The sequence below is a fragment of the Palaemon carinicauda genome, chromosome 29 (genome assembly GCF_036898095.1).
Source record: "Palaemon carinicauda isolate YSFRI2023 chromosome 29, ASM3689809v2, whole genome shotgun sequence".
Classification (NCBI taxonomy): Eukaryota; Metazoa; Arthropoda; class Malacostraca; order Decapoda; family Palaemonidae; genus Palaemon; species Palaemon carinicauda.
The window spans coordinates 77,797,967-77,930,489 of record NC_090753.1 but is presented as its reverse complement, the minus strand read 5'-3'; the positions used below and the strand labels follow the sequence as shown (position 1 = coordinate 77,930,489).

Genomic DNA, 132,523 nt, shown 5'->3' with positions numbered 1-132,523 from the left:
TCTTCTTTTCGTGACTATGAATGGAACCATTCTCTCTCTCTCTCTCTCTCTCTCTCTCTCTCGTTGATAAAAATTATTTCATACCAGTATGTTCTTTTCTGATTGTATGGAACCATTCTCTCTCTCTCTCTCTCTCTCTCTCTCTCTCTCTCTCAATGTGGCAATTTTAATGTTGTTGCTATTCTTAAAATATTTTATTTTTCCTTTGTTCCTTTCCGCACGGTGCTATTTTCCCTTTTGGGGACACTGGGCTTATAGCATGCTGCTTTTCCAACTAGGGTTGTAGCTTAGCAAGTAATAATAATAATAATACAAAATAACACATGGAATAGACTTCCTGCGGATGTAGTAACCAGTAACATGGTAAACTAGTTCAAAAATAAGTTAGACATGATCATAAGAACTCTCTAAATGCTTAAAATAAATCGCTCTACCCAAGAGCAAATGGAGTCTCCACGGATGGACTACAAAGTCTCCGAGACATCTAAAATCCTTGTAACTCTCAGCTCTCAGGTGAGGATTTTGCGTTTGCAGTCGGGACTCCTAGTGGATTATCATGTCCGCGAGCAAATTATAACATTTAACATGCAACGACTTAGTGAATTATGTACCTGATTGATGGCACAGTGCTGTGGGTAGCAGCTGCAAGGAAGAGCACGTGACGTAAAAAAAAACGAAGAAATAAAATCACATAGGTAAATTGTACATTCTTCAATCAAAATGTATACCATCCTGTTACTTAGAACGGTAAAATTAAACGAGGCTAAACTATCAATATTATTATTACTAGCTAAGCCACAACCCTAATTGGATAACCAGGATGCTAAAGCCAAATGACTCCAACAAAGAAAATAGCCCAGTGACGAGAGGAAATAAGGAAACAGAATAATGTGCCTGAGTGTACCTTCAAGCAAGAGAACACTAACCCAGACAGTGGAAGACCATCGTACAGAGGCTATGGCATTACCCAAGACTAGAGAGCAATGGTTTGATTTCGGAGTGTCCTTCTCCAAGATCTATTTTACCTCCTTGATACAGCACCGATAAGGTACACTTCACCCCAACTGGAGAGACCCATATCTCTCTCTCTCTCTCTCTCTCTCTCTAGGGATTAACCCGTGGCCACTGAGAGCTGTGGTCACAAGAGCTGCAATTACTGCACCAAAACTTGGACGAGGTTATTTGTCTGTAACTTGAAGTGCAATAACAGAATAAAAAAAATCCTACAGGATACACTAGACAGAGTATAACTCACATTCCTACAGGATACACTTGACAGTATAAATCACATACAAACAGACAGATACATTTGATTATCATGGTACTTGTAATATTTGTTCTTGGCGGAATTATATCTTTAAAATTTACTACATTCGAAAAACTGTGGAGAAATTACCCGTCCAGGATAAGTATTCAATCAATGAAATAGAGATAATTCCTCATATATCAAATCACCTTCAAATATATTAAAATAAACTTATAGGAGAGAGAGAGAGAGAGAGAGAGAGAGAGAGAGAGAGAGAGACTTGACAATAAGCAGATTTTCAATGAAAAATATTTGGAAAGCTACAAAGAATTGAAACTTCGATTAGCAATAAAGGATTCAAATAAAAATGGGAGGGGGGGGGGATATCAACATGGTAAGACTCTAACCGACAACAGTAAAATTAAACAGCATATATGAATATAATTATTAGCATCATTCCCATTGTTATATTAGCAAGCCCACAAAATATACTCTAAATAAAAAAAAGGACTGGTACTCCAATATAAAACCTACGAATTTCAAGAACATGAAAGAATATAATGAATCATTTATCAATGCAAAGAATCTCCGAGAAAAAAATAAAATAGGAAACTATCAAAAGAATAAAGAAAAAAAAAGGACAAAAAAAATTGAATACAAAAATTAATGCCAAGAAGAAATATAAAAAAATAGAAAAAAATATACAGTATATCATAAATAAATCAAGGACATACAAAATCTGATAAAATATAAATTCGAAAAAAAAAATTATAAAGTTATAAAGAAAATACATAAAATAGACAAAATATCGAGAAAAAGTCAAAAAGAAGTTTCTGAAAAAAAAAAAACTAAGAACAATCATCGGTTGCCCTACCGTTTCGTGAGACGTCCAGTTCGACCAAGTTTTCGAAGTTCTGGATGTCCGGGGGGAGCCTTGAGATCTCATTGTCGCTGAGGCCAAGCCGTCGGAGCTTGTGCAAGCGGAAGAAGTTCTGAAAATAGGGGAAAAAAGGCTTACTATTAGATAGGCTATACAAATGAACACATACATCACCATGTTCTTTAATGGCGTCAAGCAAGAAATAAACATTTAATAGGTTCAAATTTTCCAAATAAGGAGCAGAAATTTAGTTTATTTTATCTTTTAATTCATTCTTATTTGCTCTATTATTACTAGCTAAGCTACAACCCTAGTTCCATAAGCTGCACGTTATAAGCCCATGGGCTTCAACAGGGAAAAGTAGCCTAGTGAGAAAAGGAAATAAACCACAAGAGAAATAATGAACATAATCAAATATTTTAAGAACAGTTTCAACATTAAAACAAATCTTTCATATACGAACTATAAAAACTTGAAAAACAAGAGGAAGAGAAATAACATAGAATGATATGCATAAAAGTACACCTAAGCAAGAGAACTCTAACACAAGACAGTGCTAGACCATAGTACAGTAGCTATGGCACCATCCAAGACTGGATAGCAATGGGTTGAATTTGTGGTGATCTTCTCCTAAAAGGGCTGCTCACCATACCAAGAGTCTCTTCTACTCTTGCTAATTGTTAAGTAATCACTGAGCAATTACAGTTCGGTAGTTAAACCCTTGAGTCAAAATAAAAAAGTTTTCCCTTCAAAATTCTTGTCAACACCTGATAAACATATATCATTCCACTTTAATGCAATTTGTTTCAGTACAGTACATCTTATGGCTCATAAGGAAAATTGATTGAATTGATTCTAGTCAAAATGGCAAGCAAACCTCACTAGGATACACTCTAACCTAACCCAGGCCACAGCATCTTACCCGATAAGAGAAGGGACCTTCCCTTCACGTTACATGTTCTTAGTGTGTTGCTTATTTTGGGCTTAGCCATAAGTTTAGGTAAAAAAAAAAGGATACTCTTTTTAATAAAAGAATTTAAGTAATTCCTTTGCAAGGTTACTTTTCTTCTTTAACATATTTTAATAGGATAAGCATGGGATGGAGAGCCTTTGGTAAACAAAATCAGATCATGAAAAGAAAAATATTTAGTGAGATGGTCCTACCATTATTATGCATCAGAAACTTGGAGCCTTACTAAAGCCTTAGAACATAAGCTGGTTACCAACTCCTAGAGCTATGGAAACAATAATGATGGGAATAACACTAATAGACAGAAAAAAAGCAACATGGATATGAGGGCAAACTAAAGGACAGTAGAGGATATTCTAACAGCACGTAAGAGAAAGAAATGGACATGGACAGGACATATAATGAGAATGTGAGCAATAATAGAAGGACATTAAGAATTACAGAACGGGATCCTTGAGATTGCAAAGGAAACAAGGGAATGAAGAGAAGATGATGAATTGACAAAATAAGAAAGTTTGCGGGTGTGGACTAGCACAGAGAGACCAGACGCAAATGGAAGGACATGCCAAGACCTTTGTTCTTCAGTGGACTAGTAAAGGCCGATAATGATGATGATGATGACATATACGTTGCCTCACTATAAACTATTATTATACTGTACTGATAAGGTTTCAGTATACTGTAATACAAAAAGAACTGCATTCACACATACAGTCAACATTCATGTAAAATATTTCAGAGGTATGACCTATATCACTCATTTAGAACTAATTGTACCTGCTATTTGAAACCCTTACTAAATCTAAGAATTGTAAGGTTGATTCACCATGAAAATCTGTAACTTGAAAGTTATATAAACCTTTAACCAACTTTAGACAAAAAATTAAAACATTCTTGATTTCCAAAACACATTACAAATCCCAAATGGTCAGTGCACGTAATTTCCTAACCAGCTGATCATAATTAAAAACAAAAACTCCAACATAATATTGAGCAACAGATGTCCCTTTTAACTACTTGTTTTAGGTTCATAGATCCCCTACTTATATAGCCTAGCTGATCTTTGAAAAGAGAACTACTCAATATAGCTTTTATCTTCATATGCTAAAGATGATTTGCTAATGTCCCATTCTGCATGGTAATTTACTGTAAACCATGAAAATAACTTTAACAATAATCTTTCAACACCAACGTAAGCATCCTACATAGCCTAACCTAATGTAGGGATGCTTATATATCGCCATAAAAAGGGCATGTCATCCTTATTCAATCATAATTACATATAAAAGAATTTTTGGGACATCATGGAGACTGAAATTTAGTTTAATCAATCCAGAAGAGATTCAAAACCAGAGTAAATATTTTACAGTTCTCTAAAATGGGGAAATAGACCTTAAAAATTACACTGTTTACAGACGATCTTGAAACATCTGAAACTGGAAAGGGTCATAAACTACACAAGCAAGATATGTCTCAAAAGAATCAAATTGAGTAAATTAAAACATCAACCATTTTCAACGTTACAAAAGAAAAAAAGAAAAGAAAAAAGAAATACCGGTTCTGCATTGGGCACTTATCTAACACACAGCACCATATCATTGTTACAGGTATTACTATTAGCCAAGCTACAACCCTGGTTGGAGAAGAATAATGCTACAAGCCCAAGGGCTACAACAAGGAAACTGGCCCAATGAGGAAAAGAAAAAAGGGAATACCAAATAAACTATACACTACTGTATAGCAGTACCAGCTGAACTCGGTTGAGTCCCTTGTCAGGCTGGAAGGAACGTAGAGAGTAGAGGTCCCCTTTTTGTTTTGTTTCATTTGTTGATGTCGACTACCCCCCAAAATTTGGGGAAGTGCCTTGGTATATGTACGTACTACTGTATATAACTATACACTACTGTATATAAGTATGAATACAATATGTAGCAAAACTCAAGATCAGTAACAATGTTAACTACATCAATCATATAAAAACCTGTTGAACAGGTTGACGTCTCGTCAACCTGTTCAAACAGAAAATAAATGACAAAAAGTTTCAAATTCAGAAGTTCCAAAAATTTAACCAATGACCCTAGACTAAAATAGATATAGGACATCCAACTTCATATTTGGCAATAATCTTGATACGTACACCAATATATAGTATTGACAAATGTCAAGACATAAAAAAAAACTCAATAACACTCCGAGACAGAAAATATTCCTGATGCATTGTAAAGGTAAAGCCAACTAAGATGAGAGCATCAGGATTATTTATTGTATATCTTTTCCTTCCTCAAAATAACTCCTACAACTTCACCCTAGTAATATACGTTAATTCAAAATATATACAGTTTCTACGTACCTTAAGATAAAAATTCTTATTACAAAATTACTACTTAACTAAAAGGTTCTATTTGATAACACAGCTTTGAAAACATTCCCTCCATATAAAGAAAAAGTGTATGACAACCTTGCCAATGAACAAAAACTCACAGCCAAAGCTCTGATATTTTTGAAAAAAAAAAAAAAAATAATACATTCCAAACAATTTATATAAAACATCCTGTTTTTTGCCAAACAACGGCATACAATTCCTGAAAACTACTTTGTAAATCAAATAGCCTACATGACCTACTTCAATGTTTCCCAAATAAATATGAATTAGCCTAAAGGCTCTATTATGACTTGCAACCGCAAGTAATTTATTTTTATCAACTGGTAAATAAATTCTTATCTGTTTGATGCTGCTGTAAATTCCTGTCCAGCCAATCCTGATCAAAGAGGCCAAAATGGAGAGAAACTAAAATGCAATAACATTTCATCATCAGTTGACCTTTTCATGGTAAAGTTTCCCTTACAGTGATTTTCTGTGTTGCCCTATTTTCCTACACCCTGGAACCCTTGGAGGAAAGATATAAGTTCAATATTTTGTGCACTCTCTCCCTAACAGCATTGTGTAGTAATAAAACAAAGACTAAAATATATAACAAACGATTCAGATTAAATATCACTAAAATAATCTACACTCTAATTTCTTTATCAGAAAATGACAGCTATTTAAGGATGTTAGCAAAATATGCTTAAAACAAAAGCAACCCTTCAATCCAAAGATGAATTCAAGGATGTTTGACGACGAAGTTTGAAATATATTAGGAAATCTCCTCACCTTGAACCCCTACCCCACACATTTAATACCAATAACAGTATGATGAATCAATACACACAAACTTTGCATACAGTAAACTATTACAGAACTGTATTGAAAAACAGGTGTGAACTTGAGAATCAATACACCTCTTATTTGAAGCTGATATGATCAAAAGAGGTTTGGACTGGATTCATGAACTTGGCCCTTGTTGCCCAAAGATAAGGCCTGGGAGACCATTCACGAAGGAATGCTACAAAGGGGAGGGGATAATCTCTTCCCTCTTGGCCCTCACAAGAAAAATGACCTTGCAAATCTTGTTGGCTGGTCCGTACCCTATGGGTTACACCAAGAGGTATGATGACTATACGCCAAATTGCATGAGTAGTGTGCATTGGAAAGATCAAACATGAATGAGACAATAAGTCCCTCAGTTTGTCATCAAAGTAAAAGATGCACAATTACCATAATAAAATCGTGGGAAATGGACTATAAATGAAGACCTTAACTATTATGGAATTCAGATTGAATATACAGTACATAATACACACCACAGCAGAGTAAAAGGATATCAGACGTGAAAATAGAGGAAGATTATTAAGGAAGACGTGATATCTGATATGGTTATAGTACCCCTTAGTGACATTAGTCAAAAATCAATTTAATTCCACTGAAGCTAGGATCATCACATCCTTAGGATACCCCACAGCTGTTATGTATCTACAACTTACATGGCCACTAAGTCCTTGAACCATCATGTACTTGAATGGACCCAAAGGCTTATCTGATAAATAGGTCTATAAACACAGTACCTTTATTCTAAGATATCCATAGCCATCAAATGGCTTAAGGATTCCATCTTCCTTACTCATCATACCAACTTAGAAATAATGGAATATTCTTCCACACTATTTCTTGTATCTTTAACTAATATTACATCTCATAATATTATGGATCCTTCATGTCTTAGGGGAGAAGTCTGTTACCTTGACTTTTCTTGTGAGGTAAAGGTAATTTTTCAGAGTTCATACAGAATGACTGGCAAAAAAGTAAAAACTACAAATGGAAAAACAATAGGACAGTAATGTAAAGCTTACATCTCTCAATGCAGGTAGAACTAAACACAAGGGTGGCTATTTACAGTGATAAATGCTGGTGTAATACATAAACACTATTTAAAAAATGTGGTCCTAAAATTTTTAAGAAGTACAAGCAAAACTAGAGGCTAAAAAACTGTCAGCTATGTATTGAATAATATTACTATACAGCTTAACACCCCTATAGCCAATCACAAATTTTGGATTGCTTACAATGATTTCTTTACTAGAAAAGGTAGTTTTTCTTGTTACTCAATAACATTAGGCTAATTACATAAGAAGTCTTACAATGCCAGTAAAGAGTAGTCTAACTTGGCACTGAGGGAAATACCAGAACGACGGGAATATCATGAGAAAAAAGGAAAAACATTTTACTGTAATATTCAGATCTTTAACCACCAATGCTATTTGGAACTTTCCAACCCTTAACCCCAGGCGTTTTTCTTTTTCAAGCACGTTTTGCAATATCTTTTTCCTTTAGATTACGCTGACAGCCTTAATTGTTGTCATAGAGAGGTCAGGTTCATCTCATTATTTTGGAAAATGCCTGAAGTTTCTCATAAAGTTATCAAAAATATGCAAAAAGAATGAAAATAGCAGTTTTTTGCAAGGACGTACTGGTACGTCCATGGGGATTACGGGATGAGTTTTGTGAAACGTACCAGTACGTCCATTGGGGGTAGAAGGGATAATAAACATAATACCCAAGCACCAAGATAGATAATTAGTTGTGCATACAGCATGCAATCATAACCAAGGATCTAGACTAAAGACACCAGCTTGTGTACCGTAAAAATTTGAAATGATTATGTGTCCATAAAGAGGTAGCCATGAGCAACTTAGGCTATCACAGTAACAAAAGAAGTTACAGTGTAGAGAAGGAGACCCATGAGAGATGTTAGGTCTATATACCATATGAAAGGTTTGGTTGTGATCTCATTAATGTGCATCAAATGTAAGATATAACTACTGTATGTCTGAAATGTTTCAAGAGAAAATTCTACTGTTGAAGAAGGGCAGGTTGTAAAAGTAGTCCTTGTGAAGAAAGTATTTAAAAGTTTAAACGGTACTCATGAATGGCATAGGCAATGGACAGTGACATTGCCCTATCAGGCAGGACAAAGCACAAGAGACTGACTACATATACATGCACTATCAGTGTCCAAGCCCCCTCCTCAACCAAGCTAGGACTAAGAAGGGCAAGGCAATGGCTGCAGATGACTCAGCAGATAGACCTATAGGCTCCCACAACCCCACCATCCTTAGCTCTCAAGGATGGTGAGGTTACAATGAACAAAGTACCAATAAGTTTGAGCAGGACTCAAACCCCAGTCTGGTGATCACTAAGCATGGACTTTACCAAGAAGCAAGCACAACTTTTTGAGAATATGAAAAAGAATGGCATCAATTGATATTACTAGGAAAGGGGTTGCCATACAAATGATAAAACAAAAATACTGTATCTCATTAATAAACAGAGCATAAGTAGGTAATTCACTCAATACTGTAGAAATATTTATAGCAGAGATAAAAAAATTGACTGATATCGGAGGGTGTGAAAACACACCAAAAGCAAGAGAGAAAGCTCCACATGATGACTAGAACACAATTCTTATTGCAGAAATGGCAGAAAAGGAAATAACCAAGAATTCTTTTGCATATCTCCAATTCTAACATTAAGGACCCATGAAGACAACTGTTAATTGAACTGGAGAAAAATCTCCCCATCATGGAATAATTAAAAGATACAAAATGTCTTGTAATAACACCATCACCTGCTGTAAAAGGCAACACTAGGTATCACCTCACACAGTAAACATTCAGATATATAAAGTAATGTTACTCATTCAAAGAGAAAACCACACCATAAATAAGATATACTGTAGTATGATATATATAGAGTATCTAATCATAAATTACACAATAAAGTCCTTGTTTTGCCAGAGTTCAGCATCACATGATTCTTACTCTGTTAACCCTTTTACTCCCAGGCTATTTGGAAATTTCCAACCCTTAACCCCCAAGGGGTTATTTTTTTCCCAGCACATTTTGCAGTATTTTTTTTTTAAATTGCTCTAACAGCCTTAATTTTTGTCATAGAGAGGTCAGGCTGGTCTCATTCTCTTGGAAAATGCCTGAATTTTCTCAAAAAATTATCAAAAATATGAAAAAAAAATTTTTTATAGCCTTTTTTTGCAAGGACGTACCGGTACGTCCATGGTAAAAGGGTTAATGCATGAGGTAACTACACTTCACACCTAAAGGAAGAGCAATTCAACTGCATCAAGAGTTGCATAACTTGCATTATGTACCAATTATTCCTTCGATCAACAAACGTGTCACAAGCAATAACAAAAGCAATAATACTTCATAACGCTACACTGAGGAACAACAAAGAGAAATTTCTCTTCCGCGATGGCTTGAAAATAAAAGTGAAGTACACAAAGGCACAAGTAAAATCAATCTGATGAAGCCTTACAAATGAAGCAAATTTAAACAAAAGACCATAATGATTAACGAGTCAAATACGACGAGGAACTTGATATCAACAGCAGACTTAGTCTCCAATATAAAGGCTATTATGAATTTAGCATTAGTACACTACTGTATATTTACAACAGCATCACAAATACAGTACAGAAAAAGTACTTTCTTCTTTTTAAAGGAAATTTTGCCTCTAAAACATTTAGATTTAAAGAAGCTTAATCAATTCAAGGACATGAATGGCCTCAAACAAGAAACAAACCAAGCAAACACAGCGTATCAGGATGAACATCAATCAAGGCTACTTAGCCGAGTACAACTTTGCATTGAAGACTAGTTGCTTAAAAATCTCTTATCATTATCTATGAAATTGTAATACATGACCCAGTATCTAATACTGTACAGTATAATAGAATTTGAGTCAGACCAAATATTATTATTATTATTACTTGCTAAGCTACAACCCTAGTTGGAAAAGCAAGATGCTATAAGCCCAGGGGCCCCAACAGGGAAAATAGCTCAGTGAGGAAAGGAAACAAGGAAAAAAATTTTTAAGAACCATGACATTTGAATAAATATTTTCTATATAAACTATGAAAACTTTAACAAAACAAGAGGAAGAGAAATGAGATAGAATAGTGTGCTCGAGTGTACCCTCGAGCAAGAGAACTCTAACCCAAGACAGTGTTAGACCATGGTACAGAGACTATGGCACTACCCAAGACTAGCGAACACTGGTTTGATTTTGGAACGTCCTTCTCCTAGAAGAGCTGCTTACCATAGCTAAAGAGTCTCTTCTACCCTTACCAAGAGGAAAGTAGCCACTGGACAATTACAGTGCAGTAGTTAACCCCTTGGATGAAGAAGAATTGTTTGGTAATCTCAGTGTTGTCAGGTGAAAGAGGACAGAGGAGAATCTGTAAAGAATAGGCCAGACTATTCGGTGTATGTGTAGGCAAAGGGAAAGCGAACCGTAACTAGAGAGAAGGATCCAATGCAGTACTGTCTGGCCAGTCAAAGGACCACATAACTCTCTAGCAGTAGTATCTCAACGGGTGGCTGGTGCCCTGGCCAACCTACTACCTACAATAGACCTTTATCTGTTGTTGTTTGCTTGTGCAAAAATAATCAGACAACAGTTAGATTCAAAGTCTGTTTATTTTATGAAAGGGGATAACAATTTCATTTTCACAAAGCAGGTTAAATCTGGCTTATGTCAACCTAACTCAGTTATGTGGAACATGCCTCATCCATTAGACTTGCATATCGTGTGCAACATTAAAAGCCAAGAGGAGGAATAACAGGCAAGCAAATTGCTTCAAAGTTGATTGCCCAAGAGAATCGTTATAAATCCAATACTATTTTGTGCTTATATTACAGTGCTGGTCTATTAAAAGTATGAGAGAAACGAATTTAAGTTCAAGCTATTCTCTATAAACGACATTCATGATACAAGTGAGAAATTAAAGTACCATTTAAATGGGGTTAAAGAATGAATAAAAATCGAGCAATTAAAACTGAATGTAAATAAAAGTTTATTGTGGTTGAATAGTTAAATAAAAAAACCCTGGTGACATTCAAATTATTATTAATATGGGTTTTGGTCCCAGAAAACAGTAGAATTTGGCATCTAGGTGTTTTATTCGATTGTAATTTGTCTCCCAATGCTCAAATAAACAGTGTAGTAAGAATAATATTTTCCCTGTTGGAGCCCCTATGCTTATAGCATCGTGCTTTTCCAACTAGGATTGTAATTTAGCAATTGATAATAATAATATCAAGTTAGAAATATTTTTTGGCATACAAATATCCGGATGAAAGTTCTATTAAAAAACTTGTGATTGCCTGTTATTACAAGAATTGCATATTAGCAACTAACACACACCTGGTTTGAGAGAGAGAGAGAGAGAGAGAGAGAGAGAGAGAGAGAGAGAGAGAGAATTCACTTTTTGTGGAATGGCCTTCCCAATCGGGTAGTTGAATCGGTAGAACTTCAAAAGTTCAAACCTGCAGCAAATGTCTTCTTCATGTTGAACAGGCGGACATGTCTTTTTATGGTTTATATACGAAATATCAATTTTGATGTTACTGTTTTTAAAATATTGTTTTAATTGTTCATTATTTCTCATATCATTCATTAATTTTCTTTCCTCATTGGGCTATTTTTCCCCGTTGGAGCCCTTGGGCTTATAGCCTCCTGCTTTTCCAACCAGGGTTGTAGCTTAGCTAGTAATAACAACTCAGTCTAATTAAATTTAGGAAGTTACATAAAACACTATAAAATGAGAAGCAAGGCTCATAAGGGAAGTTGTATGCTGGAATTGGATTAACAAAGTGGTAATTAAGTATACTAACTACCTGTAAAACCAATACCAATTTCCAAATTATGGCAAATGATTCATCAAGTTATCAGGACTGGATGCCCAAAGCATATGAGAGATTTGCCAACAAATCATGTCAGCACTATGGCCATGGGTTCTAGTTTTCAAATATGCAGAAGGTGGTCTTCAACTTAAGAACTTAATTGGTTCCAAGATAGAATTTTGGCATAGGGCATGCCAAACTTGAACCCCATGCCTATGATTTCCAGCTATATGTTAACAAATAGTAAGTTTTCATAAGAAATAGATGTCTGTTATTTTTCTTACTGTATTGAATGACATAACATTGTTTTATTACATTAATTTCTTTATTTCATCTGTGCTATTTTCAGTTGGATTTGTCTTTGTATCTCTGATTGTTTGTACGTTGAGTCCTCTGTACATACACGATGGTACAATAAGCTTCCAATTGACATTAGAGAGACTGATGATATAAAGGTCTTTCAAGATCTTGAAGGCTTTTGTTGTAATCAAAGTTGGATGATAATTTGGATTTGACAATTAACATAGACTACACCACACGATACTGCAAGCACTTAAACGTACTGCACAGCACATGAAAAATCCGAGTCAAGCAACCATACATCTTTAGTGTGGAATGGGACCAAATAAGCAGTCTTCAAAGTGAAGGGATGTACAATTAGCCTTATGAAATTATTTAAGTCAAATACAGTAAGGAAACCAATATGATGGAAATATCAATAAGCCAAAAGTTCCTAGCTGCTACTAATATTTTTTTCCCAGACTGGTCGTTTAGCTATATTTAAATGCATGGTGTATAAGATGATAAACTCAGAAGAACATACAAATCATATGAAGTAGGCCAGGTCTAAGTCAGAATATAACCAGTGTGGGAGGCTACCTATCTCAAGGATTCCCTTTTATTCAACCAAGGCAAAGCTGTAGTTTGACCTCAAACACAGGATACAGAATTCCAATGTCCATGGAGTAACTCAAACCCTTATTTAAGTTAATATCATAAACAAAAGCACAATTACAGGATACTATATATCATAAAGGAGACAAATCAGTGTAGCATCCATAAACTAGTAAACAGGTATAAGGTAACTTCTAATACGAATGTCGAGCAAAATGGGGAAAAGGACCCATTTCAGAATATATCTAACATCTGTTTGTATATGGAAAAAATTCAGCCAAAAAACTTGCATTATAATCATAAACCGGTTTAATAAAATTAGGACATCAATATCATGAGTTATATAGCAACATTTATCTAGCCTAAATGCAAGCCCAAAGATGTCGACCAGTTAGCCTAAGTAGGAAACACTCAACAGAAATTACTATGATCTGACAGATGGCCACACACTAATGATACTTAGCAATGCATGGCTGAAGAGGCTTTAGTGGTCTACCTAACATTGTATTTTCACGTTACTACTTATCTAGGACACAAATGACAGTTGGTCTGTCAATAAGTGGATATCTATATATTGTACACCTGTATGGGGAGAGAAAAAATAAGACATATTGTCCTTGTGGACCGTCGGTGATTATTTTTCAAACAATTTCTGAACACCTTATACGTCCCTTTGCGACACATGATTAATAAGAATAAGACTGGAGTGTTTATATTAAGTGAAATTTAGTGTCAACTTGCATATTTCACTTTATGAATAATAAAAAAAGTTTGCTTGCAATAATATAACATTGCAATATCATAAACATTATGATATTGCACATCATACATAAAAGGAAAAATAAAAATAAAGGCATATACTGTACAGTACTGTTCTACCAAGTACTTATAGACTAAGCTTACCCTACTGTATGTTGAATAACATGATTTACAGCACTGTAACTAACAAGATAACATTTACGGGGTAAATATAAAACCAGTTATAAAGCTATATCCACTACCCTTAACACCGAGCACTTCTTGATGGATCCCCTTTCAGGCCCAAGGCATTACCTAAGCTAATTCTTCAGTTCAAGAATTAAATCTAATTTCTCCCCAAAGCTAAATTCTTTATAAGAAATGGTCGGTTTTGATGTAGGGAAACACGACTAGAATATTTACCAATGAAAATATAATAAGTAATATTGTATTAAGACTGAACTTGACATTGCTTTTGCTAGATAGGCATTTGAATATCTTAATAGATGGATGAATAAATGATAGAAAGTCATTAAGATAATATCATCATCACAGTAAAGATGAGTCATGTCTTCAACATTGCAGCAACTAACACACCTGGTTTGAGAGAGAGAGAGAGAGAGAGAGAGAGAGAGAGAGAGAGAGAGAGAGAGAGAGAGAGAGAGAGAGAGAGAGAGAATTTACTTTTTTCTGACATTTACTGTTTACCTAATCTTTTTAAATCTGTCAAGTCTTTCTACCCTGTTATGCTTAAGTTCTGGAATGTTTTCATACTCTAACCACTTGTTATAATACACTATACACTTTAAATACACAATTATTGCAAATACAATACCTATACAGGCTTCAAACACGAAGCAAAACATCCAACTGCAAAGATGGGGTTTAAATTTTACTGATTTTCTTCAGACAACCAAACATCTGCACATACTGTGAAATGCAAATGGGGAGATAAGGGTGGCAACCCCTGGCCAGATAGGCCATGCTGACTAAGGATAGGAAGAAGTGTTTGTTTTCTATGACTTCTGACACACTAATTAAGGTTAGGTGGGTCAGTTGAGGGACCCAAGTTAGGTCAGCACACAGAGTACTAGGCTGGGTCGGAACACATACTGTACTTGTATTTAGCATTTCTTACCCTTCAGACCATATATGCTTCAGTTCCTGAATATTGTAGACCTATTCTTCTCTTGCAGTTTATTTAGCCTATATCCTTCTCTTGCAGTTTATTTAGCCTATATCCTTCTCTTGCAATTTATTTAGCCTATATCCTTGTTTCCTTTCCCCACAGGACTAATATTCCCTGTTGGAGCCCATGGGCTTAAAGCATCCTGCGTTTCTAACTAGGGTTATAGCCAGGCTTGTAATAATAATATTCAAACTTCTTTGAACACATGCATATCTACCCCACTGGTTCCCATTTCTCTTTCTACCATTTTCCCTTCCATGCATTTTGGACATCAGAAATCTCATTATCCACAATCAAGTGCATTTCCTGACATTGAACACATGGAATGATAGAATCTGTCAAACTTGGTACATAGTACCATATACCCAATGCAAAAGAGATATGACACATCACCATCAGTTGCCCCTACACATATTGATGCAAAGGGCCTTCTGCAAGTCATATACATTCATATTTATCAATCAGTTCTGCTAATCAGAGACACTTCCTTCACTGCTAATTGAAAATTAGAGCTTTAAATTAAAAAGGATGCGCAAGGTAAATATTACTTGTCTTCAAGGTCTGAAAGTTCCACCTGAAAACCAGTCACCAGTGAATAACTTATGCCTACAAAGATCATAATCATAAGTCAAGTTGCAACACTAGAAGAAAGATTAAGATTAAGCTCATATGTGGTTAAAGCTAAGCTATGTTCATGTAAGCCCAAAGCTAAAGCATAAGTTCATGTAAGACCAAAGCTAAAGTATAAGTTCAAGTAAGGCCAAAGCTAAAGTATAAGTTCATGTAAGACCAAAGCTAAAGTATAAGTTCATGTAAGACCAAAGCTAAAGTATAAGTTCATGCAAGACCAAAGCTAAAGTATAAATCCATGTAAGACCAAAGCTAAAGTATAAGTTCATGTAAGGACAAAGCTAAAGTTAGCTAATGTATATTTAAAGTAAGTTTAGGTTTAAGTTTGCTAATGTATACTTAGGTTCAAGTTAGATAATGTATGGCAAGAGCTAAACTAAGCTCAGGTAAGGCCAAAGCTAAAGATAGCTCATGTACAGCTAATGCTAAAGACAGTATTTCAGGAAAATAGACAAGCTGAAAAAAGTCAGTGATTGGGCTTTTCCACTATGCCTGCTCAACACACCATTTAAAACTAACAAAGGGAGAACAAATTGACATGAAAATATGCTTGAACAGACCCTCAAGCAAGAGGACTTCAAACCAAGACAGTAGACGGCCATGGTACAGATTATGGTATCATCAAAGACTACAATACAGGTTTGACTAAATCAGCAGCTTACCACAGCCAGTCTCTTCTACCATGTGCAGTCAATTAAACTGTTCCTAACTTCAAGGAACATTCACAAGCCTAATGATTCCTTTTTAACAACTTTGAATGACATCATTAATACCACCAAATACACAACCTGTTGTAAATTATCATGTTCTGAGAGATTCAACTATATAATATTTCCATTTTATACGTACAGTAAAGTAACTGGATGAACCGTAATACCAACAGTAAAGTAACTGGATGAACCGTAATACCAACAGTAAAGTAACTGGATGAACCGTAATACCAACAGTAAAGTAACTGAATGAACCGTAATACCAACAGTAAAGTAACTGGATGAACCGTAATACCAACAGTCACGTAACCTGTAGTAAATTAATACAGTGTTCTTAAGATATTTAACAATATAATCATCAAAACTATGAGAAGATATTTGCATTTTCTATGTACAGTATAGATCTGGATAACATTACATAATAAACCTATTTTCATTTGGGCAAAATACAGATAACACAAAACATAAACATTATACGACGGCATGGTAACAACAAACCCCTTATGATCAAAATCATAATTAAATCGTTGTTCTCTAGTCTTGGGTAGTGCCATGGTCTTCCACTGTCTTGGAGTAAAGTTCTCTCTTCCTCTTCTTTTCTTTGAAGTTTTAATAGGTTATATATGAAAGATTTATTTCAATGTTGTTACTGTTCTTCCAACATTTTATCTTAGTTGTTAATTGCATATCTTGTAGTTTGTTTACTTCCTTTCCTCACCGGGTTATTTTCCCTGTTGGAGCCCTTGGTCTTATCACATCTTGATTTTCCAACTGGGACTGTACTTTTATTGTTACAAATTAAAAACAAACACTAAAGACATAAGGAAATAACCTGAAATTAAGTACCTTCCCACTAACAAAAAAAAAAATCTGACACAGTATATCAAATGTTAAACCATAACTTATTACTACAATATTTTCACACAAATCTAAATTCATAAATTAATGATGGCAAAGAATGCCTAAGTATGATACCTGATGAAAAAAATGCAAAAAACCACAAGGTTCTAAATCTTTTATGGAAAAATATTTAAAATTTTAGTAATTAGAAAAATAAGCTAATAAGATATCAGAATGTTGTATCATAAACATTGTCTTGAAGAGCTTAGCTTGTGGTATACTCTTATATTTTTAAATATATTTTGGTAATTAATCTCATCAATATAAGATCCAAATAAAGATTAAAACTTAATGGTGATATTGTAATGATATTTTTTTAAGCTATATAAGAAAATTAAGTAGGCCTACAGCAGCCTAATCTAAAAGTACATACATATAGTAAAGTCATAGGGAACTAAGGGCATTATTATAAAGTTTATCATACCGCTAGAGACTTATGGGTTCCTTTGACTGGCCAGACAGTACTACACTGGATCCTTCTCTCTGGTTACGATTCTTTCCCTTTGCCTACACAGACACCGAATAGGCTGGCCTATTCTATACAAATTCTCCTCTGTCCTTATACACCTGACAACACTGAGATTATCAAACAATTCTTCTTCTCCCAAGGGGTTAACTACTAAACTGTAATTGTTCAGTGGCCACTTTCCTCTTGGTAAGGGTAGAAGGTCTTCTAGGAGGACACTCCAAAATCAAACCATTGTTCTCTAGTCTTGGGTAGTGCCATAGCCTCTGTACCATGATCTTCCACTGTCTTGGGTTAGAGTTCTCTTGCTTGAGGGTACATTCCGGCACACTGTTCCATCTAATTTCCTTTCATTTTGTTTTGTTAAAGTTTTTATAAGAAATATTTATTTCAATGTTTTTTTCTGTTCATAGAATATTTTAGTTTTCCTTATTTCCTTTCCTTACTGGGCTATTTTCCCTGTTGGAGCCCCTGGGCTTATAGCATCCTGCTTTTCCAATTAGGGTTGTAGCTTGGCATTTAATAATAATAATAATAGTTTATAGAAAAGAGTGCTGCCTATAAAAATTCATCAAAAACCAATCTTATTAAAATTGCTGGTACAAGATATGCAACATTTATCAATTCAATGAAGCAGTTACAGTATCAATTTGAGAATGTAAAAGTCAATAATAAATCAAATCAATAAATCACCACTGGATAGGGTCACGCCCATCTGTGCCGAGTTTAAATGGCAATAGGCCTACCTATTAAAGAACACGACCAATAGATGTAGATTTCGGGTTTCAGTTGTTATAGGCCTACGCCCTTTGAAAACAACAATTTTATAACTTTTCCTTGTTTATTTCTCTCATATAAGGGAATACTAATATATGCTTATAGAAAGAAGACAAAATCCGACATTTACAATATTGAACAACGACTTAGAATGTTATTTAAACTAAGACAAAACTAATACGCTGCAATAATAAAAGAACTAAGATTAAAATACACATTTAAATCAAACAAAAAACACGAAGTAATTATTTAATAGCTACAGTTCATACAAGTTCAAACCAAACGTAATTCAAAAAATAAATTCAAAATTTATCAATCCTTGGCAACTTTCGACAATATTCGTTGTCATTCCAAAACAAACAGGAATTTACATTAGATGTTCAATAATTTAATTCATCCGTGGGCAGCTATGAATAAAATGGGAGAAACATCAAAATTTTAACTGTAGTAATTTCTAAATTTAAATTAATAATAGGAAACTCTACTAGCGACCATATCATTTTCCGAGAAAAGGCGTTGATATCAGTACAATTCAAAGTTGTTATTGTTGTTATTATTATTACGTAAGCTACAACCCTAATTGTCAAGTCAAAGTAATTCAAGCACAACGGCTCCAATAGGGAAAAATGGCCCAGTGAGAAAAGGAAACAAGGAAATTAACTGCAAGTACTGAATTAAAATAATTAAAGAACAATAACATTAAAATAGATGAAGACCAATATGATTATTATTAGAAATTTTAAACGAATAAGGGGGTCATGGAGGTGGGGATGAAGGGGGAGGGGGGTTAGTCACCTCAGCCAGGGAGAGCTACCCTTCCGTTCCTCTTTAAAAAAAAATTGAACAGAGGCCCCTCCTCTCCCTTCGGAATTCCCTCTCGCTTTCCTCATTCCTCCTGCATCTTACCTTGGGCAAATCTCGTATATGGTTGGCGTCCAGGAGGACCTCTTCGAGGGAGCGGGCGTAGCGCATAATGTCGTCCGGGACACAGCCCAGAGAGCAATGTCTCTTATCCACATACTCGACATGCCTGTTACAACCCTTGAAGATGGGTATACACCGAAACATGATTACTGATCGCGTTAAGCACCACACATAATAATAATAATCATCCTCCACACATTTAAACACCAAAAAAAAACAATTGGGGGGGACAAAAACACCACTATCACCAGCTGCCTGACAAAGACTCGACCTCACTCATTTACGGCGCGGCACTGACTGAGGCAAGTGACGTCACGTACCTCTCTCGTGCTGCCATCTCTTGACAAATTCTTCAACTATAGTGACGTCATACTACACCCCTTGCCGGCAGAGTCATCTGTTGGCCATATCTATTACTAGGAGCCCGCTTACACTTTCAATTAAAGATTTGGGATAAAAAATCTGAACCATTTTCGAATAAAATCAAAATTAGAACAATTAATCTTCATAATGTTATACAAAAAATTTTTATTTGTATAATAATAAAGTAGTTTATACATTTCGACTCTTTTCTTCTTCTTCCATTTAGCCACTGTAGATTAAGCTGTCCTGCCAGTTCAGGCTCTTGACTAAGGTTTGAACGGTAGTGTGTGAAATAAAATAAGAAGCCTGCTGTGGGCCTCTAGACTATATGAATATAAATTAAAATTGCTTCAACTATGTCGCTCTTTTATTTTAACCTGTAGGCTAATTAAAAAAAAGATATCTAGCGTCGGGAAAATATTAAAATGCCCATTGTCCAAACGTTTACCGTGACAGTTACCAAGATGGTTTATGTAGCCCTGCGCTAGGCCCTGTGAGACCATTCACCTGCAGTTCACTATGAAGTAAACGTTAGAGGGCAAACAGGAATATTTAAGAGCATAAAGAACTGCAGCTAAGGACGATGAAAAGACATGTTATTAATGCTTACAGTACGCCATGTGATGTGCACTGGTGGAACTATCCTATTCGGTAGGCAAATGATAGGAAGTTACTTAAATGACACTAACATCATGGTCAAAGTGAATCATGTCTTTAACAATGTTACAACTCTCAAATCTAGTTTGAGAGAGAGAGAGAGAGAGAGAGAGAGAGAGAGAAAGAGAGAGAGAGAGAGAGAGAGAGAGAGAGAGAGAGAGAGAGAGAGAGAGAGAGAGAGAGAGAGAGAGAGAGAGAGAGAGAGAGAGAGTAAACATTATGGCACAAGCTCAAGTCACGATATGATATAATTGGATGAATCCACTATAAAATGGAGTCCAACACTGATTTATAATTAGCTATTTGGTTCAAGGCTCATTCACTCACGAGTATAGACCTAACTGGTCCTGTGAGTCGAGTATGGCATGCGAGGTGTTGCATAGGCCTATGTCTGAATATTCGATCTCTAGACATTGTCTGAGATTTGGGAGGATAAGAGTATCATTGACCTATGCTCGCATGTAGGCCTACTTCCGAGATCAAAACTCGTGCATTTGTGACCTTTGAAATCCATGAAAACCTCTATAGTAATAGTTAGCGTTTCTCCTTTAAATTGACTTGCATAATTGCTTTGGCCAATATAACGTCAATTTAAATGTATATTTTCCCTATTGGAGCCTTTGAGCTTATAGCATCTTGCTTTTACAACTATTGTTGCAGCTTAGCTAATTATAATCATCATCATAATAATAATAATAATAACAACAACAACAGGTTTGCCATAACGTATATTTCTTTTGCCTCATTTCCAAACACTATCAATTTGGTCTTATCAGTGCAAGGATGGCCTCTAATGATACGTAAAACAGATAAGTCTAGTTGGACCTGCAATGGTGTGTCGCAATAGGATACCCTGAAATTTAGTTTTATATTTTATCTGCTGAAAGTGGTAGAGACAGTAATGTGAATTTTATTGCACTTTAAAACGGTCCTTAACCGTGGTTAAATGCACAGCTTACACACAACAAGGAATTAATTTTTTTTATCACCTGCATACCTTCGTTGATTTTTTTGCTGACTTTTATAAATGATCAACTGTCCATTCTTATGTTGAGTATGTAAACTTGCCACAAACATTTACTGATATATAAGGAATTTCTTAATGCGAATTTATAACAGTATACCACAGCTGCCTCAAGAATGAAATAATAATGGTAAAAATTATATAAAAATATTGATAACAAAGCTAAAATTTAAACATGGCTAAGACTTGAAATAAAGAAGTGTCCAGTGGACTGAATACTTTAGAATTTTCTCTAGCTGTTTCTAAGCAATTCCTGGCCATAAATAAACATTATTGTTTGGCTAGACGGGGCTTTGATATAGTTAATTATAGTACACGACCTTAACACTAAAATTCTTACGTTCACCGGTTCTTCTCTTCCTGTTTTGTCTCGTACGTTCAGGTACGAACTCGCGCGCGTGCGCGCACACACACACACACACATATATATAAATATATATATATATATATATATATATATATATATATATATATATATATATATAATTATCATTTATATGAATTCACAAAAAGATAAGCTAAAACTAAAGATAAGTTTGGAAATACTATTCAACAATGTTATTGTAGAACGAGTAAACAAAAGGTACCGTCTCTTACAACCACAAAAAAACATATGTCTTTTCTTCTGTATATAACGCTAAAACGACAGTTAAAATTATACCCTGCAACACCCAGCAAAATCCCAAATCCGACCTCCATCTATAAACATGGTGTCAAAACTGTCGCCACTGAACGCATCCTGTAAACAAGCTTTGAGCTTTCATTGTATGGCAGACTTCCAAGTTCCAATTGTTGATGCAACTTTCATAAACTAAATTAGACCATTTCTTAATTTGTATTTATATACTTTATTTTGAATACAAACATTATAAGATGAAAAGTCTTGCTGAAATATTAAAAACACCCTAAGTACATTAAATATGTTTGTAGAGAAAATACTTCCTTACCCATCTTGTTTATCATACTTGCCTCCTCCAACGTTCTAGTGTTGCAAATATCTGCACTAGGATTTTAACCTTCCAATATATTTCTGTCCCACTCCCATTTCCCCAACATAACTTTTACCTATAGTCAATTTTTTTTAGTGAGGCAGATTTGCACTGACTCGCAGGGGTGCCCTTTTAGCTTGGAAGAGTTTCATGATCACTGATTGAATGATCAAGATAATTCTAACCAATCAGAGAGCAGGAAACTTTTCCGAGCTAAAAGAACACCACTGCGAGTTAGGGCAAATGCGCCTCATTAAAAAAAAATTTAGCATAGTACAACTATTATTGTTATTATTAGCTAAGCTACAACCCTAATTAGAGAAGCAGGATCCTATAAGCACATGGGCTCCATTGGAATAAAGAAAAATAGCCCGGAGAGGAAAGGAAATAATATATATATATATATACATATATATATATATATATATATATATATATATATATATATACACACAGTATACTAATTAAAGGAATTCCTCTAATTATGGTCCACAATACAAATTTACAAATACAATAAAGTCAACTTTGAAACTTAACATTGTTCCCCTGTAAATCTTTCCATTATAATAGCCTTACACCTTTCGATTAAAAGGTTTAAAAGCCACTCATGAGCTGCAGAAGCAAGGGACAGGATAATGTCCCAGAGATTGACCATATACAGACATGATAAGCAGCCCACCCCTTCTTCCCTAAAGCTTGGACCAAGTAGAGCCAGACAATGGTTGCTGATGCCTCAACTGGTAGACCACAGGGTCCGCCAATCCCCAACTCAAAAGAACGATGAGGTTACAGGTACTGTTAGTAACTATTGGACATAAGTGCTGCTTAAATTTCTGTCTTGAAAAATGTGAGACCAAGATGTTTTTAATAGGCTGGTGCAACTTCTTGGTCTTGACACTATGGTATGTACCCTTGGATGACAGTTATTCCTTGATTAATCAATTAGGATTATGGCTATTGATCTCACTCCAGTCTGTCCAATAATACATAGACAAGTACAGCATGCAATTCTTTTATAATGCATGTAAATCAAGTGACTTGGTTAAGCATTCTCTTAATACATGGTTGGTGCAGTTTTTGAGATTTCACTGCATGACAGCAGCATCAAGCTTATGGAAGAGTTATGGCTGACAGCTTGGCGCAGGCTTAGGGGAGCCATCTTTGACTCTGTAGCTAGCACAGAGGATGCATAGTAGTAAAACAAACAAAAGCACTTCAACCTGAACCATATAAGGCAATATATGACTGGCTTCAGCAGACATAACATTTATGAGATCCCACAGATAAAAATATGGCAGAGCTGAACATAAAGCCACCATTTTTGGAATTCCATAAATGAACATTGGCCAACTATCAATTAAAATCTGCAGCTGAGCTGGACATGGGGTTTGCTCAAACAGGCCCACCATCCAGAGTCTTGTGGCTGATCATGTGGAGGTTTGCCATGTTGAATTGGGAATCTGAATTTGTGGTTAGCTTACCCTAATACAGTACCTGGCATTTTGTAATCCGACTATACCAAACTAACCTGACTACTTTCCCAAGGGGCACTCTTACTAAGAAAGCTGTAATTCCAAATATATGATTAGAATTTATTTGTCCTCTAGTTTTGTTTTTTCTTGAATGCATTTGGTTTCATTAATGGCTGTCATTTTCTGAAGACAACATATCCAATCACTTTTATTCAATATTAAATATTGTTCTCTTGTATGAACTCAGGGCTCCACAAGGCACTAAAAGAGTTGGAAGACCCAGGTCTACATGGCCAAGGACTATAAAGGGTGAAGTAGGAAATGATAAATGGAGAAGAATAGATTTAAAAGCTCAAGATAGAGACGACTGGCAAAATCTAACTGAGGCCCTTTGCATTAAGAGGCTTAGGAGAAGATGATGATGATGAACTCTGGTATTTAAGCGAGCTATAACTATGCTCAAGGGGGGCCTATTTTGATAGGTTTGCATTTCTTATTCTATTATTCTTGTCACTAATGAGGTTCGTCCTCCTGCTCCTCCCTTAACTAGCGATACTTTGGTAGAGCAAGTTAAGAGGATGTCACCATTCAAAGCCTTTTTTGCACGAGGGTGCACACTAGAAGGCCAAGAGTGGGGCGGAGGGATCTTCTCCCCGAAAGGCACATGGCTGTGGTCCTTTCCTCCACTCCGTCTAACAGAGGAAGAGTATGTGTACTCGTTCTATGTCTGCTGTGTTAGTTCCTGGATCTTTTCCCCAATGTTGCCGACTTTCCAAGGTTGCCCTCAGTCCCCAGTTACGTGGTCAGTTCTGTCCTGTGCACAGAACAATCATATTCTGGGGGTGTGAGGGGACTGAGTCACTGGAGTAACCTGTCATACCCTCTTCACGAGCTGGGTAAGAGGGGTAGGTCCCACCCTTATCTTCAAGAAGAATCTTGCAGTCGGCCGTGGGCGTGTATACACCAGACCATCTTCACAGCCTTTATTTTACAGGAGTACCCAAAAGGCCCTGATGCCTTTGTGCTTGGTCTCATGGTGGCTGCTCAATTACAGTAAAATGAGTATCTTGTCCAAGAAAATGTATAGATATGAGTCTGAAATGGAGGCAGAATGACTGGTCCTACTCCTCCATTCTTTCTCCCTCTTTCTTGGGGACGAAGAATTCAAAGCGTTACTTACTGGATCTGACCTGATGCTGGTGAACTAAACTTCTCAGGTCTATTCTTGGGAACCTAAAGAAGTTCTCCTCCATCCTTCCTAGACAGGATGGTGGAATATATGCCAACCCTTTGGTCATCATATACCAGGTACAGTATAATATTCTGGACTCCATTTCCCTTTAGGGGAAAGGTATCCCTAATTTCACCATATACCAACCTTCTTGGACAGGCCAGGAACTATCAGCCTATTCATCCCAATGATAGACAGACAGGAGGTAGCTGGAGTCTTCTCCTTCACTCCTATATGGGCCAAGGTAGATTGACATTTCCAGAGAAGAACCTACATGATTGGCTCTAAGGGGACTTTTAACCCACCAAGCAATAAGTCTCCCAAAACATAGTATGATAGTTTGTATTAAAGTAGGAACAAATCACAAATTTTCAATTTGTACTTTTCCTAGCTAAACAAACCTTCCCTTTAGATTATACTTCCCTCCTCAACCAGCCAAAAAAATAAAAATTACTTTAAAAATTCATGATTTTAAAATCTTTTTATTGGAAGGTTGAAATCAAGCAAAAGCTAACTAAAGAAAATAAATGACTAGGAAGCAGTTAACATTTATCATTTACCTGTTTTCCACAAGATCATGATATCCAGTTGTTTGTAGGTATTCCATATTTATCTTGATCATAATTCATTACTTTTTGTGATCATACTCCAGTTCATGAAATTACTCCAGTTCATGAAATTATGAAAATTTAAGATCCCCTTCGAGATAATAACTAAATATCAAAACACCTGAAATGAATTTCAAAAGAAATGGTTAAATTTTGATAAATGATAGGAAAAAAGTATTTTTAAATATCTAAATTAATCATAAAAACCATGTCAACTTTAGAAATAGTTCACTCTAATCATACCAGGAATACTATAAATAGAAAAAATAAACATTATTAAAAGTAAAAAGTGTAGTTAAGGAAAAACCTAGGCACATATATCAATATCCTCATAATCTATCAACATTCTCATTACCTTTCAGCAACAGAACAGAACTTCCCAAATATGGAAGACAGCCTGTGAATAGTGGTTTTCACACGCCCCTGTTGTATACACGACACCCACAAGGTGCTCGCGCGAGGGTAGTAACCTCTGCATTCCATGCTTTTATCTTTCTCTGGTATATTTGGAAGGTTAATATCAGAAAAGTGTAAAGGAGGACCTTTTCACCGGGCATCACAGGTCTCTTCCCAGAAATAGATTTTTCCTTCGTCAAAATCCCTTAATACTATGTAAGAAGTAAAGAAAAGTAGTTTAGATTTTGAAAATAATTTATCCATAACATCACCTTACAGAATAACATCTGATACTTCAGAGGTTGCATATTCAACTGTATATACAAGTAGCTCTAAAACAATTCCTAATACGACACAGTCTTAAATACAGTACACAAAATTATATACTATAATTTTGCTTTCTCTTAAAATGTCCAAATCTTTTGGATATACAGGTCTCATCCAGCTGCACAACACTACACTATGTTGCATATACTTTTAAGCGAAGTGATTCCAAGATCGAGATGTTGAGTGAAACAAAGATGAAAATCACAATCTGTCAGGCTAAATAAATATAAAGTACAATGCTAAATATAGAAATGGAGAAAGATGGCAGCAACATCTGCCTAACCAAGTTTATATATAAGCAAACTTCCACAAGCCGTGAAACAGCTGACATCTATGGAATATATTTTAATTCACTTGCAGTATAGATGTATATGGGTAAAACTAGGTTGGTAAAAACACCCAAAAAATTATTATTAAAACAGAATAATCAGTATGATTGAAAATGTGGACAACTAGATAAAAATTACACCATAGGTATATTATATGCAAAACATCAGGGAATTACTGACTACTGTATTCAATTTAGAATAAGCAAAACATAATAATAAAAACATATAAATTTGACATAGTTATTTTTATAAATTGCAAGCTGGAAGCTTACACACACATAAAAGAATGAATCCTGTTGATGCTTTTGACAGCAGAAAAAATTCTACAACCTACCAAAGAAATTCATCAAAACAATACCAAAGAAAATCTTGAATATTTATCCTTTAAAAACATTTCTCGCAACATCAGTCATTCTCAGCCCCTCAAAGACTAGGGCAATAATCCTTCCTTTTAAACATTTGTTTATACTCAACTCTCGGACTAATGGTATTTTTTATTGAAAATTGTATCTTATTCTAGCAACTATATATCCTTCATATACAACTCATTATTCCTTTCCATTCATCTCCAAACCTTACAAAATATCATCCTTAATCCACACTTGCAGAAATTGATTACTTTTCCTGGTACCTCAACAAGTACAGAAATTGCAAGAACAATGTCACATTGCTAATTTGACAACCACTATTTATAATTAACATTCTTTTTTAAGGAAGAGACAAAAAAAAGGTCACAAATTCCAATGAAATAAAAATATATAGCCTAGAGACTGCTGATAATAAAGTATGAGTTGGTAACAAGGAGAATTCTTTGTAAGAATATGTCCAACCTAAGCAAGGGCTAAGATAACTTTCTATATATATATATATATATATATATATATATATATATATATATATATATATATATATATATATATATATATATATATATATATATCTATATATATATATATATATATATATATATATATATATATATATATATATCACTTGAATAATAATACAGTATTATGAATTTCTTTAAGGGTACATATACAAAATAATGAAATTAGAATAAGACAATTTAAGTGAAGCTCCATTTGAACACAAATTCTAGACAAACCACTATAACATGACTATTCTTGTTATCTTCATAAAACTTAGCAGAAAGTCTGAAATAAAATAAATTCATATATTACCTCACACAGAAAAATGTATCACAGAAAACATTTCATAGCAGTAGTAATGTAAATAAACAGAAGTTTGTTTTCTAACACTTCAATAACAAGGTAATACAGGAAACCTGCTTTCTTCTTAGAGGTGTAACCATCTGGTATTATGTGGTGATAAGCAATCAACTCTATGATGTAAAGAAAAAATACCACTAAGCAACAGAAATGACGAAGGGAATGTCCAGGTGACCGAACTTAAGATAACGATGGTAAACTTATGAAACGATGGCTGTGAGTGTGGATGGCCCGATTCCTTCTGGTTTAAATGATAAAGTGAAAAGGGAGGCATAATTCAAAATTTTGCCATGAATAAACTCAATAGCAAACAATGGTCATCAAAGAGCACAGATCATTAGATTAAAAAAAAGTTTGAAAGTTTGTAGTCAAAGGAAGAACTTGTACAGCAACTCTCATTTTGTTCAGGATACAACACTTGTGTGCCTAAAGCAATAATACTATCTGTGCCTGTGGACATTTATCAAAATGGACTGTGGCTATGATCAGTAAGCAGTTCAGACGTGAATACTGTAATTACAACAAACTCCAAATCTCTCAAATGAAAAGTGGTCAAGTCAGTCTTCTCCCTTCTTGCCAAACTCCCTTGGCATACTTACAAAGAATTGAAAGAAAACTTTTTATCTTATTGCATATTGTAAAAGAAATAATATAGAGAGATAGATTAAGTATAGGAAAACCTGAATTAAAGAAAGTCACATATCTACAGCAATTACCAAGATGTATAAATCATAAGAAATCCAGCATTACTCTACTAAGAAAAACGAGATAGTGGCCATTGGTAGCTCTACCAATTTGGAATGATATTCTTTCTTTGTCAGTAGTAGGTAGAAAAGTTATCTGGATTAATATATTAAATTATTATAGTTTCTTGTGCACCCCTCTGTTGTCTAGTGTTTCTAAGTATTTCTGAGTCACTCGATCACCAAGTAAAATTTGATTCTCATGAGGAGCTGAGGGTCTTCTTCTTGAACAAAAGACAAAAACATAGCTGTCCTCATTAAAGAAAAAAAAGACTGTTGTAGGTTCCTGATTTGACAGGAGATGCCCTGGCATACTTTCTTTAGACATTCTAAGACATTCTTAAATAGGTACAGGTATAATGCCTTCATTCACTGAAGAGAGCTAAGGCTGTATGTACAGTACACTCTCTTGAGCAAAGGTACCTTACGTAATGTTCGCTTTGTCAGTTATAAATACCATCGGCTATCTGTTTCTCAGTTAAATCCAGAAATGAGTATTTTTGATAGCTACAAACCATTTCCAGTATCCAATCCACAGGCTTGAAAGCTAAAGTTAAAGGGACACAAAAGTATAATATCCTCACAATTTAAAATCTACAGGCAAACTGGAGAACAGACAAACTTCATGATTCATATTGATTAAAACATTGTAATATTTGTAGTAATCACTGATACAATCAGTAAGAATTACACCAAAGTTCCTTATTACTACTTAGCAGGAGTCCACTCACTTAAAAAAAAAAATGTCTTACCATAAACACATTACTTTTACATAGTTATTTCATTTATCCACAGTAATCCATGACACTTCATTCTGAGAAGAAAGATAATGATGACAACCTGTTATTAGGCTTTTAGATGTTAAGAATTTATTCATGTTTGATTCAGTATTCAACAATTGTTTTTGATTTACTTGTTTTGGCTTTACTGTAAGCACTAAATAACTAATTTTTTTAGAACAATAAGTACGGGTCAACTGGTTTTTCTTGGTGATTGTTTAATATTTCTTACAATGTTTTTGGGGACTGAAAATTTTCTTCTGTATACAGTACTGTATTCACATGGCGATGGCTTTTGATGTGTGAGTAAGACTATCTGTCAGTCTCCATCGGTTATTCATCTATGAAGCTTGTTTCGAGTAAGCCCCTCATTGATTTTTGTAAGTAATTAATTTTCCTTGTTGAAATTGATAGCCCTTGTGATTTTTCCTTAACAGCCGAGTGGTTTTCCTGATCTTTAAGCCCTTGTTATGGATGTTTCCAGAATTCTTCCACACTGCCAGATCATGTAACAAAAGCCTCATTCCAAATTTTTTCATTGTTGTCAAAGTCAATTTTCACACTTGGAGGAAATCAAGCTAGGTCCCACTCATGGAAAGTTTCAGGCATAGGTAAGGGAAGTCACTTCTACCTCAGGCAAGCAATCCAAATACAACCTTTGCCAATTAAAGTGAAGTCTCTTTCATAATTGGTGTAGAAAGATGAGCTTTAATACTGTTTAAGCCTCTGTACTTCACGTAGCAAACTTTCTACTATTCCTACGTCATACAAGAGAACCCATTTATTCCAGCTATTACTGGATATTGCTCAGCACTGGTTCAAATCTTTGAAGTTCAAAATTGAGACTAGAGTTTATCCTACAATTATGACCCCTTATTTGGATCCTTCCCTAATTGTGAGCTCAACTGTTCTTCTTTATGAGCCTCTTGAAATTAACTGCAAGCTTTTACCACTGTTGTCATGTCACTGATCTTTAAATACTTTCCAGCATGATCACTCAATAAAGAAATTGGAAAAGGTTGCCAAATAGAAAACCTCCACTTAGCAAGGACTTAACAAGACCACACTGCAATATGCTCTCTTACTTCTGAAGCAAGGAATGAGGAAGACCTCACCCTTTTCGCAATCAGAGTTATGAGGGAATATTTTTCCCGGCGGAAGTGTTTGGAAAAAGTTTCTTCTGTTTACATCTAGAGGTGGTATTGAAAAGAAAGTTACTAAAATACTTTCTTTTAGCTTAATACAAACCCATGAAGTGTACAATTGGATGTGTCAGTACAGTAGAGTTTCAAATATTGGCTTCTGGAGATGTCTCCCAATGTTTGCATAGTTTTATTCATGTGATGGCACATATAAGTCTCGACTTATATTTTATTGGACCCGTGGTAGAAGCAAGTGAAATCATACCTAATACATTAGGGAGATTCAGCAGCATTATCTTTGTAACTCATATTTGTTCTGCTTACCTTCTGGGATGGCATTTCCTGCTCCTAAGCCTTGCCGGATGGGTAAGTGTTAAAGCTTTTCTGTTTGTTAAGCCTTGCTGAATGAGTGTGTTGAAGATTTTCATTTGGTTAAGCCTTGCTGGATAGATCTGTGTTAAAGCTTTGCTATTGGTTGACCCTTGCTGGATGGGTACGTGATAAAGCTTTTCTATTGATAAGCTACTCCGATCCCACCCATCTATTTCACTGACAGGCTCCTGTCCTTTTCATGACTTATTTTAATCCTCAGAACTTTTGAGTACCATGCAAACTTTACTCTTGAAGTTTGCCTTGGTTCCAACAGGTCTTGTTCTTTTCCTATGACATTTTAGAAGGGACATCAATTCTTCTGAAGAAGCAGCTATTCAGGCTCTTTAAAAGTGATGTGTTGGTGGTGAAATAAACCACTTTTTTTCAATATACACCCATTTATATTACAGTGTATGCCCTTACCCTGTCACCTCTGTTCCTTAGTAGCTGGCTCAGAAAACACAGTTAGTGATTCATTTTTCCACAAGCAGGTATGTAGGTTGGCCAAGGCACCAGCCACCCATTGAGATACTACCACAAAATTATTATTGGGTCCTTTGACAAGCCAGATAGTACTACATTGGACTCCTCTCTGGCTATGGCTCATTTTTCCTTTGCATACATATATACTGAATAGTCTGGCTTATTCTTTACACATTCTCCTCTTTCCTTATATACCTGACAATACTAAGATAACCAAAAAATTCTCCTTCACTCAAGGGGTTAACTACTGCACTGTAATTGTTCAGTGGCAACATCCCACTTGGTAATGGTAGAAGAGACTCTTCTAGGGGAAGGACACTCTAAAATCAAATCATTTTTTTCTAGTCTTGGGTAGCGTCATAGCCTCTGTACCACGGCCTTCCAATGACTTGGCTTAAAGTTCTCTTGCTTGAGGGTACACTCAGACACACTATTCTATGTTTCCTTTCCTCACTGGGCTAATTTTTCTTGTTGGAGCCCTTGGGCTTATAGCATTCTGCTTTTCCAATTAGGGTTGCAGCTTATCTAGTAATAATAATAAATAATAATAATAATAATAATAATGATAATAATTTATGATTGCATCATACACTGGCACTTAGAAAGCTTTCTTCTTTCTTTGAGTGGAGAATCTTGGATTCAAGGGATGCACAAAACTATGCAAAGGTTTGGTACTAAAAAACTACTCTATTACCACAAAAAGCTGGCTGAAGATTCTAAGCACCATTTATTAGGTAGAAGCAGCGAGCATATTAGAAGGTACAAGACATTTTTTGTCACTTAACACTAGATGGTAAAACCATCAACTTATACCATCTCAAATGCCTTTCATGGAAAGAATTCAAAAGTTTGAGCATATACCACAAAATGTTATTTTCATTAGTAAAATAAATTTTTGAATATACTTACCCGATGATCATGTAGCTGTCAACTCCGTTGCCCGACAGAAATCTACGGTCGGGATACGCCAGCGATCGCTATCCAGGTGGGGGTGTACTCAACAGCGCCATCTGTGAGCAGGTACTCAAGTACTTCTTGTCAACAAGAACTCAATTTTCTCCTCGGTCCACTGGTTCTCTATGGGGAGGAAGGGCGGGTTCTTTAATTCATGATCATCGGGTAAGTATATTCAAAAATTTATTTTACTAATGAAAATAACATTTTTCAATATTAATCTTACCCGATGATCATGTAGCTGATTCACACCCAGGGTGGTGGGTGGAGACCAGCATACATGTTAACAAAGAAGCTAAGTATCCCGTATTTCATTTTATTAGTTATTCAAAATAACAAACATAAAATAAATAAGTACCTGGTAAGGAAGTCGACTTGAACCATTACTCTGCCTTTATTAAGTACGTCTTCCTTACTGAGCCTAGCGGTCCTCTTAGGATGCTGAACGACTCCTAGGTGCTGAAGTATAAAGGGCTGCAACCCATACTAAAGGAACTCATCACAACCTCTAACCTAGGCGCTTCTCAAGAAAGAATTGACCACCCGCCAAATCAACCAGGATGCGGAAGGCTTCTTAGCCGACCGTACAACCCAAAGAACAACAATAAAAAGTATTCAAGAGAAAGGTTAAAAAGGTTATGGGATTATGGGAATGTAGTGGCTGAGCCCTCACCTACTACTGCACTCGCTGCTACGAATGGTCCCAGGGTGTAGCAGTTCTCGTAAAGAGACTGGACATCTTTGAGATAGAATGATGCGAACACTGACTTGCTTCTCCAATAGGTTGCATCCATAACACTCTGCAGAGAACGGTTCTGTTTGAAGGCCACTGAAGTAGCCACAGCTCTCACTTCATGTGTCCTTACCTTCAGCAAAGCAAGGTCTTCTTCCTTCAGATGAGAATGTGCTTCTCTAATCAGAAGCCTGATGTAGTAAGAAACTGCGTTCTTAGACATTGGTAGAGAAGGCTTCTTGATAGCACACCATAAGGCTTCTGATTGTCCTCGTAATGGTTTTGACCTTCTTAGATAGTACCTAAGAGCTCTAACTGGGCAAAGTACTCTCTCCAGTTCGTTCCCCACCAAGTTGGACAGGCTTGGGATCTCGAACGACTTAGGCCAAGGACGGGAAGGAAGCTCGTTTTTAGCCAAAAAACCGAGCTGCAAGGAACATGTAGCCGTTTCAGATGTGAAACCTATGTTCCTGCTGAAGGCGTGGATCTCACTTACTCTTTTAGCTGTTGCTAAGCACACGAGGAAAAGAGTTTTTAATGTGAGGTCCTTAAAAGAGGCTGATTGGAGCGGTTCAAATCTTGATGACATAAGGAACCTTAGGACCACGTCTAGATTCCAGCCTGGAGTGGACAACCGACGTTCCTTTGAGGTCTCAAAAGACCTAAGGAGGTCCTGTAGATCTTTGTTGGTAGAAAGATCCAAGCCTCTGTGGCGGAAAACCGCTGCAAACATACTGTACTTCTGTAACCCTTGATCGTAGGAGCTGATAGGGATCTTACGTTCCTTAGATGTAACAGGAAGTCAGCAATCTGGGTTACAGTGGTACTGGTTGAGGAAACTGCATTGGCCTTGCACCAGCTTCGGAAGACTTCCCATTTAGACTGATAGACTCTGAGAGTGGATGTCCTCCTTGCTCTGGCAATCGCTCTGGCTGCCTCCTTCGAAAAGCCTCTAGCTCTTGAGAGTCTTTCGATAGTCTGAAGGCAGTCAGACGAAGAGCGTGGAGGTTTGGGTGTACCTTCTTTACGTGAGGTTGACGCAGAAGGTCCACTCTTAGAGGAAGAGTCCTGGGAACGTCGACCAGCCATTGCAGTACCTCTGTGAACCATTCTCTCGCGGGCCAGAGGGGAGCAACCAACGTCAGCCGTGTCCCTTTGTGAGAGGCGAACTTCTGAAGTACCCTGTTGACAATCTTGAACGGCGGGAATGCATACAGGTCGAGATGGGACCAATCCAGCAGAAAGGCATCCACGTGAACTGCTGCTGGGTCTGGAATCGGAGAACAATACAACGGGAGCCTCTTGGTCATCGAGGTAGCGAACAGATCTATGGTTGGCTGACCCCACAGGGCCCAAAGTCTGCTGCAAACATTCTTGTGAAGGGTCCACTCTGTGGGGATGACCTGACCCTTCCGGCTGAGGCGATCTGCCATGACATTCATATCGCCCTGAATGAACCTCGTTACCAGCGTGAGCTTTCGATCTTTTGACCAAATGAGGAGGTCCCTTGCGATCTCGAACAACTTCCTCGAATGAGTCCCTCCCTGCTTGGAGATGTAAGCCAAGGCTGTGGTGTTGTCGGAGTTCACCTCCACCACCTTGTTTAGCTGGAGGGACTTGAAGTTTATCAAGGCCAGATGAACCGCCAACAACTCCTTGCAATTGATGTGAAGTGTCCTTTGCTCCTGATTCCATGTTCCCGAGCATTCCTGTCCGTCCAGTGTCGCACCCCAGCCCGTGTCTGATGCGTCCGAGAAGAGACGGTGGTCGGGGGTCTGAACAGCCAATGGTAGACCTTCCTTGAGAAGAATGCTGTTCTTCCACCACATTAGAGTAGACCTCATCTCTTCGGAAACAGGAACTGAGACCGTCTCTAGCGTCATGTCCTTTATCCAGTGAGCAGCTAGATGATACTGAAGGGGGCGGAGGTGGAGTCTCCCTAACTCGATGAACAGGGCCAGTGATGAAAGTGTCCCTGTTAGACTCATCCACTGCCTGACTGAGCATCGGTTCCTTCTCAGCATGCTCTGGATGCATTCTAGGGCTTGGTTGATCCTTGGGGCCGACGGAAAAGCCCGAAAAGCTCGACTCTGAATCTCCATACCCAGGTAGACAATGGTCTGGGATGGAACGAGCTGGGACTTCTCTAAATTGACCAGGAGGCCCAGTTCCTTGGTCAGATCCATAGTCCATCTGAGATTCTCCAGACAGCGACGACTTGTGGGAGCTCTTAAAAGCCAGTCGTCTAAATAGAGGGAGGCTCTGATGTCTGCCAAGTGAAGGAATTTCGCAATATTTCTCATCAGTCTGGTAAACACAAGAGGTGCCGTGCTTAGGCCAAAGCACAGGGCTTGGAACTGGTACACAACCTTTCCAAAGACGAATCTTAGGAAAGGTTGGGAGTCTGGATGGATGGGGACGTGAAAGTATGCGTCTTTCAGGTCTAACGAGACCATCCAGTCCTCCTGCCTGACCGCTGCTAGGACCGACTTCGTCGTCTCCATCGTGAACGTCTGCTTGGTGACAAAAGCATTGAGCGCACTGACGTCCAGCACCGGTCTCCAACCTCCTGTCTTCTTGGCTACCAGGAAGAGACGGTTGTAAAAGCCCGGGGATTGATGATCCCGGACTATGACCACCGCTTCCTTTTGTAGCAAGAGCGACACCTCTTGTTGCAAAGCTAGCCTCTTGTCCTTCTCCTTGTAGTTGGGAGAGAGGTTGATGGGAGATGTAGCTAGAGGGGGATTGCGGCAGAACGGAATTCTGTATCCCTCCCTTAGCCACTTCACAGACTGAGCGTCTGCACCTCTGCTCTCCCAAGCTTGCCAGAAGGTCTTGAGTCTGGCTCCTACTGCTGTCTGGAGAGGAAGGCAGTCAAAACTTGCCTTTTGCGGACTTGGAACCCTTCTTGGACTTGCCACGGTGACTGTCTGCACGGGTACCTCCTCTGCTGGAGGTTCTGCCACGAAAGGGCGGGATGAACCTAGAAGCAGGAGTGTCAACTGCTGCAGGGCGGAAGGGTCTAGGCACGGAAGGTAAGGTTTTAGCCTTACGTGCAGAAGAAGCCATCAGATCATGAGTATCCTTCTGGATAAGTGAGGCAGCCATCCCCTTAATCAACTCCTCCGGAAACAGACACTTGGAGAGAGGAGCAAACAACAACTCTGACTTCTGGCAAGGAGTGATACCAGCAGATAAGAAGGAGCAAAGATGTTCTCTCTTCTTAAGGACTCCTGATACATATGAAGCCGCAAGTTCACCAGACCCATCCCGAATTGCCTTGTCCATGCTAGACATGATCAGCATGGCCGAGTCCTTATCTGAAGGGGAAGTCTTCCTGCTTAAGGCTCCCAAACACCAATCGAGGAAGTTGAATATCTCGAAGGCACGAAAGACTCCCTTCAACAGATGATCTAAATCGGAAAAGGACCAGCAGATCTTCGAACGTCTCATAGCCAACCTGCGGGGAGAGTCAACCAGACTTGAGAAGTCGGCCTGGGCAGAGGCAGGAACCCCCAAGCCGGGTTCCTCTCCCGTGGCATACCAGACGCTCGACTTAGAAGCAAGCTTGGGAGGAGGAAAGACAAAAGAGGTCCTTCCCAGTTGCTTCTTGGAATGCAACCAGTCCCCCATAACCCTCAAAGCTCTCCTAGATGATCTGGCGAGAACAAGCTTGGTGAAGGCAGGCGCAGCAGACTGCATGCCCAGAGCAAACTCGGAGGGAGGAGAACGAGGGGTTGCAGACACAAAATGCTCAGGATACAAGTCCCTGAACAAGGCAAGGACTTTGCGAAAGTCTAAGGAGGGTGGCGAAGACTTGTGCCCTTCAATATCAGAGTGAGGTTCATCCAGATGTGCAGCTTCATCATCCGATACATCATCATCCGAAAGTTGAGTTGTGAGTGGCAAAGGCAGAGCAGCAAGCTGAACGGCTGAATCCGGCAGAACGGGTGCATGCGTACCTGCGGATCCAACATCATGCCTCTGCTGGTCGGTCTGCGAGCTGGCAACAACAAAAGCAGAGGGCTGGTGTGTGGGAGGGGCTGCGGTGGGCTGAGGAGCATGCGGTATGGTATGCAGAGCATGCTGTAAGGTATGCGGCTCATGCTGCATGGTATGCGGAGCATGCTGTAAGGTATGCAGAGCATGCTGCATGGGCTGAGGAGAATGCCGCATAGTGCTGGAACCCGGCAACTCCTGATGCGGCAGCTCACGCATGTTAGCAGATGGTGCAGCAAGAACATGCGTCTGGCAGGGAGGACTGCGCATCGGTGGAGGAGCTCTCACAGGTGGAGTGTGGGAGCAGGCAGCCGCAGTATCTGCTGAGCGCACAACCTCTGCGGGTTGTAGGTTAACAGGAGAGGTGTTAACTTTCTCGGCATGATACTCCTGCATGAATGCCTCAAGCTGAGACTGCATAGTCTGCAGCATGGACCACTTAGGGTCTACTGTGGTTGGAGCAACAACAGACGGAGCAGTAGCCTGTTGAGGGACCACTCTACCTCTCTTGGGAGGTGTGCAGTCATCAGATGACTGCGGCGAGTCCGAACTGACCCAGTGGCTACACCTGGGCCGTTGGACTAGCTCGGAAGGGACCTTACGTTTGAGCGGTCGTGAGACCTTGGTCCACCGTTTCCTCCTGGAAACTTCTTCCACAGACGAGGAATGTAAGGGCTCATTCGTCTGTATGTGGATGGGACGATCCTTAACAGATACGTCCGCAACCACTGAGGATACATCCGTGCGCCGATCAAGGCCTGCCGAACCCTTTGGTCCTTCGACATTGCTTCTCCCCTGGGCTTGGGAGCTTGCAAGAGGTCCCGGACTGGGAGGACGACTGGCACGCACAGATGTACCCTCATGCGCAACACTGACACTGACACTATGCACATCACTAGCACTAACACTTCCCACTGCACTCTTCGCTTTCAGCTCTCTGACATCTGCCAAGAGCTGATTACGGTCACTAACCAACGACTCCACCTTCTCACCGAGAGCCTGAATGGCACGCAACATATCAGCTATTGCAGGCTGAGCACTCGTAGCAGGTTCGGGAGTCACCACCACAGGGGAAGGAAAAGGTTGAGGGGCATGGGGAGAGGAAAAATCCACAGAGCGAGAAGAACTCCTCCTATCTCTCTCCTTCTCTAACCTACGTGCATATCTAAGGAATTCGTTAAAATCGAATTCCGAAAGCCCAGCACATTCCCCACATCGATCTTCCAATTGACAGGATTTACCCCTACAATTGGAACATACGGTGTGAGGATCTATAGAGGCCTTCGGAAGACGCCTAGTACAAGTCCTAACACTACACTGCCTGTATTTAGGAACTTGGGACTGGTCAGACATCTTGAATTTAGAAGTAGTCAAGGGGGAATTCCAAAATTAAGCAAAGTTCGTTAACCAATAAATCAAATTAATTCCAAAAGCTTGCTAAGCTAAGGATAAAGCTTCCTGAACAGCGAAGGCTAAACTTTAGAGCAAATACATCACCAAATCGTGAACAAAAGACTCCAAAATCAACAGCGTATCCAAGTAGGTCTTGCCGGCGGCACGACAGAGGAAAAATTGAGTTCTTGTTGACAAGAAGTACTTGAGTACCTGCTCACAGATGGCGCTGTTGAGTACACCCCCACCTGGATAGCGATCGCTGGCGTATCCCGACCGTAGATTTCTGTCGGGCAACGGAGTTGACAGCTACATGATCATCGGGTAAGATTAATATTGAAAAAGGGTTAGTATTTGTGTGTAAAAAGACTTAGTAAAATATAGCAAGATATGTTAAATAAGTGACAAAATTTTCAACTGAACCTTTTAGAAGTTTAAAAATCGTGTTAAGAGCTACCAACCCTTCAAGAGAGTGACATAAGAATGCTACAATACTCAATCCACAATATCTAGGGTAAGAGATAAGATAACCATAATTCAAAAATAAATTAGATAAAAATCAACTAATCATGAGTACTGTATATTCACAATGTAATCATACGCTGTGCGATAATCTATATAAATTTCCGCCACTCTCAAATACTCACACATGCCAAATTCAATCTTGTATAAACTTCAGTCAACGCAAGCCTTCAACATATTTCTAAGATTCCTTTGTCCTCCGTAACACTATAATGTATATGAAATGGGATAGAAAAAGATTGATGAGAAAAGTTATCAGAGATGAAGCCTTTACATTTGAATCACTACAACCAGCAACAATGACACTACTGATTACTAAATAACTACTGTGCAAGGCTGTTAAATGGGTTGTACAAGTCATCTACTATAACAAACCATTGAAAGAGTATAAATCAACATGTCATCTTCATCATATGATGATGATAATGTGCAAATCTATAAAGTATTTCCTACATGACATATTTGGTATGCAATGAGTTGTGCAAAGCTATTAAGTTGCTACTATTACTGAACCTAAAATGTTGTACATAACATAGTACAGTATATAACATTTGGGGGCACATTCTGACATTCTTGCTCTTCTCTGCAGGGCCATCAAATATCAGCGACTAATTCCACCATTACTTACAGTGGATTTTATCAAATCCTTTCAAGATAATCTACAATATACTAGGAGGTCCTTCTGAGCATAAAATATTTTCTTTTTTCACACCTTACAGGTTGTACACTGTAAACATAAAAGTGATCACTGTGTTTATATAACTCACAAGACACTAAATCTTTTATAAATGATTTTCAAAGATCACATTATAATCTAATATTGGTAGTCAACACTGCTGTACTATCACACAAAACATCACCGAGTTTCACCCGGCAACGGAAAGAATACTAGTGGTTGGCAATCCAGTCCACATTTCTTTTAATCTATTGCTTCAAGAGCCATAGCAATGGCAGAGGCTTATAATATTTGTAACACAGAATAACACAAAAGTTCCAGATTTGCCACAACAAAACATTATCATGGCAGTGAATAACATGGCTAGCCTAAAATACATCATGGAACTACCAGTACAGTAACAACTAATATCTTCCTGTACATTCTAAGAGCCGCTACTGTCAGAAATTTAAAGGCTAAAATACTTGTTACCATAGATAATGTATCACAAATAATTCTCATCATTAGCAAAATAGCATTACAGTGTTGTCTGAACCTCAGAAAGGCCAGCCAAAGTAAATATGATGAAAGCGATGGCTGAAACTAATTAGAAAGAGCTATTCTTAGAAAATTTACTCTTTACTGATGTTCTCAAATCGGGAGTTCTGGAGTCACACAAGCAGTTCTCAAGAACACAAAGTTGGCCTAGCATCATCTTCAAAGGTCTAGTAAGTTTTACTAGGATGAACTAATCACAAGATACCAATATAATTACAGAAAATGTTTTACCCTTTTCTTTCTTACCATCATTATAGAAGTTCCACTTGTTTTCTTCATAACTGGCTGTCCAACTTCAAACTACTCCAAATTTTCACCCTCAATTAGCAAGAATCTGAGATACTCCTCTGGAAGCCAATAAATACCTGTACTATATAATGAATTATACTGCCAAAGAAATAGGAAGAGCAGTCTCAAATTTTCATATTGTTAATACATATTAATATGATGAATAATTACCATATCATATAACATCTTAATAAAAGATACAAGACAATGGGTAGCATAATTATAATAATACTCAATGACACCGTTTCTTTCACAAAAAGCGGAAAAATTTTTGTTTCATTTTGTTACTCATAAAAATAGATCAACCAGATCACCAAGCTAAAAATCTTATTTCAATAAAAGGAATGAGTGTGTTTTATCAAAAAAATAGAATTATTTATATTAACTGAGAATTGGTCACTAAACAAGAATAAGTAGTCAATTTAGCCAATTTATGAAGGTGGGTTGCTAAATTGCTTTTTTTTTCTTAATGAATAACATAAATCTGCGCAAAGTTATCATGATCTATTTTGTCATTCCACAAATCCTTCCGTTTATGCGTATCGTAAAGTCCTATAGAAATATTTTTAGGTTTGATCAAAACACTTTGCAGAATTGGCTGCTTCACTTGCATTTTCATTTCCTTTAAACTTTGCAAGAATATGGATCCAAAATAATGGTAAATTCTTTTCGTTGTTACTTCCTGGGCCATTTTAAAAGGTTCAAGGATAAATGTGTCTGGTTTCAGTTCTAATTTCATCAGAATAGATGCTCACCAGAACATCAGCCGGGAAAGCACAAACCCCACTATGGTGCCTAGCCACAGCAGTGGCTTAAACTCACGGTCCCAGACAGGGATCGATCTGCTGCCATGCGAATGCTAGGCAAACACGTTATCACTGTACTAGCCAGGAGGCTAGGAACATTTCAAACATCCTTTTCTAAAGAGTCCTGGCTTTTTTAAAAGATATAACTCACACTGAAATGGTCCTAGCTATCCTGAGTTTTTGCCTTCTGCATATATTTATTTAGCTTAAAAGGACAGTCTAGTTGATTCTAAAGTTTTGTCTGCAGTTTCTTGAAACTTATCAACGTAAAAGCTAAAATGGTCTGTCTTTATATTTAGATCTGGAAGAGAAACTTTACCTAATGGTCCATAGGAAGGTCTAGCCAGACTTTTCAATGTTAATGAAAAGTCATTGGCTGGGAAACTAACTGACTTTGGGGATCTTTCAAATCCTGGCATGATCTTTTGATTTCCACTGAAGAACTTAAGTCAAGATCCAGAAGTCTAAAGACTTAGACATTGAAAATTTACATCTTATTCATACGCAAGATCAGCAGATTTGAAATTCTCAAGAAAAAGATACGGCCTTCTAAGTTAGGCATAGCCACACTGGTTGGATCCATACCCCTTTCATTGTACCATCTACAAGTCCCTAACTAGACATCATCCGGTTTGGAACTTCTATAAGAAAAAGTGATTTCTCCGGGGCCGAGAAGGATTGGGCTTGGGATATCGGAGAGAACCACATTGCAGCACTCCTGACTCCTGCTTTGGACTCCTTTCCGGCCATCATCATTGGTGCTTCATCTCATCTTCATCTTGTCCGTCCTTTACGTCAGGCATGTGTAACCTGCTTCGATATATATAATCCAGCGATCCTCGCTCCTCTTACGGGCTACCAACACATTAGAGACCGTGGCCCGGCTTGTTGCAGGACGATCTACATCTATCCATCCATCAAGTACAAATTACATTGCACTCATAACAACAAGAGTAAGACTAGAAATCCTGAAAGACCCAGAGATAACATTGGGTGCTTCTATGAAAAGCCCATAAATTCTTCACGTTTTCAAGTCAGCTTTGGATTCTGCTGTTATACCTACTGAAGATCCCACAGATCTTCTTAGATAGGCCATATGAGCCTATACAAAATGGTTGTCAATATTCACATCCTTCCCAAATCTGGCTTTATTAGCTGAGGAGTCCATCTTAAATTTGATAATAGGACAAGGAGAGAGTTGTCTGTTTGGGAGTAACAAGTGCTTCTCTAATCCCAAGCGAGGGAAAACTTACTCTCTTGGTGCACAACTGGATCTTTCCTTGAAAATGTGAGTGTCATTAAGATAATGTGATCTGGACTTTTCTGGGTCAAGCTTATTCTGTTGATCAGCAGGCAACTGTTGGCACCTCATATCAACTATCAGCAAAGTACAGTATAGGATCTTGAGAGCTGTGAAAAATTTAGCACCAACGCTTAAAGTTAGGTATTTAGCTTCTGTGGGGTTCAGGGATCTGTATACGCATGTGCAGAGCTACCTTCTGGCTGCTGGCTTTCTTCAGTTTGTAAAGCATAAGACTGATTTGTCAGGAATTTCTCCGACAAAAAATAGGGAAAATTATAATGATCTGGGTTAATGTTGAAAAATGATATTTTAATTATAAAATAAATTTTTGAATATACTTACCCGGTGAATATATAGCTGCAACTCTGTTGCTCGACAGACAAACTCGCCAGCGATCGCTACACAGGTTGCGGGTGTGCCCAACAGCGCCATCTGTCGACCAGATACCCAGCTCTTATGTAAACAAAGACTCAATTTTCTCCTCGTCCCACTGCGTCTCTATTGGGGAGGAAGGGAGGGTCATTTAATTTATATATTCACCGGGTAAGTATATTCAAAAATTTATTTTATAATTAAAATATCATTTTTAAATATTTAACTTAGCCGGTGAATATATAGCTGATTCACACCCAGGATGGTGGGTAGAGACCAGTAATATATGTTTACATTTTATGAGCTAAGAGTTTTTTATTTCATTTTAGAAGTTATCAAAATAACAAAAACAAAATAAATAGGGACCTGGTAAGGAAGTCGACTTGAACAATTACTCTGCCTTTTAAGTACGTCTTCCTTACGGAGCCTCGCGATCCTCTTAGGATGCTGATCGACCCCTAGGAGCTGAAGTATCAAGGGTTGCAACCCATACAACAGGACCTCATCAAACCCCTAATCTAGGCGCTCTCAAGAAATGACTTTGACCACCCGCCAAATCAACCAGGATGCGAAAGGCTTCTTAGCCTTCCGGACAACCCATAAAAAAACAACATTTCAAGAGACAGATTAAAAGGATAAGGAATTAGGGAATTGTAGTGGTTGAGCCCTCACCCACTACTGCACTCGCTGCTACGAATGGTCCCAGTGTGTAGCAGTTCTCGTAAAGAGACTGGACATCTTTCAAGTAAAATGACGCGAACACTGACTTGCTTCTACAATAGGTTGCATCCATTATACTTTGCAGAGATATATTTTGCTTAAAGGCCACGGAAGTTGTTACAGCTCTAACTTCGTGCGTCTTCACCTTAAGCAAAGTTCGGTCTTCCTCACTCAGATATGAATGAGCTTCTCGTATTAACAATCTGATAAAGTCTGACCAAGCATTCTTTGACATAGGCAAGGATGGTTTCTTAACTGAACACCATAAAGCTTCAGATTGGCCTCGTAAAGGTTTAGTACGCTTTAAATAGAACTTAAGAGCTCTAACAGGGCATAAGACTCTTTCTAGTTCATTGCCTACGATCTCCGATAAGCTGGGAATATCGAAAGATTTAGGCCAAGGCCGAGAAGGCAGCTCATTTTTGGCTAGAAAACCAAGTTGCAGCGAACAAGTGGCTTTTTCCGACGAAAATCCGATGTTCTTGCTGAAGGCATGAATCTCACTGACTCTTTTAGCCGAGGCTAAGCATACCAGGAAAAGAGTCTTAAGAGTGAGATCTTTCAGGGAGGCTGATTGTAACGGCTCCAACCTGTCTGACATGAGGAATCTTAGTACCACGTCTAAATTCCATCCAGGGGTAGCCAAACGACGCTCCTTGGTGGTCTCAAAAGAATTAAGGAGGTCTTGCAGATCTTTATGTTTGGAAAGATCTAAGCCTCTATGCCGGAAGACCGATGCCAACATGCTTCTGTAGCCCTTGATAGGGGGAGCTGACAGGGATCGTCCTTTTCTCAGGTATAAGAGAAAATCAGCTATTTGAGCTACAGAGGTACTGGTCGAGGATACAGAAACTGACTTGCACCAGTCTCGGAAGACTTCCCACTTCGATTGGTAGACTCTAATGGAAGACGCTCTCCTTGCTCTAGCAATCGCACTAGCTGCTTCCTTCGAAAAGCCTCTAGCTCTCGAGAGTCTTTCGATAGTCTGAAGGCAGTCAGACGAAGAGCGTGGAGGCTTTGGAGTACCTTCTTTACGTGTGGCTGACGTAGAAGGTCTACCCCTAGAGGAAGACTTCTGGGAACGTCTACTAACCATCGAAGTATCTCGGTGAACCATTCTCTCGCGGGCCAGAGGGAAGCAACTAACGTCAACCTTGTCCCTTCGTGAGAGGCGAACTTCTGCAGTACCTTGTTGACAATCTTGAACGGTGGGAATGCGTAGAGATCCAGATGTGACCAATCTAGGAGGAAAGCATCTATATGTATTGCTGCTGGGTCCGGGACTGGAGAGCAATAGATTGGAAGCCTCTTGGTCAGCGAGGTTGCAAAGAGATCTATGGATGGTTTACCCCAAGTGGCCCAAAGTCTCTTGCACACATCCTTGTGGAGGGTCCATTCGGTTGGAATTACTTGCCCTTTCTGACTGAGACAATCTGCTATGACGTTCAAGTCGCCTTGGATGAACCTCGTTACTAGGGAGATGTCTTGACCTTTTGACCAGATGAGCAGGTCCCTTGCGATCTCGTACAACGTCAGTGAGTGGGTACCTCCTTGTTTGGAGATGTACGCCAAGGCCGTGGTGTTGTCCGAGTTAACTTCCACCACTTTGCCTCGAAGGAGAGACTTGAAGCTTTTCAAGGCCAGATGTACTGCCAACAGCTCCTTGCAGTTGATATGCATGCTCCTCTGACTCGAGTTCCACAGTCCTGAGCATTCCCGACCGTCCAGTGTCGCGCCCCAGCCCACGTCCGATGCGTCCGAGAAGAGAACGTGGTTGGGAGTCTGAACAGCCAGGGGAAGACCCTCTCTTAGGTTGATATTGTCCTTCCACCAAGTCAGACAAGACTTTATCTTTTCGGAAACCGGGATCGAGACCGCTTCTAGCGTCTTGTCCTTTTTCCAGTGAAAAGCTAGATGGTATTGAAGAGGACGGAGGTGTAGTCTTCCTAGTGACACAAATTGTTCCACGGATGACAGCGTCCCTACCAGACTCATCCACAGCCTGACTGAGCAGCGTTCCTTCTTCAGCATCTTCTGGATGGATAGCAGGGCTTGATCTATTCTGGGGGTTGATCGTCTTGTTGTTCAGCAACGTCCTCATCAGAGGGTTCCTCATCCGAAAACTGATGAGGAAACGGCAACGGAGTGGGCAACGTCTGGCTCGCTGAGTCCGGTCGCACTGGTGCATGCGTGACGGAGCCGGACGCAACATCATGGAACTGCTGCACAGTCTGTGAACTGTCAACAACCATGGGTGCGCGAGGAAGCACAGCGTCAACCCGAGACTGTCTAGACCGTCTGGGTTGTGCAGTCAACACCCTACCGGGTTGCTGAGATTGACGCACTGCGTCAAAACAAGTCACCTCTGCTGGTTGTTGAACGTCCTGAACGTCAACAACCACCTCCGAGCGTCGCTTAACGTCAACGTGCGGCTGGCAACCCACACTGGGTCGCATCGGTGGAGGAACCACCTCAACTGGCAGACGCGAGAAGGTTACCTCAGCGTCAACAGGGCGCACAACCGACCGGTTGGAAGGTTGTTGGCCAGAAGGTTCGGCAGCAACCTTCTCCGCATTAAAGTCCTTTATCAAGGACGCAAGCTTGGACTGCATGTCTTGCAGCAAAGCCCATTTAGGGTCTACGGGAGCAGGTGCGGCAACAGACGGGGTTAGCGACTGAGGCGGTACCGCTTTCCATCCCTGAAAGCCTTGTTTATGCATGACATAATTGTACAGCAAAACTTCAAAGGCTCGAAAACAGCTGTGAAGTTGACCTGTAAAAAACTTGGAGCGTCTCCTGGCCAGGCGCCAGGGAGAGTCTACGAGATTTGAGAAGTCTATCTGGGCAGAGGCATGAACTCCCAAGCCGAGAACTTCTCTCGTGTCATATCAGACTCTCGCTCTATAAGCCAGTTTAAAAGAAGGGAAAGCAAAGGCTGTATCCCCCAAACTCCTCCTGGTGATAAACCAGTCGCCTAGCCAACGTAAAGCTCTCTAGGAGAGCGAGAGAGCACTAGCTTAAAAACAACGGCTTCAAAGTAGCTAGGCCTAGTGTAAGCTCTGACGTTTAGGCGAACGAGGAGCAGCAGTTACAAAAAGATCCGGACAAAGATCCTTAAAAAAAAAAAAAAAATCATCATGATTTAATTAAAGTCCATAGGGGGCTAAGCAGCTTTAGGCTCCTCTCCATCTGACAGAGTCCTCAAGGGAATATCAGTAGGAGGGGGAACAGCAACTTCCTCATCTACAGGAACCTTGTCCGATAAAAGCTGAGTCTCAAGCAAGGGAGAGACCTACCGTGGTGGCAATGCTTTACAAGCAGAGTCCACACTCACTGGTGCATTAGTAGCGGACCAGAACGCAACGTCATGTAACTGCTTGACAGTCTGTGAACTGTCAACAACTGAACTGTCAACCACAACAGGTGCGTGAGGACGCACAGCGTCCACTCGAGACTGCTTTGACTGCCTAGACTGAGCAGTCAAAACAACTCTAGAATGCGGAGGTTGACGCACAGCGTCAAAACAAGTCAACTCCGATTGTTAGCGAACGTCTTGAACGTCAACAGGAGCATCAGCAAGTGGCCTAACGTCCAAATGCGGCTGAAAATCCACACGAGACCGCATCGAGTGTGGTTCTAAACAACCTGACTGACGTGACTTAGCTACGCCAACGTCAACAGGAAGCACAAAGGAACGTTAGGTTGGCTGAAAGCCAGGATATCGATGAGATAAACGGCTAGACTCAACGGACTAATCGGCAGAATAGTCTTCCATAAGGGAGGCAAGCATATTCTGCATGTCTTGCCATACAACCCATTAAGGATCAACGGAAATGGTTGTGGTAAGAGACGAGGGTAACGTCTGTGACCGCAACACTTTGCCAACAAAAAAGACTCTCGGAATCTGTGTTACGCTTTTGTTAGGCGGCGAGCAGTTATCCGATGACTGCATAGGGTCAGAGCTGTCCTAATGGCTGTAACCAGGACGCTGGACCTGTCCTGAAAGGACTGACTTTCGCTTAAGGGCTTCGAAACCTTGTGACAGGTTTCTTATGCGAAAAGCCTTCGGATGACGAGGAGAAAAAAAACGTCTCTCTCGTCTTATGGTAGGGGAGATCTTGGTAAGATACACCCGATACCATAGAGGGAAACGTCTGTTCGTTGATCAAGGCCTCTCGAACCCATAAGTCGTTCGACATTACTTCTCCCCTGGGCTTGGGAGCTTGCAAGAGGTCCCGGACTAGGTGAACGACAGGCACGAACAGACGAACCCTCGGACGCAACACTGTAACACTTTGCGCATATCACTTTATCACTTCGATTTTCTGTTTTGCACTTATTTCACTGAAATCGAAACTTTTACTGATTTCTACCTGAAACACGCAATTCTACCCTTCATTAAAAGGTAGTAATTGCGAAATCAGTCGTATATTGCAAGCTCATTAATACCAGCAAAAAACAGAAAACATATTTTAAGATAAAAAATTCAGTGGCTGGGAAAGAGACTAAACACTAGTTCATAAAAACTACGTTTTCAATCTCTCACCGCACATAGCCTGGGGACGAGAATAAAAAACTAAAAACGTTTTATCCTTCCTCCCCGTACAGAGACTAGGGACGCGAGTAACTCGAGAACAACGTTACCCGCTTGAACGGAACGTTTTCTCTCCTCTCTCTCCCTCCGTCTCTATCTCTCTCTCTCTTTCTCTCTTGATTTCGCACCTAAGAGAAGAGCCCAATTATATTTCGTCAAAAAAACATGTTATTTGACTAAAGGAAAAAACTGAAAGGTTTTTCAAATAAAAAGTTCCTTTAAAATAGAATTTAAAACATTTAAGCTAAGAAAGAATGAACAAAACGTCAGAATCGATTTACTCTTACTGCAAAGTGAAACGGTGATACACTCTCTCTCTATCGTAACGATAGAGCGCATGTTGAACGTCCTGAACGTCAACAACTGCGTAGCATAAATAAACTAAACGTTAGTTCATCTTTGAAAACAGTACGAAGACTATCAAAGAAATTCTTTCATAAAATATTACATTTAAACAGTTTTAAATCCTTAGCTCTTTAAAAGCTATTTACGATATAAAGGGCTCAACGTTGATTAACTTCGGTTTCCAAGTTAGGACCGCCTACTCTCAGGAAAGGTCGCATATAAACAAAACATTAAAATTTATTTTTATATGTTTATAATAAATGGAAAGTTAATCGAAGAGGCCTAATAAAGGCGGAGAGATATAAAATATATAGAGGAAAATCTATAAATAATTTATAACGTGATAAGATAAATACTAAAAGCCTAAACACACTTCCGTCTAAGGGAAGGGTCGGCCATTTAAAAGTGAAAGAAAGTCCATACTCTCTTTGTCACCATAAGTAAATCTATCCAAAACGAGTTCAAGATTTAAGATGAAGATAAAACACCTGCATTGCGAAAGCTCAAAACCAGAATATAGTACTTCACCAATATGATGTGAAAAACTCCAGTTTAGCAACAGCGAGTAAAGTACGTCTTGTCGACACGTCGACAGAGAGAAAATTGAGTCTTTGTTTACATAAGAGCTGGGTATCTGGTCGACAGATGGCGCTGTTGGGCACACCCGCAACCTGTGTAGCGATCGCTGGCGAGTTTTTTCCGTAGAGTTTGTCTGTCGAGCAACAGAGTTGCAGCTATATATTCACCGGCTAAGTTAAATATTTAAAATTAATAATTTCAGAAGAATCTTGTATAATTTTTCTTCTAACCACTGAGACCTTATTACCGCCAGCAATTGGCAGTATCTTTAAAACTCTATAGTACATGAAATAGAAAAAAAATACCTTACAAGTACTGTACTGTTAACTGAAGCTTTCATATCTGATAAGGGTATACAATGGGAGCTACAATAAATGGTAACACAGCCAAGTCTGTTCTATTAAGCTTATATGAAGAAACTAGTCCTTGTAGGTAAATTAATGACCACGACTATCAAACATCTACTGGGTAAAGTAACATTTGTTCCATCGAGCAGCATACCAATACAAACCTTAACAGTAATAAAGACAATAGAAATTGATATATTTACATCAATAACCTTATTGAGAATATTTTGACAATGGTAGAAACCCTTATCGAGAATATTTTGACTATGGTAGAAACTGTCTCGAGTTCTTTCCCAAAAATGTATTGCTAGATAAACATAATATTGTACCTGATCATAAAGAGATAATTGAATTATCTTGATATATTTACATCAATAACCTTATCGAGAATATTTTGACTATGGTAGAAACTAATGTCTCAAGTTCTTTCCCAAAAATGTATTGCTAGATAAACATAATATTGTACCTGATCATAAAGAGATAATTGAATTATCTTGATATATTTACATCAATAACCTTATTGAGAATATTTTGACTATGGTAGAAACTAATGTCTCAAGTTCTTTCCAAAAAATGTATTGCTAGATAAACATAATATTGTACCTGATAATAATAAAGAGATAATTATAATTGAATTATCTTGGAGAGATTTACTCTCCATTTACAATATGCACTTGGTAGAAATCATAACTCAAAACATTTGATTAGAATTGTATTATATTCCATACACTAAGGGATTAGGATTTTACAAAATAATCATGAAATATTCATGAGTTCCAATAACCACCGTTATTAACATTTGCTGATGACTATGCCAAAAGGCAAATCACAATGGAAAACCATAGAAATACTATTGCATTGTTATTCTACTTTATTAAGCAGAAAATTATAGTTTTTTCTTTCTTAACAGACTCTTGGCAACCACAATGATTTTTCTACATTGACGAAAAGAGAATAAAACAATACACAAATTAACTATACAAAACCTATAGAAACAAACCTTTGGTTGCCAAAGTATATATACATTTATACATATTTATTTGAGCAACTAACCTCTTGAGGTTGTTTGCTTTATTATAAATAAATATAGGTAATCAATTCTTATTTCTATGAAGACCGAACATCAAATTTCCTACCTTTCTCGGGTGAGAATTTTCAATATTTGATAGCAATTAACCTGTGGTTTTGTGTACAGTTTTCTTTCTAATAATAAAAGGATTGAAAAAATGGAGTAGAGATTGGCAATTGAAAGGTAAATGGGTAGTTACAGCTGGCCAAAAGTAATTTGAAGTCTTAAAGACCAGTCATGAGTGGCAGAGGCCAAGGAGAGGTAATTGTATTGTCATACATTGTCCTTTAGACAAAACATATGTTTCAAAGTCAGGGGAAACCCATGCAGTGGTTGCTGAGGGCTCGGCATGTGAACCTAAAAGAACCTCAAAAAGTTTTATCGAGACACCAGAGGAGTTTGAACTCAAGACCATCACACTGTGAAGACCAGGTGCTGAACTTATTCAGTTTATTAAAATCTTGAATTTTGAAAGTAATTTGTATTTTTCCTAGCCATACAAACCTGGGTTCTTTAATTACGGATTTTGATTTAGTAAGAGCTGGAGTCGGTCATTACAGTTGGAAAACAAGTGGTTATCTAGTTGGTGAGAGTGCGGGGCAATTAGCTGCGTGCTCCTTTCCAGCTAGAGAGCCTTCAATGTTGATATTCTGCCCAAGGACTGACAAGAGGTGGTTGAGGAGGCAAGTTGGATTAAAGGAGTCAGGTTTGTATGGTTAAGAAAAACAAATTACTTAAAAAATTTGTGATTTGTTCCTATGCAGCGTACAAACCCTTGTCCTTTAATTAGGGAGACTCCCTGCATGGTGAGCTTGGAAGTCTCCTTGGAACCTAAACTGGATGGTTAATTTTCTTTCCTGGAAGTGATCACCACTAATTCTGTGCAGAAGCAGTGATGATCCCAACATCCTCATTCCTGACTTTCATAGCATGATGACTAATGAAACTAGATATCATCTTCCCCCAAAGTGGAATGTCAGTTGGGAACATGTACCTTGAACAATGATTAATGGGTTGGTAAAAGATCCACCATTCTCCCACTCATTAAAAGGGTATGGGAGACATATTTATACCGGAAGAATGGAGCCTTGAAGTGTAACTTACCAGCGTCAAATCCGTCCAGCACATCCTGTTTCGACCGCTTGGTCCCCAAGGAGGGGTGAGAGAAGAATGAAGGACAGCCAGTCATACTACCATTTATTCCAAATTACATACTGTATATACATTACCATAGATGAGATGCATCATTGTCTCGTGTGGGAGATGGGCTGGTTACACAACCACTTGAGCAGCAACCACAGGTCCAAGCACAAAGTTCTCAAGGGACTTGACAGTACAGTATACTAATGCAAATAAAAGGCCGTAAAGGTGGTTTGTCTCTTCCAGACAACAGGCTTCAACACTTAACCCACTGAAAGGTTTCTCCTGAAGGCAAGAGTGGGCAATACCCCTGACTTTGTTAGCTCTGGTCCTAGCTGGTGCCTCGACCCTCTCGTCTGGCAGGGCGCATGGTCTACGGATCGCCTCAAGAAGCCAGAAAGAGACCGTGCTCCTTAACACCTCTTTCTTAGACCTGCCAGTGGTAGCAACAAGTCTCTGACACTCGGGTCTGAGCTGTCAGGTCCTTTAGAGATAGCACCGTAGAGCCCTCATGAAACAGAAGAGAAGGAATGGAGGACTTAAACTAGGGGTCATGCACTGCTGGGTACTGAGTGTTGGCCATAAAGTGAGGCACCAAACTGGAGATCTAATACTACTCCTAAGAGTGAGAGATTAAATATGAGAGGCTGTGCAACCTGCCAAATCTCTTCACTAATGCTAAAGCTTAGCAGAAAGACAGTCTTGAGAGACAGATCCCTGTGTGACGACCTCTTCAAAGGTTTGAATAATGTACATGTAAGAGCCTTGAAGAATGAAGTCATGTCTTATGTCCCACTCCAGGGGCCTGAGGTCCTAGGGTGGCCATCACTTTTCATATCTCCTCAGAAGCATAGACAATTCCTAGAAAAAGGAGAGTTCTAAACCCTTCAGCTGGATGACCATACTCAAGTTCTAGCAGTAGCCTTTGACAACCATGACTAAGATGACAAGGAAATAACTTTCATGATCTGTGCTATAGTTGCTCCGACTAGAGAAATATCCCTTCTATGACACCAATTACAAAAGATTACCCACTTAGCCTGGTAAACAGCTGTAGAGGACCTCCGGAGATATCCAGACATCTCTTGTACAGTGCCTCGCGAAAAGCCTTTTGTTCAGAGATACTAGATAAGCTCCACTTCCCATGGCACCTCTGCAGGTGTGGCCAACAGAAGAGCAAGCAGATCAAGATATCACTTGGAAATAGGGCATTTGAGAGCCACGAGAGTCATCCTGAGTTCTGGCGTAATCAACTTTTGATTACTGGCTGGATCTAGCGGAAAGACGTAGATGTCAAGGTGATCCCATAGGTGTTGGAAGGCTGCTTGCATCTCAAGAACGTTGATGTGCAGATGCCTTTCTTCTTTTGTCCACACACCCCAGATGACCAGGTCTTCCAGGTATGCTTCCAATCCCTCCTTCGATGTATCCAAGAACAGTTGCATGTCCAGAGGCAGAGAGTCAAGTGGGACTTCCATGGTGAGATTCTCCTCAGTGAGCCATGAGGATAGATTGGCCTGACCCTCCTGCCCCACTGGAACAGGATGGAACTGGGATCCCTGTCAGCTGACCATAATCCATAATATATCATTGAAGGGATCTCTGGTGGAGGCGCCAGGGTGAAACAATCTTTTCCAATGAGGATAGATGACTGAAAAGACATTGCCTGCACCAAGCTGGTCCCTGTCTTAGACAGGAATGGTCGCACAACAAAGCCTGTTGATGCGATCGTCAGATGGAACCTTGCTACTGCTGTATCTATCAGTTTGACCAGGTACTTCAACCTTTACACTGGTATAGGATTTGATTTCTTCCAGTTTACCACAATCCCCAGATCATGGAAAAATGCGAGAATCCAATCTTGATCCTGTAGCAACTGTCCCTCCGAGGAGCCAAGGATCAACCACTTATAGAAATTCATCGACGGATGGGCCCAATCGGCTACAAATGTGAACACCTGAAGAGCCGGACATAGTCCGAAGCACAGAGTCTTGGATTGGTACACCATACCGTAGAGGGAGAAGTGATGGTATTTTTGACAGGAGCGATGACTAGACACTTGAAAGTAGGCATCCGTCAGGTGTACCAAAAGAAAGTCACCCTTTTTCACATAAGACAGAACAGACTGTATGGATTCCCTCCTGAACTTTGTTTGGCAAACAAACTTGTTCAAAGCCCTCGGAACAAAGCCCTCTGTCCCAAATTCTTGGCCTACCAAAGCATGAACGCGCTTGATTACAGCCTTGAATGGTGTCATCCTCTTTACCAAACCAAGTGACAACTCATTGTTAGAGGGAGGAGTGTTCAGCATCCTAGATGGAATGGAGAAGGTCACTGAAGCTCATCCATCAACCTTGTTATTATAATTATTATTATTACTATTACTATTATTATCATTATTATTATTATCATCATTATTATTATCATTACCAGCTAGGCTATAACCCTAGCTGGAAAAGGAAGACACTGTAAGCCCAAGGGCTCCAACAAGGAAAAATATCCCAGTGAGGAAAGGCAATAAGGAAATGAATAAACTATATGAGAAGTAATGAATAATGGACATAAAATATCTTATGATCAGTAACAATGTTTAAATAGACCTGTCATGTATAAACTATGAAGAGAGACTCCTGTCAAACAGTTCTACATAAGAACATTCACTCCAAATTTGAACTTCTGAAGTTCTACCGATTCAACTACCTGATTAGGAAGACCACTCCCCAATCTGGTCACAGGTGGAATAAATCCTTTAGAATACTATGTAGTATTGAGCCTTATGATGGAGAAGGCATAACTGTTAGAATAAGCTGCATACCTATAGTCCATTTCTTTTGGCGAGTCATATTTGCACCGACTCGTAACGGTGCCCCTTTAGCTCGGAAAAGTTTCCTGGTTGCTGATTGGTTAGAATTATCTTGTCCAACCAATCAGCAATCAGGAAACTTTTCCGAGCTAAAAGGGCACCGCTGCGAGACGGTGCAAATATGACTCGCTAAAAGAAATGGACTATGGTGCCACATAAAGGATGGTACAGTCTGGGAAGGTATGCATACAAATGATGGTCAGAATTATGAAAAATCTTATGACATGCATAAAGAACTAACTGCGCGACAGTGAGAAAGATCTAGATCAGGAATAAGAAATTTAATAGCACGCAAGTTTTTCTCCAACCAATTAAGATGGGATTCAGCAGTTGAAGACTAGACAATAGAACAATACTTGAAAGACTAATGTGTTTCTCAGAAGTAAATTTGCAATCAAGAATCACCCCTATAAAATTCTATAGGGGACTGACTTAGGGTCATATGCAGAGGGACAGCAGCAGCAGTTGCTACTGCAACGAAATGGGAGGAGCCTTCTCCAACCCTAGCGATTCAAAGAGAGTAAAGGGCTGTCTTTGTTAGCGAAAGCAATGAAAATCTGTTGAGATTGTTTCATTGTCATTTACCATGACCATGTCTATACATTAATATCAATCTCACTAAACTGATATATAGTCTGATTTTATATGTGAAGCAGCGAAAGACTTCACCGTAGTCCTTTTGGGCATTGCCTAGTCTGACCCCCATTCAGGGCGTATGCTTGCTACTGCACCAGAGGCAACAACCTATACCCAATGCGGGGATGATTGTCAACAATCATGCCTCATACAAGAAGCACAAAGGGAGAGTAGACCTACAGCCGGTTTAGCAATTGCAGTGTTCATCCTTTCTCCAGCAAACTTATTGCTTACACTCCACTTCAACAATCACAACACTTCCTGAAAGAGGAAAAAATGGAAAAGTCTTGAAAGGAGCCGACTGTACGTGTATATGCGTCAGCGGCCGAATCAAAATTGAAGGCTCTTAGGCTGGAAAGGAGGCTGGGCTAACCAGCTGGATAACTGCTTGTTATCTAACTTTAACTATCAACTGCAGCTCACTCTGAATCACTCTCCCTAATCAAAGAACAGGGATTTGTATGGCATAAGAACAAATATTTTTGATTGCGGCTTGCCACATTTCCTAAAATCTAGTCTTAATAAAGTCCATTGTCCATCTGTTAATCATTTTGCCACTTTGCAGCCAAAATGTCCGCAGCAATGATCTTATTTGCTAATAAGAGTTGCCTGTAACTAATAAACTCTCTGCCTTTTGCAGGATAACTTGCATAACTTTGAATATAAATCATTAGCCTCTCCACATTAACTTTACTCTTTATAAAACCACTGTAAATCGTAAGATCATCTTAACTATGGTTATTCAGTCAATGCTGATTTTTGACTGAAGATTACTCCATCTGGTGACAAACATACTACAGTACAATAGATATCACAAAAAATGCTGGAAGAAGGTAAATAATAAGCTTCATTATGACTACTCTTAGTCGGCACATATAAACAACCATGACAGTTGATAAGTATGTTGTCCAATCATTTCAAACTGAAACATTTTTCAGACTTTAAGAAATATCAGTTTCCCCTTCACTAGTTCATGCCAGTTCAAAATTTTCGATAAATTTTGGGTGAAAAAATGAAAAACCTTCACCGAAATGTTTCTCCATGATACTTATCTCTCACCTGACACTGACAGGAATGCCATAAGTAAAATTATGGATTGCATTTATGTACGGACACATATTGATTGATTATACATGCAGAGGAATGAGAGGAAATGTTATACAGAAAGCAAATCTATCTCAAACTATCAACTAACAACTACAGAATTTACATTTGGTTGGCTGTCAATGTGATCATGTTAATGAAGCTAGGAGCTAAAAAAAAGTACTTATTTGAAATGTCATAATAAATAAAATCAAAACTTCAATAATCTAAGCCAACAAAATTATTCAAGTATACTTGTCCACACTTTATACTGATTGGCCATTTCTAGGGCATCCCATACATATACTTCTTTTTAAATAGCCTTTTTTCCATCTATGAAAATAGTCACTTTGCCAAACACTATTTCATGACAGCACTGCCACTGTCTACCCTAACTGATATTCCTGAAATGCAATATTCACCAAAAAACCTACACCTCTTTAACACAGTTTCTTGTTAAAAGAAATACAGTTCCTTATTAAAAGAAACTGAAGACTTATAAAAGCAAGAGTACAACAACGCCATAGTCTAAATAGGGCCCTGTGTTAGTTATATTAATCCTTTGAGCCCCAGCCCTTCCCAAACGATTTGGCACTCAAGCCCACGCCCTTTTTTTTGGATATTTTTACTCAACTTATCTTAGCACAAACTATACAAAAGAGTACTTAACAACATATATAATTGTATAGCTGAGAACATTTCCTTTCCATTGATATATGATGTTACATATTTTGTAAAATTTCAATACAGTATATACAAATAATAAGATAAAAACTGGTAATTACTAAACGTAAATCAAGTTATGGCGCTGAAGGAAGTACAAACAGTGAATGTAAATTATGTCTGCTGGAGTTTAAAGGGTTGGTGGATGTAAATTACGCTCGATGGAGTTCAAAGGGTTGGTGGATGTAAATTACGTCTGATGGAGTTCAAAGGGTTGGTGGATGTAAATTACGTCTGATGGAGTTCAAAGGGTTGGTGGATGTAAATTACGTCTGATGGAGTTCAAAGGGTTGGTGGATGTAAATTACGCTCGATGGAGTTCAAAGGGTTGGTGGATGTAAATTACGCTCGATGGAGTTCAAAGGGTTGGTGGATGTAAATTACGTCTGATGGAGTTCAAAGGGTTGGTGGATGTAAATTACGTCTGATGGAGTTCAAAGGGTTGGTGGATGTAAATTACGTCTGATGGAGTTCAAAGGGTTGGTGGATGTAAATTACGCTCGATGGAGTTCAAAGGGTTGGTGGATGTAAATTACGCTCGATGGAGTTCAAAGGGTTGGTGGATGTAAATTACGTCTGATGGAGTTCAAAGGGTTGGTGGATGCAAATTACGTCTGATGGAGTTCAAAGGGTTGGTGGATGTAAATTACGTCTGATGGAGTTCAAAGGGTTGGTGGATGTAAATTACGCTCGATGGAGTTCAAAGGGTTGGTGGATGTAAATTACGCTCGATGGAGTTCAAAGGGTTGGTGGATGTAAATTACGTCTGATGGAGTTCAAAGGGTTGGTGGATGCAAATTACGTCTGATGGAGTTCAAAGGGTTGGTGGATGTAAATTACGTCCGATGGAGTTCAAAGGGTTAAACAAAAATGAAGTCTAGTGTAGAATAACATAGATAAATGACGCAAAGAAGATAGGAGAGAAAAAAAATGTGACAATTATTAAAGAAAACTTTTCATCACTCTATTACGACACATTTCATCAGTATGAAAACGTCCACTATGGTTTCAGATATTATTTGCTTCCTTTTCTTCTTTGACAAGTTGCATGAAAGCAATGTCAGTCATTACTTCAAGGTTAGAGAAGTGAAAAGATGTGCAAATGCAGTTAACCAATAAACACTGTAGCAGTTAAAGCTAAATAAAGATAGTCAAAACTATGGTGCTATCCTTTATGTTACCTGCATGAATAGTAACAGCCTTTTTGGAATACACAACGTAACTTGTAACTACTTATTCAGGGTTGGCCAATACATATTCTACAAGTAACAACATGAAAAGCTGACCCATAGTGATGAAATAGAAAAAATACTAATACAAACTTTGTCAAAGGTGATCTGGCCATTATTGTATCTTAGTGGCATAATAGAAAAAATACTAATGCAAACTTTGTCAAAGGTGATCTGGCCATTATTGTATCTTAGTGGCATAATAGAATTATTTGCAGGACAGAGAAGCAAGAAGTTGTAACTTAAGAGGTGCTCAAATGAGGAATGGTTGCATCGCAAAATACCATGTCAAAAACTTTATATATAAAAAAAAAAAAAAACTGTACCAGAGTAAATAAGGTTACTATTAGTAACTAAATAGTGGTTAAAATAAAAAAATAAATGTTTCCGTTCCCATTTCTGTGTGTATATAATAATTCATGGGCAATATTTGTATTTAATATCACGAGAACAGATTAATTAAACAACAGCGCCATATACATTCTTTTACACCTGGTCACAAACTTTGTTCTTTAGCAGGATGTGAAAATTGGAGTAAGAAAATTGAAGGTGGACAGCTCAGCATGAAGAAAGACAAATAGAACTTGGAATAAAAATAAATTGAATGACATAATTGATCTTTTCATAAAAACAGAAAGTGGTATGTACAAGTCTGCTTAGCAATCTTGTCACATTGAACTGGAGGAAGCTACATAAATTGTATCTGTGCCTGTTAAAGGTTAAAGGTTAAAGGTGTCTGGTTTCAGTTCCAGTTCCATCAGAATAGATGCTCACCAGAACGTCAGCCGGGCAAGCCCAACCCCCCACTGTGGTGCCCTACCACAGCAGTAGCCTCCCCAGTAAACAGCTTAAACTCACGGCCATGACATTTATGGAAGAATGATCACAAGAATTATGTATTGGAAATTCACCTTTAAAACTTATACTGACTTAGAGTAGGCATGGGCAACTTGTGGCCCAGATGTTTTGTTGTGCGGCCCTAGAGACTTTCTAGGTTACTGAAGTTCTGTATATTTATAACAGTGATCATCATTAGGAAATAATGAAAAATATCAGTTTTATGTAAAACTTTCATACCAAGATTAATGATACATGGAAGAATTGCAAGAAAATTCAGTATATATTGGGCAAACAATATTTTTTTGCACCTATGTATTATCATGCAGCCCTCTGTCACTTGGATATAGTTAAATGTGGCCCATAGTTGACAAACAGTTGCCCATGCCTGATTTAGACTATCACAATCGTCGATGGAAAATGAGCCTAGAAACTTAAGTATTGGATGAGGACAAAGATTTTAATGATTAAAAGTAAAAATAACATTAGATATTGCATGTTTAATTTTCATGGCCAATTAAAGTTGAATAGTGTTACTTTCGTAATTAAGTTTAATATGGAAGTTTCTTGTAGTTTTAAATTTGATATTTCAATATGAAATACATGAACTTAATCTCATCAAATTTACAAACCAACAAAATTATAGGGGAGGTAGATTTTCGACCCTATAGCGAAAGACACCAACAACCTATTCATATTCAAATAGTAATGTACACTAATGCTCTTCAGTCAAGCTTGATTATTCAAACCAATATTCCCTAAAACATTATTTTCAAGATTATACATACAATCTTATGTTCAGTTATAGATTTAAATGCCCACCTATCACGTTTTCTAAATCTAATAAACTTTATGGATTCCTTTTCACACAGCTCTCTTCTATTTCATCTAGTGTACCTTGTCTTTAGATTACAGTTTTGAGTTACTGACAGTGAATATTCATTCCTACTCAACAGTCTTTTTAACAGTATTATGTTAAACTGTCTAAATCTCTTTAAAGAAAAAAACTGGATAAAACTCACTCATTTCTTTCAGCTTCATTTACAGTGCATCCTCCTAAACATACAATACTGTTCAATCTTCTTCACATAAGTATGTTAATATCCAAGTTCATATATCAATTCTATATGACAAACACTTCGTTAAATAATTATTTCAGCATAGGCTATATATATCAAAATAAAAACCATATAATTTATGCATGATAAAAATGTTTGGCAAAATACGGAAACGTCAAGACTAAAACTCATTCTGAATCTACTGCCTGTATCATAACTACCATACGAAGAACTTTTTATAGAACTAGTTCCTTTTTCCTTAAAGAAAATCGATGCCCCGAAACAGAAATCAACACTGTTTTGAAAACTTATTGCCAAGGGCAAACCAGGATAAACTAAAGCAAAACTCTGTAAGCTTGAATGAGTTTTTAGGGTATGCATAAAAGTAAACCGAGTAAATATGAATACTGACGAGATTGAAATGAAGAGCCACGAAATTTTCTGATCTAAAAAGAGAAAACCTCTGACAGATCCCTTAGTCTACTACTGTGGTTTTCAAGATCTCAAGTCAATTTCAAACTTGAAACTGCAACCAAGAGAAAAAGGATGTCAGCATTATATCATGAAGTAATTAATGACATTAATTTGCGAATAACGATATTACGGAAATGTAGGAAGTAGAGGAAAATAATAGAAGCACTAACCTTAATGGTTAAGATTCTATGGTATTTTGTTGTACTGTACGTCACAGAATAACTCACTCTTGACGTCTCACTTGTTCAGACGATGACAATGAAAACGGTGAAAAATCTAGATAGGGCTAATAGAAAGCTTACATTTTTGTATCTATCACTAAATTATACACTATGAAACTTGGAGAGAAATTCCGATATTTAAAATTTACACATTAAAATCTGTACATCAGCAAAGGTCTAGTCATCCCATCTTGATTTTCTCCTTCGTTGTTCCTTGGTAAGGTTTGAATCTTGCTGCGTTTGGTGCGACTTACAGTCCATCCCTGTCGTCCAAGATGTATCAGGGCTAGCTGCTGTGAACTGAAAAAAGATAAATTCACAGTGAAATTCAAAAAGAAAATGTAGATGTAGTCAACGGGACAAAAAAAGAAAAAAAGGAAAAGTAGATGAGGTCAGTGATACAAAAAAGAAAGAAAAAGTAAAAAAAGCAGAAAAAGTACAGTAGATGTAGTCAGCGGGACAAAAATAGAAAAAAATAGATGTAGTCAGCGGGACGAAAATAGAAAAAATAGATGTAGTCAGCGGGACAAAAATAGAAAAAGTAGATGTAGTCAGCGGGACAAAAATAGAAAAAAATAGATGTAGTCAGCGGGACGAAAATAGAAAAATGTTATTTTCATTAGTAAAATAAATTTTTGAATATACTTACCCGGTGATCATATAGCTGTCAGCTCTGCTGCCCGACAGAAAAACCTAAGGACAAAATACGCCAGCGATCGCTATACAGGTGGGGGTGTACATCAACAGCGCCATCTGTCGAGCAGGTACTCAAGTACTCCATGTCAACACAGAACCAATTTTCTCCTCGGCCCACTGGGTCTCTATTGGGGAGGAAGGGAGGGTCCTTTAATATATGATCACCGGGTAAGTATATTCAAAAATTTATTTTACTAATGAAAATAACATTTTTCAATATTAAACTTAGCCGGTGATCATATAGCTGATTCACACCCAGGGGGGTGGGTAGAGACCAGCATTATATGTTGACATTATTATGAGCTAAGTATTTTGTATTTCATTTTAGCAGTTATTCAAAATAACAAACATAAAATAAATAAGTACCTGGTAAGGAAGTCGACTTGAACAATTACTCTGCCTTTTTAAGTACGTCTTCCTTACTGAGCCTCGCGATCCTCATAGGATGCTGAGCGACTCCTAGGAGCTGAAGTATAAAGGGTTGCAACCCATACTAAAGGACCTCATCAAAACCTCTAATCTAGGCGCTTCTCAAGAAATGACTTTGACCACCCGCCAAATCAAGTAGGATGCGAAAGGCTTCTTAGCCTTCCGGAAAACCCAAAAACAATAATAAAACATTTCAAGAGAAAGATTAAAAAGGTTATGGAATTAGGGAATTGTAGTGGTTGAGCCCTCACCCACTACTGCACTCGTTGCTACGAATGGTCCCAGAGTGTAGCAGTTCTCGTAAAGAGACTGGACATTCTTAAGATAAAAAGACGCGAACACTGATTTGCTTTTTCAATAGGTTGCGTCGATTATACTTTGCAGAGATCTATTTTGTTTAAAGGCCACGGAAGTTGCGACAGTTCTAACTTCGTGTGTCCTTACCTTCAGCAAAGCTTGGTCTTCCTCATTCAGATGGGAATGAGCTTCTCGTATTAACAGTCTGATAAAATAGGATAAAGCATTCTTTGACATAGGCAAAGATGGATTCTTAACTGAACACCATAAAGCTTCAGACGGGCCTCGTAAAGGTTTTAAATAGAACTTAAGAGCTCTTACAGGACATAAGACTCTTTCTAGTTCATTTCCAACCATACGATAAGTTTGGAATAGCGAACGATATTGGTCAAGGCCGAGAAGGCAGCTCGTGTTTGGCTAGAAAACCAAGTTGTAGAACATGTAGCCGTTTCGGATGAGAATCCGATGTTCTTGCTGAAGGCATGAATCTCACTGACTCTTTTAGCTGTGGCTAAGCATATCAGGAAAAGAGTCTTAAGGTGAGATCTTTCAGGGAGGCTGATTGTAGCGGTTCGAACCTGTCTGACATAAGGAATCTTAGTACCACGTCTAAATTCCAACCAGGTGTAACCAAACGACGCTCCTTCGTGGTCTCAAAAGACTTAAGGAGGTCCTGTAGATCTTTATTGTTGGAAAGATCTAAGCCTCTGTGACGGAAGACTGATGCCAACATGCTTCTGTAACCCTTGATAGTGGGAGCTGAAAGAGATCGTTCTTTCCTCAGATATAAGAGAAAGTCAGCTATTCGAGTTACAGAGGTACTGGTCGAGGATACGGATACTGACTTGCACCAGTTTCGGAAGATTTCCCACTTCGATTGGTAGACTCTAAGGGTGGATGTTCTCCTTGCTCTAGCAATCGCTCTGGCTGCCTCCTTCGAAAAGCCTCTAGCTCTCGAGAGTCTTTCGATAGTCTGAAGGCAGTCAGACGAAGAGCGTGGAGGCCTTGGTGTACCTTCTTTACGCGTGGCTGACGTAGAAGGTCCACCCTTAGGGGAAGTGTTCTGGGAACGTCTACTAGCCATCGAAGTACCTCGGTGAGCCATTCTCTCGCGGGCCAGAGGGAAGCAACTAGCGTCAACCTTGTCCCTTCGTGAGAGGCGAACTTCTGCAGTACCTTGTTGACAATCTTGAACGGAGGGAATGCATATAGATCTAGATGTGACCAATCTAGTAGAAAGGCATCTATATGAACTGCTGCTGGGTCCGGGATTGGTGAGCAAAATATTGGGAGCCTCTTGGTCATCGAGGTTGCGAAGAGATCTATGGTTGGCTGGCCCCAGGTGGCCCAAAGTCTCTTGCATACATCCTTGTGGAGGGTCCATTCTGTTGGAATTATTTGTCCCTTCCGACTGAGACAATCTGCCATGACATTCAAGTTGCCTTGGATGAACCTCGTTACTAGTGAAATGTCTAGACCTTTAGACCAGGTGAGGAGGTCCCTTGCGATCTCGTACAATGTCAGAGAGTAGGTCCCTCCTTGCTTGGAGATGTACGCCAAAGCCGTGGTGTTGTCCGAGTTCACCTCCACCACTTTGCCTTGAAGGAGAGACCTGAAGCTTTTCCAGGTCAGACGTACTGCCAGTAGCTCCTTGCAGTTGAAATGCATTGTCCTTTGACTCAAGTTCCATAATCCCGAGCATTCCCTACCGTCTAATGTCGCACCCCAGCCTACGTCCGATGCGTTTGAGAAGAGAACGTGGTTGGGAGTCTGAACAGTCAGGGGAAGACCCTCTCTAAGGTTGATATAGTCCTTTCACCAAGTCAGACAAGACTTTATCTTTCCGGAAACCGGGATCGAGACCGCTTCTAGCGTCTTGTCCTTTTTCCAGTGAAAAGCTAGATGGTAAAGAAGAGGACGGAGGTGTAGTCTTCCTAGTGACACAAATTGATCCACGGATGACAGTGTCCCTACCAGACTCATCCACAGCCTGACTGGGCAGCGTTCCTTCTTCAGCATCTTCTGGATGGATAGCAGGGCTGGGGGTTGATCGTCTTGTTCAGCAACGTCCTCATCAGAGGGTTCCTCATCCGAAACTGATGAGGAAACGGCAACGGAGTGGGCAACGTCTGACTCGCTGAATCCGGTCGCACTGGTGGATGCGTGACGGAGCCGGACGCAATATCATGGCACTGCTGCACAGTCTGTGAACTGTCAACAACCATGGGTGCGCGAGGAAGTACAGCGTCAACCCGAACTGTCTAGACTGTCTGGGTTGTGCAGTCAACACCCTACCGGGTTGCTGAGGTTGACGCACTGCGTCACAACAAGTCACCTCTGCTGGTTGTTGAACGTCTTCCTAGTGACACACTGAACGTCAACAACCACCTCCGAGCGTCGCTTAACATCAACGTGCGACTGGCAACCCACACTGGGTCGCATCGGTGGAGGAACCACCTCAACTGGCAGACGCGAGTAGGATACCTCAGCGTCAACAGGGCGCACAACCAACCGGTTGGAAGGTTGTTGGCCAGAAGGTTCTTCTCCGCATTTAAGTCCTCTATCAAGGACACAAGCTTGGACTGCATGTCTTGCAGCAAAGCCCATTAGGGTCTACGGGAGCAGGTGTGGCAACAGACGGGGTTAGCGACTGAGGCGGAACCATTTACCATCCCTAGAAGCCTTGTTATGTGTGACATAATAGTACAGCAAAACTTCAAAGGCTCGACAAAAGTTGAGAAGTTGACCTGTAAACAACTTGGAGCGTCTCCTGGCTAGGCGCCAGGCCGAGTCTACCAGAATTGAGAAGTCTATCTGGGCAGAGGCATGAACTCCCAAGCCGAGAACTTCTCTCGTGTCCTATCAGACTCTCGCTCTATAAGCCAGTTTAAAAGAAGGAAAATCAAAGGCTGTATCCCTAAAACTCCTCCTGGTGCAAAAACCAGTCGCCTAGCCAACGTAACGCTCTCTAGGAGAGCGAGAGAGCACTAGCTTAACAACAACGGCTTCGAAGTAGCTAGGCCTAGTGTAAGTTCTGACGTTTAGGCGAACGAGGAGCAGCAGTTACAAGATCCGGACGAAGATCCTTAAAAAATCATCTTGATTTAATTAAAGTCCATAGGAGGCTAAGCAGCTTAAGGCTCCTCTCCAAATGACAGAGTCCTTAAAGGAATATCAGTAGGAGGGAGAACAGCACTTTCTCATCTACAGGAACCTTGTCCGATAAAAGCTAGGTTATCTCAGTGAGTCTCTCACTGGTGCATTAGTAGCAGACCAGAAGGCAACGTCATGTAACTGCTTGACAGTCTGTGAACTGTCTACAACTGAACTGTCAACCCCAACAGGTGCGTGAGGACATACAGCACTGGTGCATTAGCAGACCAGAGGGCAACGTCATGGAACTGTTGGTCAGTCTGTGAGCTGGCAACAACCATAGCTGTGTGGGGAAGCAAAGCTTCTACTCCTGACTGACTAGTCTGCTGCGGGCGAGTAGCGGTAACCACCGTGGGTTGCGGAGGTTGACGCACAGCGTCAAAACAAAGCAACTTAACTCCACCCTCCTGTTGTTGTGGTAACTCGCGAATGTCAACGGAGGGTTCCGTGCGTCTGTGAACGTCAACGTGCGGCTGGCAGGGTACACTGCGCATGGGTGGTGGAACTCTCACAGCCGGAGTGCGGGAGCAGGTAGCGTCAGCGTCTACTGTACGCACAACCGTGGTTGGTTGTAGGCTAACGGGTGCAGCGTCAACCTTCTCCGCACGATACTCCTGCATAAAAGATGCTAACTGTGTCTGCATGGTCTGCAGCAAAGACCACTTAGGGTCTACAGTAGCAGGTGCGGCAACAGACGGTGTTACTGCCTGTTGCGGTACCGCTTTGCCTCTCTTAGGAGGTGAGCAGTCGTCGGAAGACTGCAGCGAGTCCGAACTGACCCAGTGGCTACAACTGGGTCGTTGGACTTGCGCGGAAGGGACCGACTTGCGCTTAATAAGCTGCGAGACCTTGGTCCATGGTTTCTTACGAGAAACCTCTTCCGCAGACGAGAAGTAAATGGGCTCTCTCGTCTTTGCGTGGGTGGGGCGATCTTGGGTAGATACGCCCGAAACCACGGAGGGAAACGTCTGTTCGTTGATCAAGGCCTGACGAACCCATAAGTCGTTCGACATTACTTCTCCCCTGGGCTTGGGAGCTTGCAAGAGGTCCCGGACTAGGTGAACGACAGGCACGAACAGACGAACCCTCGGACGCAACACTGTAACACTTTGCGCATATCACTTTATCACTGCGATTTTCTGTTTTGCACTTATTTCACTGAAATCGAAACTTTACTGATTTCTACTTGAAACACGCAATTCTACCCTTCATTAAAAGGTAGTAATTGCGAAAACAGTCGTATAATGCAGCTCATTAATACTAGCAAAAACAGAAAACATATATAAAGATAAAGAATTCAGTGGCTGGGAAAGAGACTAAACACTAGTTCAAATAAACTACGTTTACAAACTCTCACCGCACATAGCCTGGGGACAAGAATAAAACCCTAGAAACGTTTTACCTTCTTCCCCGTACAGCGACTAGGGAGGAGAGTAACACGAGAACAACGTTACCCGCTTGAACGGAACGTTTTTTTTCCTCTCTCTCCCTCCGTCTCTATCTCTCTCTCTCTTTCTCTCTTGATTTCGCACCTGAGAGAAGAGCCCAATTATATATCGTCAAAAAAACATGTTATTTGGCTAAAGGAAAAAAACTGAAAGGTTTTCCAAATAAAAAGTTCCTTTAATTTAGAATTTAAACCATTTAAGTTAAGAAAGAATGAACGAAACGTCAGAATCGATTTACTCTTACTGCAAAGTGAAACCGTGATACACTCTCTCTCTATCGTAACGATAGAGCGCATGTTGAACGTCCTGAACGTCAACAACTGCGTAGTCTAAAAAAACTAAACGTTAGTTCATCTTTGAAAACAGTACGAAGACTATCAAAGAAATTCTTTCATAAAACATTAAATTTAAAAAGTTTTAAATTCCTTAAAGGCTAAATACGATATAACGGGCTCAACGTTGATTAACTTCGGTTCCAATTAGGACCGCCTACTATCAGGAAAGGTTGCATATAAACAAGTTAATCGAAGAGGCCTAATAAAGGCGGAGAGATATAAAATATATAGATCTATAACGTGTTAAGCAAAATTACTAAAAACCTAAACACACTTCCGTCTAAGGGAAGGGTCGGCCATTTAAAAGTGAAAGAGAGTCCATACTCTCTTTGTCACCATAATTAAATCTATCCAAAACGAGTTCAAGTTTTGAGATGAAGATAAAACCCCTGCATAGCGAAAGCTCAAAACTAGAATAGTGTACTTCACCAAATAGTTGTGAAAACAAATCCAGTTAGTAACAGCGTATTTAGTAGGTCTTGCCAGTGGCACGACAGAGAGAAAATTGGTTCTGTGTTAACATGGAGTACTTGAGTACCTGCTCGACAGATGGCGCTGTTGATGTACACCCCCACCTGTATAGCGATCGCTGGCGTATTTTGTCCTTAGGTTTTTCTGTCGGGCAGCAGAGCTGACAGCTATATGATCACCGGCTAAGTTTAATATTGAAAAAATAGATGTAGTCAGCGGGACAAAAATAGAAAAAGTAGATGTAGTCAGCGGGACGAAAATAGAAAAAATAAATGTAGTCAGCGGGACAAAAATAGAAAAAGTAGATGTAGTCAGCGGGACGAAAAAAGAAAGCGTAGATGTAGTCAGCGGGACAAATAAAGAAAGCGTAGATGTAGTCAGCGGGACAAATAAAGAAAGCGTAGATGTAGTCAGCAGGACAAATAAAGAAAGCGTAGATGTAGTCAGCGGGACAAATAAAGAAAGCGTAGATGTAGTCAGCGGGACAAATAAAGAAAGCGTAGATGTAGTCAGCGGGACAAATAAAGAAAAAGTAAAAAAAAAAGAAAAGAAAGCGTAGATGTAGTCAGCGGGACAAAAAAAGAAAACGTAGATGTAGTCAGCGGGACAAATAAAGAAAAAGTAAAAAAAAAAGAAAAGAAAGCGTAGATGTAGTCAGCGGGACAAAAAAAGAAAAGAAAGCGTAGATGTAGTCAGCGGGACAAAAAAAGAAAACGTAGATGTAGTCAGCGGGACAAATAAAGAAAGCGTAGATGTAGTCAGCGGGACAAATAAAGAAAACGTAAAAAAAAAGAAAAGAAAGCGTAGATGTAGTCAGAGGGACTAAAAAAGAAAACGTAGATGTAGTCAGCGGGACAAATAAAGAAAGCGTAGATGTAGTCAGCGGGACAAATAAAGAAAGCGTAGATGTAGTCAGCGGGACAAATAAAGAAAGCGTAGATGTAGTCAGCGGGACAAATAAAGAAAACGTAAAAAAAAAAGAAAAGAAAGCGTAGATGTAGTCAGCGGGACAAATAAAGAAAACGTAGATGTAGTCAGCGGGACAAATAAAGAAAACGTAAAAAAAAAGAAAAGAAAGCGTAGATGTAGTCAGCGGGACAAATAAAGAAAACGTAAAAAAAAAGAAAAGAAAGCGTAGATGTAGTCAGCGGGACAAAAAAAGAAAACGTAGATGTAGTCAGCGGGACAAATAAAGAAAGCGTAGATGTAGTCAGCGGGACAAATAAAGAAAACGTAAAAAAAAAGAAAAGAAAGCGTAGATGTAGTCAGCGGGACAAAAAAAGAAAACGTAGATGTAGTCAGCGGGACAAATAAAGAAAAAGTAAAAAAAAAAGAAAAGAAAACGTAGATGTAGTCAGCGGGACAAATAAAGAAAAAGTAAAAAAAGAAAGAAAAGAAAGCGTAGATGTAGTCAGCGGGACAAATAAAGAAAGCGTAGATGTAGTCAGCGGGACAAATAAAGAAAACGTAAAAAAAAAGAAAAGAAAGCGTAGATGTAGTCAGCGGGACAAATAAAGAAAACGTAGATGTAGTCAGCGGGACAAATAAAGAAAGCGTAGATGTAGTCAGCGGGACAAATAAAGAAAGCGTAGATGTAGTCAGCGGGACAAATAAAAAAAAAAGTAAAAAAAAAAAGAAAAAGTAGATGTAGTCAGCAGGACAAATATAGAAAAAGTAAAAAAAAAAAAGAAAAAAAAAAAAGTAAATGTAGTCAGTGGGACAAGAAAAAAAAATAGATGTAGTCAGTGGGACAAAAAAAAAGTAAATGTAGTCAGCAGGACAAAAATAGAAAAAGTAGATGTAATCAGCTGGACAAAATAAGAAAACGTAGATGTAGTCAGTGGGACAAATAAAGAAAAAGTAAAAAAAAAAGAAAATGTAGATGTAGTCAGTGGGACAAATAAACAAAAAGTAAAAAAAAAAAGAAAACGCAGATGTAGTCAGCGGGACCAATAAAGAAAAAGTAAAAAAAAAAAAAAAAAAAGCAGATGTAGTCAGCGGGACAAAAAAAAAAAAAAAAAAAAAAAGTAGATGTAGTCAGCGGGACAAAAAAAAAAAAAAAAAAAAAAAAAAAAAAACCGTAGATATAGTCAGCGGGACAAATAAAGAAAAAGTGAAAAAAAAGAGAAAAAGTAGATGTAGTCAGCGGGACGAATAAAAAAAAAGGAGATATAACCAGTGGGACAAAAAAAGAGAAAAAGGCTTGCAGTTCATTATGCTTTGACTGAAAAGTTGAAATCAATGCCACTTTGAACGTACCTGATTCCTATACTGAGACTGGAAAGCTGCCTTCATGGCGGCAAGACGATTCGTTGCTGGACCTGTTGTGCTTGGGTCACCACCGCCATATGCCTGACCGGCAGGACCAACATTGATATTTCTGCTATTGCTATTGTTGCTATCTGTTTACAGTAATATAAAAAAAAAAATCTAGCTTCAGTACAGTATCTGACATAGATGAAAAATGTAAACCATCTCAAGACTTATTTCTTCTAAACATACACAGTACTGTTTTTGACTGACACACTGTATTGTACGTACATTGAGTTGCAAATCTACAATATCACCATATTCAACAATTTGAATAAGGCTTACAACTGAAAGACTGTAACAGCAAGAAAATCAGCACCATCAACAATTAACTCTGTTACCATAACTACCTAAAATTAACATCAAAAGAACTGTCATTTATAAACTGTGTATCACCGATTTCTATCTCCAACAGACACAATACAAAACATCAACCTCTGTGTTCAGAACCAGCATTAATGGCTACTCTTTCTACAGTATATCTACAGCCAAAGCTTTGAAATATATCAAAATCCTCTTATAGTCAGTTTCTTGCTCTTCTTGAGCAACTTTTAGTAAAAAGGCCCTAAAGTGGATCACAAAACAAAGACAAAAATAAGAAAAACCCCAGAAGGGCAGCTATCTTACCCTCTCCCACTTAAGCCATTTACTCACCTTACTACAGATAGTTCAATGTTGATTTATTCCTTATCTACTCCTTTATTCTATTCATTATAACTTTTCTTCTTGTTTTTGGTATACGTTTATGTACCGCATTGTAATTTAATAATGAAAACATTGTGTAAAATTGGCCAATAATAGAAGCATCCTTGTATGAGGATTCAATCAGTGCTATTTCCATTCCTTCTTATAGGGGAAAATTAATTCAGTGTTTGAATATAGTTTTAGAACAAAATATGTTTGATCTCCAAGTTACCACTGTATATGAAGTACTGGTTATAACTATGCATATGGTTAATGCTCCTCTAGTGGCCCCAACTATCGGAGCGACTAGGTGACACAGAGGAGGGGGAGATGGGAGAGGAGTAGAGATATAATAAATGGAGTTGTTTTTAAATCAAATCATCAGATGATTTTAGCATGATGACTACCAAGTAAGATTCAAAAAAATAAAGTTCAATTTAATGAAATACAGTATAAAGATAGATGCTTACTCTTGTCCTGCAAATTGGAAAAATGGGCATACTGTACTATATTTTATTTACAATTCTCACTTTGAATATGTGCATATAATACTGTACATGTTCTACATTACACCTACTGGACATCTAATTGTCAATTTTCATACCTGAACCTTCAGTAGAAGGCAGAGAACCAAGTCCTGGACGTTCTCTGAAGCCCAGACCTCTCCCGCCAAGAGCTTTGGCTTTGCCTTGCTTGAAGCGAGACTTGCGAAACCATGAACTCTGCATGGCCAACTCTAACAATTCTGAAGGAACCTCTTGCGCAGCACCTTCCAAGTTTCGTACGAGATGACCGGCAAATTCTTTATCTTTGTCAGTAACAAGGGTGTAAGCAGTACCCTTTTCTCCGGCACGACCTACGAGTACAATAAAATATCAAGGGAATGGCCTTCATATACATATCTTTATTCTCATTCACTAAGGCAACATTCATTTTGAAAATTGGAAGAAATATAAAACATACTAGCAAATACTAAATTTATAAACAGTACAGCAGTACTAAACAATATATTTCTCAATAAATCTATTTACTTTGCTCTTACTGACATTTTTTTCCAAGAAATACTACCTGTTCGTCCAATTCTGTGAGTGTGAGTATCAATGTCCCTGGCAACATCAAAGTTAATGACCGTCCTTATGTGGGGGATGTCCAGACCACGAGCAGCAACATCAGTGGCAACTAAAATGGGTTTGTCTTTCTTTTTGAATGCCGTGATCACTTCGTTTCTCTCGAACTGACTCATGTCACCATGTAAAAGAAGGGCTTCAAATTCCTTGACATTTAGATTTCTGCCGAGTTCTTCCGCATTGGCTTTCTTTGTAACAAAAATTAGAACTGATCCAGAGGACATAAACTCTACAAGATACTGAAGAAGCCAGCTCCACTTGTGACCTCCAACTGTCATGACCTTCACAATCTGAAAAAAAAAAGTTTATTAAGTAAGCTTTTCAAGATAAATGATCCTTTTTGTCATTCTAAACAGACAGATGAATCAAAAGTTTTCTACTCTCCCATGGTAGGCAAAAATAACCTGTTATCAAAGGGTAAATACTGGAGCTTGAAATATTGAAGAATTTGAACACAGTTGATGGGGAGAGACTAAAGGAAAAGATTCAAAAGCAAAGATGCACAGCAATGTACATCACATACATATACCAAGGCACTTCCCCCAATTTTGAGGGGTAGCCGACATCAACAAATGAAACAAAAACAAAAAAGGGGACCTCTACTCTCTACGTTCCTCCCAGCCTAACAAGGGACTCAACCGAGTTCAGCTGGTACTGCTAGGGTGCCACAGCCCACTCTCCCCCGTTATCCACCACAGATGAAGCTTCATAATGCTGAATCCCCTACTGCTGCTACCTCCGCGGTCATCTAAGGCATCGGAGGAAGCAACAGGGCCTACCGGAACTGCGTCACAATCGCTCACCATTCATTCCTATTTCTAGCACGCTCTCTTGCCTCTCTCACATCTATCCTCCTATCACCCAGAGCTTTCTTCACTCCATCCATCCACCCAAACCTTGGCCTTCCTCTTGTACTTCTCCCATCAACTCTTGCATTCATCACCTTCTTTAGCAGACAGCCATTTTCCATTCTCTCAACATGGCCAAACCACCTCAACACATTCATATCCACTCTAGCTGCTAACTCATTTCTTACACCTGTTCTCACTCTCACTGCTTCGTTCCTAAAGATTTTTTAGTATTACCTACAGTGCATCTCATTGGTACCTGCGAGTCGTAAGTAGTGCACATGACTGACAAATTACAAAGAAACTCATAATAAAAGTCAATATATTATTTCTAGATTCTCATAGGAGTTACTTGAAGGACTTTTCAAAATGAGAGTCAAAACCTTAAGTGAAGTACAGTACAAGAAGTTGAACAGTTCTAACCTAACCTAACAAATAAGATGCCTAAGGGAATGTAAAACTGCAAATACTTCACTAGCCAAAACTACGGCTTACTTCATGACATATCAGTCGACAGAAATATAGAAAAAAAAATACTGAAAAAAGAAGGAAACACAACGGCAGGAAGAGAATTCTAAAGCTTAGGAGAAATTTTTTTTGAACAATTCAATCAAAAGATTGTAGATTACCAGCGTAAACAAGAGAAGAGGTAACATGATGGGTGTTACGAGGACATCTAATAGGATGATCAACTCTGCCCTAGAGCTCAAGGAGGCAGTAATCAAAATTGTATATAAGAGAAAGAGAGAATGGAAGAAGAGAAGATCACAAGCAAAGGTAAGAGAGGCATAATGGATTCAATCCTATTGAGGGCAAAGACTAAAGATTAAGCATCACACACACAGAATAGCAATGCTCCAAAAAAGGATAACTGAGTCCAACTTAAGACTTGATAAATTGAATCAATAAAAGTTTACAGTACCTAAATAATCTGTTGTCCTAAAGTTTGTAGATTGCAGGGGTATTTGATAAGGAGTTTAATGCAATACACCAAATATAAATGAAAAGAGATTGAAAAAGGAAAATGGAGAGTTTAATCATGAGCAAGGACATGAATATTAGGTCAATTGTACTATATGTGATTACTTGTGATGAAATAATCAGCACGCAAGAAATATCTCTTGTTTGTGGTTAAACAGTAATGCAGTCTCTGAGATCTACAAATTATTGGGAGTATTATTTCAACATCTTTATAAAACATCTGTTATACAGCCTATAGACAAAGACGTTATTGAATGCTGCAAACGCTACTACTGCATTGCACGAGGCAAAGGAAAGACTTTCATGGTGATGGTGACTGAAGAGGATTTGGTGGATGATACATGGGGATCAAACACCCTTCCAAATTCTAAGGGCTATAATTAGCATAATGCAATATGTAACCTAATCTAGCTAATACATGAAAACTCCAACAACAAAGGGGGAAGCTGTAGGTGAGGAATGATCCCAGTTAGCCTTCTTTTTTCTATGATTGTTATACTTTTCCCCTCGAGGAGACGACCACTCCTTGCAAACATCACAAGGGGAATTCATATAACATCTCTTTTCCCTGCCTATAGCACACAAGGTACTGTAAAAGGATCAATTTTTACACGGCTCATGAAGGTGCCACAAGGACGACCAGCAATCTGAAAACCACATCAACGATTTCACACAAAGCAACGAGAGGTCAGTAACAGACGTCCGACTGTCGAGGCGACCAAAAGCTAAGTGGCTGTGTTTAAGCTAATATTACCTCACCTAACTGTTAGTAGGAACCTAGTTCAACCATATATTGTTGCCATACCCACTATAATTCTTTTATATAGTTGTAATAAGTGCACTATAAGCTTATCCCATTTAAATGACTAGGGTTTGTATCTGTGTAGGAACAATATTAAGTTATGGTGATTATCCAGGAGTGTATACAAAAATTTTGTATATCATTGCTCTATTTATAAATACTATTATCATAAAAAGGGAAGAGATTAACCAGCCTCATGAGTTAAGCCTATCTATATATATCAGTAAACTGACAATATAATGCAATTTATGGTTCACAATAAATGTTATTACCTGTGTAACATCTTGGTTTGCTTCTCCAAGTTCTCCTTGGACAACTCGAACAGGGTCAATTAAAACATCCCTTGCCAATTTTTCAACTTTCCTCTTAAAAGTGGCTGAGAATAACAGCGTCTGACGATCTGGTCGAACATGGTCACAGATAGATCTTACCTGTGAAAGTTAGGACAAAAGTAAAAACTCAAATCCTAGGTCATGCTTGTCATTAATAAACAAAATTTTATTAATATTTTGACTATAATTTTTATTTATTTTATTCTTTTCCATTAGGAAATCATGCCTTTTTATTGTTCTATGTTAAAAAAAACAAGAAAAAGTGAATAAATTAAGTGAAACAAGAAAGGGAGACTTTAATTCAAACAAAGTTCAACAGGGGCAAGGCAACCCTATTACAGTACTATTACCAAAAAGGAACTTTAATCAAGATACCGATTTTGAATGCACTTCTCTCAATTTGATGATGTAACAAGGTGATTTACAAAACATAACCTATTGAATTACCTGCGGTTCAAAACCCATGTCAAACATTCGATCAGCTTCATCGAGAACAAGGAAGGTTACTCGCTGAAGATTTGTGGCCTTCATCTTGATCATGTCTATCATTCGGCCCGGTGTGGCTACTACAATTTCTGCTCCAGCTTCCAAAGCTTTACTCTGTTCCCATTTACTGCCACCACCATACGCACACACAACCTACGGAAATGTATAAAGCTTAAAATACTAAAACCTTGACACTTTTAAGAAAACAAATATTTCATGCAGTGTGTACGCTAAGCAGCATACAATACATGCTTTTAAAACAATAAAGAATTTTTTTTTTCCCAACAAGATATAATTCTACAGTTCTTTTACTTTCTGACACAACTGAAACTATACATGATCATCTAAAACAGTATACAGTATTAACAAAGCTACCTGTTAATCTCCACATACCTGAATATTGTACACTTTACCAAACCTCCGAGCTTCAGTGTATATTTGCTGAGCCAATTCACGAGTAGGAGCAAGAATAAGTCCGATAGGCCCTTCGTCAGGTGCCAATTCTCTCTGGTCCATTATGTGAACCAACATTGGCCATATAAAAGCTGCAGTTTTACCACTACCAGTTTTGGCAATACCAATAGCATCTCGGCCGCTCAGAGCAATGGGCACAGACTGTGACTGAATTGGCGTGGGTTGTGTGTATTCAGATTTACGAATAGCCTTCATGAGAGCTTCGTCAAAACCAAAATGACCAAAACTTGTGACTGGCTTTGGCGCGTCAAAACCAGTTACCTGAAAGTGTAGCAACACGAAGTAGGTGGGTTAAATAAACAGTATATAGATAGAAAGATATTAATGCTAATAGCTGCTATTTGCATCCTGATATTGAAAAAAATGATCTTGTAGATCACTACACTCTAATCACATAAAGCCAATAGGAATATTCACAATCAAGGAACATCTTACAAAAATAATAACAGCACAAATAAGTTAAACATTAGGAATGACAAACAAAACACTAAATGTATCGCTACAGTACTAAAATATACAATTGCACCTTTATTCCTAGTTTTATTCTTAAATCTTGTGCCTGAATAGGAGAAAGAGCAGCTATGTCTTCATGCTCCTGATAAAAGTTTTTCGTAAAATCAGAATAAGTTATGGTTGAATGATCGATGGGGGGAAGAGGATCAATATATTTGGGTTTCTTTGGTGCGATAGGATTTCCGTCTTCGTCGTATTCGATTTCGTCATCGCTCTCCTCTTGTTGCCTGTAAAATGGGAAAGAAGCATTCTTAGATAGCCTTTTATAAGTTTTGATAATCTATACTGTTACCTCAAAATATAGAAATACAACCTATAGCTTGAATATCCAGCCATGGAGGGAGATTATCAGCAATTTTTTGAGCTGAGTAATTCATATGCAGCAGAAATTGCAACACATTTTAAACACAATTTTGGTTTCTCACAATCAGCATTCTATATTAAATGGGCCCTGAAAAAAGGCTTTTCTATTGCTAAAGGGAAGTTAGAAATGGTTAAATTAGCTCTTTTTTTTGCTTGTAGCAGCAGTTTCCTTATCATATCACTTTAAATCAGTTCTTCTCTCAGAGTTGAAAAGAGTTCCCTCCATTCTCCCCCATCCTAAACATTGTCTTCTTGAACTCTTGTTAGGATGAGGTTTGCATTTATTACCTTTCTAAGCTTGTGGCAGTACAGTATATGCTAATATAAAATATTGTAGTATACAGTGATAATATTTGCAAGCTAGCCAGCCTCAAGAAGGTGAACAAAAACTTCAACTCAATACCCTGGTTAATAGACCTAATTACAGAATTAATAATGATGATGAATATAAATCTTTAAAATAAAATTTATTGTTTCAATAAATACCCAACCTTCATTTTGTTATAGATTTGAATGTATACCTTTGGTAAACAAACTCGAAAATTAGAATCTCAGCAGTGGATTTGTATGACTAACCTATTCCTATTCAGTATCTTGGAAAATACTAGTGTACTACTATACAGGGCTACTCGTGACTGCCATGTTGGAATAACTCATTATTCCTTTGCGGCTCCACTAGATATGGGAAGGAGAGAGAAGGATTGCATGAATGTTGAGGGTTTAATTTTAAAAATCTGTTTGTTTAAATTAGTCTTACCCAACATTTACAGTATTGCGTTGTTTCGAAAACTTACTGGAAAAATTCCTAAAGCTATCTTTACATAGTGGAATATCTTTAAAAAAGTTAATTAGTTAGTATTCAGTTTCGTGCATATTTAAAACCTTTCTTATTTATTGAAGATACAGGTTCTCATCTTTTAAAGTTCTATTGTAGGGGACGAACCATGTAGTATTAGATCTCCTCAAGGACTTGAAAGGTGAGAGAATCACTATTTAAGTCTAGGAGTCATTGTATTCTTTTTTTCTGTTCCTCATACTACGGTCCCATGAAATGGACATTTACAAGATTTGACCTATATTGGGTTCGGACATTCAAGCTAGCCAATGCTGGAATCCTAGCTGGTCTAGTATCACTGACAGAATCCTTTCAGAGACCTGAGCAAAGAGATCAAATTGTTCCTTTTTCCAGTCCTCTCCCAAATTTGTGTTAATCTGATTGGATCTAGGATAGGTTCAAATAGTGGAAGCATAGAGTCCTATTAAAGGTTTAAAGGTCGCTCATGAATGGCAGAGGCAAGGGACAGTGACATTGCCCTAGCAATCAGGACAATGCCCTAGAGACTGACCATATATTATATGATCAGCGTCCACGCCTCCTCTCCACCCAAGCTAGGACCAGGGAGGGCCAGGCAGTGGCTGCTGATGACTCAGCAGATAGACCTATAGGCTCCCCCAAACCCCCCAACCTTAGCTCATAAGGATGGTAAGGTTGCAGACACTAATGGCACTAACGAGTCTGAGCGGGACTCGAACCCCCGACTGGGAAACACCAGGCAGAGACGTTACCAATCATATTATGTACCTGTCACAAATGTATTTAAATAACAACAAAACTGTTCTACTTAAAGAAAGCAATTACAGTACTGCTTCACTTGCTCTATCATCTAACATGTGGCATAAGCACTTGAGAAAAGATGACACTTCCGACATATATGTTTTCTTAAAAGAAACCTTCTCTGAAATCTTTATCAGAAGATAATAGAGAGGCCCTAATGAGGAAACTGCAAAGAAAAGCTTCTATAAATCTTTGCAGACCTTCTTAGACATTAGCAATTTCATCACGTGACCAAAAGGACCTACCTGTGACCACAGTCCTCATTTTGAAATGGTTAACTTAAGGTGCATGCAAAGTGGTTATTTTCCACAAGGGAGCGCTCATGGAAATAATCTCACCCCACTTGGCTATTTTGGGTTTCAAAGTCAGTTACTATGAAACTATGAACTGGAAATGAAGAACTAAAACACCATTGTTGATGAGGCCTACTCAGTCTCGGAGTGATGCTCACCATCCTAGACATTAGCATCTGATGGCAAGGGAGGGAATTTAATTTCAGAACATCTCCAAAACAAACAAGTCACTTGACAAGCAGAAGTTGCTAATTTTAAACCGGAAACAGCAGAAGTAAATTTATATAGTATTTTCTACTCCTGAGAATGCTCTACATCTGGGGAAGACACATAAAAAGAATAGTGTTCCCTTAATAAATGTTGATCATCATATTAATTGTGACTAGACTAAGAGGATCTAGTGGTGCAAGACTCAGAATACTAGTCACAGTCATAACTAACATATGACTCATAAGTGCTAAATGTTCAAGACACAGTGGTGCAATCATTGAGAGAAAGAGAGAGTTGAAACCAGCAAGTGGTAGCTGCATACATTGCCATAGTCTTATAATACTTGGTATAAAAATCTAAGGAAAGATAGGTAAATATGGAGTTTTTATGATAAAACAAAGTTTTATGAATACTTACCTGGCAGTTATATATACATAGCTAATTATCTCTATTTCGGCAGAATTTTTCTAAAACTAGGCAACCGCCTTGTGGTGGTTGGGTGGTAACACCCGTTAAAGGGTGGTAGGAGGAATCATTCCCGTTTTCTGTTCTTCAGTTCATCTATGCCCGACCTGTCTCCTGAGGGGAGGTGGGTGGGCCTTCGAATGTATATATAACTGCCAGGTAAGTATTCATAAAACTTTGTTTTATCATAAAAACTCCATTTTTACGAATAGAACTTACCTGGCAGTTATATATACATAGCTGATTAACACACTTGGAGGAGGGTGATAGACAGTAACATCGTTGGGGAAACAACCAAAAAAGTTGTAGGATAAATAAACACCTTGATTCCTTACCTGCTAAGGTAGCTGACTTCAAAGGTTCCTGCCTCTTGAGTCGCTTTCCCTTAGGAGTGTCAGCCAGGATGTGACCTGCAGTGCTGAAAACACTCAATCGAGTCTGTCAACGGGGTGAGACCAACAATCTGACTAGACTTCAGGACTACCTATTGCCCAAAATAAAAAACCGCAACTTTACCAAACCAACCACCTAACATTTGCAAAGTAGATAAAAATGATCTAACTAGACTGAGGTGACTGTACACAAGTCGAAGTCCTCAGACAACCAATAAAAAATACACCAACCTATGCACAAGTAAACAAAACTAAGGTTGAGGGGAGGTAGTAACTCCTTTGCCTAATACAGAAGCCGTAGCTACGTATGGTCCCAAGGTATAACATTTCTCATAATCCACCCTCACCTCTCTGAGGTAATGAGAGGCGAACACAGAGTTGCTCCTCCAGAATGTCGCATCCATAATTTGACGGAGCGACATGTTCTTGCGGTAAGCAAGCGAGGTCGCAATGGCCCTCACTTCGTGGGCTTGCACTTTTAAAAGTCCGAAGTGTTCCTCCTCACACAAGAGATGCGCTTCTCTTATCACTTCCCTCAGGAAAAAGGATAAAGCGTTCTTGGAAAGGGGCTTTTGAGGATCTTTCACAGAACACCACAGGGAGCTAGAAGAGCCTCTCACACTTTTTGTGCGAGACAAGTAGGTCTTGAGGGCTCGTACTGGACAGAGCAGCCTCTCTTGCTCCTGACCCACTAGGTTGGTCAAGTTAGGAACCTCAAAGGTCCTCGGCCAGGGCTTAGAAGGGTTCTCGTTCTTAGCGAGAAAGTCTAATCTCAAGGCACAAACTGCCCCATTCAGATTGAAGCCTACCTGTTTTTCAATTGCATGGACTTCACTAACTCTTTTAGCTGTTGCTAAGGCCAAAAGAAAGAGGGTCTTCTTGGTAACCTCCCTAAGGGGAGCCTGTGATATGGGCTCAAATCTCTTGGTGCACAGAAATTTAAGAACTACATCAAGGTTCCAAGAAGGGGGCTTTAACTGGGTCTGCTTGGTCGTCTCAAAAGACTTCAAGAGGTCATGTAAGTCCTTGTCGCGAGACAAGTCCAAGCCTCTATGCCGACAGACGGAAGAGAGCATACTTTTGTACCCTTTGATAGTGGACACAGCTAGCTTAGCGTCCTGTCTGAGGTACAACAAGAAATCCGCAATCTGGCTCACAGAGGTAGTGGATGAGGAAATCTTGTGCTTCCTACACCAAGCCCTAAAAGTCTCCCACTTGGACTGGTAGACCCTCTGCGAAGAGACCCTCCTCGCTCTGGCGATAGCTTTCGCAGCTTGCGCTGAAAAGCCTCTCGATCTGACGAGCTTCTCGATAGTCTGAAGGCAGTCAGATTGAGAGCGAGGGGGTTTTGATGATATCTCTCGAAGTGGGGTTGTCTGAGCAGATTTGGACTTGCAGGGAGGCTTCTTGGAAAGTCCATCAACAAGTCCACCACCTCCGTGAACCATTCCCTCATCGGCCAGAACGGAGCTATCAGGATCATCCGTCCCGAATCGAGGAGGGCGAATTTCCTGACTACCAGATTGATGATCTTGAACGGGGGAAAAGCATAAGTGTCCATCCCCGTCCAATCCATCAAAAAGGCGTCTACTGCTATTGCCTCTCTGTCCGGAACTAGGGAGCAATAGATGGGGATCCTCTTGGATAAATTGGAGGCGAAAAGATCGATGAGGGGTCTCCCCCACAGCCTCCAGAGACTCTGACAGACCTGTTGGTTGAGGGTCCATTCTGTGGGAAGGACCTGCCCTTTCCTGCTGAGCATGTCCGCCCTCACATTCTTCTGTCCCTGAACAAACCTCGTCAGCAGGCTTATCCTGTTCTCCTTCGCCCAAAGAAGGAGCTCTCTTGCTGTCTCGAAGAGAGACAGAGAGTGAGTCCCTCCTTGCTTCCTGATGTAAGCAAGAGCTGTGGTGTTGTCTGAGTTGACCTCCACAATCTTCCCAGACACCAAGTCCTTGAAGGCCTTTAGCCCCAGAAAAATGGCCATCAGCTCCTTGTTGTTGATGTGCCATCCCAGCTGAATTCCTTCCCAATAGCCTGAGACCTCCTTGCTTTCTAGTGTTGCCCCCCAGCCTGACTCTGATGCGTCTGAAAACAACACTAGGTCTGGGTTCTTCTTGTGTAAGGAGATCCCTTCCCCTAACAAGGTTGGGTCCAGCCACCACTTCAGAAGAGTCTTGACTTCTATTGGAATGGGGAAGGAAAAGGAGTCTTCCTGCATCTTTCTGTTCCATGTCTTCGAAAGAAAGTGCTGAAGAGGCCTTAGGTGGAGTCTCCCCAGAGAGACAAACAGTTCGAGGGAGGACAGAGTCCCCAGCAAACTCATCCACTCCTTCGCTGTGCATCTCTTCTTGTCCAGGAAAGTTCTGACTTTTACGAGACACTTGGCCTGTCTTTCCTGAGAGGGAGAAGCCCGAAAAAGAACTGAATTCAGAACTATCCCCAAATAGAGAATAGTCTGATTCGGTCTGATCTGAGACTTCTCCCTGTTGATGACCAGGCCTAGATCCTGAGCCATCATAAAAGTCTTCCGTAAATCCTCCAGACATTTCTCCCTCGATCGTGAACGAATCAGCCAATCGTCCAGATAGAAGGATATCCTTATCCCTTCCTGATGCAGCCAACCTGACACATTCGCCATTACCCTGGTGAAGACTTGAGGAGCCGTGCTGAGACCGAAGCAAAGAGCTCTGAATTGGAAGCACTTGCCCTCCATTACAAACCTCAGGTACTTCCTCGAAGTCGGATGGATGGGGACATGGAAATATGCGTCCTGCAAGTCGAGGGACACCATCCAGTCCCCTGGACGTACTGACGCCAGCACCGACTGAGTCGTCTCCATGGAGAACTTTGTCTTCTCCACAAATACGTTGAGCGCGCTGACATCCAGGACGGGTCTCCATCCGCCCGAGTTCTTGGGGACCAGAAACAGGCGATTGTAAAAGCCTGGGGAGACCAGATCCCGAACCGGTTCTATCGCCCCCTTGTCTAGCATTTGGTTGACAAGGTCTACTAGAGCCTTCTGTTTCCCAGGATCTGAGTACCGGGCTACTAAGGCCAGCGGAGCATCTGCGAGAGGAGGTTTTTTCAGAAAGGGGATCTTGTATCCTTCCTTGATGACTGAGAGGGACCAGGTGTCCGCCCCTCTCCTCTTCCAGGACTGCCAAAAACCTGACAGTCTTGCGCCTACCGTCTGGAGGAGACGAACTTCATTTCCTGGAGCGAGGTCTGAAAGAACCCCTGGTAGATCTTGGTCCTGAATCTTGCCTTCTCCCTCTAAAATCTGATCTTGAAGTAGTCCTGCCCCGAAAGGGCTGCTGGAATCTCCTTTCCTCCCGTTTCAAAGAAGAAGGAGGGGCTGCAAAGGGCTTACGAGCAGAACGAGATAAAAGGTCTTGGGTGGCTTTTTGGGCCAGAGAACGCGTAATGTCATTAACCAGAGACTCGGGAAAAAGATGTTGAGAGAGGGGGGCGTAAAGAAGCTCAGACTTTTGAGCATTGGTAACAGACCTAGAAGCAAAAGAGCAAAGCAGAGCTCTCTTCTTTAGGACCCCAGCTGAGAACAGAGCAGCCAACTCATTCGCCCCATCTCTGAGGGCCTTATCCATACAGGACATAATGCTCGTAAGGTCCCTAGATCCATCCATCTGTTCAGTTTTCCTTGCGAGAGTCCCAAGCGACCAGTCTAGGAAACTAAAAACCTCAAAGGCTCTAAAAATACCTTTGACGAGATGATCCAGCTCCGACATTGACCACATGACCTTGGCTGAGTTGAGAGCATGCCTTCTAGCAGAGTCCACTAAACCAGAGAAGTCACCCTTGGAGGAGGAAGGCACTCCCAGACCCAAAGGTTCTCCAGTTGCATACCACATACCCGCTCTTGAAGCAAGACGAGCTGGTGGAAACGAGAAGGAAGTCTTAACTGTTTGTCTCCGCTCCATCATCCAGTCATCAATCTTCGTGAGAGCCTTCTTTGCGGAGATAGACAGCTTCATCTTGATGAAGGCCGACTGTTTCTTGGCCTTCTTTCTGTTAAATTGGGACTGAGGAGATTGAGGGGCAGCAGGTTGGAATTCCTCTCCAAAAAGTTCAAGAAGGGAGCGAGAGAGAACTTTGTAATCTCCCACAGCATCGGCAGGATTATCATCGTCATCAGAAACATCCTCGAGGGCCTGATCCACATCTGCAATATCTTTCGAAAGAGAAGAATCCTTAGAACCCGACAAGGGCAAATCAAAGGCATCATCCTGCAAAAGACGGGTTGCATCCTGGAGTCCCGCGCTAGAAGAATCCTTGGAACGAGAGGCAGTATCGTCCCGAAGAGGCAGGGTGGTATCGCCCTGGGACCGAGAACGAGAGGCAGAGTCGTTCTGTCGTCGAGAGCGAGAGGCGGTATCGTCATGGCGGCGAGAATGAGAGGCGGTATCGTCGTGGCGGCGAGAATGAGAGGCGGTATCGTCGTGGCGTCGTGAACGAGAGGCGGTATCGTCGTGGCGTCGAGAACTAGGGTCGGTATCGTCGTGGCGTCGTGAACGAGAGGAGGTATCGTCGTGGCGAAGCGAACGAGAGGAGGTATCGTCGTGGCGAAGCGAACGAGAGGAGGTATCGTCGTGTCGAAGCGAACGGGAGGCGGTATCGTCTTGGTATCGAGAACGAGAAGCAGCTTCGTTCGATAAGGTATCGTCCCGGTATCGAGAACGAGAAAACGTATCGCCCTGGTATCGCGAAGAAGTATCGCCTGGCGCAAGCACACATTCCTCATCCTGGCGTAGAGAGGGAGAAGTTCTCTTTAAAGAAGAACTCCGTTCTCTCTTAGAAGCAGACTTCTTAATCGGCAACGAGTCGTCTTTACGTCTGTCAGACTGGGCGTGAGGGCGGCTAAAGGCTTGTACTAAAGTCAAAAGTTGTTCCTGCATGACAGACATAAAGGATTTAGCAACATCAGCTGGGTCTTGCGGATCCGAAGGGGGGGGCTGACGAATAACACTCGTATCTTCGGCAGCAGGCTTCGTCCTTTTCACAGGCACGGAGTCGAAATCATCCTCCGACGGACAAGGTTCATAACTGCTAGAACCGGGAGAGAAAGAACGAGACCGTTCGTCGCGGTTCCATCTCCTCTTAGTAGGTCTTGAAGCTTCATACTTCCATTTACGTCTGGACGAATTCGGAGAAGAAAACAACACATCCGACTCGTCTTTCCCGTGACGGTCAAGAGCAGCCTGGGAATAGACAACAGGACTGTCTGAGGCGACGGCTGACCGAGGGTACGTACCTCTCACCCCCTTTCGGTCATCGACGTACCTTCTCCCTTGGTCCTGGGAGCTTGGTAGAGGTCTAGGCCTAGGGGTATGACAGATTCGGTCGGTCGCCACCTCCACTGCACTAACACAAGCACTTTCACTTTCCTTACCTTTAAAGGCCTCCAGCTGTTCTTTAATGGCCTTCAACTCGGCCGCCAGGCTAGCGTACCGAGGGTCATCCGTAGATACGGAACCTGTAGGAGGTGCAGGAGTTACTACCTCAAGGGAAGGATCAACTTCCAAAGAGGAATCAATAATAGGATCAATAGATAAATCTACGCTAAGTTCGTCTTCCTTACCACTAACAGACTTAGACTTAGACCTAGAAGCTCTCCTAACTCTATCGAGCTCTAGCTTACGCACATAGCGCTTCATAATTAACCAATCTTTCTCATCCAAAACCTTACATTCCCCGCACCTATTATCAAGGGCACAAACAAAACCCCTACAATGAGAACAAACAGTGTGAGGATCAACCGCCATTTTGGGTAGTCTCACCTTACATTCCTCATTCGCACAGATACGGTAATGACTCTTTTCACTCATAATGAAAAACAGCAAAAAAAAAACTAAGAGAAAACAAAATACAACGATCGCCAAAACCCCAAATCAGAGTACTTCACCAAAAAAAGCAGACTGGTACACCGAGCAGGGAAATCGAAGAAAAAACTCTTAATGACGGACCAACGTGTTATCGATCCGGCCGGCAGAGATGAACTGAAGAACAGAAAACGGGAATGATTCCTCCTACCACCCTTTAACGGGTGTTACCACCCAACCACCACAAGGCGGTTGCCTAGTTTTAGAAAAATTCTGCCGAAATAGAGATAATTAGCTATGTATATATAACTGCCAGGTAAGTTCTATTCGTAAAATACCAGCATTGTGAAAAAGTGCAATGCAAGCTCAAGCAGGAGCCCTCTACGTTGCCAGGCACCAAACCGCACAGGGACACAAGAGCTCTTGAGACTAGCCACAATCTCCCTGCAATCCAGCTGTGAAGCGTATTTGCATTAATGGCTACCTTGGACTGACGCAAATTGGCACCTATCATGGAACAATAATCACAGAGACATGGCTGATTCTGGGGAGAATAAGCTCACACCTATTATTATTATTACTAGCCAAGCTACAACCCTAGTTGGAAAAGCAAGATGCTATAAGCCCAAGAGCTCCAATAGGGAAAAATAGCCCAGTGAGGAAAGGAAATAAGGAAAAAAATAAATGATGAGAATAAACTAACAATAAATCATTCTAAAAACAGTAACAGCATCAAAACATATATGTCCTATATAAACTTTTACCAATGTCAAAAACAGACATTCATATATAAACTGTGCTTTGTATAAACTTGATAGTCTGTGAAGTCAAAGAAGCTGTACCATTAGACCATCCAGCCTTAAAATATCTTAAATTATAAAAAAAATTAGTTGAGGAAGTGAAGTACTTCTAGCTAGCACTAAAGGATGACTTAACTGAACATGAGAAAAATAACACACATTAAGCAGCAGTAACTGGCCTCAATAGTTTCAATTTTGACGTTGTGATGTCAAAATTCGAGCAAGAATTATCAGTTTAATTCCCAAGTAAGTTTAATCAGTGGACAACATCCTTTTGACAGAAAACCCTTCAAAATCATTCTAGGATGCATGCACATCCTGTGTTTTCCTTTTACTTTGTAAATTGAGAATAATTATGCTTGATCCAGCAAAGAAAGGCTAAATTTCTTTAATGAACATTGTTAGCCTGCTCTAATAATCTCTCCTCTTTCAGGTGAAGCTTACACTAAATCTTCCGCACATTCACTGGTGTTACTTTGCCTGACAATGCATACATATACCAAAGGCACTTCCCCCAATTTGGGGGGGTAGCCGTCATCAACAAATGAAACAAAACAAAATGGGGACCTCTACTCTCTACGTTCCTCACAGCCTGACAAGGGACTCGACCGAGTTCAGCTGGTACTGCTAGGGTGCCACAGCCCACCCTCCCCTGTTATCCACCACAGATGAAGCTTCATAATGCTGAATTCCCTACTGTTGTTACCTCCGCGGTCATCTAAGGCACCGGAGGAAGCAGCAGGGCCTACCTGAACTGCGTCACAATCGCTCGCCATTCATTCCTATTTCTAGCACGCTCTCTTGCCTCTCTCACATCTTTTATTATTATTATTATTACTATCCAAGCTACAACCCTAGTTGGAAAAGCAAGATGCTATAAGCCCAGGGGCTCCAACAGGGAAAAAAATGTTATTTTTATAATAAAATAAATTTTTGAATATACTTACCCGGTGATTATAATAGCTGCAACTCTGTTGCTCGACAGAAAACTCTAAGGTAAAATTCGCCAGCGATCGCTACACAGGTTGCGGGTGTGCCCAACAGCGCCATCTGTCATCCAGATACCCAGTACTCAATGTAAACAAAGAACTCAATTTTCTCCTCGTCCCACTGCGTCTCTATTGGGGAGGAAGGGAGGGTCCTTTAATTTATAATCACCGGGTAAGTATATTCAAAAATTTATTTTATTATAAAAATAACATTTTTCAATATTTAACTTAGCCGGTGATTATAATAGCTGATTCACACCCAGGGGGGTGGGTAGAGACCAGCAAAATATGTTTACATTATTATGAGCTAAGAATTTTTATTTCATTTTAGAAGTTATCAAAATAACAAAAACAAAATAAATAGGTACCTGGTAAGGAAGTCGACTTGAACAATTACTCTGCCTTTTTAAGTACGTCTTCCTTACGGAGCCTCGCGATCCTCTTAGGATGCTGATCGACCCCTAGGATCTGAAGTATCAAGGGTTGCAACCCATACAACAGGACCTCATCAAAACCCCTAATCTAGGCGCTTCTCAAGAAATGACTTTGACCACCCGCCAAATCAACCAGGATGCGAAAGGCTTCTTAGCCTTCCGGACAACCCAAAAACAACAATAAAAACATTTCAAGAGAAAGATTAAAGAGGTTATGGAATTAGGGAATTGTAGTGGTTGAGCCCTCACCCACTACTGCACTCGCTGCTACGAATGGTCCCAGTGTGTAGCAGTTCTTGTAAAGAGACTGGACATCTTTCAAGTAAAATGACGCGAACACTGACTTGCTTCTCCAATAGGTTGCGTCCATTATACTTTGCAGAGATATATTTTGCTTAAAGGCCACGGAAGTTGTTACAGCTCTAACTTCGTGCGTCTTCACCTTAAGCAAAGTTCGGTCTTCCTCACTCAGATGTGAATGAGCTTCTCGTATTAACAATCTGATAAAGTCTGACCAAGTATTCTTTGACAAAGGCAAGGATGGTTTCTTAACTGAACACTATAAAGCTTCAGATTGGCCTTGTAAAGGTTTAGTACGCTTTAAATAGAACTTAAGAGCTCTAACAGGGCATAAGACTCTTTCTAGTTCATTGCCTATGATCTCCGATAAGCTGGGGATATCGAAAGATTTAGGCCAAGGCCAAGAAGGCAGCTCATTTTTGGCTAGAAAACCAAGTTGTAGCGAACAAGTGGCTTTTTCTGACGAAAATCCTATGTTCTTGCTGAAGGCATGAATCTCACTGACTCTTTTATCCGAGGCTAAGCATACCAGGAAAAGAGTCTTAAGAGTGAGATCTTTCAGGGAGGCTGATTGTAACGGCTCCAACCTGTCTGATATGAAGAATCTTAGTACCACGTCTAAATTCCATCCAGGGGTAGCCAAACGACGCTCCTTGGTGGTCTCAAAAGACTTAAGGAGGTCTTGCAGATCTTTATGTTTGGAAAGATCTAAGCCTCTATGCCGGAAGACCGATGCCAACATGCTTCTGTAGCCCTTGATAGTGGGAGCTGAAAGGGATCGTCCTTTTCTCAGGTATAAGAGAAAAACAGCTATTTGAGCTACAGAGGTACTGGTCGAGGATACAGAAACTGACTTGCACCAGTCTCGGAAGACTTCCCACTTCGATTGGTAGACTCTAATGGAAGAAGCTCTCCTTGCTCTAGCAATCGCACTGGCTGCTTCCTTCGAAAAGCCTCTAGCTCTCGAGAGTCTTTCGATAGTCTGAAGGCAGTCAGACGAAGAGCGTGGAGGCTTTGGAGTACCTTCTTTACGTGTGGCTGACGTAGAAGGTCTACCCTTAGAGGAAGACTACTGGGAACGTCTTCTAACCATCGAAGTATCTCGGTGAACCATTCTCTCGCGGGCCAGAGGGAAGCAACTAACGTCAACCTTGTCCCTTCGTGAGAGGCGAACTTCTGCAGTACCTTGTTGACAATCTTGAACGGTGGGAATGCGTAGAGATCCAGATGTGACCAATCTAGGAGGAAAGCATCTATATGTATTGCTGCTGGGTCCGGGACTGGAGAGCAATAGATTGGAAGCCTCTTGGTCAGCGAGGTTGCAAAGAGATCTATGGATGGTTTTACCCCAAGTGGCCCAAAGTCTCTTGCACACATCCTTGTGGAGGGTCCATTCGGTTGGAATTACTTGCCCTTTCCGACTGAGACAATCTGCTATGACGTTCAAGTCGCCTTGGATGAACCTCGTTACTAGGGAGATGTCTTGACCTTTTGACCAGATGAGCAGGTCCCTTGTGATCTCGTACAACGTCAGTGAGTGGGTACCTCCTTGTTTGGAGATGTACGCCAAGGCCGTGGTGATGTCCGAGTTAACTTCCACCACTTTGCCTCGAAGGAGAGACTTGAAGCTTTTCAAGGCCAGATGTACTGCCAACAGCTCCTTGCAGTTGATATGCATGCTCCTCTGACTCGAGTTCCACAGTCCTGAGCATTCCCGACCGTCTAGTGTCGCGCCCCAGCCCACGTCCGATGCGTCCGAGAAGAGAACGTGGTTGGGAGTCTGAACAGCCAGGGGAAGACCCTCTCTTAGGTTGATATTGTCCTTCCACCAAGTCAGACAAGACTTTATCTTTTCGGAAACCGGGATCGAGACCGCTTCTAGCGTCTTGTCCTTTTTCCAGTGAAAAGCTAGATGGTATTGAAGAGGACGGAGGTGTAGTCTTCCTAGTGACACAAATTGTTCCACGGATGACAGCGTCCCTACCAGACTCATCCACAGCCTGACTGAGCAGCGTTCCTTCTTCAGCATCTTCTGGATGGATAGCAGGGCTTGATCTATTCTGGGGGCTGATCGTCTTGTTGTTCAGCAACGTCCTCATCAGAGGGTTCCTCATCCGAAAACTGATGAGGAAACGGCAACGGAGTGGGCAACGTCTGGCTCGCTGAGTCCGGTCGCACTGGTGGATGCGTGACGGAGCCGGACGCAATATCATGGAACTGCTGCACAGTCTGTGAACTGTCAACACCCATGGGTGCGCGAGGAAGCACAGCGTCAACCCGAGACTGTCTAGACCGTCTGGGTTGTGCAGTCAATACCCTACCGGGTTGCTGAGGTTGACGCACTGCGTCAAAACAAGTCACCTCTGCTGGTTGTTGAACGTCCTGAACGTCAACAACGACCTCCGAGCGTCGCTTAACGTCAACGTGCGGCTGGCAACCCCCACTGGGTCGCATCGGTAGAGGAACCACCTCAACTGGCAGACGCGAGTAGGTTACCTCAGCGTCAACAGGGCGCACAACCGACCGGTTGGAAGGTTGTTGGCCAGAAGGTTCGGTAGCAACCTTCTCCGCATTAAAGTCCTCTATCAAGGACGCAAGCTTGGACTGCATGTCTTGCAGCAAAGCCCATTTAGGGTCTACGGGAGCAGGTGTGGCAACAGACGGGGTTAGCGACTGAGGCGGTACCGTTTACCATCCCTGAAAGCCTTGTTATGCGTGACATAATTGTACAGCAAAACTACAAAGGCTCGAAAACAGCCGTGAAGTTGACCTGTAAACAACTTGGAGCGTCTCCTGGCCAGGCGCCAGGGAGAGTCTACGAGAATTGAGAATTCTATCTGGGCAGAGGCATGAACTCCCAAGCCGAGAACTTCTCTCGTGTCATATCAGACTCTCGCTCTATAAACCAGTTTAAAAGAAGGGAAAGCAAAGGCTGTATCCCCCAAACTCCTCCTGGTGAAAAACCAGTCGCCTAGCCAACGTAAAGCTCTCTAGGAGAGCGAGAGAGCACTAGCTTAAAAACAACGGCTTCGAAGTAGCTAGGCCTAGTGTAAGCTCTGACGTTTAGGCGAACGAGGAGCAGCAGTTACAAAAAGATCCGGACAAAGATCCTTAAAAAAATCATCATGATTTAATTAAAGTCCATAGGAGGCTAAGCAGCTTTAGGCTCCTCTCCATCTGACAGAGTCCTCAAGGGAATATCAGTAGGAGGGGGAACAGCAACTTCCTCATCTACAGGAACCTTGTCCGATAAAAGCTGAGTCTCAAGCAAGGGAGAGACCTACCGTGGTGGCAATGCTTTACAAGCAGAGTCCACACTCACTGGTGCATTAGTAGCGGACCAGAACGCAACGTCATGTAACTGCTTGACAGTCTGTGAACTGTCAACAACTGAACTGTCAACCACAACAGGTGCGTGAGGACGCACAGCGTCCACTCGAGACTGCTTTGACTGCCTAGACTGAGCAGTCAAAACAACTCTAGAATGCGGAGGTTGACGCACAACGTCAAAACAAGTCAACTCCGATTGTTAGTGAACGTCTTGAACGTCAACAGGAGCCTCAGCAAGTGGCCTAACGTCCAAATGCGGCTGAAAAACCACACGAGACCGCATCGAGTGTGGTTCTAAACAACCTGACTGACGTGACTAAGCTACGCCAACGTCAACAGTAAGCACAAAGGAACGTTAGGTTGGCTGAAAGCCAGGATATCGATGAGATAAACGGCTAGACTCAACGGACTAATCGGCAGAATAGTCTTCCATAAGGGAGGCAAGCATATACTGCATGTCTTGCCATACAACCCATTAAGGATCAACGGAAATGGTTGTGGTAAGAGACGAGGGTAACGTCTGTGACCGCAACACTTTGCCTACAAAAAAAAGACTCTCGGAGTCTGTGTTACGCTTTTGTTAGGCGGCGAGCAGTTATCCGATGACTGCATAGGGTCAGAGCTGTCCTAATGGTTGTAACCAGGACGCTGGACCTGTCCTGAAAGGACTGACTTTCGCTTAAGGGCTACGAAACCTTGTGACAGGTTTCTTATGCGAAAAGCCTTCGGATGACGAGGAGAAACAACGTCTCTCTCGTCTTATGGTAGGGGAGATCTTGGTAAGATACACCCGATACCATAGAGGGAAAACGTCTGTTCGTTGGTCAAGGCCTCTCGAACCCATAAGTCGTTTGACATTACTTCTCCCCTGGGCTTGGGAGCATGTAAGAGGTCCCGGACTAGGTGAACGACAGGCACGAACAGACGAACCCTCGGACGCGACACTGTAACACTTTGCGCATATCACTTTATCACTTCGATTTTCTGTTTTGCACTTATTTCACTGAAATTTTTACTGATTTCTACCTGAAACACGCAATTCTACCCTTCATTAAAAGGTAGTAATTGCGAAATCAGTCGTATAATGCAAGCTCATTAATACCAGCAAAAAACAGAAAACATATTTAAGGATAAAAAAAAAATCAGTGGCTGGGAAAGAGACTAAACACTAGTTCATATAACTACGTTTTCAATCTCTCACCGCACATAGCCTGGGGACGAGAATAAAAAACTAAAACGTTTTATCCTTCCTCCCCGTACAGCGACTAGGGACGAGAGTAACACGAGAACAACGTTACCCGCTTGAACGGAACGTTTTCTCTCCTCTCTCTCCCTCCGTCTCTATCTCTCTCTCTCTTTCTCTCTTGATTTCGCACCTAAGAGAAGAGCCCAATTATATTTCGTCAAAAAAACATGTTATTTGACTAAAGGAAAAAACTGAAAGGTTTTTCAAATAAAAAGTTCCTTTAAAATAGAATTTAAAACATTTAAGCTAAGAAAGAATGAACAAAACGTCAGAATCGATTTACTCTTACTGCAAAGTGAAACCGTGATACACTCTCTCTCTATCGTAACGATAGAGCGCATGTTGAACGTCCTGAACGTCAACAACTGCGTAGCATAAAAAAACTAAACGTTAGTTCATCTTTGAAAACAGTACGAAGACTATCAAAGAAATTCTTTCATAAAATATTACATTTAAAAAGTTTTAAATCCTTAGCTCTTTAAAAGCTAATTACGATATAAAGGGCTCAACGTTGATTAACTTCGGTTTCCAAGTTAGGACCGCCTACTCTCAGGAAAGGTCTATATAAACAAAACATTAAAATTATTTTTATATGTTTATAATAAATGGAAAGTTAATCGAAGAGGCCTAATAAAGGCGGAGAGATATAAAATATATAGAGGAAAATCTATAACGTGATATAATTACTAAAAGCCTAAACACACTTCCGCTAAGGGAAGGGTCGGCCATTTAAAAGTGAAAGAAAGTCCATACTCTCTTTGTCACCAAAATTAAATCTATCCAAAACGAGTTCAAGATTTAAGATGGAGATAAAACACCTGCATAGCGAAAGCTCAAAACTAGAATAGTGTACTTCACCAATTAGTTGTGAAAACAAATCCAGTTTAGCAATAGCGAATAAGCACGTCTTGTCGGGAGCACGACAGAGAGAAAATTGAGTTCTTTGTTTACATTGAGTACTGGGTATCTGGACGACAGATGGCGCTGTTGGGCACACCCGCAACCTGTGTAGCGATCGCTGGGGAATTTTACCTTAGAGTTTTCTGTCGAGCAACAGAGTTGCAGCTATTATAATCACCGGCTAAGTTAAATATTGAAAAATAGCCCAGTGAGGAAAGGAAATAAGGAAATAAATAAATGAAGAGAACAAATTAACAATAAATCATTCTAAAAACAGTAACAACGTCAAAACAGACATGTCATATATAAACTATTAACAACATCAAAAACAAATATGTCATAAATAAACTAAAAAAGACTCAAGTCCGCCTGGTCAACAAAAAAGCATTTGCTCCAACTTTGAACTTTTGAAGTTCTACTGATTCAACCACCCGATTAGGAAGATCATTCCACAACTTGGTAACAGCTGGAATAAAACTTCTAGAGTACTGCATAGTATTGAGCCTCGTGATGGAGAAGGCCTGGGTATTAGAATTAACTGCCTGCCTAGTATTACGAAGAGGATAGAATTGTCCAGGGAGATCTGAATGTAAAGGATGGTTAGAGTTATGAAAAATCTTATGCAACATGCATAATGAACTAATTGAACGACGATGCCAGAGATTAATATCTAGATCAGGAATAAGAAATTTGATAGACCGTAAGTTTCTGTCCAACAAATTAAGATGAAAATCAGCAGCTGAAGACCAAACAGGAGAACAATACTCAAAACAAGGTAGAATGAAAGAATTAAAACACTTCTTCAGAATAGATTGATCACCGAAAATCTTGAAAGACTTTCCTATCACCCAGAGCTTTCTTCACTCCAACCATCCACCCAAACCTTGGCCTTCCTCTTGTACTTCTCCCATCAACTCTTGCATTCATCACCTCCTTTAGCAGACAGCCATTTTCCAATCTCTCAACATGGCCAAACCACCTCAACACATTCATATCCACTCTAGCTGCTAACTCATTTCTTACACCCGTTCTCACCCTCACCACTTGGTTCCTAACCCTACTGAACTGAAATGTCCAGCCATGGTTATTACCAAGATATAGGGTAAACCATAAAACTTCCTATTTCAGCTGTGGAAAGAGCAACATTAGCTTATGCTACCAGTAAGAGCTACAACTGTAAATGTTGGGGCCAAGAAATTACGTGGAAGAAAAGGTCAAGTAAAAATGGAACCCCTGGAAAGAATATGAGTCATATCATTAATATTAAAAGATGCTATTATTATTATTTCTTGCTAAGCTACAACCCTAGTTGGAAAAGCAGGATGCTATAAGCCCATTGACCCCAACATGGAAAATAGCCCGGTGAGGAGAGGAAACGAGGAAAAACAAAATATTTTGAGAACAGTAACATTAAAATAAATATTTCCTATATAAACTATAAAAACTTTAAAACAAGCGGAAGAGAAATTATATAGCATAGTGTGCCCAAGTGTACCCTCCAGCTAATTTAGCTAAAATAGCTGGTAGAAACACTGATGGTTTAAAGGTTGCTCATGAATGGCAGAGGGAAGGGACAGAGATAATGCCCTGAAGATTGACTATACATATATATGTGATCACCACCCAAGACCCCTCTCCACCCAAACTAGGACCAGGGAGGGCTAGGCAATGGCTGCTGATGACTCAGCAGGTAGATCCTTAGCTCAAAAGGATGGTGAGGTTACAGACACTACAAGAAACTATCTAACTTAAGCGAGTCTCAAGCCACTGTCCAGCAGATCACCAAGCAGGGCTGTTTTCAAAAGGCTACCATAAGCGAAATACGGTCGCTGGCTAGAGTATCATCAAACGAATAGGAAGCATCACTTTTAGCACCTGTTTTCTTGCTTCCGTTTGATACTATATTTATCATAATCCGACACTATTTGATCTGGGAGATCCATACAGTTATTACATATATCCTAAACTACAATATACTGCTTGCAGTACCAGCTGAACTCGGTTGAGTCCCTGATTAGGCTGGAGGAACGTAGAGAGTAGAGGTCCCCTTTTTTTGTTTTGTTTCATTTGTTGATGTCGGCTACCCCCCAAGATTGGGGGAAGTGCCTTGGTATATGTATGTATGTACAATATACATATTGCATCAAGAGGCAAGTATATCTCACGAGTGTCAAACTTAGATCCATGTATAGAAATTTTATTACAGACTGCACAAATATTTCAGAGGACAGACAGTTAAAAACTTAACAGAATGCCATACCAAGAGCCTTATATAAAAAAAATGAATAAAAAATCATCAAATAGATGTCAACTATTAGCTTGACAAAGTAAGAATGAGTTTTTCCAACAAGACGGTTACTAGCGACCCTGCATAGTAGCAGTCATATAAACCCACAGCTAATCTTTCAATTTTCTAGCTTTCAAAGCTTATAGCACAATCAATGTTGGATAAGACTAATTGAAATATTATAAACAAATCTACTTCAAGTTCACCAGTTTGGCTAGAATGTCTAAGAAAAAAAGGACAAAGGGTACTATTAAAAAAAAAAAAACATATAGTACTGTACTGTAATATGGAGTTTTTATGATAAAATGTTATTTTCCTTAGTAAAATAAATTTTTGAATATACTTACCCGATGATCATGTAGCTGTCAACTCCGTTGCCCGACAGAAATCTAAGGTCGGGATACGCCAACGATCGCTATACAGGTGGGGGTGTACACAACAGCGCCATCTGTGAGCAGGTACTCAAGTACTTCTTGTCAACAAGAACTCAATTTTCTCCTCGGTCCACTGGTTCTCTATGGGGAGGAAGGGAGGGTCCTTAAATTCATGATCATCGGGTAAGTATATTCAAAAATTTATTTTACTAAGGAAAATAACATTTTTCAATATTAATCTTACCCGATGATCATGTAGCTGATTCACACCCAGGGTGGTGGGTGGAGACCAGCATACATGTTAACTTTAGAAGCTAAGTATCCCGTATTTCATTTTAGCAGTTATTCAAAATAACAAACATAAAATAAATAAGTACCTGGTAAGGAAGTCGACTTGAACCATTACTCTGCCTTTTTTAAGTACGTCTTCCTTACTGAGCCTAGCGATCCTCTTAGGATGCTGAGCGACTCCTAGGTGCTGAAGTATGAAGGGCTGCAACCCATACTAAAGGACCTCATCACAACCTCTAATCTAGGCGCTTCTCAAGAAAGAATATGACCACCCGCCAAATCAACCAGGATGCGGAAGGCTTCTTAGCCTTCCGTACAACCCAAAAACAACAATAAAAAGCATTTCAAGAGAAAGATTAAAAAAGGTTATGGGATTATGGGAATGTAGTGGTTGAGCCCTCACCTACTACTGCACTCGCTGCTACGAATGGTCCCAGGGTGTAGCAGTTCTCGTAAAGAGACTGGACATCTTTGAGGTAAAATGATGTGAACACTGACTTGCTTCTCCAATAGGTTGCATCCATAACACTCTGCAGAGAACGGTTCTGTTTGAAGGCCACTGAAGTAGCGACAGCCCTAACTTCATGTGTCCTTACCTTCAGCAAAGCAAGGTCTTCTTCCTTCAGATGAGAATGGGCCTCTCTAATCAAAAGCCTGATGTAGTAAGAAACTGCGTTCTTAGACATCGGTAAAGCAGGTTTCTTGATAGAACACCATAAAGCTTCTGATTGTCCTCGTAATGGCTTTGTACGTCTTAAATAGTACTTAAGAGCTCTTACTGGGCAAAGTACTCTCTCTAGTTCGTTCCCCACCAAGTTGGACAGGCTTGGGATCTCGAACGACTTGGGCCAAGGACGAGAAGGAAGCTCGTTTTTAGCCAAAAAACCGAGCTGCAAGGAACACGTAGCCGTTTCAGATGTAAAACCTATGTTCCTGCTGAAGGCGTGGATCTCACTGACTCTTTTAGCTGTTGCTAAGCAAACGAGGAAAAGAGTCTTTAATGTGAGATCCTTAAAAGAGGCTGATTGAAGCGGTTCGAATCTTGCTGACATCAGGAACCTTAAAACCACGTCTAGGTTCCAGCCTGGTGTGGACAACCGACGTTCCTTTGAGGTCTCAAAAGACCTAAGGAGGTCCTGTAGATCTTTGTTGGCGGAAAGATCTAAGCCTCTGTGGCGGAAGACCGCTGCCAACATGCTTCTGTAACCCTTGATCGTAGGAGCTGATAGGGATCTTACATTCCTTAGATGTAACAGGAAGTCAGCTATCTGCGTTACAGAGGTCTGGTTGAGGAAACTGCATTCGCCTTGCACCAGCTTCGGAAGACTTCCCATTTTGACTGATAGACTCTGAGAGTGGATGTCCTCCTTGCTCTGGCAATCGCTCTGGCTGCCTCCTTCGAAAAGCCTCTAGCTCTTGAGAGTCTTTCGATAGTCTGAAGGCAGTCAGACGAAGAGCGTGGAGGCTTGGGTGTACCTTCTTTACGTGCGGCTGACGCAGAAGGTCCACTCTTAGAGGAAGAGTCCTGGGAACGTCCACTAGCCATTGCAGTACCTCGGTGAACCATTCTCTCGCGGGCCAGAGGGGAGCAACCAACGTCAACCGTGTCCCTTCGTGAGAGGCGAACTTCTGAAGTACCCTGTTGACAATCTTGAACGGAGGGAACGCATACAGGTCTAGATGGGACCAATCCAGCAGAAAGGCATCCACGTGAACTGCTGCTGGGTCTGGAATCGGAGAACAATACATCGGGAGCCTCTTGGTCATCGAGGTAGCGAATAGATCTATGGTGGGCTGACCCCACAGGGCCCATAGTCTGCTGCAAACATTCTTGTGAAGGGTCCACTCTGTGGGGATGACCTGACCCTTCCGGCTGAGGCGATCTGCCATGACATTCATGTCGCCCTGAATGAACCTCGTTACCAGCGAAATCTTTCGATCTTTTGACCAAATGAGGAGGTCCCTTGCGATCTCGAACAACTTCCTCGAATGAGTCCCTCCTTGCTTGGAGATGTACGCCAAGGCTGTGGTGTTGTCGGAGTTCACCTCCACCACCTTGCTTAGCTGGAGGGACTTGAAGTTTATCAAGGCCAGATGAACTGCCAAAAGCTCCTTGCAGTTGATGTGAAGTGTCCTTTGCTCCTGATTCCACGTGCCCGAGCATTCCTGTCCGTCCAGTGTCGCACCCCAGCCCGTGTCCGATGCGTCCGAGAAGAGACGGTGGTCGGGGGTCTGAACAGCCAATGGTAGACCTTCTTTGAGAAGAATGCTGTTCTTCCACCACGTCAGTGTAGACCTCATCTCTTCGGAAATAGGCACTGAGACCGCCTCTAGCGTCATGTCCTTTCTCCAGTGAGCAGCTAGATGATACTGAAGGGGGCGGAGGTGGAGTCTCCCTAACTCGATGAACTGGGCCAGCGATGAAAGTGTCCCTGTTAGACTCATCCACTGCCTGACTGAGCATCGGTTCCTTCTCAGCATGCTCTGGATGCATTCTAGGGCTTGACTGATCCTTGGGGCCGACGGAAAAGCCCGAAAAGCTCGACTCTGAATCTCCATACCTAGATAGACAATGGTTTGGGATGGGACGAGTTGGGACTTCTCTATATTGACCAGGAGGCCCAATTCCTTGGTCAGATCCATAGTCCATCTGAGATTCTCCAGACAGCGACGACTTGACGGAGCTCTTAAAAGCCAGTCGTCCAAATAGAGGGAGGCTCTGATGTCTGCCAAGTGAAGGAATTTGGCAAGATTCCTCATCAGTTTGGTAAACACAAGAGGTGCCGTGCTTAGGCCAAAGCACAGGGCTTGGAACTGGTACACGACCTTTCCAAAGACGAACCTTAGGAAAGGTTGGGAGTCTGGATGGACGGGGACATGAAAGTACGCGTCTTTCAGGTCTAACGAGACCATCCAGTCTTCCTTCCTGACCGCTGCTAGGACCGACTTCGTCGTCTCCATCGTGAACGTCTGCTTGGTGACAAAAGCATTGAGAGCACTGACGTCCAGCACCGGTCTCCAACCTCCTGTCTTCTTCGCTACCAGGAAGAGATGGTTGTAGAAGCCCGGGGATTGATGGTCCCGGACTATGACTACCGCTCCCTTTTGTAGCAAGAGCGACACCTCTTGTTGCAACGCTAGCCTCTTGTCCTTCTCCTTGTAGTTGGGAGAGAGGTTGATGGGAGACGTTGCTAGAGGGGGACTGCGGCAGAACGGAATTCTGTACCCCTCCCTTAGCAACTTCACAGACTGAGCGTCTGCACCTCTGCTCTCCCAAGCTTGCCAGAAGTTCTTGAGCCTGGCTCCCACTGCTGTCTGGAGAGGAAGGCAGTCAGATTCTGCCTTTTGCGGACTTGGAACCCTTCTTCGATTTGCCACGGTGACTGTCGGCACGGGTACCTCCTCTGCTGGAGGTTCTGCCACGAAAGGGCGGGATGAACCTAGTTGCTGGTGTGTCCACTGCGGCAGAACGGAAAGGTCTAGGCACGGAAGGTAAAGCTTTAGCCTTACGTGCGGAAGATGCCATCAGGTCATGGGTATCCTTCTGGATCAACGAGGCAGCCATCCCCTTGATCAGCTCCTCCGGAAAGAGACACTTGGAGAGAGGAGCAAACAACAACTCCGACTTCTGGCAAGGAGTGATCCCAGACGACAAGAAGGAGCAAAGATGTTCTCTCTTCTTAAGCACTCCCGACACGTACGAAGCCGCAAGCTCACCAGACCCATCCCGAATGGCTTTGTCCATGCTAGACATGATAAGCATGGCCGAGTCCTTATCCGAAGGGGAAGTCTTTCTGCTTAACGCTCCCAAACACCAATCGAGGAAGTTGAAGATCTCAAAAGCACGAAAGACTCCCTTCAACAGATGATCCATGTCAGAAAAGGACCAGCAAATCTTAGATCGTCTCATAGCCAGCCTGCGGGGAGAGTCAACCAGACTTGAGAAGTCGCCCTGGGCAGAGGCAGGAACTCCCAAGCCGGGTTCCTCTCCCGTGGCATACCAGACGCTAGATTTGGAAGCAAGCTTGGTAGGCGGAAAGATGAAAGCAGTCTTTCCCAGTTGCTTCTTGGACTGCAACCACTCTCCCATAACCCTCAAAGCTCTCTTGGATGAGCGTGCGAGGACAAGTTTGGTGAAGGCAGGAGCTGCTGACTGCATGCCCAGAGCAAACTCGGAGGGAGGAGAGCGAGGGGTTGCAGACACAAACTGTTCCGGATACAAGTCCCTGAACAAGGCAAAGACTTTCCGAAAGTCTAAGGAGGGAGGCGTAGACTTGGGTCCTTCTAAGTCGGAGTGCGGTTCGTCCAAATGTGCAGCTTCGTCATCCGATACTCCATCATCCGAAAGCTGAGTAGGAAGTGGCAAAGGTGGAGCAGAAAGCTGAACGGCTGAATCCGGCAGCACGGGTGCATGCGTAGCTGCTGCGGATCCAACATCATGCCGCTGCTGGTCAGTCTGCGAGCTGGCAACAACAAAAGCAGAGTGCTGGTGCGTGGGAGGGACTGCCGTGGGTTGCGGAGCATGCCGTATGGGATGCGGAGCATGCCGCATGGGTTGCGGAGCATGCCGCATTGTGTCAAAACACGGCAGCTCTACAGCACCTTCCCACTGCTGATGCGGTAGCTCACGCATGTCAACGGAGGGTGCAGCATGAACATGCGTCTGGCAGGGTGGACTGCGCATCGGAGGTGGAGCTCTCACAGGTGGAGTGTGGGAGCAGGCAGCCGCAGTATCTGCTGAGCGCACAACCGTGGCAGGTTGTAGGTTAACTGGTGCCGTGTCAACCTTCTCAGCACGATACTCCTGCATAAAGGAAGCAAGCTGAGACTGCATAGTCTGCAGCATGGACCACTTAGGATCTACCGTGGTTGGTGCGGCAACAGACGGAGTAGTTGCCTGCTGCGGAACCACTCTACCTCTCTTGGGAGGTGTGCAGTCTTCGGAAGACTGCGGCGAGTCCGAACTGACCCAGTGGCTACACCTGGGCCGTTGGACTCGCTCGGAAGGGACCTTACGCTTGAGAGGTCGTGAGACCTTGGTCCAACGTTTCCTCCTTGAAACTTCTTCCACAGACGAGGAATGATAGGGCTCATTCGTCTGTTTGTGGATGGGACGATCTCTGACAGATACGTCCGCAACCACTGAGGGTACATCCGTACGCTGATCAAGGCCTGCCGAACCCTTTGGTCCTTCGACATTGCTTCTCCCCTGGGCTTGGGAGCTTGCAAGAGGTCCCGGACTGGGAGGACGACTGGCACGAACAGATGTACCCTCATGCGCAACACTGACACTGACACTTTTCACTTCACTTGCACTCACAACACTTCCCACTGCACTTTGCGCTTTCAGCTCTTTGACATCTGCCAAAAGCTGATTACGGTCATTAGCCAATGACTCCACTCTGTAACCAAGAGCCTGAATGGCACGCATCATATCCGCCATGGAGGGCTGAGCACTAGTAGCAGGGTCGGGAGTCACCACTACAGGGGAAGGAATAGGTTGAGGGGCATGGGGAGAGGAAAAATCAAAAGAGCGAGAAGAACTCCTCCTGATCCTATCCTTCTCTAGCCTACGTGCATTTTTAAGGAATTCGTTAAAATCGAATTCCGAAAGCCCAGCGCATTTTTCACATCGATCTTCCAATTGACAGGATTTACCCCTACAATTGGAACAAACGGTGTGAGGATCTATGGAGGCCTTCGGAAGACGCCTAGTACAAGCCCTAACACTACACTGCCTGTACTTAGGGACTTGAGACTGGTCAGACATCTTGAATTGTAGAAATAGTCAAGGGGGAATTCCAAAATCTAGCAAAGTTCGTTAACAATTAATCCAAATTAAATCAAAAAGCTTGCTAAGCTAATGATAAAGATTCCTGAATAGCGAAGGCTAAAATCTAGAGCGAATACATCACCAAAATCGTGAAAAACAACTCCAGAATCAACAGCGTATCCAAGTAGGTCTTGCCGGTGGCACGACAGAGGAAAAATTGAGTTCTTGTTGACAAGAAGTACTTGAGTACCTGCTCACAGATGGCGCTGTTGTGTACACCCCCACCTGTATAGCGATCGCTGGCGTATCCCGACCTTAGATTTCTGTCGGGCAACGGAGTTGACAGCTACATGATCATCGGGTAAGATTAATATTGAAAAACAAAGTTTTATGAATACTTACCTGGCAGTTATATATATATAGCTGATATCTCTAAAATCGGCAGAATTTTTCAAAACGAGGCAACCGCCTTGTGGTGGTTGGGAGGTAGGTGGTAACACCCGTCACAGGGTGGTCCAAGGAATCATTCCCGTGTCCAAGACTTCAGTTCATCTATGCCCGACCTGTCTCCTGAGGGGAGGTGGGTGGGCTTTCGAATATATATATAACTGCCAGGTAAGTATTCATAAAACTTTGTTTTATCATAAAAACTCCATTTTTATGAATAGTACTTACCTGGCAGTTATATATATATATAGCTGATTCACACATTTGGAGGAGGGAAACAGACAGTAAACATCGTTGGGGAAACAACAAAAGAGTTGTAGGAGATAAAAACACCTTGATTCCTTGCCTGCTAAGGTAGCTGATTCAAAGGTACAGCCTTTAGAGTGGCTTTCCCTTAGGAGAGTTTATCCAGGAGTAAGCCTGCAATGCTGCAAAAAACTCAATCGAGTCTGTCAAAGGGATAAGACCAACAACTTGACTAGACTTCAGAAACTACCTTTGCCCCATATAATAAAAATTGCAACCTTACTAAAACTAGCCACCTAACCCTGCAACATAGACATAAACTATCTATCTAGACTGAGGGAACCGCACCACAAGACGAAGTCCTCAGACTATCATAAAAACACAAACCCTCATACATGCATATAAACCAAGGTTGAGTGGGGTTATTAACTCCTTTGCCTAATACAGAAACTGCAGCTATGTATGGGCCCAAGGAATAGCACTTGCCAAAGTCTACTCTCACCTCTCTAAGTTAATGAGAAGCGAAGACAGAGTTGCTCCTCCAGAAAATTGCATCCATGAATAGCCTAACTAACATGTATTCCTGATATGCCAGAGAGGTAGCAATGGCTCTCACTTCGTGAGCCCGTAATTTCAACAGGGCGAAGTGTTCCTCCTCACATAAGAGGTGGGCTTCCCTAATTTTCTCCCTCAGGAAAAAGGACAAAGCATACTTAGACGGGTTTTTGGCGGATCTTTCACTGAACACCATAACAAGTTGGATGCACAGCTCACGTTCATAGTGTGAGCCAAAAAAAACTTTGAGGGACCTAACTGGGCAGAGGAGTCTTTCCTTCTCTCGACCCACTAGGTTCGTGAGGTTAATGACATCAAACGTCGTAGGACAGGGTTACGAAGGGTTCTCGCTCTTTACAAGAAAGATGAACCTTAAGACACAAACTGCCCTATCCTAATTGAAGCTCACCCTCTTCCCAATCACCTGGACTTTGCTGACCTCTTGGCATTCGCTAGAGTCATAAGAGAGAGGGTTTTCTTCGCTACAACTCGAAGAGAGGCTAGCGAGAAAGGTTCAAATTTCTTGGAGCACAGAAACTTAAAACACCACATCCAGGTTTAAGAGTACCTATTACGTCGTCTGAAAAGACCCAATGAGGTCCTGCAAACCTTGATTTTGGGACAACTCTAGGCCTCTATGCCTAAAGACGGCGGAGAGCATACTGTTGTATCCATTGATGGTAGATACAGCCAGCTTAGCATCCTGTCTGAGGTACAAGAAGAAGTCTGCAATCTGGCTCAGAGAGGTAGTGGATGAGGAAACTTGTGCCGCCTGCACCAAGCTCTAAAGGTCTCCCACCTAGATTGGTAGACTCTTTGTGAAGAGATCCTCCTTGCTCTGGCGATAGATTTCGTCGCTTGTGCCGAAAAGCCTCGAGATCTGACAAGCTTCTAGTCAGTCTGAAGGAAGTCAGTTGAGAGCAAGGGGGGTAAGATGATACCTCTCGAAGTGGGGCTGTTTGAGAAGATCTGGACTTGCCGAAGTCTTCTTGGGAAGTCCATCAACATGCCCATCACTTCCGAAAACCATTCCCTAGCAGGCCAGAATGGAGCCGCTAGGATCATTCGCCCCGAATTGAGGAGAGCGAATTTCCTGAAGACCAGATTGATGAACTCGAACGGTGGCAACGCAAACATGTCCACCCCCGTCCAATCCATCAAGAAGGAGTCCACTGCTACAGCTTCCTTGTCCGGGACTAGGGAGCAGCAGTAGGGGATCCTCTTCTTCCAGTTGGAGGCAAAAAGGTCTGTTACAGGTCTGCCCCACAACATCCAGAGACTGACAGACTTGCGGGTTGAGAGACCATTCTGAGGGAAAAACAAGTCTCTTCCTGCCGAGCATGTTTGCCCCGCTGTTTCTTGCCCTAGAACAAACCTCCTTTCTAGATCCAAGAAATCAGAACGAAGGCGTCCTTGATCTCGACACACGATTCGACTAGTGTCATCACGAAGTCCTAGATTCTCATGTTCAAAGTCATGCCTCATGCTAGAACTTCGACGTCGAGCGTCCTGAAAGACGAGGCGCCGATCGTCCTGTAAGACGTGGCGCCGATAGTCCTGTAAGACGTGGTGCCAAAAGTCCTGTAAGACGTGGAGCCGAGAGGTTAACAGAGCGAGACGCTGAACGTTCTAAAAGACAAGGTGCTGAGCGTCCTGGTGTCAGAAGAGACTCTTCTTGTTGACAAGAAGACCTAATTATTTGATAGGCTCAACGTCATCTAAAAATCCAGATACAGAGACGCTCTGATTTCTCCAGAGAGCAGTATTCCGCTACATAAGGCAAAAGTTACGTGAACATGAGAGGGGCGGAGCTGAGACCAAAACACACGCCCGAAACTGACCCATTCTACACCCGTTCTTCCTTGTAAACAAACCTCAGATAAAGTTTGATTGCATAGCCTGCCACTTAGACTCCTCTCTAGAACTGGGAGAGAGAATCGTTGTAGCTAAAAACTAAAGGAGGTTTCCCTATAAAAGGAAAAAGTAATCCTCCTTCAGAAGAAGTATTGACCAAAGGTCTGCTCCCCTCTTCTCCAAAGATTTGATGTCTCCATGGAGAACTTTGACTTCTGAACGAAGGCGTAAAGAGCATTTACGTCCAGGACCGGACAAAAGACTCCCTCTCCCAAAAGAGAGACATTGAAGTTGCAAAGTCGGTTAGGCAGAAAAGTCTTATTGGAGTAACTAACAAAGGAGGATTCACTAGGAAAAAGATTTCGCATCCATTCTTAGAAAAACACGGACCAAAGGTCTGCTCCTCTCCTCTCCCAGGCTCGCCAGAAGTAGCAAAGTCTGGCTCCTACTGTTGTTAGTCATCAAAGGTTTCTGTTTTAAGAAAAAAAATTAATATATTCTTAAAACTCCATTAATGACCACGCGAAAACTCAGAGGGTGGGGAACATGGAGCAACAGAACTTAGGATCCTCTCCTTCTGTTAACCTCAAACAATTCAACAGGAGAAAAGTGATCACAAAGTCATCCTTGACAAAGATCTTATAAGACGTGACGTCGCCCTGAAAGGACAAGGCGGCGACCGTCCTATCATCCTGAAAGACGAGGCTGCCCTCGTCCCGAAAGACGAGGCTGCCCTCGTTCCAAAAGACGAGGCTGCCCTCGCCACGAAAGACGAGGCTGCCCTCGCCCCGAAAGACGAGGCTTCCCTCGCCCCGAAAGACAACCCTCGCCCCGAAAGACGAGGCTGCACTCGCCCCGAAAGGCGAGGCTGCACTCGCCCCGAAAGGCGAGGCTGCACTCTCCCCTAAGACGAGGCTGCATTCGTCCTGAAAGACGAGGCTGCATTCGTCCTGAAAGGCGAGGCTGCATTCGCCCTGAAAGACGAGGCTGCATTAGTCCTGAAAGACGAGGCTGCATTCGCCCTGAAAGACGAGGCTGCATTCGTCACGAAAGACGAGGCAGCATTCGCCCTGAAAGATGAGGCTGCATTCGTCCTGAAAGACGAGGCAGCATTCGCCCTGAAAGACGAGGCTGCATTAGTCCTGAAAGATGAGGCTGCATTCGCCCTGAAAGACGAGGCTGCATTCGCCCTGAAAGACGAGGCTGCATTCGTCCTGAAAGACGAGGCAGCATTCGCCCTGAAAGACGAGGCAGCATTTGCCCCGAAAGGCGAGGCTGCACTCGCCCCGAAAGGCGAGGCTGCACTCGCCCCAAAAGGCGAGGCTGCACTCGCCCCGAAAGGCGAGGCTGCACTCTCCCCTAAGACGAGGCTGCACTCGCCCCGAAAGACATGGCTGCATTCGTCCTGAAAGACGAGGCTGCATTCGTCCTGAAAGACGAGGCTGCATTCGCCCTGAAAGACGAGGCTGCATTAGTCCTGAAAGACGAGGCTGCATTCGCCCTGAAAGACGAGGCTGCATTCGTCACGAAAGACGAGGCAGCATTCGCCCTGAAAGACGAGGCTGCATTCGTCCTGAAAGACGAGGCTGCATTGGTCCTGAAAGACGAGGCTGCATTCGTCCTGAAAGACGAGGCTGCACTCGCCCCGAAAGACGAGGCTGCATTCGTCCTGAAAGACGAGGCAGCATTCACCCTGAAAGACAAGGCTGCATTAGTCCTGAAAGACGAGGCTGCATTGGTCCTGAAAGACGAGGCTGCATTCGTCCTGAAAGACGAGGCTGCACTCGCCCCGAAAGACGAGGCTGCATTCGTCCTGAAAGACGAGGCAGCATTCGCCCTGAAAGACAAGGCTGCATTAGTCCTGAAAGACGAGGCTGCATTGGTCCTGAAAGACGAGGCTGCATTCGCCCTGAAAGACGAGGCTGCATTCGTCACGAAAGACGAGGCAGCATTCGCCCTGAAAGACGAGGCTGCATTCGTCCTGAAAGACGAGGCAGCATTCTCCCTGAAAGACGAGGCTGCACTCGCCCCGAAAGACGAGGCTGCATTCGTCCTGAAAGACGAGGCAGCATTCGCCCTGAAAGACGAGGCTGCACTCGCCCCGAAAGACGAGGCTGCATTCGTCCTGAAAGACGAGGCAGCATTCGCCCTGAAAGACGAGGCTGCATTAGTCCTGAAAGATGAGGCTGCATTCGCCCTGAAAGACGAGGCTGCATTCGTCCTGAAAGACGAGGCAGCATTCGCCCTGAAAGACGAGGCAGCATTCGCCCCGAAAGGCGAGGCTGCACTCGCCCCGAAAGGCGAGGCTGCACTCGCCCCGAAAGGCGAGGCTGCACTCGCCCCGAAAGGCGAGGCTGCACTCTCCCCTAAGACGAGGCTGCACTCGCCCCGAAAGACGAGGCTGCATTCGTCCTGAAAGACGAGGCTGCATTCGTCCTGAAAGACGAGGCTGCATTCGTCCTGAAAGACGAGGCTGCATTAGTCCTGAAAGACGAGGCTGCATTCGCCCTGAAAGACGAGGCTGCATTCGTCCTGAAAGACGAGGCAGCATTCGCCCTGAAAGACGAGGCTGCATTAGTCCTGAAAGATGAGGCTGCATTCGCCCTGAAAGACGAGGCTGCATTCGCCCTGAAAGACGAGGCAGCATTCGCCCTGAAAGACGAGGCAGCATTCTCCCTGAAAGACGAGGCTGCATTTGTCCCTGAAAGACGAGGCAGCATTCGCCCTGAAAGACGAGGCTGCATTCGTCCTGAAAGACGAGGCAGCATTCGCCCTGAAAGACGAGGCTGCATTCGCCCTGAAAGACGAGGCTGCATTCGCCCTGAAAGACGAGGCAGCATTCGCCCTGAAAGACGAGGCTGCATTAGTCCTGAAAGACGAGGCAGCATTCGCCCTGAAAGACGAGGCTGCATTCGTCCTGAAAGACGAGGCAGCATTCGCCCTGAAAGACGAGGCTGCATTAGTCCTGAAAGACGAGGCAGCATTCGTCCTGAAAGACGAGGCTGCATTCACCCTGAAAGACGAGGCTGCATTCGTCCTGTCTTGAAAGACTTAGCGCCGAGCGTTAAGGCAAAATGATATTCATTATGCCGCTCGGCGCGTTCGGTTCCGACCAGAGGGTTCATAAGGCCGACTGGCGCTCTGGGACAAAAACCGAGTCAATGATGGTTTGTAAGCATTGATATTATCAGCGAATATCTATGACTTAAAGTATTACCATTAAAATCAAAAGTGATGTAATGCAAAACTCTAAAAGCAGTGTTAGAATCTTAACGTTCAACGCTCTTTGCTTTCCCATGGCAAGGGCGAGCATTCTTGGGAACGTTAACAGGAACGCTCGCGAGGGCGTTTGCTCGTGAGCTAACGCCTCTCGTTTCCTTTCGCCGATCGACGTTCCTTCTCCTGTGGGCCGGGGAGCTTGGAAGAGGTCTAAGGCTAGGAAAACGACGTCCACTGTGCTGAAAGAATCCAATGCCTAATTTCGCACTGAAACTTGCACTATTAAACTCTTACACAAAAAACCATAATTTGTCCTGCCCGTTGTGAGAGAACTTATTCTTCTGCCACGGGCTTGAATGAGAAAGCAAAATCGTCTCTAGTACTTGCTATATAAACTGTAACAAAATATTTTTATAAAATATTAAACTGACATTTCCATAATAAAATAAACTTTCAAACATACTTACCCGGCGGTCACAAAAAGAAAAAACCACCGGGCAAGAGTTGAGATTAAAAATAGATGTTGAAGACACTCACCCGGTAGTTACATATAACCACCGGTAAAATTAAATGTCATAAATACCTACCCGGTAGTTACATACAAACGCCGGGAAAGTTATACGTTAAAAATTAAAATGAACAGAAAAAGGGAAAACAAATGTAATCCACAATTAATTCAAAGGGTTTTCAAAAACAAGCGAGTTGTAATGATAAAAAGAACAGATATAGCAATAACGTATCTATATATATAAATGTAAACATATAAATGAAAATGCTACTAAAACTAGAATTCCCATATCGTTGTTGTTGGAGTATAATAGCCAACACTTTAATTCCCATATCGAAAAGAATGCTACCAAGGCATGTTGGGACTGCGCCGATAGTAATGAGTAACAGCGTAAATCAACCATACGCTAGTTCTATTTAATTTAAGAAATTAGATCGATGATTTAAAGAACGAATACCAAATGGACAAATCTTTCTTTAAAATTTTACATTAAAAGTTAAAAAACTTATATAAGTGGAATTCCTCCCAATCTTTACATAAAACAAATAAAAGAGAATTTGAAAGACATACATGAAGATTACGTCACACGACTGTGACGTCATAGAGTTGCCGGAACGTATTTCCGTCATCAGGATTAAAAACTTTGCACCTAAAATATAGTGCACAAACAAAACCTCTGCATACAAACTGTGAGGATCAACCGACACTTTCGGTAACCTCACCTTCCATACATTACTCGCACAAACACGAAAATTAAGTTATCACTCATGATAAACAAGGTAAATAATAATAATAAAACACGATTGCCAAATCCCTAAATCAGTGTACTTCACCAAACGAAGTCCAAAAAAGCGAAGAAGGGAAAATGATTCGAAAAACTCTCAATGGTGGACCGACGATGTTTTCGATCCAGCCGACAGAGATGAACTGAAGTCTTAGACACGGGAATGATTCCTTGGACCACCCTGTGACGGGTGTTACCACCTACCTCCCAACCACCACAAGGCGGTTGCCTCGTTTTGAAAAATTCTGCCGATTTTAGAGATATCAGCTATATATATATATAACTTCCAGGTAAGTACTATTCATAAAAATATTCTATAACTATGAGGCTTCACTTTCAGACTACTTAACCCATGAAGTATAAGATCATAATGATAACCAAATAATCCCATTAATATCAAACTGAGAGCTTAAAGAACAAGATGGTTTTAACAAATGAGAAGGGATAGAGATAGGGAGTAGTAAATCCAAAGAGTAGCAGATTTGGAAGTACAATACAGTAGTCGGATGAGACCAGTAGGAAGGCCTTTAAATTTTAAGATAAATGGCCATTGATGACAGTGGAGAGAACTCATTTCACGTTTAGTCTAAAAGAAGGAAAACATGGCATAAAAACTCAGTACTGTAGTTGACTATGCCCACCAAATGTAAACACCGTAATTACAATTTATAAATTTTTGGTGGAAAATCAGTTCTCCCAAAAAGAGCTGGAAAACAAGGCAAAGCTGTAGAAAACAAGGGCAAATGACACTGGAGCACAGATATTACACTTTGCGTATCTCTACGACACTACTTTTAGTTTTTACCTTCCTGCATTTGGATTTTCTTGAATATATCTGTAATAAGATTCTTCATCGTCCTCCCCATCAATGTCGTCTCGAACTCCTTTGATTTCTTTTTTCTCCTCGGCGCCCTTAGTTTTTGTTCTTTTCACCTGTCAAACATCCACAAGGGAAAAAAAAGTAGACCAAAATTCTCACGCAAAGGAGTTCTAGCATTGATAGCAATTAATAACTTCTACTGCAGATCACTTTCTTTAATCTCAAGGTAAACTTTGCACTACATCTATAAACATAATTAAAAAACTTCCTGTTTACACTGGAATTGATGTTTATATTCCATCTTGCTAATATCCTAATCCAAGCCTTCAGTAAAGAAAGATGCTTTACAAATGTTACCACAAATCACAACTATTTTTCACTATTTATGTGAAATTCAATAAATAAATTCAAAAGAGAATGACAAAACACTAATATTACTGTACTGTACTGGATTCTAAAAGGAGGAACTGCACTCTAAAAAGCCTAAGACATGGCAAAAATGAGTAAACTATAACTATTATCCATTGAGTTCACTTTTAACCTAAATTTTCTATCAAACAAAGTTATTCAACATGACAAACTTCCCTTCTTCCATACATTTAACTGAGCTGGTGAAAATTACTGATTGTTACTGCATTTGGAGTTTATCTTTAACTACAGCAGATATAGTATGCAATAAACAATCCAATACTGTATATTAAACTTTAAAAGTAACGTAATATGACAAATTCGGAGATAATTTGTATTTTTCCTAACTATACACAAACCTTAGCTATTTACATAGGGTTTACTTTCGGCGTAGCTGAAATTGACGAGCCATTAGATTTTTAACGAGGGTTTACTACCCCCGCGCTAGTTAGCAGGGGTAGGGGAGGGGTAGCTTGCTACCCCTCCCCCCTCACACACCGGTGAAATGTCTCACTTCACTTAGAGGTAGGACTTGTCTTGGGGGACAGGGCTGGCGGGCAAATATGTGTAAATAGCTAAGGTTTGTATGGTTAGGAAAAATACAAATTATCTCCGAATTTGTCATTTGTTCCGTAACCGAAATACAAACCACGCTATTTACATAGGGTGACTTACCCCTTAGGAAGGGTGGAAAGTCCCCAGCCTTACTGGCTTTGGCTTACCCGGGGACTCAGAATCCGAGTGAGCCGCACTCGAGAAAAGGAGTCCCTGCACCTCACAAGTTCCTTGCTCTGTAAGGAACCTGTGGCCTACATAAGCTTGTGTGTGAAGGAATAAAGTGTGGCTCGTCCTAGGCAGTTGACCTGGAGTTCTTAGACGGAACTCTAGGTAAGGACGTTCCCAATACCACCTCGTCAGGGTATGGGGGACGCGACAGTATTATCTTAATACTCAGAACACAAGGAAGCATGGTTTACCTGCAGAGGTTTGAGGTCAGCTATGCAGAGACCAGGATGCTGCTTTCCCCAGGAGAGGGGAGGATGAAGAAAGAAGTAAGGGCCAGACATATTTCTTCCGTTCATGCAGTCTAAAACCCGTTAACAATGCCCTCAACCTTCTGCTACCTGTCCAAAAGGGAGCCTGAGGTTAGACCAGCTGTTGTGTAGCCACCACAGGGCGATAGAAACGTATCGATACTCCTGTGGGTCACGTCCTGCAGGAAGTGGGCTGCGAAGGTCGCTAGACGCTTCCAGACTCCAGCTTGTAGCACCTGCGTCACAGAGTAGTCCCTCTTGAAGGGCAGGGACGTTGCGATGTATCTGACATTGTGGGCTGTAGGGCGACGTGACGGGGGAGGGTCTGGATTCAGGTCGAGATGAATGGCCTTGAATCCGGGCTGAAAAGGCATACTTGGTGACCTTCCCCTGCGTCCTTCCTGTGCTCCCAAACTGGGCTTGCACCTGAGGACGAACAGCATCTGTTCTTAAAGATAACCCCTCCGGTTCCTCACTGGCAAGTAGGAGAAGGTCTGGGTCATCTGTTACAGAACGGGCACTCAAAATCTTGAAGGAGTCGAACCGAGGGTCCGGGACTCCAGGATCCTGAGTCTAGTAACCAACTCGGGAACGAACCTGAATGTTACCTCTCCCTATCTTCTTGAAAGGGCGGAGTCGTACGAGAGACCATGAAGATTGCTTACACGCTTGGTCGAGGCCAGAGCGAGCAGGAGCATAGTCTTCCAAGACGAGCGACGATTAGAGGCCTGACGTAATGGTTCACAAGAAGATCTCTTAAGGGTCTTAAGAGCCCGAACCATGTTCCATGGAGGAGGACTCACTCCGACTGGAGGCAGGTAAGTTTGTAGCTTCGCATGAGCGAAGAAAGATCCCACGGGGAGGAAATGTCTATTCCCTTTCAGCTTGAAGGCCAGGGTAAGGCTGAGCGATAGGCTTCACTGCCGAGAGCGGAAATCGAATTTCCTCCCGCCGATAACCAATAACTTCGTTATTGCTTGAGTAGAGGCATCAAGGGGAGAGGTACCTCTCCCACGACACCAACCACAGAAGACTCTCCACTTCGCCTGGTAGACCCCTGCGAATGACTTTCGCAGGTGACGCGACCTTCGCTCCGCAACTGTTGCGGGGTGCCCCTTTGCGAGGAGGTGTCGTATAGTCTCCAGGCGTGAAGCCGAAGCGATGCTACACCTTGTGATAGGTGTTGCAGTGTGGTTGTCTGAGTAGCCTGTGTCGTGGAAGAAGCTCTCCCGGGAGTTCCGCCAGGGGATGCAGAAGGTCCGGAAACCGTTCTGCGTAAAGTCGCAGCGGAGCTCTCTGGGTCATCGATAGGTTGATCGAGAATCTGGTTTCGTTGAGCCCCCTTCTCAACAGACACAATGGTGGGAAGACGTAGGCGTCGATGCTGTCCCACCGTTATAGGAAGGCATCTTGCCAAAGAGTCTTGGGGTCTGAGACTGGGGGGTAGTACAGCGGCAGCTCGAAGTTCCAGGCTGTCGTGAGCAGGTCCCCCAGGTCAGGACTTTACTGGTTACTAAGGGCCAAAGACCCCCAGGTACTCTCTATCTGTGAGTCTTTGCTCAGTTTTTCGGAGAGAACATTCCTCTGCCCGGAATGAGCGAGCCGATAGAGGTATTGAGTGAACTTCGGTTCATCTCAGTATCTCTACTGCAAGATGCGAATGTATGAAAATGTACCTCCCTGCTAGTCGAAACACGTCAGAACCGTGGAGTTGTTGCTCACGGAGCAACTCGGCAGGATCTGTTAGATCTGTAGAAGGGCCAGACTACGGCCTTTAATCCTAGCTGATTGAAGTGGAGGTACCCTTCACGTCCTGACCATAGGCCTGAACCAGAACATGCCCCCCCCCCCTTTTTTGACGAGTCCGAGAACAGCATCAAATGCGGAGGAAGGACGAGAAGATCCACTCCCTTGCAAGAGGTTTCCGTAGGTCAACCCCCATTGCAGGTCTAATCGTTCCGCTGGTCCCATAGGGACCAGAAAGTCTGGTTAATCGTTCCTTTGATTCCATCGGAACTTGGGCCGCCTAACAGGGAACCTATCCTGAGGCGACCGTTAGGAACCTAGACGGGTCAAGGAGGAAAGGAGACCTAGGAACTGTAACCAAGATAGGACTGAAAGCTCTCCTCGTTTGAGGAAAGGTTCTGCGACTCTCCTCAGCCTTGCCACAGACAACTGATGGGAAGGCTTGGAGAAGGAGTCAATATCATGGCTAGATAACCCAGATGTTGTGGTAGAAGCAGAGAGGGCTTCTCGCGAATTACCATGATCCCTAGATCTTGGTAAAGTCCCGGAAGCTTGTCTCGGTGTCGAAGAAAGCGAAGGAGGCGGAAGCCTGCTCCTGAGTGACCATGAGGATATCAGGGTGAGTCCTCTGGTGAAAACCTGCGATGCTGTGGCGGGATCGCAACACAGCATCTTGAACTGGTACATCTGTTGTCTAGGCTGAATTCCAAGTGCTTCCTGGAAGAAGGATGGAATGGGACCTGGAAGTACCCGTCCTTCCGATCCAGGGCATATGTAGTCTTGTGGTCTCGCTACAAGCCTGATCGATACTGCTGTTCCACACTGAACGAAGTTTGTTCGACAACCTTGATCAGAGCTGAGTGGTCGATGACGGGGACTCCCGTCTCAGATGCTTTCCTTACAAGAAAGGATCGACCGAAGAAGCCGGGGGGGAAGCCGTCGACGACCCTTTGGAGGGCATTCTTCTAGAGCATGGCCCCTTCTGCCCGAAGGGCTAACCCCTTGCCAATCCCATGGAATAGAAGCTCAGCTTCACTGGATTCGCTGTCAGTGGAGGTAGAGATGTTAAGTGCGAGGCGCGATATCCTTGGCTAATCACGTAGATCGTGCAGGAATCGGCACCGGGATGCTGCTATCTGAAAGAGTAACCATAGGCATCCCCCCAGCGGGAAACCTGAAGGGGGGTTGCCAATCCTACAGTTTGCGAACTCGGCCGCTCCCTCTAGGATTATTGCCTCCCCGGGAGGACTTCCCGTCCTACCTGTCCCTGACAGGAGGGGGCTGCTATTGTACACCTTGTCTTAGCTGCCGGGGTCGGTTCCGATGACCTAGGCTGACGAGGCTGTATGATAAGGCGTCGGAGGCTTGCAGGGTCTGGAAGTAAGCGCCTTTTGGAGGAGTGAATCGAGATTCGACTTACTCCACACACACCAGCTGTCCAATTCCACATCCTTGGGCTCAAACAAGCTCTTCCCAAGGATGGAAGAGTGTCTGAGTTTGCCGATATCCACGGATGGGACTTCCAAGAGGAAGCCCTCGATCACTGCATCTAGATGCTACAACATCGAGTTTGTCCGCATGTTCGAAACTTGGCGACGGAACGCAATGGTGCTTGTGCCCGAGAGAAGGAAAGTTCCCAAGATCTTCCTGGAGCTTCCTTGTACAAATCCTCGGGTCACAATCGGAGAGGGAAATGCCTGGTAAGCCCCTTCCACGGAATGGTGAAGAGGAAGAGGTAGACCAGTCACCCCCTGCCGGGAGGAGAATTTCTCGAAAGAAAACTCCCTGGTAAGCCCCTACCACGGAATGGTGGAGAGGAAGAGTTAAACCAGGTTTTGAAAAGGGGAAGAATGTTGCTCAGACCTCCCTGAAGATTCTTCCTGCTCTTGCACGTGCCATGCTCCGTGTTTACGGGGTGAAGATCGTGGTCTGGAAGTATGCGCTCCAGAAGACTTGTCAGGTTGCCCGCGTTGCGAAAACCCGACGGGAATCGCGGTCGAAATCGCCCTGGCGCTCGCGCGATGGTAAATCATTGGTTCGCGCGAGGGCGAACGTAGGTGCGGGCGCACAGGCGCGTGGGCGTGAGAGCGTGCAGTCGAAAGTGCGCGAGGGAGCGCAGGTGGGGGCGAGCGCGGTTGGAAGGGTGAGTGCTGGTGGTTGGAATTCGATGGTGCGTAGGCGAGCGATGGCGCGTAGGCGAGCGACGGCGCGTTGGCGAGCGATGGCTCACTGGCGGGAACCACGCTGGCGCACGCGCGATGGAAACCGTTGGTTCGCAGGCGGGCGAACAGGGGGTGTGCGTGGGTGCGCGGCCGCGCGGGCGAGCGCAGGCGGCCGGGAGACCGATGGCACGTAGGCGGGAGATGGCGCGTAGGCGGGCGATGGCGCGCTGACGAGCGATGGCCCGTAGGCGGGTGAAGGCGCGATGGCGCGTTCAAAACGCTTGCGCGCAGGCGAAGAATCGCGCGAGCGCGAAGGAGAACGCTAGCGCGTAGGAGAACGCTAGCGCGTAAGAGACTAGAGAAGATCGTCGGCGAGGAGGCGAAGGAAATCTTCTTGCCTGTGCCCAGATCTGGCAGATCGTGGGCGTGAGGGCGAACGCTGGCACGCATCGCGCACGTCACGTGCATTTGCGCACATCAGGAGGCGCGCAGGTGCATCAGGAAGGGGAGCGCCGATGCGTGCCGGCAAGCAGGCGATCGTGGGCATTCAGGAAACCGTTGGCGCGTAGCAGAAAAGGGCGCGCAGATGTGCGCTGGCGAGCTGAAGAGAGCTGGCGCACAGAAGGTTCGAAGCACAGGTGAGCGCTGGCGCGCAGGAAGAAGATCTACGGCGAAACTCAGCTACCGGAGATCGTGGTCCACAGCAGGCGAGCGCTGGAGAATACAGTACTGCGTAGGCACGCAGGTAAAACCTGGCACTTAAGGGACTTACCCACACCATGGAATACTGTAAGCCCCTTAGCCCCGAAGGGACCGGTGCCCATTGAAAACGGGATGCGTTGGCGCCCACTGCACATCTGTGTCCAGGAATGGAGATGAAGACTAGAAGGTCTGGCAGGAGTAGAGCAGCTGCAACGGCCGGTACTCGTCGAGGAGGGTCCTCTGCGGAGAACGTCGAATGAAGATGAAGACGACCTCAGACAGGTGCAACACCCTCCGACCTCCGAAGAGGAGTCTCTGATCGTGAACTCCCCCGAGGGGAAGAGTCACTGACAGGAGAGACCGTTGGCATCAGCTGTCCCCGAAGGGAACTGAGCCCTCAGCAACAACAGCAACAACAGCAGGAGTCCTCCAAAGAGGAGTCTCTGTGGTGAACTCCCCCCCCCCGGGGGAGAAGCACTCGCAGGAGAGACCGTAGGGCTCAGCTGCCCCCCGAAGGGGACTGAGCCTTCAGCAACAACAGCAACAACAGCAGACGGAGTCCTTCTAAGAGGAGTCTCTGTGGTGAACTCCCCCCCGGGGGAGAAGCACTCGCAGGAGAGACTGTAGGGCTCAGCTGCCCCCCGAAGGGGACTGTGCCTTCAGCAACAACAGTAGAAGGAGTCCTCCGAAGAGGAGTCTCTATGAGTGTCCTCCCTCGCGAACGAGAGAGGAACACTTCGTAAAAGAGATGGGTCAGCAAGTGACCTATAAGAGCAATCCTCCGAAGAGGGGCTCCTGCAGTTGCTCAGCCCCTTGAGCGTAGCTGCAGGTGCGACCGCTCAGCACCAAGAGCATAGTCGCACGAATTCTAAGGCCCGAGCTTGCAACCGCTCAGCCCCTTGAGCAAGGTTACAAAAGCGGTCGCTCAGCACCAAGAGCATAACCGCCGGAGGACCAAGAACAAAATTAAGGTAAGAGAAGTTCCCCCCGAAGGGAAAAAACTCAAGCCTGGACAGGGAACCTTCCCTCGGAAGGGAAGTTACCCACCCAAGGAGGCGAGCCTCCTGAGAGTTCTAAGATGAACTGAAGAGCTGTCAGTCGTCACAGGAGCACTTCCAGGAGGAGACATGCCCCTATAGGGGAGGCAGCAACAGCAGACTCCCCAGGCCCCAACAAGACAGCTCGCTTCGTTGTCATATTATACAAACGAAAACTAGATTGTTAACTGTGAAAAAATAAAAAGTAATTAGTTAACATTCATTCCCCCGGGAAGACTCCGAAGAGGAATCCCGAGGGAAAAGAACACAAGAATTACACAACAGGCATTTGTCCTCAACTCCACTTACACTCACGGGGAAGGAGAGCTGTAACAAACACAGAATTATAACAATTATAATTATGTAATTCAAATATGAATGTTCACTAAAGTAAGAACGAAAAACCCCGAAAGGAAGCGTTCTACAAAAACTGAAAAGTTAACCAATACAATTAGATTCATAAAAATAATTGAGATAAAATGTACGGCGTAGCAACCCCACCCGACACGGGAAGGAAGCTACCCAGAACGTAGTAAAGGGTGAACGACCTCAAGAGAGAGAGAGAGACCGTAGTCAAACTCGATCGCAACCCATGAAAATACACTGTGGTGGCTTCACTGCCGGCGGGCTCCCCGGGGATATCGTACACTACACACACAAGCACGAACTCTGAAAAGGAAACTTACTGATTTCTATACTCATATATATACATAAACATGAAAATATGTTTACATATATATAGAGTATAAGAAAAGTAAGTGATTAAGTAAAGACAAAACATAAAATGGCTGCCAAGCAAGGACGAAGACAGACACGTCTGTACATTGTCCGAGCCAAAAGTGAAGAGAGACATTTCACCGGTGTGTGAGGGGGGAGGGGTAGCAAGCTACCCCTCCCCTGCCCCTGCTAACTAGCGCAGGGGGTAGTAAACCCTCGTTAAAAATCTAATGGCTCGTCAATTTCAGCTACGCCGAAAGTAAACCCTATGTAAATAGCGTGGTTTGTATTTCGGTTACGGAACAATTGTATATTTCCTAGCTATCCAAACCTGAGCCCTTTAAAATAAGGATATGTTTTCAGCAGCACTGAAAGGACCATTGAATAATGCCGTTGGTAATGACAGTTAGCACAAAGGGGAACCCCTGTCCACCTGCCTGTCACAGAAAAGCTACTTTGGTCCTTAGGCCTAGGACTGATAGGGGAGACTGAAGTTGAAAACTTGGAAAAATAAAAATTACTTTTAAAATTTGTTATTTGTTCCTAGTGTACATAAACCTTTTATCCTTTAAGATAGGGAGAAAGTCTCCTAGAACTAAACTGGAGGGTTCTTTTCTTCCCTGGACACGTCATCCTTCCTAGTCTCGTACATGAGAGAAGAGGGCGACTTCAACACCATCCTAACATCTAATCATAGGAAGTAGAAGCTAATGGGGCACACGATCAATAACCCAAATCATAGGTACTGGTCGGTCTGTGAGCTCTATAGGCTATACTTGGTAACAGCATGAGGAGGTAGCATGGACGATACAACTATCAACATACCGAAAAGTGCGGGAGATTGGTCTGTCTAGAACCATTCATCTGCAATTGCTGGAACAGCAGTCATTGTTACACCAGACTCATGATTGCTAACAGACCCTAAAGGCACAGGACAATGTGTGAGATTGGTATTACGAATGATACTCGTATCAGCCCACCATACGGTACTGGAGATCAGTTCGAGTAAGACCATTAACCTGCAACTCATAAAACAGCTGTGGCTGTAACTAAAGGCTCATGATCACTAACTGACCTTATAGTTACCAGTCAATGAGTGAGATCTATATTAGCATAGAGGGGTTCACAAGAGTAAGGCACAGTCCTCTTCTGTCACTAAAGAAATGGGAAAGGTGAATGCATAAGCCCCAACCTTTCCTGACATATAATGCTGGAATTCGGTCTGAGTAGGAGCGATCATCTATACCCAGTACAACAGAGGTTACAGTAACGCTGGCTTTTATGTTCTGCACGAATGACCCCGAAGGTACCAGTTAGTGAGTAGTGTAATTTCTCTCCCCTCCGAAGGATGAGAGTGATTCCTATACTGAAAGTTCAAAAACACTTAAGCAGAATGCCTTCCCAAGCAAATACTACTTCCTCTTCTCACGGCAGTAGTGTCCAACAAGGAGAATGGAGGAGGAAGAAGGAGAGAACATCTCCTTGCCAAATATCTTTCCTTGTTGTCAGAGGGGAGTCATGATCTGGGTGACCAATAATAACTGCGCTCCCTCAGATAAGGAAACTGCAAGAGCTTCCTTCACTGCAACACAACCCACTACATTGAGATTGTTTTCATAAGTGAAGCACTAGAACACTCATTGATACTCCACTACAGCACCACACAGGGAACACTCAATGCCACGTGTTTCCACCAGATGAATGATTTTCATTATTGGACATGCAGGTCCAGGTGATGCTCATTCAAAATCTGGTAACTCCCTCAGAGGCAAAGAAACTACCCAGAAATGAGACAAATTACGCTCTGAATTTGTTGTCTTCGTGATCGGAAGAGCAAGAACACCAATCCATAGAGGGAGGGGCTACTTACAGTCATCCACTCACAAAGATACACAACACATGGGGTCTAGAAAGATTTATATCCTCAAAGTAAAAAAATGCACTTGATCAAATGCTTACCTTTCTGGTGTGCTTCCACTTACAAGGAGCACATTCTAAAACAAAACTTAAAAAACAAAGACAGACATTTGGGCAGGATTTCCCAACCTTGCCACTTGTTAACAACCAACTAGCTGTTCCAGCCTCGCTGAAGACACATCCCTATTCTAAAGTACAAAAGGTTTGTATATGGAAAGGATCAATTTGAAATACATATCAATTTTTAACATCTGCTCAAAGTATAAAACTACATTACTCACAACATCACATAACGAAGATTACTGAATTTTTTCATCAGTTAAGTAATAAAATAAAATGGGAAGAGGTTTGAAAAAATTAATCTTGTTTACTATGAACACTTGCTTTCTTTACTTTCAAAAATAAAAATGTAAAAATCTTATCTAAATCATATATCAACAAACCTCTTGCTCAATGCCAGCCATAAATGCATCGAGTGGGTCTTCATCCGAGTCTTCTACTTCATTTTTCTGTGGACCCGGGCTTCCGGGAGCTGGTTGATAAGCCCCATCCAAACTTTCATCTTCATCATCAAAATACCTGGGAAATATATAGCATTAAGCTTTCATAATTAAATAAATTAACCCTTTTACCACCAGGCTATTTGGAAATTTCCAATCCTTAACCCCCAGGGGTTATTTTTTTCACAGCACATTTTGCAGTAAATTTTTTTAAAATTGCTCTAACAACCTTAATTTTTGTCATAGAGAGGTCAGGTTGGTCTCATTCTTTTGTAAAATGCCTGAATTTTTATAGCATTTTTTTGCAAGGACGTACCGGTACGTCCATGGGGGTAAAGGGATGGCTTTTGTGAAACGTACCAGTACGTCCTTTGGGGGTAAAAGGGTTAAGACTGAAATACATATAAACAGTTTCAAAGATAATTTCTAAAAGTTCGAAAATAAAATATCACTACAGAAGGTCCGCTACTTATAAACTTAATAGGTTCCAAGAGGCTGCTTGTAAGTCAAATTGTTAGTGAGTTAAATTTTGGCCTATGGGAGGCCTAACCTGAATCCCATGCCAATGATTTCCAGCTGCAAAAGTCAACAAATAGTCGGGTTTCATATGAAATAGATATCAGGTTATTACAAATGTCATTTTGGTTCCTGTATTAAATAACATAATATTGTTTTAACCCTTTTACCCCCAAAGGACGTACTGGTACGTTTCACAAAAGCCATCCCTTACCCCCATGGACGTACCAGTACGTCCTTGCAAAAAAATGCTATAAATTTTTTTTTTTTTCATATTTTTGATAATTTTTTGAGAAAATTCAGGCATTTTCCAAGAGAATGAGACACAACCTGACCTCTCTATGACAAAAATGAAGGCTGTTAGAGCAATTTAAAAAAAATATACTGCAAAATGTGCTGGGGAAAAAATTACCCCCTGAGGGTTAAGGGTTGGAAATTTCCAATAAGCCTGGGGGTAAAAGGGTTAATAAAGTATTTCTTTACCTTATCTTTATTATCTTTAGTGGGATTTGTGTTTGTATCTCCGAATGCTTGTAAGTTGGGACATTCTGTACTGTCATATCTCATGGTAAGTCATTTCAGCTTGAATCCTTTTCAATTTTTGTCTTTTTTGTTGTGAATTAACAAGAAAAATTAGTGAACATTTTCTTTTATCTAAGTCTGTACACTTAAATTGGGTAAATTAATGACAGTAAAAATAAATATGACCTTCAAATGAATAAAGGCATTAGCAATATGGGGTTGATTATGGGGTTTACACAGTATTTAGGTATTTTTCTGTTTTTTAGTTACGGTAATTTGAATTAACTCTCAAGACTTTGTGCCAATTAATGACTAAACATGAGGTATCACTTAACTGTTGACAATACAAAAATTTCATCACTTCTTTCTTGTTTAATTATGTGAATAACTAAAATCTATGGCCAGGATTTCTGTAGCTCACCAGTAATCAATACACACTACTGCACAATACTCACTCATCCTCGTCTCGCGGACGCTTACGTGGCTGACCATACCCGCAACCTCCCGATATTGCATTTTGGCTGATGGCAGTCATGGTATGATATCCATGCTTGCTGAGTGTGGCATTGGGAGGTGGTGGTGTAATGTCCTGTTTTTTTGCTATTGAAAAACCCCCAAATCCAAATCCTCGTCCACGGTTGTAACTCATGTTGATGCCTAAAGATGAAAAAGCCACATGGTGTATGACATTTTATAATATAATTTCATGTTTTATATGTCTCTTTAAAATCAAAGGTATTTCTTGATTACATTATTCTTAAAGTCATCTTTCAAATCATTTTGCACAGTACAATTCTTATAATAAATAGTTGTCATATGCCTGAGGACCACAAAATCTGGGGGAAAATATGACAAATTTGGAAATAAGTTGTATTTTTCCTAACCATACAAACCCGAAGCTCTTTACACATACAGTACTTTGCATTCTTCTTCCAGCGCCTGCTGAATAACTGCCTTTGGGAGGGAGGCCCCTCCCTACATACATTGCAGGGAGACTCCTGCGTACAAGTGTGCCCGCTGCACGAAGGACAAAGGGCTTTCCATGCACACATAAAGATGGTACAACGCCGACCTTCCCTGCCAGGATAAATCTGCATTTTTCATAATAGGAATGCAAATGCTCTACATACAAGAGAAAGGAAAAGATTGGATTTTAAGGCCAGTTCTTTTTAAAAATTTTTAAACCGAGTAAAGCATAGAAGAAAGACATCTACTCTCTACTGAGCCAAAATAAAAAGTGGCTTGTTTTGGCTACTGTTGGTATGAGAGGGGTGGTTGGTCCTCGCTCTCAAAGAGGTAACCCACAGACTCCAACCGGTAATCTAACCATGAAACGACTTGCAAATAACATTTTGTCACCCGTTCCATGTTCGCGGCATCCACCGCAGAGAAATTCACATAAGTATCGGTATCCAAGGCCAACGTGAAGGTGCCGCAACAGCGCCCTTCAATGCCGGGGAAAACTCGCATGGTTTATATCCCTATGGGCAAACACATCTGAAAAGGAAAATGTGAGGAAAGTTTTTTAACCGGTTCAAAGGTTTAGACAGGAGAGCAAGACTACATCTTTACTCTACCGAACCAAAATAAAAAGCGAAATTTAGTTACTAGTGCTGGTGTGAACGGGGTGGTTGGTTTACCCCGGCTCCCCCTCCGCTAACTAGCAGAGGGTAGTTATACTCCGTATTAAAGCTTTACGGCTAGTTTTAGCTATCGCAGAAATATATCTCCACTGGAAAGAGTGTAAGGGTTTGTATACAGTATAGTGCCAAAACAAATACATAATACTTTAAAAATTCATGATTTGTTCCTACGTGACATACAAACCATCGAACTTTAATTAGGGAGAGTAACTCCTTGATGGATTGGAAGTCCCCTAGAACCAAAATATTTCAATTTCTTCCCAGGAAGTGATCAATATTCAAGCTACATGGGTGCAAAGCAAGGACCACTGCCAACCCATATCTCTCTACCATATGGATGAAAGAGTGATAGACATGTACTTGATCAACACTGGAGAATCCCTTCCCCTGAATAGTACATCACACAGCAAGTATGATGATTAATGGGTTGGTTAAGACCCACCAGATTGTTACAGGAGGATAAAGAGTGTTACTTCCTTCAAATTAAAGAATGGTGTTCTGAAGTGAAACTTAGTATCAGCTCCAACCAGCTTGTAAAGTTTTGACCATTTTGTCTGCGAGGGGAAGACAGACTAATGAAGGGCCAGCTATACTACCTGAAAGTTAAAGACTGTGAAGGTGTTTTGTCTCTTCCAGACACCAGCCTTCAACACTTGACCCACTGATAGGTTTCTCCTGAAGGTTAAGGTGGTGCCCAACATCCATGACTTCATGAACTCTGGTCCTAGCTGATGCCTAGACTCTCTCATCACCCAAGTCTTAAACTCTATGAGGAGGCTGGGATCAACCAATCATCGAGATACATCAGTAGACATATCTATCATGAGTAGGCCCAAGTGGCTACCAAGGTAAACACCTGGGAGGCTATACACATTCCAGAGCACAGTCTTGAACTGGTGCGCCATACCATAGAAGGAGAAGTAGAATTACTTTTGAGAGGAATAATGAACAGGCAATTGAAAGTAATCTTCTTCAGGTCTACCAAAAGCATGAAGTCTCCCTCTCTGACGGAAGAATTCACACATCATACAGCTTCTATCCTGAAATTTGTTTGATGAACAAAAGTTCTGAGGAGAGAGGTCAATGACCAGCCTCCAAGCCCCCGTTGGCTTCTTCTCAAGGAAGAGTCGACTGTGGAAGCCTACAGACTCGTCTCAAAAGACTTTTAGTGCATTCTCCTCCAACATCTCTTCCAACTCAGCTTGCAAGGCCGTGACTTTCACATATGTCGGATGCTCCATTGACCTAAGACTTGGCCATGTGTCCCTACCAAGTCACCTAGTGGAGAGACAGGCATGACCCAACTCTTGATAATGGGAGAGGGGGAACGCCAGCATCAGCGTTTCCCTCTCCCTCCCCTCTTCCCACCACCACCCTTCCTGGAAGGACAAGGTTGGAGTGCCGAAAAGGTGCTTGCACAGGTTATTTTGGGAAGAGGCTGCAGGTGTTACAACCGAGGTCTCGAAGCAGACATGGGGTCCTTCTTCGATCTCGATTCTACAGGCTTGGCCAAACCAGAAGGTTTGGCTGCTGCCCCTTTTGAAGGGCCGAAGTCCTTGAAGGAAACAGCATGATGGATCAGGGAGTCCTGCAGAGCATTCCTCAATAATTCCACCATTGCCTGCATTCAACTCTTGGGAAGAAGAGATATGGCACCCCGCACCGACAAGTTCCGCAATGCCAATGCCACCTCAGGGTTAACTTGTTTTGAGAAATGAGAAACTGCAGCATCCCATCTCTTCAAAACCCAATTAACCCACAGGTTTGCCACCTAGTGGGCCAGGAAAGTGAACATCTTCTCGCTCTATAGCACAAGACTCATGTACCTCTCCACAGTCTCAGGGGTTGAAAACCTCGTCAACTTTGCAAAATATGTCACTGCCCCTGACCACTGGTTGAGCCAGGTAACAGTATGGAGAGAGATTAAGGGGGAACCCTCCACAGCCACTGACTCGGAGGTTGAGAAAAAAGTACCTTCCGTAGTGAGTCTCTCTGATGAGAGGCGCCCCGCCCTCCCCGTCAGAGTGCCCACTGACAGGTCAACCTGCATAAGTGCAGATGCGGTGTTTTCTGGCACGTAGAATCTCCGTTGCTTATAAAGTGGGGGCAACAGGATCTTGCTTGACCTGCTAGACCAGAATAAGTTCTCAGATCCAAAGATCTGATTATCCACCCGATCCAAGGTAAGTCCAAGGGATCCAACCATGGTAACTCTAAAGTGGACATTGATCTTTGAGGGGCCACAAAGTGCCAATCAATGACTAAAGTCCTCCTCGAAGGCAGTGCCACGGTTGCCTCCCGCAGACTACTGCACTCACAAAAGAGTGCAAGGACCTTTATAAAGGAACTCTTGGGCTCAGGGTAGTCTGCCTCAGCGGGCTCTGGACTGTGGTCCGTAGTCCTCAAAACATCCAGCCCTCAAGCACCCTCACCCCTCGCCAAGGCTGAAAGACAGGCAGGATGCTCAGGAAACTCTTCTCTTCCCCCACGAGTACTACCGTTTTCTCCCTGGAACGGGACTTAGCACAAGCAGGAGAAGTACCAGGTACTTCTGCTATTGCGGGTTGGGGCAAATGGGCAACCACAGCTCTGAGGCATGGGGAACAAAATCCTCCGCCTCATAATCTTGGCTTATCATAGCGTATGCGCTTGAGTACTGCCTCGAATGGTGCTATCCTGTATACTAACCTGAAAGACAACTTGTTGGTAGAAGGAAGAGCGGGTGTCCAGCATCCTGGAAGGAAGGAAGATGGAGATTGCCGCAGCTCCTCTATCAACCTTAGAACAGAAAGTTTATGGAGCCATACACTTCTGTCCCATCTGGGGAAGCCAGTTCTGGCCATGGGCTGAGCACTATGCACCAGCCCCCATTGGGCCAGGAACCCCACTGGTGCTGTTCAACTCTCTCAAAAGAGAATTGGTGCACAGGGAGCCCATCCCTGCGATTACGGCTGGTCTTCTTGGACTTCTTCCACCTCTTCCCTTTCTTTTTCACAAAAGAAGAGATGGAATCCACATTGGAAGACAAAGAGGAGGAGGAGGACTCACACCTATCGACAACAAAGCTACCCAGATGGGAGAAACCACACAAGCTGATCGAAAAGGAGCCACAGCACTAGGACACACTGTTACAAGGGGAGGGGAAAGCACACCTACAAGGACACACGACAAGTGGGACAGGAGGCACAACCACTGACAATGAGGGATGAGCCACAGGCACAGGGAGAGGGATTGGGATTACTGGAACCATGTCAAGGATTGGGGGAACTCATGGAGCAGGGATAGCACTCACCTTTCCTTCACCTTTACACTTCCAATTTTGGTCCAGGCTGGGGCTTCGGCTCCCAACACCGGGATCTTACCTGATGGGCCGGGAGCTACTTTACTACACTTATCCAATTTAGGGGGGGTTTAAGGGGGAACTGCCAGGCTTCCTGACACTGGGGGAACCACCACGCCTTCACTGCTGGCATCAACAGGGATACTTGAGACACATGTAATTACACAGGGGGTACTGGGGAAAAGGAAACCTTAGCTAGCAACTCCGTCAATAAAGTCATGGAGGTTCTACCTGAAAAAACTAAGGAAGTCCAAGACTTCCTTAGGTCAAACTCATTATCAGCAGTCTGCATTGATATGGGCATAGAACTTTCAGCCTCCGAAGGAGAGCAGCGACCACTAGGGGTTCCCCAAGGCCAAGTGAAACATGAAAAACTTGCCGACGTAGATCTGTGTACTCTGGACCCCTGCAGAGTACTCCTCACGGTCTGATCCAGGGGAGTATTCACAGGGGCAACAGCAACAGTCGCACCCCAAAGGAGACAGAAACAGTGAAAGACTACACCGGAGTCTTCTTGGGTGTTGTCCAGTCCAACCTCAACAAATGCTTCACATGCTTCTTCCCCTTCAGACTGTAAGCCTACCACTGCACTGGAGGCCACGATCTACACTTAGAAATCGGGAATGCCTACAAAAAGTCATGCCCTATACAACGTGCACAGGAGTGTAGAGCTACAGCTGGTTTAGCCATAAACCGGTTGAAGCGTCCACCCTTCCCTTGGCAATCATGAACATCTGGCTTCCATATCATGACTAACAACTGGCACTTACTTCATGCAAAAATTAATAAGTTTGACAGGATCTATCTGTATATATGTATATGACAGTGGCCGAAACAAATGTGAAGGCTCTTCGGCTGGAGAAGGGGCAGGGTTCCTCGCCTCACACCCTCACCAGCTGGATAACCGCTTGTTATACAACTTTAACAACCAATTCCAGCTCACGCAGAAACAATCTCTCTAATTAAAGGATGAGAGTTACTACGACGCGTAGGAACAAAGGATATATGTATATGTATATACACCCCATTATATATTCACCACAATGACAGTAAACAGGTAAAGATTTACTCGCAGGCTTAGTATATCAGAGGCCAGTTCCTCCCAGGTGCATAGAAAATGAGAATTTTCTTCCCATTTTCTTGTCTTTCGCAAGATGTTTTAATGGAAAACCTCTACACAAGAACAACATCTAACTTAAACGTCCCCACCTAACCTAACCTAACCTACATGCCGTGTCTTTACATACTTACCGAGGTGTATGTATGATAGCGGCCACCTGTATGTATGATTACGGCTAACTTAGAATATAGCAGAGGAAAGGGGATTGCACGGGGGCGTTAGTCCCCACCCCCCCCCCCCCCCATTAGGTAAGTAGTTAAGGGCACAGCTTGTAGGTTAGGTTTGGGAGGAAAATTTAGTTTAGTTGGTCAGTTTTTCATCGAAATGGGAGGAACCGGCCGTTGATATACAAAGACTCCTACTTATCTAATGGGGGGGGGCATTGACCCCCATAGTCATACATACAGGTAGCCACTATCATACATACATCCCATTTACTCAAATAACTCGACATTTAGGTTAAGTTTTAACCATGACCTGCTGGCCATCCTAACCTAGGGCTAATATCCTTCTAGTCTCCACTAGGCTATATACATGCATTGTATTATTGCCTCAACATAGGAAGAAAAGGCGTAGGCAATATTTCAGTGAAAAAAAGTCCTTCAGTAACTATAAACGTCTACACGTTTCCAATACATTGCATACATCATCAATCCCCAGAATGTATTCATCAACTGGTCTGGCTTCGGTGAAGTAAACAACGTACTAATAGCTTATTTATCCTACCAGAAATAAACCTGAGTATAATACAGTTCCTAAGGTAACCATAACTATCCAAAAAGAAAGTAAATGAATACTTACTTAAGGTAATATGATACAAAATAGTAAAGAGTTAAATTCGTGTTTCCGATGGAGAATCAATGGTTGTTTACAAACGCGTTGAGCGCTTAGCGCTATTTACTTAGCTGTAGTTGCTATACATCTCATGGGGCACTGAGTATCCTAATTTGAGTTTATTATGTTCTTGATTTAAGTAAATTATGTGAAATATAATAATAATTTCTCATATTATTTATCTATATCGTGAAATATGATATAATTCCTTCCTTTTTCTATTCATATAGTGATTCGCTATCTTTTGGCATGGTGTTATTGTTTTAAAATTCTGCATCATCAATATCTTCATATATGCTTGGTAAAATAATTTTTTATATGTTATATATATTTGATATTTCTAATCTAGAATGACGTATAATTTCAATATATATTTACAAACGTCACATCAGCGAAAAGAATTGCTAAATGTAGCGCAAAATGTAAATTTGCGCTATCTATAAACATGGTATGTATTTTATTTAAGGCATGCGTGATGCAATGCCCTACGTATAAACTCCATTTTATTAGCCAACTGCCTTCCAGACAATTTCATATGCCCTCCTTTCACTCTTATGCAGCCTAATTTACGAGACCTATTATTTCTCAAATAATTCCATAAGCAAATAAGTAAGGTCCGCCAGATGGTCCATGAAATTGCCTTAAGAAAGAAGGACCTACTAAGTGTTCCCCACTTGTATACATATTTAACAAACCCTAATTACCAGTGTTATAAGTCGAACAATTTGAGGGAAAAAAATTATTTACATGTATGTGTGCGATTGCATTGTTCACTATAAATAGGTAGGAATGTTTATAAGTAGCCTAATTGATGTTTCTTACATAAAAAGAGTAGTTTTTACTACAGCCAAATAAAAAGGTCGTTGCTTATCTCGTTTTGTTTAAAACTCTTTCATCTTCAGCACGCCCAAGAGTAATTGGGATTCCAAACGATCTCTCTCTCTCTCTCTCTCTCTCTCTCTCTCTCTCTCTCTCTCTCTCTCTCTCTCTCTCTCTCTCTCTCTCTCTCTCTCTCTCTCTCTCTCTCTCTCTCTCTCTCATTACAGAAAACGATTCATCTTACACTAGAATACTCTATTTCTAATCATTAACATATCTGATTTGTTGTCCGGAATTACAGCTATAGTTACACCAGTTCTGAAAAGTGCTCTCGACTATCAGGATATAAGTTCATACAGACCTACTTAAAATGTAGGCTATTCTTTATGTAAAAAGTAGGCCTACTTGATTTTGTAATTCTTGAAACAATTACTTAATCATTTGGATAGAATAAAAGCATTATTTGATAATCCCTCAACTAAAAGCTAATTATATTTTGCTGAGATAGCAGTATGAAGGCCAATTAAACAACTAAAACTAAATTCAAATAGTGAGTTTATCGTAGTGTGTGAGAAAAACATTATAAGAAACGTTGGTGACATCCTTATAAACATTAATATTTTGATTTCGTGACTTACGTGTATCACTGGACTGGAATTTTTTCTATTTCCTGAAATAAACAACGTATAAGAGTCACTGGATATCACCCCTAGAAACGTTGCCATTGAAAAGAAATAGCTAGATGAGTTTCTGTTGAGAAATTTGTAATTATCTACGTTATTACCAGGATTGATTACTTTAACTCTATCTATTAGAAGTTACACAAAGTACTACATAGGAAGTTATCGTTGGGTTTGACGTACTATGGACCAAACATTCAATTATAATTACCCACAGTTTTACCTTCAATAATACTTTAAACTGACCCTAATAATACTTTATAGATCAACTGCCACACCCATATTTTACAGTAAAATATTACAATAAAAAAATAACACCTTGATATTTATCAATGTCACCAATCTTTAGTCTTACCACCAAATTTTATTCTTAATCACAGACAAATTTCAACACCTTATATCTAAGTATGAATATTTCATAGCACCTCGATATTGTTTTTTTTATTCCCTGTAAAATCTTTATTACAAATACGACACAAAGTAGATAATCACCAAAATAGTCAAAGCATTAATGAAGATCATTGCAAGTATTATTCATCACCTGTGCACCCTCCCTTTCATATATTGCTGTAACACTCAGAAGAATAAGCAACTATCTAAAAGAGCTAATATAGTTATGTTCTTTTTAAACTATTCTCTTATTCTAACTGACACAAACGCATGAAACAGATCCACATTTTATTCTTGGACAAACACCAACCTTTCCAAACCAATCAGTATTGGGGTAACAAAAAAGAAAGATAAAATAGAATAAAAAAAAAATAAAAAAACACTCGGACATGGAAGGAAATGAAATCATCCACAACACTGGATTAGCTCAAAATTCCTGAAAAATAAGACAGTACAAAATAAGCAGAATTATATCTTTGAGATAATTTACAAAGGAAACATACGCCACAACACTTTTAATTAATGATCAATCACTGAAATCTGAAGCAATATAATTTTCTATACATGTAGCGCCCATGTGCTATAAAACACATCTTACAGTATACATAACAAGAGCCAAAAAGTAAAATGAAATACATTCCTTCCCAATATATTTGCCTCACATTGTCCTTCCACAATTCTGCCTAACATTCCTTATTCCACTTGTCCTAACCTCCCCACATACTTTTCCTACATTACAACCCCTTCTCGGGGCCTTGAACATCCTAGAAAATGGTACCTGCAAATCACAATTGCCACAGCTTCTACTCATTCTCTGAAATTCACACACTTTTGCCATATGGCCTAGCTTTTTATAGTTGTAGCATCTAATCTGCCTTGCTTGCATTCGTACACCCATTCACACGGTGCCCTTCTCCCCACAACTAAAAAAAAAAAAACTCCAATTTCTTTTATTCTCTCTGTGACACATTTTCTCCTCAGCTATTTTCAGGCGACCTTTCATCCTATCTTCTATCCCTCTCATCAGTATCCTCAGTTCTTCATTTCCTTTCCTCAAATGTTCATTCTCACATTCTCTCCTACTCTGATCTTCTCTGAAAGCCTTCAATTCTTCTTTCATACTGCTTTACTTCCTTCACACTTCCAAACAGATCTTACCTCACCCGCTATACTTTCTGGTCCAAATGACTCAAAAGCCTCTGAAAGTAATACCCAAAAAGTAAAAAAAAGATAATGCCTTAATGAGGAAGGCCTCAATTTAGATGTCAAATAGGTCATGGAGTTTGGTGTACTATAGACCAGAATAAAACACTTCTACCGTTTTTATTTTTTAAAGATATTTACACACATACATACACTCACATGTATTCTATTATTATAGCCCTCAATTTTACCTTCAATGATAGTTTAAACTGACCTCAATACTATTTTATAGATAAGTTATTACACCAATATTCTACAGTAAAAATATTAAAAAAAAAACACATTTGTGTAAGATAAGCAAAACACAGTACTTCCTAAAACGGACACCAATACAACTAAGCCTTAAATATTGTGGATTAGGATACAATTAAAGGTAATACAAAATGCTATACATAAACATTTATATAATATTAAGCAAAAGATATCAAATTGAACTCACTGGCTAGGGCACCAGCCACCTGTCAAG

General features: G+C 41.5%; 1 protein-coding gene across 1 annotated transcript; it reads right to left on the bottom strand.

Moving 5' to 3' along the window:
- Window positions 1-59,778: 59,778 nt before the first annotated feature.
- LOC137622279 (ATP-dependent RNA helicase DDX42) lies at window positions 59,779-129,033 on the bottom strand. The gene is made up of 12 exons (XM_068352826.1): window positions 128,933-129,033; window positions 122,484-122,685; window positions 120,934-121,069; window positions 110,753-110,880; window positions 76,446-76,659; window positions 75,839-76,180; window positions 75,407-75,598; window positions 74,900-75,058; window positions 71,938-72,286; window positions 71,474-71,725; window positions 70,135-70,277; window positions 59,779-61,346 (listed from the first exon to the last, which is right to left on the bottom strand). Exons 2-12 carry the CDS (start codon window positions 122,675-122,677, stop codon window positions 61,224-61,226), a joined length of 2,232 nt encoding a protein of 743 aa, XP_068208927.1. The 5' UTR covers window positions 122,678-122,685; window positions 128,933-129,033; the 3' UTR covers window positions 59,779-61,223.
- Between the last annotated feature and the right edge of the window lie 3,490 nt (window positions 129,034-132,523).

Excerpts from the sequence above, each read along its gene's own strand:
- LOC137622279 (XM_068352826.1), bottom strand. The coding sequence starts at position 122,677 with ATGAGTTACAACCGTGGACGAGGATTTGGATTTGGGGGTTTTTCAATA. Across the intron at positions 76,181-76,445 it reads GAATAAAACTAGGAATAAAG|GTAACTGGTTTTGACGCGCC; the intron begins GTGCAATTGTAT and ends CTACACTTTCAG. Across the intron at positions 61,347-70,134 it reads AGTCTCAGTATAGGAATCAG|TTCACAGCAGCTAGCCCTGA; the intron begins GTACGTTCAAAG and ends ATCTTTTTTCAG.